Source organism: Amphiura filiformis, chromosome 18 (assembly GCF_039555335.1).
Source record: "Amphiura filiformis chromosome 18, Afil_fr2py, whole genome shotgun sequence".
NCBI lineage: Eukaryota > Metazoa > Echinodermata > Ophiuroidea > Amphilepidida > Amphiuridae > Amphiura > Amphiura filiformis.
In genome coordinates, this window is record NC_092645.1 from 57,597,484 (window position 1) to 57,741,662 (window position 144,179).

Sequence of the window (144,179 nt, forward strand, 5' to 3'; positions counted from 1 at the left end):
AATTGCTTTATTTTAGTTCAAATAATTTAATCAATATCTAACGCTTGCAGATAGTACAGTTTTACTGGGTATCATGTCTCTTGCACAACAAACCGATACATGTTCAGAAATAGCCTTCATAATATTGACCCTTTTCATAGGTTGCTGACTTGGATCGGGTGAACACTTGTTGGTTCAAGTCGTATTAATTGGTTCATAAATCAAATGTGTCATATGTACAGTACATGTATGTGCATTTTGCAAGTATATACAAGGTTATTAACAAACTGTTCATCTTATTTCCATGTCAAGATGCATCCATTGCTTAAAATAAGCACATATTACGAATTACCCTTAAAATGTGGTCTAGACGAAATCTGGCAAATTTCACTAACATTTGTGTGTCTGCTGAACCCTTTTTTGTTGTCATATAAAACATGTTTTATTGTTTTGAATTCCCAAGGCATGTCATCAGGGAGCTCAAATTTAGAACAAAACATTTATCCTGAGTAAGCAATCAGACAACCGCATTTCAGTAAAAACATGTTTATAGAGATAGAAAGCAAAATTATACTTCTACGCTACTCAAATTTTGTACACTCACCGGAGCGCTTTCACCGGGTCAACCGGTATCTTCAGCAGATGTTATGTTATTGCTCTGAAGACTGCTCCGGTGAGTGTAACAAATTTGAGTAGCATAGAAGTATAATTTTGCTTTCTATTTACGTTTACCGCTACGTATGATACATCATTATATGTTTATAGAGATTATCCAAAGCTACAATATGATGCTGACTAAACTTTTGGCTTCATCAGTTTTTAACCATTTCTGACTCATCAAATCTGTATTCGCTTTAAGAGCCAATCTCCCTTATTATGTACGGATTTGCAATAAAAAAAAAAATAGAATTGTCTCGAAAAAATAATTTTGGTACATATTAGCACCAACAACTCACATGTAAAATATGGCGTGCACAGCGCCTCGTTCAGCTTGAAAAAATTCTTGAAATTTCAGCCTCTCTGAGCCTTACTTGCAAATGACTTACTTGCAAAAAACTTACTATGACAGAGTCATAGTAAGTTTGGAACACTCTCTGCCGATAGTTGTCGAACTACATCGTTTATAGTACGCCTGATCTCAGCGAGAAATTGTTCAGATTGTGTGACCGCCATTTTTCAAGTGATACCGACCTAATCAGCGTCCGTCGCACGTTTTGATCGAATTTGTGATACCGTCCATCACTAGTCACGGTCGAATGGTCTATCTTGGACGTCTAAGAAAATCTTAGGCGTGTAAAATCTTAGGCGTCTAAGATTTCATTGGTCAAAAATTGAATACTCCTAAGATGATTGGTTGTTTGGAATTTCTGGTCATGTGATTCGTTGATTTAAGTCTATACCGCGAAATTCTTAGACGCCTAAGATTGCATCTTAGACGCCTAAGAATGCATCTTAGACGTCTAAGGTTAGGCGTATTCTTAGGCGTATTTTGAAGGTTTCCGCCATCCATAGATATGTCACTAGCTCATTTAAACATCCAAATGATTATGATTATGTCTGTGTTCGATCTTCCTAGTTACTAGGACTAGCGCGTAGCATAAAGATTGCAATTACACATAGTTAAGATGGTACTACACCCCTTGATAAATTTGTGACTATTTTTGCATTTTTCTCAAAAAATAATAACACACTTGTAACAAAACTTGTGTATATAAACAAATGTAATCCAGTTACTACACTGGAATTTCAGTGACTTAAGACAAGTGGTACGTTATTTATGATAAGAAAAGAGGTACCGCTAGAATGTACCTCATTTCTTAACATATATAATGAACCACTTGTCTTGAATCACTGAAATTTCAGTGAATTGGATTCCTTGCTCCTATAATATACATACCTTTTGTTACCAGTGTGTAGTTATTTTTAGAGAAAATGCAAAATTAGTCACAAAGTTTGTCAGGGGTGTAGTACCACCTTAATGCACTCTGCATACTTTTCTATGTATGGCCTACATAGTTTTAAGAGTTATGATTATGACGTCTCTGAACATGCTTTCGTAGAAAGTAAAGAGTCACTGTTCTATATGTGCAATGCTCACAAGCGCACCTCTTTTTACTGATGTCTGCATGGCATTTAAAATATGTGTCTTTAGAAACTGCAGCTTCTCTGCTCTATATGGGCACCTTTCACAAGCGTAATTCCTGCTATCACTGTGCGCCGTAATATGCCTGGGTAAGTTGTATACTTGAATTCCACATATATCGCACATCTGAACCCCTTTTTGAAATGAATGACACTTTCATGGGTTTGTCTATGGTTTTCTGTGGCCCACTTTTTGGGGCAATATCTACATTGAAAAGGTCTAGCTTTATAATGATGTCTGTGTATATGTTCAGACAAATGTTCTCGTGTGTAGTATTGTTGACCACATACGCTGCACATAAAGCGTTTGCCATGATGTACTTTCAGCCTGTGTTGAGCCACGTTATTATAACTGTCAAACTTTTTGTCACACTTGTGACAGGCAAATGTGCACGCTTGCTTTTTCCATACACACACCTCTTTTTTGGATGCCTCTCTCGTCATAAACTGCTCTGGACACCATCTACATCTCCATGGTTTATCAATTCTGATGAGCCCATGGCCACTTGACATGTGAGACAAAAACCGATTTAAAGGACGGAAGTCTTTGCTGCTACATTGGAGGCATCGATATGGTTTTGTTTGACACAGTGGTGGGCCCAGCAAAGCGACAACTTCTGGGATCAACAGTTCCTTCAGTGCACTAATATCAATTACCTCTCCTGGTATTGGCTCCTCTTTTTTCTTTGGTATAAAAACTTCTAAACTTGGTCTAATGTTTGTGTCAAACCATTCCTGTTTATTTTCACAGTATTGCGATTTGACATGGTGTAAAACATGACATCTACAATCCGATTCTGCCTGGAAACTTTGCCAGCAAAATCTGCACTGGTAGGGCATTTCAGTTTGTGCACCAGGCTCTGTCAGGTTGCATGAGGTTTCATCAGGCTGTGTCACATTGCGAGAGGTTTCGCCAGGCTGTGTCACATTGCGAGAGGTTTCATCAGGTTGTGTCACATTGTGAGAGGTTTCATCAGGCTGTGTCACATTGCGAGAGGTTTCATCAGGCTGTGTCACATTGCAAGAGGTTTCACCAGGCTGTGTCACATTGCAAGAGGTTTCAGCAGGCTGTGTCACATTGCAAGAGGTTTCATCAGTCTGTGTAACATTGCAAGAGGTTTCATCAGTCTGTGTAACATTGCAAGAGGTTTCGCCAGGCTGTGTCACATTGCAACATGTTTCACCAGACTGTGTCACATTGCGAGAGGTTTCACCAGGCTGTGTCACATTGCGAGAGATTTCACCAGGCTGTATCACATTGCGAGAGGTTTCGCCAGGCTGTGTCACATTGCGAGAGGTTTCATCAGGCTGTGTCTCATTGCAAGAGGTTTCGCCAGGCTGTGTCACATTGCCAGAGGTTTCATCAGACTGTATCACATTGCGAGAGGTTTCGCCAGGCTGTGTCACATTGGGAGAGGTTTCATCAGGCTGTGTCACATTGCGAGATATTTCGCCAGGCTGTATCACATTGCGAGAGGTTTCATCAGGCTGTGTCACATTGCGAGAGGTTTCAGGTTTCGCCAGGCTGTGTCACATTGTGAGAGGTTTCACCAGGCTGTGTCTCATTGCGAGAGGTTTCATCAGGCTGTATCACATTGTGAGAGGTTTCACCATGCTGTGTCACATTGCGAGAGGTTTCACCAGGCTGTATCACATTGCGAGAGGTTTCGCCAGGCTGTGTCACATTGTGAGAGGTTTCACCAGGCTGTGTCTCATTGCGAGAGGTTTCATCAGGCTGTATCACATTGTGAGAGGTTTCACCATGCTGTGTCATATTGCGAGAGGTTTCACCAGGCTGTATCACATTGCGAGAGGTTTCATCAGGCTGTGTCACATTGCCAGAGGTTTCACTAGATTGTGTCATGTTGCAAGAGCTATCACCCAGCTCTGTCAGGTTACAAGAGGGTTTCAAAGAACATAAATCTTCTTCATCACAAAGACTTTGTGAGGTGTTCATAGGCAAATGAAGACTTTGTGATGTGTTCATAGGCACACCAAAGGGAAGTCTTTCTTGTGACAATTCTGGCAATATACCCCCTTTCTGAAAACTTTTCTCTCCAGCATATTGAACATCTTTCTGAACAATGGCATAATTTTCAGCAGAGGTCACTTTAGACACATTTGGACAGAGTTCTGTCTCAGTTTCTCTATCCTTTTCACTAGTATGCCTGTATATGTTAGTGATCCAGTCACCATACTTTGATCCTTTCTTCCTTACTCTACCACTCTTTCTTGGCAATGATTTGTTAATACTTTTCTTCTTTGCGTCTGCTTTGGATCGTTCACTTTCTTGACTATTCTCTCTGCAAGTTTTACTCTGTTTGACATTGTCAATAACACTTTGATCATCCACTGTTTGACCACTTGGTCCAGTTGGTCCAGATTGTTCACTTTCTTGACCCATCTTTTTGCAATTCTCTTTAACAGCGTCCTGACCTTCGACCTCTCCCGACGTTTGACCAGCAACATTTCCATCAACCTCAAGAAGACAATAACAGATAACGCACGTATTGGGTAGCAAGACATCCACTTGGTTGCACAACTTCTCCAACTGACCTTTGACCTCTCCCACAGGAAGTGAGCCACACTGGCTGCAAAACTGAATAAACTTCTTGTTCTTTGGTCTACTCTGTGACTGTGTCTGTAAATAAAGAAAGGAAAAATTATTATTGTAAAATAGTACGAAAACATGGACTTTCATTTGGAATTTGCAGGAGAGCATTAAATGGGAGCCTTCAAGGAGAGCTGTTTAGAGCATTTACAATAGAATGTATAGACATAATTGTCACCTAAGGAGAGCTAAAAATCACTCTCCTATATCAGATTTAAGGAGAGCAGTAGAGAGTGATTCCTCTTGCTCTGCTCAAAAGGCAGTCCCTGACAAACATTACTTTTTGTTACTTGGAGAGATTTGATGTCTCACCTCCTTTTTCAACCAAATCGATGCTCTTGTAGTGAGGTATCAACATTTAACCACAAATTGCCTCAGGTAAAACTCACTTCCTGGGAATCAAATACCACACAAGGTCATTTTTATGTAACTCATTGACCCATTAGTGTTATACATGTACTGCCTTTAGCTATGACATCCTTGTGATCTGGTCAACTCATTGACAGATATGAACCTCAGGAGGGAATTCAATTTTTGATCAATTCTCTCCAGGTAGTGAAACGTAATGAAAATACATGTACATGTATATTGCTGCATACTTGGTTTTGCGAAGTTTTAAGTTTTTGTATTATTTCAAATTTAAGTATCTTTAGGGGCTAATAATAGGCATGTCCACTAAAAATTGAAGTACTTTTAAATTGATTCAGACCTAACTTAGTGGCTGGGAATTGATGAAAGAAACATTTTGGCATTTAAATAATCTTTATCGGACATTTCATTCCAGAGATATGGCCTTTCGAGTGTCACAGTTTTATATAGGGCTGCTAGAACATGTTTAAGTCCAAAAAGGAATACGAGGGGCGGTCAATAAGTTCGTAGAACAAGGTACTTGAAAGAGTACTAGCCAAATTTTCTCTATCTCTCTCTTGAGCATGGTCACTACATACCTTAATGTACCGTCGCAATTTTTCTTGAAACCTTCTATGTCAACAAAATGGAAGTCTTCCAGTAGCTCCTTGAGCCACTCTTCAGTGAAGGCTCACCAGCATTGATCACCAGCAAACCTGATATTATGAAGGTAGGACTTAAAATTCTAAAATAGGTTTCACTACCGGAGGCCATGCCTGAACCACAATCGGGTTACTTTAATTAACTGACCCCTCTGTCGTGAATGGCAGCTTGACAAACTAAGAATAACGTACAGGACAAAATCCGAGAACAGCCATATTACTACCATCAACCTTCTTCACATGATGGCTTGCCTCAATTTTGCTATCAAAATTGTATGGTATATGCCTATGATTGTACTTTCATTTGGCGAATGATCTGTCATCAAGACTATCCCTGGATCTCAGAAACAGCGATGAAGACCTTGCACTCACGGTAACCGAAAGTGATGATCTTCTTAGGGGTGTGAGATCCAGGTGCTTCCACTAAATTCACTCATAAATCCAGTGATTAATGTATGCCTTATCACCTTTAGCCACATATAGATTTAACTTGCCTTGGTCCTCATCCTAAGTGTATAGAAGGTGTGGACCTGAATATGTCAACCTGTATCAATTTTGTACATAAAGATTCCGGGACCCCATCTAGAAGACACCCTGGAATACCCAAATGTTAATGGATTAATATTGAAAACACATTCATCAGGGTTATCATATTTTGTGGCTATCTCATCTTTCTTATTTTGCCCTTTATTCATTATCAATGACACTTTTCCAGCGCGTATATCATTAATGGTGCCGTCAGCAAGTCTTTTGAACCTTGGATGATCTTCAAGGACGCTCATTCCATTCTTGAACTCTAAGAACCATTTCGTTGCTGTTGAATACCAAGGACTTCATTACCATTTACAGCAACTTTACATTGTTAATGTTTATTTGAGTTTTCACCACTGTCGGGAGAAATTTCCATGTTGACCCTGTATTCACTTCTGGTAGTACCTATGAATTCATGGAGGTAGGCTTCCTCTGAAGAGTGTCCTGCCCATATACAGTGATGCAAAAATATAATATCTTTGCAGTAATGTTTTGAAGAAACAAGCTTTCAAATGATACCAAATTCAATACCGTATGCGACAAAGTAGCATACCGAGTTCTACGAACTTTTTGACCGGCCCTCGTACTAACAGAAAGTGCAATTTTAAGGTACTTTTTTCTTAATGTATTTATTAACTAGCGTTATCTGGAACATTATATTTGCTTATAACAACATGAAAATAAGATCATCCTGAAAATTTAATTGATTTTGTTGACATGCAACTAAAAATATAAGACCTCAAAACCCATGGTTTGTTTGGTGAAACCTCAAGCATGATCATAGATGGCCACCATGGAAAATATCTCTATAGAGGAGATGAACAATAAGTGTACTATTTCAAATGAATAGCGGTAGTCTTAAACATTGTTCAATCTTTTAAGGTCAGCACATTTTATCTTCAAAAATGATTATATTTCATCATGGCATAAGTTTGGTAACATTAATCACTACCAATTTTGAGAAATTTGCTCCAACTCAAAGGTTATCTTTACTACATTGAGCAATGCACTGTGTGTGCATGGAAGCCATATGATGGATAGCATATGAAATCGACATGGTAGTCAAAAGTGCATAATTTGAGATGGTTTTTGGTAGCCTTAAATATTCTTTAATTTCTTAACATCCTGTACATTTTGTCTTCAAAAATAGTTAAATTTTTTAAGTTTGCTTGTCTGAATCAATCCAAATTCAGAGATAATTGCATGTGTTTCAAGACCTAATGCACAGAATGGTGTCACTTCAACCTGTTGTAGTTCTCATCTCATTTAATTTTTCTTTACAAAAAGTTGATCTCTTGATAAAGGAAGGTCTTCTCTATTTACTGACCAATCAGGAAAGAGTTTGGTTAATGTTTTCTGGTGGAATCAAGAATTTCTTGAAACAACCTGTTTAGGTATAAATCGGGCCAATGCAAGTACTGCATACCGTGCGACCTCCTGCATCGATTTTTGTCTGCATTGACAATACGTGGGTAAATTCACACAACAGTAAATCGGAAACCGTTCTAGTAGCACATTTATTGACAGTGGACATACCTACTAATAATTATTAGCCACGGGGTAAAATTTCCAAAATAAGATACTAATGAAAAGAGATGTACAAATGTCCATTATTTTTTGTCAGTTAAATTTTGTTTACAGAACGTTTTGTTTACGTGCATCATCTCTTCCCCAGTCAGTCTCTTACGCAACGCTACCACCACACGCTTGATTGCACGTTGAGTATCCTTGGCAAAAGTACCTCTCTCGTCCCTAAATTGACCATCGAAAAGTTCATCGTAGTTAATATGATGCATGTTACACATTGGGAACTTCGCACCGTACATGATGCTGAAGAGGTACTTTTATGCGCGCGCGATTGGGGAACTTATTTCAGGCTTCAGGTTTTATCGGAATTACTCAGTATGAAAAGGTCTATTGACTTACCACATTGGATCTCTTGTTACCAGTACACCACAATTGTTGACATGTGGTTCTCAACTGAGCTCTGGCATCAATTAAATTGTTTTTGCAGTATGAAGTTTTGCTATAAGATTCACACATGGTTGGCATATAAAAGTGTCTTTCCTTGATCTGGGGGAAACGGTAACACCACATTCGTCTTCCAATTCAGAAGCTAAGAGCACTTTTGACCTTGGTACACATGTTGCCAGGCTACGTCGAGGTATCATTTTCTTTCGCCTTTTACGACTTGTCCCACAGCAGGCACAGGTGTTGTCCATGTTCTTCACCTGAAATCAGAGGTTTACATGGCTATTACAATACCATACAAGGCGGTTCTCAAACCACGAGTCTCGCCTGCTTTCGCGATCGCCTGCTTTTACGATTACTTTTGGTAGAAGTAAATGAACCTGCAACAACCCATGGCGATTTGCCTGTTCAATTTGAGCTTGATTGGACCAATATTGGAATTTGACCTTTGATCCCTAAATTTTGGTGGGTCTCGGCTGGGCACAATTACCTGGCTGATGGTGACTGTAGGCCTACCCACCAAGTCTCATGCCCATCCGACAACTCTTTACTAATTTGACCTCAGATGACCCCTACTGACCCCAAAATGACCTTCCAAAATTGGGCTCTAAATGTTGACTGTACATGTCATGCCCATACAACAGTTTTTAGTCATTTGACTTTAGATGACCTCTGAGTGACCTCAGATGACCTTGCAATGAATGTCCAAAAATTTGGCTCTAAATGATGACTATACCCACCAAGTTTCATGCCCCTGTGACAGTTTTTAGAAATTTGACCACAGATGACCCATGGGTGACCTCAGATGTCCCTGAAATGACCTTCCAAAAATTGGACTTTAAATGTTGACTGTAACCACCAAGTGTCATGCCCATGGATGACCTTTGATGATCCCAAAATGACCTTCCAAAAAATTGGCTCTAAATGTTGACTGTACCCACCAAGTTTCATGCCCATACAACATTTTTTTAGTAATTTGACCTCAGATGACCCCTGGGTGACCCTGAAATGCCCTTCCAAAAATTTGACTCTTAATGTTGACAGTGACCACTTAGTGTCATGCCCATATGGCAGTTTTTAGTAATGTGACCTCAGATGACCCCTGAGTGACCTTGGATGACCCCTGAAATGACTTTCAAAAACATGACTCTAAATGTTGACTGTACCCACCAAGTTTCATGCCCATATAACAGTTTCAAGTAATTTGACCTCAGATGACCCCTGGGTGACCTTGGATGACCCAAAAATGACCTTCCAAAAATTTGGCTCTAAATGTTGACTGTACCCACCAAGTTTCATGCCCATACGACAGTTTTAGTAATTTGACCTCAGATGACCCCTGGTGACCCTGAAATGCCCTTCCACTAAGTGTCATGCCCGTACGACAGTTTATAGTAATTTGACCTCAGATGACCTCTGGGTGACCTTGGATGACCCCTAAATTACCTTCTGAAACTTTGACTCTAAATGTTGACTGTACCCACCAAGTTTCATGCCCATATGGCAGGTTTTAGTAATGTGACCTCAGATGACCCCTGTGTGACCTTGGATGGCCCCGAAATTACCTTCCGAAACTTTGACTCTAAATGTTGACTGTACCCACCAAGTTTCATGCCCATATGACAGTTTTAGTAATTTGACCTCAGATGACCCTTAGGTGACCTCGGATGAACCCGCAATAACCCTCCGAAAATTTTACTCCAAATGTTGACTGTACCCACCAAGTTTCATGCCCATACGACAGTTTTAGTAATTTGACCTCAGATGACCCTGGGTGACCTCGGATGACCCCGAAATAATCTTCCGAACATTTTACTCTAAATGTTGACTGTACCCACCAAGTTTCATGCCCATACGACAGTTTTTAGTAGTTTGACCTTAGATGACCCCTGGGTGACCTTGGATGACCCCGAAATAATCTTCCGAACATTTGACTCTAAATGTTGATTGTACCCACCAAGTTTCATGCCCATACGACAGTTTTAGTAATTTGACCTTAGATGACCCCTGGGTGACCTCGGATGACCCCGAAAGAATCTTCCGAACATTTTACTCTAAATGTTGATTGTACCCACCAAGTTTCATGCCCATACGACAGTTTTAGTAATTTGACCTCAGATGACCCCTGGGTGACCTCAGATGACCCCGAAATAATCTTCCGAACATTTGACTCGATGTAGCACCCCAACAGAGACATTTTTGACATAAAAACCCGTTTTAAACATTTTTTTGAAAAAATGCTTCCTTCACCCTAAAAAGGTTGTTTTAAATGTACAGTTTCCTATACTTTTGTACATGAGAGACATTCTTAAGTCTTTTTTTGGCCTAATAACTTGGCCTACATGGCCGAAATTGATATATATAATGCGCAATATAAAAACATTATTTAATTAAATTTTTGACCCCCCCCTCAACTTCGAGTGTGTGGGAGGGGGCCACATGGGGGGTGCTAGTGAACATCTGTACGGTGTCTGATCTCCGCCAAACTCCCCCTTTTATAATTCATCTCCCCAAATGTTCAGTTTTCCCCCTTTTTGCGAAATGCTTTCCCCCTTTTTCAAATATTTTCCCTTTTAACTTTCCCCTTTTCAAATAGTTCCCCTTTTCGACTTTCTCCTTTTCAAATAGTTTCCCCCTTTTCGACTTTCCCCATTTTCAAATAGTTCCCCTTTTCGAATTTCCCCTTTTCATATAGTTTCCCCTTTTCGAATCACCCCTTTTCAAATAGTTTCCCCTTTTTAATTTCCCCTTTTCAAATAGTTTCCCCGTTTTCGAATTACCCCTTTACAAATAATACCCTTTTTATTTTCACCCATTTTGTAAATAGTTCCCCTTTTTACAAATAATCCCTTTAACTTTCCTCCGCTTTTCACAAATAGGTTCCCATTTTAAATAGTTTCCCCCTTTTTAAATAATACTCCCTCTTTGTTTTTAATACTCCCTTTTTGTTTTTAATACTCCCTTTTTGTTTGGGTACTCCCCGTTTTCCGTGCGTAGGCTTTACCAGTAAGCCTGGACCCTGGAGAGTACCGTGCACTCACTAGAGCTCATTCCGCTACATCCATTATTGGAAAGGCGTTCTACATGAATTTGGATACCAACGTAGGTAGATTTATAGCCTGTTGTGCAAGCGCCCGCTAAATTCAATGGGTTAGGGATCCGTCAACTTTTATGTACGTTTATAGAGGGGCTGTACAAAGAGCAAACCCGATATGATTGATAAACCAAATGATGTTCAGAATGTTAAACGGGTGAAATGGCATGCATAAATATTTATGCTGGTCAAATTCATAGCAACGATGTTTGAAAGTATGACTTGTCTAAACAGGGATATGTCAGAGACAACAAACAACTGGCTGCCATTGTTACAGAAGCCTAGATAGGCCTAATAACTTAATAAGAATTGTTTGTGCTATATATTCAAAAGGGTTTTTTTAAAGTTAGCACCAAAGTTTAAAACAAGCGGTCTTAACCAGTGAAATGACAATAAAAGCATACATTTATAAAACGGGCCTGGACAAAATGGGCATTGCATATTTATGACAAGTGTGGCTGTGTGATTTTATGCAACTTTATTTTTAAAGCCAGTTCCGAGTAATTTTCGCTATTCTTTGTTTGTCAACAATCCCGTTAACAATAAAAATGTGCTTTCTAATCAAAGGCTCTATGGCATATATTCAATTGACCAGACAAATGAACCGGGGACTTCGGTCAGTGGTGCACGCCTCAAAAATCCAAAAAGAATTAGTAGGCCCTATATGTTAGATGAAGAATTAAGTAGCAATTAAGCCTAGTCTTTTTTTAAAGTCGAGACAAGTCCAAAATAATAACGAGTCGATTAATAAGGCAATCTAATTGATTCGAATTCCAATTTCCTGGCCTTTTCCTGGGTCTATATTTAGTTGCATGATATAATTCAGATTATGATTTTTCTTAAATGTCGATCTATATCCTATAGAATTAGAATTCATAAATTACATAATAAGTATCATTTTATTCATTTTATTTAGCTCAAGAATTTGTATCAGACAATCACGTGCTTTCAACGTGTAGGCTGGACCTATTTCAATATCGAAGTACATGTATGCACGATCGAAGCATGAAGGTTGGCACTATTATAGATGGTCGGTGCCTACTGGTAAAGCCTACGCATCGTCAAACGAAAAAAAAAAAAAAAAGGGAGTAAAAATTTAAGAAAGGAGAAACTATTTTAATGGGGGATATCTGTTTTTAAAATGGTATTATGTAAAAGGTGAAAAGAAAATTCGAAAAGGGGGAAACTATATGAAAAGGGGGAAATTCGAAAAGGGGGATACTATATGAAAAGGGGGAAATTCGAAAAGGGGGTTCTATGAAAAGGGGGAAATTCGAAAAGGGGGAAAAGACAAGGGGGAAATTCGAAAAGGGGGAAACTATATGAAAAGGGGGAAATTCGAAAAGGGGAAACTATATGAAAAGGGGGAAAAAAACTAATCAGGTGATCAGCAGATGTGTATCATAGCTGACACCAGGTTTCGTTACCATGCGCCCGACGGATCTTGAGATAGTCTGTCCACAAACTCCGCTATCAATTTGCGCTGATTTGCGCATAAATTATGCAAATTAGCTATGTTAATTTGCATATTTTTCCCGAAAACATACGGTTACGGAGCAAACTTGGATACCCTTCCTCCCACCAAGTAGCGTCGCCGTAAGTCTTACGGTTCCCCAGATACAGCTCCGGACGGACACACATACATCCACACACACACCCCCACACACACACGGACGGACGGACGGACAGACAGAAATAGTGATTACTAAGTCCCATCCTGAACAAAGTTCAGGCGAGACAAAAAACTCAACAGTTAGCATATGTGCTTACTATCGAGCGCTTTTAAAACGTGTAAACATGAAGAGCCCCATAAAAGTGTAAAGGGTTTTGAGCAAGTCATCGATGCACATAGTTATATACGAATAAGTAAACCTGCAAATGTATCTCAACCCCATTAGCTCAGTTGGTAAAAATGTCATGTTTTCAAAAGCGCTCGATAGTAAGCACATATGCTAACTATTGAGTTTTTATGGTATCTGTCCATACAATATAATGGGTTATTCCAGAGCAACCCCCCAGTAGAGGATATGAAAGCTGGATCTAGGGCCTATATGGAAATCAAGGAAATGGTGCTGATGAATAATTATTGAAAATAACTTGATTTATTTTAATATCCCCACACCTTTGTGTAATTCCTAAAGAAATATTAAGTTACACAGTGTCTTAAATTGGAAAAATCATCCTTCTTTTAATCTTCCAGCTTGAATGGGGAATTAGCATAGGATGACAATAAAAAACACTCAAAAGTTGGACCAAAACACTCAAAAGTAAGACCAAAATAAGCTGAACCACTCAAAAACTAGCTCAAAGTAAGACCAATTCAAGCCAAATTTACTGAATCCACTTCACTTGAGTGCCCTCTTGAGTAAAGTACTTCTTCCTATTGTGACTGTATTGACTGATCCAACATTCAAGTGCATTCATCCAACTTTGAGCTTATTTTGGTCTTAATTTGAGCTTGTTTTGGTCCTTCTTTTGAGTGTGTTCTATTGTCAGCTACACCTAATAACTACGAAAAAACGTTTCAAAACGTAAAAAGCGGACAAAAAAAAAAAATCTTTCCTGTGTGGCTTTTCACCCTTTTTTAAACTTGGTCCCATTTAGTAAAGTAGTATTAACATGAAGAATGAGTCCTAATTTTTACATGCAACAATGTACTCTTATAGGTTTAAGACTGTTCGAAAGCGGTGCAATATGACGTAGGCTACCGTATGTATTATCAAAAACATTTCAAGGTTTATGTTTTATTATATTGCGTGATCACAAAGAGTAGTAGAGTATTATATATACTTAGCAAATTGACTGTGTGTCAACCTGCTACATATAGGCCTACATCTGTACATAAGGCGCAGAATCGCACATGACGATGAAGAATTTAACAAAGTGAGTATATTTGCTACAAAATACATTATAACGTCTATACGGAAAAAAACAATTACGCACGAACATTAATTCATTTGCTCTACAAAATAAACATTGACAACTAAGAAAACCAACAAGTAGCCTATAGATGACTTCGTATGGGTCTTTAAAAACTTTCATAAATGGGACCAAGTTTAAAAAAGGGTGAAAAGCCACACAGGAAAGATTTTTAAAACTTTGGCCGCTTTTTACGTTTTGAAACGTTTTTTGGTAGATATTAATTCTTTTTTTGAGGTAAAAAATATTGCGCGCTAAGTGGTTCTTTGTAGCCATGCGAGGTGAACTACAATCCCCGAAATATGTCGTTGAAACGCTTTAGGCATCTTGAATGAAATCAAAAGTGTATTTTTAATGTGGATAAAAATGTTCAATATTTGGAATTAGAAGAAAGCTGGGCCATCAATTAACACTTTTCCCTTCCCCACCCCCCATCATTCAATGTTGCGACACTTTAGAGACACGCTGAACACATTTGCACGTTTCAACATTGCACGGGGGAGTGGGGGACTTATTTTCCCCTAAAGACGCTTTAACGTTTCAAGACATATTTCGGGGATTGTCTGAGGCAATCGCTGAAATTAACATCTGATTTTAAACTTTTGGCTGTAACTTTAAAACTACTTGATAGAATTACTCCAAATTTTCAATGAATATTAGTTAATGCATAAGCTATGATGTGGATATAAAATAAAACAACTAATTGTATCAATTTTGACTATATCGCCCTGCACTACAAGCAGGTTGCACCCATCACCTGTGTATGTCTACAATCATAGATTGAATACAATAGCGCTCTTTTCAAACATACTAATCTTACAGATGTGAGTGATCAGCATGATATAGTTCAATGCATAGGTATCACGTGAACGCTGCAGTGCAGGGCAATATAGTCAAAAAACGAAATTTTTCACCTTTTTCAGACAAACGCACCCCACCCAAGCAAAAAACAAAACAAAACGAACCAATAAAAAATCGCATTAGTACGCTCATGAAGTAGGCCTACTCATGCAGAGATATCTTGAAAATTGATCATTTTATTTGCTTGAAATGGTAAAGTGCGATTGTAAATCGTCCCATTGAATCACATAGTGATTTGACGGTTTACCATAGTCTAATACTGAATATTAATACAAGGAGTTTCTTTAATTTAGAAATGGTAAACCGTTGACAAAATTCATAATTTAGGCCGATTTGGTGTCAACTTTTATTTCTAAAGTGTTTTGTTTGAAAGCTTGGTAAAAAGTACATCTAATTTTACTATTTACCGTTTTGTTAGCTCTAACATTATTTACATTTTCCTGATTTTAGCAAATGTAAATCGTCTGTCGAGGTTTACCATTTTCATAATCACGAGAATGCAATGCGCACCCATATATAACGGAATCCCGTAATTATTTCAATATGACAGCGTGGTGTAATGGATAGTACTTCAGACGATGAAACGAAAGGCTAGTGGTTCGAGCCCCAACAGTTTCACCTTTTTTTTTTGTCTTTTTTTTTTTGTGTGTGACTTATTGACATTGCGAAACACGAAAATAAGTTTTAAAACCCTAATTTATCTATGGCATGATAATTGATTTTTTTAAATTGTAATAAAGACACAAATAGATCCGGACATCTTTAAAGGTTATGAATATGGGCACTATAGCAATTGTAAGATAAACTATTCTTCTATATTCATGACAATTGACATTGTGAAACACGAAAATAAGTTTTAAAACCCTAATTTATCTATGGCATGATAATTGATTGGTTTTTTTAAAAATTGTAATAAAGACACACATAGATCCGGACATCTTTAAAGGTCATGAATATGGGCACTATAGCAATTGTAAGATACCCCTCACACCCACACACGTTCAAATTTCATACGTTTCATAAGTATTTACTTATAGAGTGCTTGCACATAAGGTCATTAGTTCAAATCATCTCCTCTATAGGCACGCTCCAGAAGATATGCAAATGGATGGAGTACAAAAGAATTATTTGACCACTACCTAAATAAAAGATGAGTTGTTTTATTTTGTGCCCACACCATAGCCTATCTATTAATAAATATAGTCATGGAAATTTTTTCACGCGGTACCTATGCATTGAACTATATCATGGTCGTTTTTTGACTATATTGCCCTGCACTGCAGCGCTCACGCGATACCTATGCATTGAACTATATCATGCTGATCACTCACATCTGTAAGATTAGTATGTTTGAAAAGAGCGCTACTGTGTTCAATCTATGATTGTAGACATACACAGGTGATGGGTGCAACCTGCTTGTAGTGCAGGGCGATATAGTCAAAATTGATACAATTAGTTGTTTTATTTTATACCCACATCATAGCTTATGCACTAACTAATCTTCATTGAAAATTTGGAGTGATTCTATCAAGTAGTTTTAAAGTTATAGCCAAAAGATTAAAATCAGATGTTAATTTTAGCGATTGCCTCAGACAATCCCGAAATATGTCGTCAAACGCTTTAGGCATCTTGAATGAAATCAAAAGTGTATTTTTAATGTGGATAAAAATGTTCAATATTTGGAATTAGAAGAAAGCTGGGCCATCAATTAACATTTTTCCTTCCCCACCCCCATCATTCAATGTTGTGACACTTTAGAGACACGCTGAACACATTTGCACGTTTCAACATTGCACGGGGGAGTGGGGGGACTTATTTTCCCCTAAAGACGCTTTAACGTTTCAAGACATACCGTAAAACCCCGTCTACAAGGATATACCTAAGAAACGCCCTCAATAAAATTGGTTGCTTTTTGTATTTGGAGTTTGAGCAAATATATACTGGCACTGGGTGGCTATGCATCCCATCTAAGTATGTTGTAACACCAATCAATTGTATTGACATAATAACGACTGTTTCGTATATCAGGATCGTATAGCTCAATTGATAGAGCGTCAGACTTTGGAACTGAAGACATGCTGAAGAGAGCATGGTCCGGGCACCGGTTCCGTTTTTTCATTCTCGTTTAATTTTAACTTTTTGACATGTTCTTTTTATCTTTCTTCAAATCTACATTTCTACTTTTAATTTTAGGTGTTTTTTTAATTTTTTAAAGTTTTTTTTATAGTTTTTTAAAAGTAATTTTGTGGTTTTATAGAAACTAGTAAAAGCATTTATTATAAATAATAGCGAAACCCACGGTTAGACAGATGTGTTGTAACTACTTGTCTGTCCTCGTCTTTGCAATAAAAACCTATGTTGCACCTTTGTGCCATCCCAATTCTTGAGGAATGGTAGGTAGGGTGCGTTTTTGGCTTAAGCACGATTTTGTTTCTACTTGAAATGAAATCAAAATAAATATTGTTCTGTTGCCACAATTGCAGTTTTTTCAATAAAAAAAATAGATGAGGAATAATAATTATTCCATATTTGAATCTATTGTCCCATCAAGAATAGAGTGTCTTCAAAAACTTCAATCAATTCATCTGACAAAGGAAACTATTCTGGTCATTCAATTTTGTTTCGCTTGCACCTGTTATATCACAGGCGTTGGTAGAGAAGGCACACTTCTCTTGTCTTCACCGAAGTAGTGATGTAAACACTAACATGATTAATTACCATATAGCTAGCAATGGACATACACTATTTTTTGTTCCACTTGAACCCATACTCATAGGCTATTCGCTGTCGATGTGACGTAATTAATCGGATTAACTACCATAGCAATTGATGAATACAATTTCGAATATATAGCCCTGCACTTCATCGTTCACGTGGCACCTATGCATTAAACCATAGTTGTCAAAGAAATGCTAATCACTCGCCATGTAAGATTAGTATTTATGAAAAGAGTGGTATTCAATCTATGTTTGGTGACATACGCGGGTGATTAGTGCAATCTGCTTGATGGTAGTTATTGCGATTATTACGTCACTTCGACAGCGAATTGTAGTATAGACGAATCCAACAAGCCAAGTGATGGTCAAAATTTATTCGGCCATTATACGCTGGTGAAGTTGCGTAATTAATCGGATTAATTACCATAGCAATAGGTGAAAACAATTTTGAACATATCGCGCTGCGCTACAAGCAGGTTACACTCATCACCTGTACTGTGTATGTCTGCAATCATAGATTGAATACAATAGGCCTACTGGTCTTTTCAAAGATACTAATCTTACAGGTGCAGCATGATATGGTTCAATGAAGAGGTACCGCCTGAACGTATCAGTGTATAACGCGGTATATTCAAAAATTGTTTTCACCTATTGCTATGTTAGTAAATCCGATTATTACGTAACTTCGCCAGCGTATTGAAATAAAACAGGAGGATGTGAGTTCATAAGGGCAATGTCGGGATTATAGGTCACAATCGATGTGGAGAGATGAGAGGTCCGACCAACAGCCATAGCGAATGGTTCATGTTCAACTAATTCCAGCGGACGGTCTGTGGCTAGTAAGGAATCGTCTTTGACCACATGCGCAGATCTGTCTCGTCAGGAAGATATTTAATATCCCGAATTTATAATAGGCCTAGTGCCTACCAGTTCCATCGTATAACCGATCTGCTAGAGAATATTTGTTACCATCTTACTATAAATAGGGGAATGTTGTGACTATCTATCTATCTATCTATGTATGAAGATCGAAAGGCTCCGTCAGCTTGGATCCAAATGTCGCCAAATTCATACGGGAGATCGAGGAATATACGGGAATGTCCTGTTATTAATTTGGTTGGAAACGGTCAAGAATTGGCCTCAAAATAAGTAAAAAAGTGAGTTTTTCGGGCAAATTTATAGCCGTAGTTTGTTTACGGCCAAATGCCAACCAACGCGCCCACGTGTCTAGCATAAACGCGCCGTTAAGCGCGGTCGGCGACAAGACGCGCCGCTTGACTTTCGTGACGGGTTATGGTGATACGGGATAACGAGATTAGGCCTACGAAGACATAAATTGTAAGGGTGCGGGAGGGAAAAAGAAAAGAAGGACACAAAATGGTAGGCCTAATTTTCAGTGAGTCTACCTGTACAGTAATTCCTCCTGTTTGAGTGAACGCTTCCATTTACTCATCTAGCGGGGCCCGCGCGAAGCGCGGGTGTCCCGCTAGTGTTTAATAAATTCGTATTTATCGTATAAGGCCAAGTAAAAATAAAACATGTTTCACGTCCGGTTTTCAAAAAAAGGAGGAGGAGGGGCTTTTTATTTTCTATTTTTATCATAAAATTAGTGTAAATACCCATACTTAGAGCTGTTTTAGCGTATACAATAAATGCCTGGAAAAAGGAGGAGGCCCTTTTTATTTGTTGTTTTGAGAGTTACACCCCTCCAATGATCACAAAACCATCCTAAAATGTTTCTTGTATCTTAACAAGGCTATAGAAAGTATTCCAACTTCCTAGACATATTTTTTGAAAAGTTATAACAAAATATCAAAAAATAAAAATATATTTGAGGAAACCTAAAAAAAGGAAGCGGGAGGGGACGTGAAACATGTTTATTTTTTTATTTTGCCTAATAAAATGTAGCCAAATGTATATTATGTGTCACACGGTTTTCTGCTGAACCACTAGCAGGCTATGTTACCACATCTATGACAATGACAAAGGTGAATTTTGATGATTTTTACGATCGTCCGGATGAGCAAATCACTGAATGGGTCTTTAGTTCCTCCTCTCCTTATCCTGCCAATATTATATGAATCAAAGAAAATGTGACGTGTCATGTCAAAAGGAGACACTTTTGGGCAGGTTATCAATTTTGAGGTTTTTACATATCTTAAATAAAGAGATATTTTGCTCCACAATGCCGCTTTTCCCAATGAAATCGGACATTCCTAAGCGAAGATATTGAGTTCGTAAGTTATGGTATTATAAAATTGGAAATTGAGATATCGGCCTTTAAAATATTATGGACAATGTTGAGAGTAGGAATTACGTTGAAAAATGTCTCAAAAAATACAAGATGCCAGTTATATTCCGGTCTGAAACTATCAGACAATATTTTTAACATTAATAACATCACAAATTCGCAAGAACAAACCCAAATTGTGAAAAATTTACCCCCGGGCAGATTTTTGGCTGTTTCTCCATTTACGATCCTGCCCAAAAGTGTCTCCTTTTGACATGACACGTCACAAATAAAGAAAAAATAAAATTAAACAAGAAAAAAAGACAAAGAAAAGAAACAATAAAAGAAAAACAATAGAATAAATTAAACTAAATATGAAAAAAATAATGATCACGAAAGGAGTCTTTAGAAAATGCAAGAAAATATAAATGAAAAGTTTGAACAATATTTTGTTTATAAAAGTTTGTGTGACCGTGATGAGGCTCGAACTCCCCATCTTCCGATCTAAAGAACCAAAGTCTTATGCCTTGCCAAGTGAGCTATGCTCGTGAGATGCGAAATACAGATAAAATAATACATTGTATACCTGCTTGTGTCGGTAAATGATTTGCTCAAATTCCATAATGATATAATATTGTGGAGGGCGCTAGCGTGAAATATGCTATCATCACAGTCGCTACTATTCCTTGTAGACGGGTTTCTACGGTATTTCAGGGATTGTAGTTGGATATCCATATTTCGGGGTTAATGGTGCTTTGTAGCCCTGCGGGGCAAACTAGTTGGATATCCATATTTCGGGGTGAGTGGTTTTTGAAGCTCCAAGGGCAAACTAGTTGGATATCCATATTTCGCGGTTAGCGGTTCTTTGTAACCCTCTGGGCAAACTAGTTGGATATCCATATTTCAGCGGTTTGTGGTTCTAGTGGTTTTAACGACCGTAACCACCCCAGTCAGCTGCATACCGCATTCAGCTATTTTAATTATCAAAATACTAGTTTTTTTAATGCTATGGGGTAACAGAATTATTTAAAAATTAATAGCTGAACCCAATAGTTCAGCCAAGGACTGGAAACGACATATTGATGACTTTATATAGAGTGTATTCAATAAACCCAAAGCGGAACAAGAGTTGCTAAGTAACCGCTATCCGAACCATAAACACACATGCATGATCAGACAACGAGTATTCAATTTCCTCATAGCATCCCACGTTGTACACACGTCAGTCGAATTTGGCGGTGTTGGTTTGTTAGCCCTCCAAGTTATAACATCGTTCACTTTGTGTTGAACATTGTATGTGGGCCTCGCTGTAATAACATAAAGATCAGTATGATCAGTGTGGTATCACAGAGCAGACCCTTGAGAGGGTCTGCTCATATTTGGCTCATTTGCATGGACTCGCCATTGTATTTGATCATTTGTGTATGGAGAGCAATGGCGACCCGTCATTGTATTTGTTCATGTGTGTATGGAGAGCCACTCTTGGAGCCCATGGGACTTAGGCTAGGTCCTCAGGTAGAGTCAGGCGCTGTATGTACTAGAAACGCCCATTCTTGATTCTGCGTTCATTCAATGTTAGCATTAAATTTGTATTGCCCGGCGGCCCCATGTAATGGAAAAACCTGAATTTGTTACATAAAAAGAAATGAAAATTAAAAAAAGCAAGGTTCCACCTGAGTACATATTAAATTGGTGTAGAAATTGTTTTCAAATATATATATGAATTTAGACAAACATACGGGATATAATGAACCTTTGACATGACGCCATGATGACATGATTTTATTAGTCGTTTTGTATATCATAATACCAGTATTTGTAATTTTATATTATATAGAACTAATATTTTGCATCATAAATGCGCAGTTCATATGCACAGACGATTACTAATCTTCAAGACTTCAAAATAACATGTTACTAAGCAGGTAATAGGTGCTGGCCTTGTCCTATTGTACTTGTTCATTTGTGTATGGAGAGCTCACTGACCTGTTAATAGAGGTCAATGGGATAGCTTCTTTATGGGGAACTTCTCCATCGGTTTCAGGGTGCAGTTCATTGAACTCAGCGGGATTCTATTGCAAGTGCTTTTATATTATTACAAAACGGATCGTGGTTATTGCCTTGACAAATCTAATACATAATTCATACCAGGGATTAATAAATCCAGGGGTGCGGACATTTCATTGGTCGCAAACCACCAGGATTCGATACAAGTTTGCGTTGTAAATGAATGCGTGAATAAGAGTGTCATCCCCTTGGCGCGATATTTGATTTCTGAAAATACTCAAGTTGCCGTTCAATGTGACTAACGTTCATCAAGATATTGCAATACTGTCTAAAGTGATGTAAAATTGTGGCAAATTTGTATGATTTATCGCACATAATTTCTGCGTAGCGTGGAGAATCATTTACATAGGATTTTGGAGAAAAAATGCGATAATTTTAGGGAAATATAGAATGGCGGAAGAAACAAATAAAACATTTTCCTTGAATGTGTAGACCATACTCTTTCTGTTCCTATTGATTTGGATACTGAAATAATTCTTAAAATGAAGCCGTTGGGTGATTTATGTTGGCGTTTCTAGAGTGTGTCATTATTGGCAAACATCTAGGGATATTGTTGAGAGGGCACTCGATTCACGAGATTTCTTTTGCAAGAACGCCAAAATAGCACGAATTTTGTTGGTGTGCGACTGAAGAGTGTCCGCACTATAGATTTCTGCCATGCAAATTAGCTAGTGTCAGTGGGTAAGAAAGTGGCATCTTTTGAATCGTTAAGACAAGCCACATAATCTTATGTAAAACTCTGCTGGGTGTTTCGATCATGTATTATGCGTGTTTGGTCAAGTGAGGGTAATTTGTAAAGCATCAACTTGTGAACAAGTCATAGAGGGTTTGATCATGCTGATGATGTTGCCATTTTGGACGACTTCTGAGTGTTTAAAGCCCAAAATGAATGAATAAAATCGTGTATGAGATATTTGCGGGGATATTTGGGTGCATTGGGCACTTATGGGTTGGGTATAATAGATTTCTATGTATACAATTAAGTCTGATATATTTTCGATGGAATATATATTTTCACTTGAAAAGTTAGTAGTTTTCCAAATTGCAATTTCTGAATATTATATAAAAGGTGAGAATAAGACTATAAATGTAAGAGTATGGGATAATTTTGATTGTTAATAAATGCGCAACGCCGGCGGTAGACATCAGCAATATCAGGGATTGCCGCGATTCTTGCAGTAGCTTTTATGAATAGAATACAATAGTGGATACAATAGCGGATACAATAGCGGAACAATAGAGCTCTCTTACGGGCAAATAAACCTCGTCGCGTTTTGCTAAATTTCACTTCTTCTTTTTCATGAACTAACCGTTATTTTTTAAACTTGTGGCAAAACTTCGATCAAGTTTTTAATTCCCATTCAACCAGGGTATTAAAAGAAGGACGATTTTTCTAATTTAAGATTTTGGAGTTTCCAGTGATAGTTGATTATACACTAAGCCAAAAAAGAAACTTATAATTTTTCACAAGGTCATATCTTAAAATCCTCTCCATAAAAATGAACAAAAATTGCACACAGGATTACTTCAATACTCTACTCTAAAAACTGGTCAGTAACCAAACAGTTGTCCAACTGACACAACAGCAAAATGCACTGACATGCAACACCTTCCTGGACCACATTCACAGCGCAACAGATTTCTTAGGCTGGGTTCCAATTATTCGCCTGTACATGAACAAAAATTACACACAGGATTACTTAAATACTCTACTCTAAACTCATGTCAGTAACCAAGCAGTTGTCCAACTGACACAACAGTAAAATTCACTGACACGGAACAGCTTCCGGGATAACATTCACAGGCGAATAATTGGAACCCAGCCAAAGATATCTGTTGCGCTGTGAATGTGGACCAGGAAGGTGTTGCATGTCAGTGCATTTTGCTGTTGTGTCAGTTGGACAACTGCATTGTTAGTGACATGTGTTTAGAGTAGAGTATTGAGGCAATCCTGTGTGTAATTTTGGTTAATTTTGATATACAGGATTTTAAGATATGACCTTGTGAAAAATTATAAGTTTCTTTTTTGGCTTAGTGTAGTATAATGCCAAAATATATCCAAAATAGAAAACATCATGGAAACCTACTCTCTAAATGAAGGGGAAATCCTGGTATCCCAATTCCCCTATGCCAGAATGGGGTGTATAAGCAACAGGACAAAAATCATATTTTCTGGCAATATTTCTTTGGGCCAAATTTTGTAATTTATTTTTCTTCTATTATACTACATGTATATACAGCTCACCCAGTCTGCACTTACCAACCTAATATGAGATATACAGGGCTGGTCAGGAGCGGATTTAGAGGGGGGCGCACCCGGCGTGTGCCCCCTCTAATTTTTGCAGAGCGGCACCTGAATTAATGTATTTTTGCAGAGCGGCTATGTGTGGGCGCCGAGCCACCGTGGCAGCGGTGGTGGCTCTGCGCCCCTTCTACTGAAAATTCCTGGATCCGCCCTTGCTGGTGATGTCTTTGAGATGCTTAAAATTTGAGCCCCAAATTTACTAAAAGCTAGGTATGATAATATAACCAAACAAATAGAAAATAATAATATTATTACATTACCTTCTGAGGCACATCTTCAGGTATGTCATCAGCTTCATCAGCGTCGTCAGCTTCATTTGTCACAAAGTCATCCCCATCGGCCTTTGCAACCATTGCACTACTTATGTCCCCAATGGGTCCATCTGCAGCATCATTAATCACCTCATCACAGGTCATCTCTAGAGTCACATTGCCTTCCACTGGAACAACTGCATCATCTTTTCCACCAACACCATTATCCACTGGAAAACTTGTATCACAAAGTTGGTCATAGTCAACACAAGACATTGGTGTCACAAGCTCTTTTCCACATGCAGTATCTCTAACAGTTGTATCATCCAGATAGTCATCTTCATCCCTAGAAATGACTTCTGGAACACTGGTATCTACAAGATGGTCATCATCAACACAAGACATCTGTGTCATAATCTCTACTTCACATGCATTATCTGGGACACTGGTATCACTAAGATGGTCATATTCATCTCTAAACATAACCACCAGGACACTGGTATCACCACGATGGTCATCTTCATCTCTGGACATAACCACCGGGACACTGGTATCACCATGATGGTCATCTTTATCTCTGGACATAACCACTGGGACACTGGTATCACTATGATGGTCATCTTCATCTCTGGACATAACCACTGGAACACTGGTATCACTATGATGGTCATCTTCATCTCTGGACATAACCACTGGGACACTGGTATCACCATGATGGTCATCTTCATCTCCAGGCATAACCACTGGGACACTGGTATCACCATGATGGTCATCTTCATCTCCAGACATAACCACTGGAACACTGGTATCACTATGATGGTAATCTTCATCTCTAGACATAACCACTGGAATACTGGTATCACTATGATGGTCATCTTTAAAACAAGACATCAGAGTCACATCTTCGTTTGTAACTGACACCACAGAACCACAAACAGTCCTCTTGAAATGCGTAAATGGTGTCCTACAGTAAAACAGCTGGCCAATGTAAGTCTCTGTTTTCACTGACTCTATAAACCTCAGCCTCGTTTTTGTGATGTAATCATACATTTTCTGGATATCTCTCAAGTGATTTGCGCATGTACGGCAAGAAACAACATCATTTAATTGTCTGAAATATATAAATACATGTAACTACATCAGCAATTCAAAAATATTCAGCCACAGTCTTTCTGCCCAGTATAGGTGAAACATAAAGGAGTGCCGAATAGAGTGCAACTCTACTAGTCTTATTACAAGACTGCCCTACCCTAAACCCTTACCCTAAACTCCGTAAACGAGGACTGGACTCAAGTCTAGCAAGTTGCACCCTATTCGGTAATCGTAAATAAATAAATAAATCGTTATCATTTAGTGAAAAACAGAACATGACAGGGTGTACGAGATAACACAGGTAAATGGACTGGATCATGTGCCACCTGCATTTGAAATAAGCCCTATTCGCTACTTTAATGGTTCTGCCATATGCACTATAAAAGGGGAGAGCCTCATGAATGAAAGGAAGAATTACGTAACTTTACACAGAATGTTATGAAACAAAATTGTGATCCCTCATTTCACTGATGTTATTTGTTTGATGGACACTTCAAACTGGCTTGATTAAAAATTTAAAAAAATATTATGTTAAAAGACCAGCGAAAAATTCATTGTCACTGTGAGTGTTAAATTACATAGGCTTTATATTTAGGCCTTTGGTAAATGTTAGTGTGTTGCAAATTTGTTAATTTATTTTGATTGGTCTGAGACTGCACTTCATATTGCTCTGGATCAGATGAAATTGCACAACAACTTTCAAAATGGGGTGCAAAAGTGAAACCCAAGGTAAGAAAAACACTGGTTAGTATTAGATTAGTATTTTTCCATAAACTATTAGCTTTTACTCTAAGTTATGTCCCCTTTTAATTTTGAGCCGAACAACTGAGGTAAAGCAAAGAAAATGTCGTCAATGCTAGTCACTCCGTACTTTGGCATGATCCTATGATGTGTGTATGACCGGCCCACACGCCATGTATGTATCCTGTTATGAACATTGCGTATGAATTTGACTAATATTTCCATCGTAATGAATTAAATGATGGTTCCTGCCTTTTATTCAAAATCTCAGATTTTTACCAAACTACAGCACCTAGAGTCTTGATTTTTGCAGGGTATGTATTGTTAGTTAAATAAAGTACATTACAATGGTGTAAAAAAATCTTACCGATTCATTCGCTTAGCAGAAATAATGTCCATCCAGGTGACTCCATTTGAAATTTAAACTCCATGTGAGGAAGATTAAGGTCATGACTTACATAAAGGATGTATGTATTTCAACTGGAATAGCCACTTACCTTCTATCTGTAGGAATTGGTACTTCAATATTCATGACATGTTTTAGTGTAAGAACTAGAGGATTGCGAGTCCCAGTGCTGAATATACGAACATTTAAAGTATATATTCCCTTGCAAAGGTAGCATGTTCTCACTGTATCATCTTCCTGTAAAAAGAAAGAAAGAAAATTGACAATTGTGACATGATCAAGGGGAATGAGTTACATGTACATGTCGACCATGGTTAGAAATGAGTTTTACATTTGTTTCTAAACAGGACATATAGAGCTTTCAGAAACTGAAAACCCCATGTTGATACAACTTTTCTTTGCGAAGTTAAGTCAATTTATCAATCGCTGAAAACAATATAAAACAAAAGAATTTTAACCCTTTCTTTGCTAATATCTCAAAATCAATATTCGCGACATCAGACTCATTCCCCTTGATCATGTCACAATTATTTATAGTGTGCTATATGCACTAGCTGGCATAAACACACAAGGCTTAGGAATTCAAAGACTATTAAGATCCAAATGGTGTGCCAAAAAATTGTTTGCCCTCTCTCAGCCTGCAAAAAAATAGTTTGCCCCCCTCTCAGCCTGCCAAAAAATCTCCCCTCCCCCCTTTGCACATGCCAAATTTTTAGGATACAAATTTGCAAACCTTGATTGGTCTAGATTAGAGTCCAGAGTTTGCTAAAATTCATTTTCCGTGTTGTAAAATTTGTAAATCTGTGTCATGAATAACAATGATATTAATGTCACAAAGTGTTCAATATTATCGCGATCAATATGCTCCGATTGGAATATTCTCACGATAATAGGCTGACTATTATGATGTTTGGAGGTATATAGGGGCTCATACCTGGGTAATATACCTTTATTTCGGTATTATTAAACAGTATTTTTATCATAAAAATTGACATACATGTACACAACTCATGATTGTTTTTAACATTTATTTCTCTTATCTTTTAACAATTTTTGTCACATACAAAAATGTCATTTTCCGTGTTGTACCTCCGATTCCTTGATTTTTTTCCGTTTTCCGTAAAACTTCGGACTCTAGTCTAGATACATATTCGCTGTAGAAGTAGTTATGCAACAGGATTAATTACCATCGCAACAGATTTACACTACTGTAAAAGTAGAAATTTTCGCGAGGTTTTTATTTTCGCGAATTTAGCGAGTGGACATAATATCGCGAAAATAAAAACTTGTGAAAATAACCTTTTGCATTAGGTTTCTATTTTATCAATATAAAAACCGCGAAATTTAATTCTCGCGCAATTGACAAAATCTTCAAAATCGCGAAAATATCTTCTCGCGAAAATATTGACTTTTACAGTACTTTTGAATGTATCACCCTGCACTATAAGCAGGATGTACTACTCCCTATTCCAGACAAATACAGCACTAATTTTTTGGGATAAAAAAAATGTTATCCTGTTTTGCCTACTGAAACATAGCTAAATCCTAATCCTTTAGTTAGTCCTAACTGGCAATACAAGAAAAATTTTAATATTTAGCTAATTTTTGGAATTTAGGGCCAAAAACATGCGTTTTTAGGGTTTTTTCCTATGCTGTAACAATCAAGCCTAAAGACTTGTACTAAGACTAATTTCAGTTTATGCATTCTAGTTTTTGGAAAAGACATGATTCATTTTTATAACCAATTATTTAATTATTGTAACACAAAAAAGTGGGAATTAGAGCAAAATTGCAGCATCTACTGTAGATTTTGAATGCTTAGACTTGTTACAAGTCTTTGATTTTTGTGACTCGATTGTCCAAAAACATGCCAAAAATGCATGTTTTTGGCTCTTTTTTCAAGAAATTGGCGAAATATTAAAATTTTACTTTTATTGCCAGTTAGGACTAACTAAAGGATTAGGATTTAGTTATGTTTTATTTTGCAGAACTTGATCATATGTTTTTAATCCCAAAAAATTAGTGCTATATTTATCTGGAATGGGGAGTAATCACCTGTGTATATGTGCCTGGACACCTCGAATAAGCCGTAAAGTCCCCCTCTAGTCATTTTTACTTTTTTACATATGTGCAAAGAGCATGTATCAGGGATTAAAATGATACCTCAATGAACTTCATATGACAATCAGAAGCGAAGTTATGGCTTGTTATAGGTCGTCATGAATCTAAACGCGAAACCGAGAAAAACGCGTTCAAAGTTAGGGAAGCAAAGTGACCATTCATCAGATGGGCCTCAAAAAATGTAGATTATTTCATATTTCCACTTATTTCTTTAAAATAAAACTTTGTATGTGTTTAGAAGAAAGCTTAAACATTTCAAATCTGCAAAAATCTCAACTTTGCCAAAATACGAGATTTGCATATATTTTCACCTGTAGCTCGAAATGAAGTTTGCCGAGTTTACGGCTCATTCGCCGCGTCCAGCCACATATGTGCAATGATAGATTGACTACGATAGTGCTCTATTCAAACACACTAATCTTACAGGTGTGGGTGATCAGCATGATGTGAAAATTCTACAGACTAATGATCCAGGTCTTTATCACTGTACGGCCTTGTCTAGTGCAGAGCAAATACATTCAAAAGTAGTGTAAACCTAAATTGCTATGGTAATTAATCCTGTTACCTAACTACTTCTACAGCGAATTGTGAGTGCAGCGAACAGGATATTTCCTTACATGCTCCTCCCTCCCCCCTTTCGGCTGGCCAAAAATTTTACCCTCCTCTGAGGGCTCATAATTATTACACAGCACCTAAGGACCGGTGGTGCAAAATCTCTCTAAGTAACTCGCTGGCGTGCCCAGAACCCAAGACGTTGACCCCCGGGGTTGACCCAAGCCGATGCAGCTATGCTGAGCTCAGAAATATATACTGTTGCGATATGCAATAACAAATCGTTTGTCTGCCTGACAAGATGCCATGTTCAGTCACCTGTTCATTGGCCCAACTCCTGCATTGCACGTAACCGGCAAATAACACTTGACAACAATACCATAACAAATTACTGTCCTTGAGTGTGTCAATGAATGCCGGCAATGTTTAGTTGATAACATTATAAGGTTTTGGACAATGAAACCACAGAGCAAGACGATTACAAAATATTGTCAATGCCCACAATTGATCGTGAAGATGCAACCAGTGATATGGCCACACTATTTTAATTCATCAGCGTGCTGCATCTTAAAAATGCAAGATGCAGGAGAGCCATCAAAATGCTCCAAGATGATGTCAGCGAGATTCTGCAGCAGATCCTAACTTGCTCAGTACCGGTACCTAATCTTTCATTGAAACCCCCTGGAATTATTACTTGGTTGCAAAGTCATTAACTTTTTATATGTTCATTTTTATTTTCTTATATGTTTATGCTCCTAATTTCTGCTTATATATCTCAATTTCATTATTGCCAACTTTGGTCTGATTGGATCACATAATAAACATTTTCTCGACATGATTTATCAATTAATATATACTTTGATCAGCTCGTAATCGGCGGGCCTTATAACATCGCAGATTAATATCAAAATATTTTATTTTGAGAATTGTCTTGTGACATCTCGCCAGAAGTATCACAAATTATTAACTCCAGCCCTATACTTTTTCTACTTTATTTAACATGCACAATATAGATCAGGCAGGTCAACTATATCACTCAAAATGTGGGTCTACTTTCAGCGTAGTGGTGAAAGCCTAACAATTACCGCCGATTACGTGCTGATCAAAGTATATGTATGCACTTACCTTATCCCTTCTTTTGCTGGCAGACTTTGCAGCACCATTTGGCTCATCTTCCACACCTGCATTACCCTGGGTGGATGTTGATGGCAGCTGCACCATGGTAACAGATAAATCTACCACATCAGTTGAACTGGCATTGATACTTTCATCTCTTGTCACTGTTGCCAAAGTCTCATCTTCTGACGTCAATGGCACTCCTTCCATATTCTGCAACTTCAGACCTTCTTTGTCTTCTTCCATTCTCATCTCATTGTCATCAGAAGATATATCAGCATACACACTATCTTCTACCTTGCCATACTTAGCTAGCATATGTTCCACATCTGAAAGGAGTGTGTCGACCCCATCTGATACTTTACTTTCGGTGACATCATCTTCTTTATCAACAACAGCATCACCTACAAAAGGGGTATCTATATCATATTCTGGTATTGTACATGTTCTGTTGTCTGCATTGCTGGGTTTCTTTGCTACCGTATCAACAGAGCCTTCATTGTCAAACTCATCATTTTTTGTGGGCAAGCATGTTTCAGCTGTATCTGTTTCTGCCATATCCAATTTTACTCTTTTCATGAACACCGTCTTCACTTTCTTCAGTTGCCCTTCCACTCTGTAAATATTGCTGATTTTATACCGACAATTCTGACAAAGAAGAAGACATATATCTATAGGAGATGGAATAGTGATATTCAGTTCCTTTTCAAGGAGCGCTATGTCTTTAAAAGCTGCCATGGGTCCGAGGCTTTTGTGACCAAAGCAGCAACAGCAAGCCTTCCGCTTCAAGCCGGTATTCAGCTAAATAGAAAGAACAAAATATACATTAAAGCCATATTATAACATTTCTGTAAAAATAGATTAGTATTTATTTTCCATAAAATGTTAGCTTTTACTGTCAGATATGTCCCCGCTTAATTTTGAGCCGAACAAGTGAGGTCAAGCAAAGAAAATTGGAATGTACTATTAGCACCAATGCATGTTACTCCAGCGGTTGTAATATGGTACGACCCTCTTGTGCGTGTGTATGTATGTCCCGCACGCCGTGTACGTACTCTGTTATCGCATACATGTTTGACTAATATTTCCATAGTAATAATAAAACAACGGTTCCTGCATTTTTTTTATTCAAAATCTCGGATTTTGACAAAAAAAAAACAGCACCTATAGTCTTGATTTTTGCAGAGTATTTTTGTTTACTGAAGTACATTACAATCGTGTAAAAACTAGAATTAAAAAAAAAATTGAGGACGTTCTCCTCAGAAAATGTTATAATAATGGCTTTAACCCCATAAGCACTACCTGCTGATTGGTTACAAGAAGACTATGGTATTATGATTTATTGAGCCAATCAGCAACATGGTAAGAATGGTGGTAGGGCTGCAGAGTCTTAACCCCATGAGTACTACTCAGCCCTCGAATTAACCCACGGCACCGACGGCATATTGCCGTGGGTGTCCACCCCCATTGCCGCAATGCCCTCAAAATATGTCCTTTACCGACGGCAGTCACTTGCCGTGCCCTAAATGAAGTTGCCGTGGGTGCCCTAGCCGGCTAGCCTTGCCCCTTCATTATAAAATAATTAACAAGTACTGGTTAAAACCCCGAAAAATTGTGGAAAATTAAATCGAAAATCTTGAACACGATCGCTATTTTGAGCATCGTAACCCAGCTATCAATCATAGTTTGTTGTCAATTAATATTCATTACCTCTACGTAGCTTACATATTCAGCCAATCACATCGGCTTTTATACATTATTATCTATAATCTGGTTGCTAGAAATCTGACTTCATTTGCCCGATTGGTCAGAGAAATACCTTCAACGTACTATCGACCAATCAGAAACGCTGTTAGTAACTATTAAAGCTTCCTGTGTCGTGAACAAAATCCGAAGCGCTGGGCAAATCAATATTGATCTCTCGATTAGCAAACATTGACTTCCCATTGCAAACCGATGGCGATCCCCCTTCCGGTATCGTCTTATCTTGTACATGTGAGCCCATCTCTCTATATGTTTTGCACGAAATAGTTTTTGTCCCGGCGAATTTGATCAATATTATTACCAAAGTTACAGCTGTTTCATTGCTGTTTCGAGTCAGTTTTGCAGCTCAGAACTAGGGATCGCAAAATTTAAGTAAATTAAACTGTTGATTTTTGATTGCTTTGTATTATTTAAGCAGGTTTTTTGAGCAAGCAGGTTAGTTTTAGTGTAAAGTTGAGAGTCCAATTTTACTTTGGTGTCAAATTCAGCTGACAGCAATGCATCTATTCGCTTTCGAAAAATTGCCTTGGTGCCCCTCTCAAATTTTCAACAGTTGCCTTGATGCCCTTTTGAAATATTACAAATTGCCGTGCTGCCTTGCCTTTTCAGTGAAAATCCAAGGCAATTATCAACTTGCCCTAAAAAAGTTGCCGTGCCCCTTCAGATCCTTAATTCGAGGGCTGGTACTACTACCTGCTAGATTGGTTACAAGACTACATGTATTGTGATTTATGAGGCTCCCACACACAGCATTGTTGAAAAGCTACAGAAATGCTGTTAACTTAGCTCTCAATGGGTTAAAAAGACAGACAGGGGATTTTTTAGTGATTAAATGGGGATGCCAATTAAAGTATCCTTAATAAAATGACTAAAAATGGGGCAAAAAATTGACAAATGGGTACAAAAATTTGGCTTTGCCCCCCACGGTGGGACAAAAAATGGACAAATGGGGACGAAAAATTTGGCTTTGCCTCTGTATGAATTCACCCTCATAACAAAACTGCCTAAGTCATTATTACATGTTTCTCATTTGCAATTTTGATTTTCTGAGTAATAAACCCATAATTAATCAAATTTCCAGCCGCATTCTTCATTAACTTGTGGAATACATCTCTTTGATGTGCCCAAGTCAGAAGTTGGAATTTTTTTCAAAATGAACCCTCAATTAAAGCAATTTGGTGCACATTCTTACACTTTTAGCAGCACAGACCTGAAAATGTGGGTCTAATAGACTTGTACTTGCTCTAAATCAAACAACATGCACTTTATCATTAATAACCCCCACCCAACGCCACCAACTGATGCATTTAAGGTAGAGTTCTTCAACTCCAACAAACACTTACCGTTTCATCACACTTGTCATTCAACTTCCTGTCTTGTTTATTCTCATCAATTGAAGCCTTTTGACTATTCTTGGTATTTCTCTCCCCAAACTTTCTTCTTTGGAATGGAATCTCATAGTTTTTTGCTTTTTTTCTGCAGCTTGCAGTGTCCCCATCCTTTGTCTTGTCCTTTTTTCTCTTCTTTTTCTTCTTTCCTTCATTTGTCTTGTCCTTATCTTTCTTCTTTTTCTTCTTTCCATTCATCATTTTTACTCGTACCGGAAAATAATCATGGTCTTGAAATAAGGCTGCAGATGTAGTCTTTATCTTCACCTTCTTGATTTCTTTTACTTGCTTCTTTTCTGCTCCCCCCTGTAATTCACACGAGTCAACTTTCTTCCTCTTTGCGCCACACTTTAACTTAGATGAGTCAACTTTCTTCCTCTTTGTGCCACACTTCAATTCAGATGTGCTAACTTTCTTCCTCTTTAAGCCACACTTTAACTTAGATGTGTCACCTTTCTTTCTCTTTGCACCACACTTTAAGTCAGATGTGTCACCTTTCTTCCTCTTTGTACCACACTTTAATTCAGATGAATTACTCTCCCTTTTGTCCAATACCATCTCCATTAGTTTCAGATTCAGATTTTGATACTTCATTGATTTACCAGTAGACCGATTACTACAACCTGTTGTTGTCAGCTGCTGTGTAACTGGTACACTGGCCAATCCAGCAAGGGTCCTTAGTTGTTGCACAGGAGTGTTTATCGACCCAGTTACTTCATTAGCAGACTGATGCTGACTACTACAACCTGCTGTAGTCAGCTGCTGTGTATCTGATACACTGACCAGTCCAGTGGGGGTCACTAATTGTTGCTGATGTGTGTTATGTAAATGAATTGACCCTGATACTTCATTAGCAGACTGATGCTGACTCCTACAACCTGCTGTAGTCAGCTGCTGTATATCTGATACACTGACCAATCCAGTGGAGGTCATTAGTTGTTGCACAGCAGGTGTGTTGTAAAAAACTATTTTCTTTTCTGACCAACACATTTTTTTAATTGACCCTGTTACTTCATCAGTAGCCTGATGCCGACTACTAGAGCCTGCTGTAGTCAGCTGCTGTGCATCTGATACACTGACCAATCCAGTGGGGGGCACTAGTTGCACAGGAGGTGTGTTATGTGAACGAAATGACCCTGTTTCTTCATTAGCAGCAGACTGACACTGACTACTAGAATCTGCTGTAGTCAGCTGCTGTGTATCTGATACACAGACCAATCCAGTGGGGGTCACTAGCTGTTGCTGATGCCTGTTATGTAAATGAACTGACCCTGGCACTTCATTAGCAGACTGATGCTGACTACTACCACTACTACAACCTGCTGTAGTCAGCTGCTGTATATCTGATACACTGACCAAGCCAGTGGAGGTCACTACTTGTTGCTCATCAGCAGGTGGAATGTGTACAACAGTATTTGCTGGCAAAGGAATTTTCACTGTTACTTCATTAGCTTGCTGTTGCTGCACAGAAGAAGTAGAAGCTGACAGCTGCTGAGTATCTGCTGTGGTTATTTTGTTATCAGACTGAAGCTGACCACTAGAACCTGCTGTTCCCAGCTGCAAAATATCTGATAAATATGATAACTGGCTCTTCCAATTTTGTTGCACTTGCTGAGCTACTTTGGTCGAATCATCCGTTACATCACCTGGGAAAATGATAATTGCAAAATGCAGCGTAATTGTATTTTGTTTTAAGGGATTGAACCGGCTCTTTCACATCTTGAGACAAATTTATTTTGACAAATATAAAATGTAATTCGTCAGCTTCAATATATCATTGCAATTGACTTAAAACTGTAGAAGAAATGGTATGCGTATAAGAAATGGTAATAAATAATATAGCATAAATTAGAAAGCTGGTTTTTTAATTTTCCAGTAAAATTGACAAAAAATGGCCTTTGCCATTGAAACTGCCTTTAAAATTAAGGAAGTCTTGTATATCAATACATAAACTGTAATTTTGTAATGCAAGAAATTGCTAAAACTGATTAAAAGGGTAATTTTGGGGCAAAATGCCCCAAATCACTAAAATGTTCATTTTATGCCTACTTATGAATTTCAAGAGGTCAAAGATCAACAACCATAATAATAATAAATTTGCATTTATAACGCGCCATCTATCTAGACAACCCTATTCCGAGGCGCAAACATTGAACAATTAAAAATTAACACACAATTATAAAAACAGTCACATATAGAAGTCAATTGTCATAAGCAATCTTAAACAGATGAGTTTTTAAAGTCTTTTTGAAAATATCAAGTGAATCACAAACGCCGATTTAAAGGAAGCAAGTTCCAAAGTGCAGGTGCACAAGCATAGAAGGCCCGGTCGCCAAATGATGAAGATGTCTGTGGAACTGAAAGAAAATGCTTATCCGATGATCTAAGGTTACGTGATGGAATATATAAATTGATAAGTTCACTGATATAAGAAGGTGCCATGTCATGGAGCGCTTTCCAGGTGAGAAGAAGGAGTTTGAAATGTATGCGATACCGAATTGGTAACCAATGCAGGCGTTGTAAGGCGGGTGAAATATGGTCAAATTTTCTAGTCCTTGTGAGCATGCGTGCAGCAGCATTTTGAGCCTGTTGAAGTTTATTGAGTTGTTGTTCAGTGATTCCATATAATAAAGCATTTCCATTGTCAAGACGTGATGTGACTAAATCGTGGACAAGTGTTGCAGCAGTATCATAATCAAGCACTTTGCGAATTTCATTAATGTTTCTAATCTGAAAATAAGTTGATTTGCCATAGGTCACAGGAAAATGTTAAATTGACTTTTGTGATCCAAACATCCATATCAATAAATTGATATACTTTCTCATGACGCTATATCATTTTTCAAAACAATTCCCATGTAAAAATTAGAATTGAATTTTTGGTAAAAACTGGACAAATAGCACTAAAAATGACATTTTCACCCATAAATCAAATGTATAGAAACAAATGTGATAATTTTGTTTACAGATATTTTAAAAATATCTATGTTTCATATTTTCTTCAAACCAAATAGAAAGTTTCTACTCCATTATTAATTTTAACAAAATAGCTAGTTATAATGTGAAATATAGCATGACAGTTGCCATGGAAATAGAATAGAACGTACAGGTGAAACTTAACAACATAGCAGAAAAGATTCTCCAGACTCTTCTGAACATTTTATATTAGTTTTTTTGGTTGATAAAAACACACAAATACTCCCCAAAAGTGGGTGATATCGAGCATATACCCTTACACAAACACCCCTATGTGTAATTGCCGTCAAACGTGGATGCTGTTTAGGACTATGAAACGTAGACGTCTGAATCCGTACTCAATCGACATACTGAGGACGTTTTTCGTCATTTTTGTGTATATTTTTGTGGTTATGCAATTTAACCTAGTAACTGCGGACGTTATCTCTTACACGATAGAGGATGTATTTTGCAAATACGTAAAACATGCATATGCATGCATTTGCAGACCTCTAATAACCGTGGATGGTTCCCCATTGCCAAGTAGTCCGCGGTTGGAATGTAGAGTGTGTGTGTCCTCGATTGAAGGCGATTACACATGCATGCCTGTGTGGGTTGATGTTGTCAATATGTTATTCCAGTTTAAATCCATATATCCCTAATGCCCCTATGACATTTAATCTCCTGCACTGGGAGTGTGAATTAATGCGGTTACCTGATTGCATGACTCCATATGAAATCTACACCCCCTGTGCAGTGGCGTAGCTGCCGGGGGCCTGTTGGGGCCCCCGCCCTAGCGCTATTTGGGCCCCCGCCCCCTAGCTCAAGGAATAAAGAGGAAAAGGAGAGAGAGAGGAAAAAGTGAGAGGTGGAAAAAAATGGTACTATATAATATCAAAATGTGTTGCTTTTAGGGCGCTACATAATCCTTTTTTTTTTTTTTGCTCTTCACTTTTTCACCTTTTCAGGCTGTTGAGGAAGGGGCGGCAAAATTGTTGTTTGGTGGATTTGGGCCCCCGCCCCATACAGGCTTGCCCCCCCCTGGAAAAATCCCAGCTACGCCACTGCCCCTGTGTGGGAGATTAAAGTCATGCCTTCCACAGGGGGTGTACAGATTTCAACTGGAATTGCCCAATTACCTGTTGTATGTTCTTGCTTCTTTTCCATCACTAAGTTGACTCTCTTTGCAACTCTCAGGCATCTATCACAGAAATTCAGATATTCAAGTGATTCCTGATGACATCTTGATGGCGGAGTAAATGTATACTTCTTGGTGACCATACATCTATATAGTGTTGCTTTACGTATGTGAAGTATCATTGACTTCCCTTTGACTGAGGTACTATCATGCTGCTGCACTAAACTTCCGTTACAGACAGAACATGAACATTGGTCATGATCAGGTGCCGATGAGCCAGCAGTTTGTGCAAGTAGTTTTTCTCTGTATTGGAATGAAAAGATGGTGGGAAACAAAGGTGGGTAATCTGGTTATTACACCTGGTCAGCTGCAAATAGAGGGTGGTTCTTGAAGCACTGGGCCTCCTGTCATAGCAGTTGCAATAAGACAGTTTGCCAAATGTTATGTTTCCTATTATTACATGATTTAGCTCCAGCTGGATTAACCCAAGTAGCTCCAGCTGGATTAACCCAGGATATAAGTAGCTCCAGCTGGATTAACCCAAGTAGCTCCAGCTGGATTAACCCAGGATATAAGTAGCTCCAGCTGGATTAACCCAAGTAGCTCCAGCTGGATTAACCCAGGATATAAGTAGCTCCAGCTGGATTAACCCAGGATATAAGTAGCTCCAGCTGGATTAACCCAGGACATAAGTAGCTCCAGCTGGATTAACCCAAGATATAAGTAGCTCCAGCTGGATTAACCCAAGTAGCTCCAGCTGGATTAACCCAGGATATAAGTAGCTCCAGCTGGATTAACCCAAGTAGCTCCAGCTGGATTAACCCAGGATATAAGTAGCTCCAGCTGGATTAACCCAGGACATAAGTAGCTCCAGCTGGATTAACCCAGGATATAAGTAGCTCCAGCTGGATTAACCCAGGACATCCGTAGCTCCAGCTGGATTAACCCCGGACATAAGCGGCTCCAGCTGGATTAACCCAGGACATAAGCGGCTCCAGCTGGATTAACCCAGGATATAAGTAGCTCCAGCTGGATTAACCCAGGACATAAGTAGCTCCAGCTGGATTAACCCCGGACATAAGCGGCTCCAGCTGGATTAACCCAGGACATAAGCGGCTCCAGCTGGATTAACCCAGGATATAAGTAGCTCCAGCTGGATTAACCCAGGATATAAGTAGCTCCAGCTGGATTAACCCAGGACATAAGTAGCTCCAGCTGGATTAACCCAGGACATAAGCGGCTCCAGCTGGATTAACCCAGGAAATGTTTATAGCAATTTTACCCTATTTAACCTTTGACCCATCTCCGACCTCAACCTGAGCCTACTAATACGATAAATGCTGCAAAGATGGACACCCATTTATCAGAGGTATTTATGACTTACATTAATAACTCAACTATGTTCCTATCGTCATCTTTAGTTTCCATTCCTGGCTTGGCTGCATCAGATTCTGCCATATTGTTGACTTTTTAATCTCGGGCTACTGATATGACATCAAATATTGATCTAAAAATGAAAAATTAAAATCAGTAGATTGTTTATTCACTTAAATTTATTGTGATTAAAGAGTTTAACTTTCTTTTTTGCTCACCTGAGAACATGTTTGCTGGGTCGACAGCAGACGGTGATGCTGTGATGTTGTCATGCTATTCACCAAACATGTGGTGCCACAATAATACAAAAACAAGTTATCATTTTGATTTTGTCTTTTTTTTACCTACATGTACTTGCTTGATTGGCGAGTGGCAAAAAAGTTAAGTTCCATGCCCACAAGCAAACTTCTGTACAAATTCAACTTATGCAAATGAATCAACCACAGCTCATTATAACCCAATGACATCACCAATGTTGTAATGCTATTCACCAAATATGTTGTGCCACAATAATACAAAAAAAAGTTTTTATTTTGTCTTTTAAAATTGCTTTTATTCATCGTAACAATAATATTAATAAAGGAAACAGGTTATTTAGGAAAAAAATAAACTTTTACATATTAAAAACTAAATATTTTCAGATAATGATAAATAACTGAATTAACAATAACCGCACATCGTCAATCATCAGTCTGAATCAACCAGGATTTCCCCATCAAACCATCATTACGGAAAGCATAACCAAATTTCCGACATTCAATTTACAAATATTGTTTCAATTCTTCTTAGCAAGTTATTAGTCAAAATTTTGGGGCTTTTATTACCGTAACCACTCTGGTATAAGCCCACCCTCCTACATGTAGATGGAATGTGATGGTCGGCCGTGTAGGACATACCAGAATTTTCTCCTCGTCCATAACATCTGAGAAAACATGGATTCATCCGTTTTCTCAGGACTTGGCAGATTAAACCAGGTGTTACAGGCTTTGAATGTTTCAAATGTGGAACCGTTGTGGTCTTTAAAGCAGACCAAGAATAACATTTTCTTGGATATCGATTGGAAAACACCAGTGAAACCGGATTTGAATATTCGTGCTACCACAGTCACATGTGACTTTGGAAATTGCCACGCCTGCTCCATTGAACTCCTCGGATGTCACTGGGAATAAGCTAAGGAAGAAGTACAAATCCCCGTTTACAAAGAAAAGAGATCGGAAAAGGTTTTAACTGTGGAAAGCTAGGAAAAACTTTACTGAAAAAAGTCCAGAGTGTACCAGCTCAATTTAGCGTTGGTGGTGTGGTACAAACCCCGTTGGCGAAACTTCCCAGGGTTTCTCCAAATTCGCAGCGACTCTTGAAGCGTTTTTGTCCCCGACCTCTACGTTTGGACCTGAACTTGGTCGTGCTGCCTGTGAATTTGACCAAACTTTGTTAAGGCAGTACCTGAAAATCACTGCCCGCCATCCGCAGCTTGATCTGAACTTGAACGTGAAGTCATCTGACAATATACTTGCAGTCATCCCAGAAGCAAACTCTATTCGGGTCCGAGTCTCTGCCAACTCCCCCAGGAACTAAGCCTGTCCAAAGTGTCATATTTAAACAACTCTTTATTTCAAAAAGTTACACCAATCTTACAGTGAATCCGATTGTTTGATAATAAACAAACATGATTTCTTGCTTTATTTCGGACGTCCCCGTGGCGAAGTGGTTAAGGTCATGGACTTCTAATCCATTCATGAATTTTTGCTCAAGTTCGAAACTTCCCACACTTTTTTTTAATGTTTTATTAATCAATTTATTGTCGTAAATCAAGAATAACACCATTTCGAACATCCAGTGCTATTGTGATATTATATTTTTTTTTCATCAAACAAACATGTTTGATTTTTATTCACATTTAGTCCTAGGCCTAGGGCCTACTTTCACCATCCAGATGCTATCACCATGCCTATCATGGCATGGCCCATGGCATCTTCGTCATTTAAAACACATTTATCAGTGGCTCTGTTCACAGCTCAGACTGAAATTATATTTGATATAAATATTATAAATTAAAATCACAAACCGCGAAAGATCGCCAACAACTGCCGCTGAATATTGATATCCAACTACATAGATTTCCCCACAGGGCTATAAAGAACCACAAACCTTGAAATTTGGATATCCAACTACATAGCCTCGCAGGGCTACAAAGAAGCACACTCCACGAAATATGGATATCCAACAAGCTTAAACTAATAGACGAATCCGACCGCCCACTCTCGAAAGGGCGCCATCTTACATCGCCACCAATACGGGGGCCATTTGTGCAGCATAGCATAGGCAAACAACAACAATACTTTGGATATGCTTCTCTAAGTTCACTTCACTGTCACCATCATCAAATTGCCATGGATGCTTAGGCAGATGATGTTCGAGACTGGCCAAAACTAGAATTTCAAGGTACATTGTAATTTACTTGTCAAAAAAGTGAATTTATGCATCTTTTTTCGCCGTAGCGTAGGCCTACAATGTATATATTGTAAACAAAAGCTTATTTCATCCGTATGAAAAGGGTTAAAAAGCATCGGTCGCTTAGCTCTGGTTTAAAGAACCGGATACGCCTACAGGTGTATTGAAAATAGTTTTAACTTTTAAGTAGTATAAAATATCGCAAAATATCAGAAGTAGAGTTTTAAACTTTAAAAAATGCAAATGATGAATGCTTTTAATTAAGAAGCGACAAAAGAACAAGATAAGATTTTCTTCAGCGACGAATTGAAAGTACGATGTGGTAGGCCTACTTTCCGATGAGGCCAATTGAAAATAAATACCCTAACGTCCCCGCCCGATTTTTGAAGATTTTCAAATATTTTTGTTATTTTACTTCTTTGGTCCCTTTCTTTGTTTCTAAAATTGTTGCAATGAAAAGACATGTTTAGAAGTTCTTGCTTCCCATTTATAAACATGTATTGCAAACACTCTCTTCAAGCTAGGGTAGGCCTAGGGCTTTGGGGAAATAACAAAAGGGGCCTACCCGTTTTTATGATGTGTTGCCAAAGCCTTTGCAATTGCAATTTTACACAGAAATGGATGGTAAAAAACAACATATAAATAACAAATAATAAGGGACTCCCTCACTGATTTTTTGAATTTTTTCCAGACGGCACAAATCTTTGCAGGGTTCTTACACTTCATGAGCAAAAAAAATCCATGACTTCCCATGACTTTAATTAAAGAATTCCATGACTTTCTCTGGTTTATAATGCACCAACCATTTTCATACAATTGTACTATTTGTATACTTCAAAACCCTAACCATGCTAAGGGACACTCTACTTTCAAAATATGCTTTAATTCAACCACCTTCACATTGAAAAATGACAATAGCAATTGGCATTTATTTTTTTCAAAACAATTTTCAAAGAAGCTCCATTTTCAAGTTACAACACTTTAAAATGTCCACTTTCCCATATTCAACTATGCACAAAGCATTTTTAAAACTTTTGTACTGGCTTTATGCATAAACTAACAATTCATTGATTTAGGTGGACCACCCACAGAAGCTTTAGGCCTAACATCGGGTTTTGTTAGGGCATGTTTTCAACAACTATAAAAAAAAAATTAAAAAAACCTAGTGCTAATGTTAATTAGAAAACTCTACTGGATATGTACATGTATACCAGTTGTCTATGCATGGTTAATATTAATGCCGGAAATTATCTTGTAGGCCTATTACTTTGCACCAATATAGAGCTAACTATAAAATACCTTCAGACGACAAAGCATGTGTAGCAGTTAGATAGCCCGGGTTAGATAATTAATAAAAAGTATGTGCATGAACCATCTGAAAGTCTGATGAAGTAAATGTGACATCATCAGGGGGGATGAGTCACTTGTCTGCAATTTTCAATTAGAAGTTTTTTGCATCATTTTCTAGCTGTTTATAAATTAATGCTACATTTTGATGCAAACTCCATCAAAATCGGACGTCTGGTTACCGAGTTATGAGCAATTTATCACTGGCTAAAAACAATGATAAAACAAAAGAATTTGAACATTGTTTTTGCCAATATCTCAAAAACAATATTATCGACATCCGACTCATTCCCCTTGATCATGTCACAAATTATTTCGGAAATCATCTTGTAGGTCTATACATGTTTAAAAAAAACCCAAAGTGCATGCATGATCTGAAAGTCGAAACAAAAACGATGTCGGAAATCATCTTAGGCCTATTATTTTGCACCAATAGAGCTAAATAGTTAACTAAATACCTTCAGACAACAAAGCATGTACGTAGTGTAGTAGTTAGATAGTTAATAAAATATGAATGTGAATGTGCATGAACCATCTGAAAGTCGGACGTTAACTATATATCGGAGATCATTCTATAGGTAATTAATGATTAAATTTTTGGCTTCATGCACACAAAGTCATGTAGGCCTATTTTAAAACACATGGCGGCTGTCGCATCTTTCATGCCGAGGAAAAACTGCACTGATCGCGATTTGGCGATCGTAAAATGCCTCTAGACGAATATGCTAAATTCTTAAAATAATGCTTAAATTTTAAGTTAAGTAAGTTATATGAAATCAAAACAACACCGAACTAATAAATTATGCTATAGCAATTGATTTAGCATTATTATAAAATTTATAGGTGAACTGATGTCTAAACACCCATTACCCCAGAATCGAATATGCGGATATGTTTTCAAGGTAAAAATTTCGACATGCAGTTTGACCGGCACTTGTCAAATCCTAACTAAGACCCTGCATCGGGGCCCTGCATGTAAGTACAATGTTTCTCAGCCTCAGCCTTTAAGTTTGACAGCCTTTGCTTTGAGGTTTTTTCATGTTTGCCAGTCATCATAGACTTTAAAAGCATCCTTTTCCGAGGCGCGGAAGTACACCAAATTGGTGTCGGGTGACCTTTGACATTCTTTTGTGGCGAGTGACATGGTCTTTCAATTCACGCCGAGTGTCCTTGACAGGCTTGACTATGCTTCAGTGGTCATGAAAGAATTCAAAAGATAACCTCTGTCCCAATAATCCCAAGCTATTGTCTGAAACTGCACCTCGGAAGATGTATGGTAAGAACACAGTCCTCAAATGATAGTCATATAACGACCAAAGGATAAGTGACTGACTATCATTGAGGACTAGACTTGCTTGCCAGTCCTATATCGCCATACCTATATTAAGGACTGGCTTACGCCATTTTGGATGTCAATGGGAAATACACACTTAACGATTTGCGCCAGTTAGAAACTTGAAAAAATATCTTAAAAATTTCATCAATGTATATAAAAGTGGTACCAACCTTATTGTGCTTGCTAATTTAAGACTCGGTTGAAACAAAATTAAGGATCAAATGCATTTTAGTGTCCAAAAAGGCAAAATTATCGTCAAAATTCTGCCGCAATCGGCAGCCTTGCGAAGGGTTCAGAATTCGAATCGAAGCGAAAATATCCGATCTTTGCGATCAAAAACACAAAATTACAACTTTAAACATACTATTGGCAAAAGACATTATTACCAAACAATATAGAACAGAAAATTTGACATAATTTTCTCAAAATATTGAAGAAATTTGCTCACTAGACATCGAACAAGTACGCAATCCAATTCCCGTTCAAACGCGTAGGAAACTGAAAGTGCATAATCCCCACTATTGAGGACTGAGTTCCGCAGTCTGCATGTTTGCTGCCTTGTGGAAGTACAGTGTAATACCCAGTGCAGTGTTATAACCCTAACCATAACCCTCACCCTAAACCAACCCAGAAGGCAGCTATTACATGTAAAAATAAAAAACCCTAAACTTGGCTAAAGTAAAGCTATTAGGAATGCCAAGTTATGTTACTGTTAATAGTGTTAGGTAAGCTTACGCAACATCAAGTTTGAAGTTACTGCACTGGCGCCTTGACTTGTCCCGACGATAAATACTGGATTACTACTCATATTAAAATCTCATCAAAGCCCGTCAAAAAGCTTTTGAATCTGATGTACATGAGTGGTGTAGATTACGAAATGCAAAGAGAGGTAAAAAAAGCAAAAAAAATCTTATCATGCTGATAGAATTAGAGTTCTTCAGGAAACCAACCCTCGTAAGTGGCATCAGCAGATTAGAGTAATTACAAACAACACAAAACCTGAACTTAGATTAAATATCCCAGGCATAAAAGAGGATGACTGTGCAGGTAAAGCAAACGCTGTTAATAACTTGTTTCCCAATGTCTCGGCTCACATTGAGCCACTTGATAGAAAAAAAGCTCACGCCTTTTTACCTGCTAAATCAGAAATCTGTCAATCATATCCCTGGGAGGTTTATTCTGAACTTCAAAAGCTGGAGGTCCAGATGGTATAAAACCCCAGCTAGTCAAAGAGTTTGCTTATGAACTTAGCATCCCACTCACAGACATTCTCAATAGTTCTTTTAGAGAGGGAATAGTGCCCAGTCAGTGGAAAAAAGCTATTATATTGTTCCAATTCCAAAAACAAATCCCCTATAGTATAGACAAGTTAAGACCTGTGTCTTTAACATCCATCTTCTCTAAAGTTGTTGAAGGCTTTATCACCAAATGGATTTTAGATGATATCGAATGTTTGATAGATGTCTGTGAATTTGGCAACGTCCCAGGGGTTTCCACTAGTCACTATTTACTCAATCTCATTCATTTCCTTAACCTGGGTGCTGAAAAATCACAAAACGTGGGTACGGTAGTGCTAACAGATTTCTACAAAGCTTTTGACCTGAATCACCTGATCAACCACACCCTCCTCATTGAGAAGATGATCCATCATACCCTGGATTTGTGATTTTTTACACAACAGGCAACAGTGTGTTAAGTTAAATGATACCCTCTCTGAATATGTTTTTGTAAACGGCAGGGTTCCTCAAGGTACAAAACTGGGCCCGCTGGGTTTTCAGATTTTAATTAATGATGCCGCATCTGATGCAGAAACTGAGTATTGGAAGTATGTCGATGATATGACTTTTGTAATGTAAAACAAAAAGGTGGCTTACAGGATGACCTAACCAAATTTGAGGATTGGTCTGAGACTATTAACGGTTTGAAACTCAACCCTTCAAAATGTCAGGCTCTTCAGATTAATTTTGGCAAATCTGAACCTCTTTTCTCTGAGCTCACTATTGGCAATGAACCCCTTTCTGTTGTTAATAAAGCTAAAATTCTTGGCTTATGGGTGCAAAATGACCTTAAATGGGATGCCCAGATCAATAATATGCTTGTGGCAGCCATTGGTCTCTCAGATAATATCAGATGTAAACACCTGCTGCCACCAACCCGTTATTCAATCGCATGGCAGGAACCTCCGTAGTGCAAATTCTGTTTCCCAATTTAAAATCAGAACATCTCGTTTTCAGTAACAGCCCAGTGCCCTATTTTATCAATCTTTTGAACAATCAAGGTAAATGTAACTAGTGGCTCATGTACTCACTTTGTGTTGTAATATTAATTTTTATACATTGTATGCTTTTGTTGATGTTTGATGTGCAATAATACATATGTATTGGGGCTTTGGTTGGCATTGAAAAATGTTTGAAAGATGTCTGATTTAGCACGTGTGAGCATGGTGAGTAAAGGGTCTTGTGACTTGAGTACTGTTAGGTGTACATGTAGTAAGTGAGAGAATGCAAACGAGCTTGTGAATCAATATTTTGTTTGTGGTGGCTGTATGGAGTTATGTGTACATGGTGTAAGTGCTGGCAAGTTTGTGAATGGCGTGCTATTCATGTGAGTTTGATGTTAGTGCCTGTGTGTGGGGGTTTGTATGTGTGAGCAGGGTAGGTGAATGAGGATTAATTGCTGTGGATATTGATTATTTTGCAATTTTGATATTTATTATATATTGCAGTGATTGTGCAATATTATTATTTCTCTTTTCTTAATAAATGCTATTTTGATCATTTATGTGTAATAAGGGACCGTTCACAAACACTTGTAAGGGGGGGGCCTGATGCAAAAAGGGGGGGCCCTGAAAATTTTTGACCCTCCTAAGGGGGGGCCCTGAAAAAAATGACCACAAATTTTCCTGGAAAAATTGAGTTTATATGCTTTTCTATGGGGTTGACCCATAATTTTCATGTCAAAAAGGGGGGCCCTGAAATGTTCGAGGTCTGTAAAGGGGGCCCCGAAAAATTTTCGCGATAATTTTTTTTTGCATCAGGCCCCCCCCCCTTACAAGTGTTTGTGAACGGTCCCTACTTTGGTTGCAATTTTTTGATGTTTTAATATTTTAATATTTGTAAAAAATGGCAGCAATTTGACCGGTGGGCCACAATGTTATTTTAATAAAATTGAATTGAATGAATTGAATTGAATTGAATTGAATTGAATTGAATTGAATTGAATTTGAATTGAATTGAGAATACTTTTCCATCTGGAATGTTGAGTCGTTTTTTAACATGATTGACCCCTTATTGTTAGGTAATTTGATTCTCTTTCAAATGAAAGAACTTTCAGCTAAAAATATTGAACTTCAAAATTTTATGAACATCCCTAACTTAGAAGTTAGGTAGTGCCATACTATTACGCTGACTTTCGTATGCGGCGAGGAGGACGAGTTCGACCTCCTGGTTTGTTTACAAACAGAGAGGTAGACAAAAAACCGTTCCGCTTGTCCAAACACTCAAGTATCAGAAGGATGGTCCACAATAGCGTGATTCACGTAACAGGGATTAAAAAGCTGTCACATAGAACCATGTGCTTCTATTGTCCAATTTGCCATCAAGATTTCATATGGAAACAGTTCAGACCCAGTACAGTATCATGTCAGAAATTAATATATTGTTCTGGGTCTGATAAGCCCTTTCGCAATTACAACTGCGCATGTGCAGAAACAAAAGTCGCCAAATAAAATTGGAGATAAATCTGAGGAGGCTACTGTACATTTCAATGCGGTGAACTGTGCGTTTGCATAAAAACATCTTGTACTGGAATTTTACCGATTATTTTGTTTTTATTTCTTCATGATACATTGTATTTGATTAAATATATTGATATCATGAAGAAATAAAAACAAAATAATTGGCAAAATTCCAGTACAAGATGTTTTTCTATGCAAACGCACAGTTCACCGCATTGAAATGTACAGTAGCCTCCTGTATTTATCTCTAAAAATTTTCCCATAATGCATTGCAAGTATGCCGAAATCTGGAATTGCGAACGGGCTTATTATTCGGACTAGAAGTTAGGTAAGCTTACACATGACATGTACAGTTTTACTCAACATCATCAAGATTCAAGTTTGAAGTTACTGCACTGACGCCTTGACTTGTCCCGACGATACATACTTTTCCATCTGGAATGTTGAGTCGTTTTTTAACATGACCAACGAATGAGAACACGAAGAAACTCCCGGGCGAATTTCACAAATAGTTTATTTTTCTGACTATGGGCGCCGCCATCTTGGAATTTTCTTCTTCTGATTTGAAAATTCCTGTTTATACAGGAGCACCGCCGAGTATTATTATTTAAAGGGGTGGGTGTAATAATAGTCCTAACCCCCGGGCCTAACCCTCCCCTTTTTCGGTGCACTTGTTACTGGTTTCAAATCAGTTGCAGTTAAAACATATAGATTGGACAGCTACTTAATCCATTTTTATAAAAAGTAATCCTGTACGGTAGGCCTAGTTATTAAAATGTGTAATTTTTGCACCAATAGGCCTATTGGATATTTTGATGGCCAGTTTTTGGCCTTTGCCCCTTTCCATAAAATTGGCCAGGTACTGTTTATTTTTAGAAGTATTGTAAATTTTTTTAGATATATCAGTCAATTAAAGTGTATATGGGTGAAACCCCAAGCGAGACAAAATTGAAAAGTGCAGACAAGTTGTTGAAATACCAGTTTGAGCGAGCATGCCTGTGCTATGCTATTGGCGTTTTTTGTGTGGTGTGTGTGTGCGTGAGTTGTTGGTCAATGGAAGATGAGACTCAACTATTTGTAATGATCCATGGTTTTTATATCTCTTGATATCTGAACATCATTTACTTTGTATAATTCTTGCATAAGGCCTACCTGACAACATCGCATAACAAAAATAAAAGAAAGTTGTTGCCAACTTCTTGGTTTCGCGCCATTTTGACAGGCCATATTTTGACCGAATGATAAAATTTTCAGTTTTAATCAGGAGAGAATGGACACACATAGGGCCTATTTCAATCAGACAAAAATCTATATCCAATAGCGTTACCTTAATGCACTTATCAAGTCTTTCCCCGGCCCTGGGGGACCCGGGACATAACGGGGAACATGCCGGGACGTAGCCGGGGATGTACACAAAATCATTGCCCTGCAGGCGGGGAAGTTAGCCGGGACTTGGCCGGGGATGTTCAGTAGATCGTCCCCGCTATGCCGGGCCAATCATTCATGTTAGCGGAGGCTTTTGCAGGGGTGTACAATTTTTTCCCCCGCACTGCCGAGACATAGCTGGGACTTTCGCGAAGAAGTCACACCATTAAAAAACATCAGTATACCAAGGACGGCCGATTTTGCATACTCATCTGTAATACGCTATTTTCACGATTGTGGCGCTACAAAGCAAACTGAGGAGTGGGGTAATTACCGTGCTTGTTTTAAGTAACCAATATTATATTAAAACCAATTTCGTGCATCTATAAATGAAAGTCTACTTTTTTTAAAACACTTTATTTTGTTTAAATCCTTATGCATGTAAATTAAGGCTCAAACATGTTGATGTCTTTAAAATTATCGGCATGCACTATTAAATCGGCCGTGTCGTGTACGATCACTGCTATCCAAATAATCCAATCGATCTTTTTTTATTAGCCCTATATTGTGTCGTTCATTCAATAATCGACACAGGTATACCGTGCTGCAAACTTTAGCACATGCTCCCGCTACTGACGAAATGCAATATTATTGCCCTAAAAAGTTGAATCTATAAGTTTTTATCTATGCCTGTATACCGTATATATTAAACTCTGCAAGATAGGCCAGGGCATAGCCGGGATTGTACATTTGTTTTAACGCAAGTCCCGGCCCATGGGGTCGGGATTGTGCCGGGATTGTCACACTGTAGCCCGGCTAGCGGGGGCGAGTCATAGCGGAGGATGTACAGAAAATTTATGCCCCGTAGGCCGGGACTTTAACGGGGTCAGTGGCGGGGATGTCACGCTGGCCATATCAAAACGTTTTAGCTGTGAGAGACCCTTTGAGCTCCTTTGCACACTGCGACTTATTACTTCTTTCCAACACTGCTTATAGGGATCACAAGGTCAAACCCAATCTCTGTGTATAGCTCTATGCATTCTCAGATTACCATCCTTAACCTTTGGTGAAATCTCAGCATACCAACCGTGTCACTGCACGCACTGTATACAGATTGCGGAGAGACCAATATACTTGGTTCATCCAGAGGTGATATGGGGGTTTTGCTTCAGAAGTTCATATACTCCTTTTATAGTTTTTTCGCTATAAGCGAGTGAGATACTTGGCAAATCAGATTCTTTATTAGATGAGAAGCTTGGAAACATCCCAAGCTTCAATTGGATAAAAGGAAGCAGGTATACAAATGGTGCCACGACGTTGTAACGTTTTGAGATAAATGGTCAAAATACATAGAAAAGCAGTAGAAAAGCTGAAAACGCGGATCTCAGGCACAGATCGGAGCATTTGTAATACATAGGCGATGGTGAATAAAAATTATTTGCGAGTAAACAATATCATCTACATTGTTTTCGGCGACGATTTTAAATTGCAGGACATTCTCATGATTGTTTTGGTATGAAGAAGCATGATATCGACTAATAATGTCAAAGTTGTGGGGTTAGTAATACAAATGTTTTGAGAAAATGTCTGAATTTTGTTGATGTCAGTGGACGGTTGTTAATGGAATGAAATAAGAAAATGATCAATGACGCTAGGGTACCCTAACGTTTTGATATGAAAATGTACTTCCCCGGCTAAGTCCCCGCTAGTCCCGGGTCCCCCAGGGCCGGGGAAAGACTTGATAAGTGCATAAAGCTAGCATTATAAGTGTCTCCTTAACTATAAATAACAAAATAATAAATAACTATAAATAACAAAAGGTGCCCACTGCCCACTGGTATCTTGGAGGCATTGTCTTTTTAAAGACATTTTTTGTTTTTCCTAATAATAATACTCGGCGGTGCTCCTGCATAAACAGGAATTTACAAATCAGAAGAAGAAAAATCTAAGATGTATGGCGGCACCCACAGTCAGAAAAATAAACGATTTGTGAAATTCGCCCGGGAGGTTCTCCGTGTTCTCATTCGTTGATCATGTTAAACATGTTAAAAAACGACTCGACATTCCAGATGGAAAAGTATTTATCGTCGGGACAAGTCAAGGTGCCAGTGCAGTAACTTCAAACTTGATGATGATGTTGAGTAAGCTTACCTGTCGACTGTCCTACATGTAACTTCTAAGTTTAAATATTATTAGGGATGTTCATAAAATTTTGAAGTTCAATATTTTTAGCTGAAAGTTCTTTCATTTGAAAGAGAATCAAATTACTTAAACAATAAAGGGTCAATCATCTTTCTGGTGCAGCCATAGACTTTTGAGTTACAGACAAAAATAGTGTCACCAAATTGCCAAAATTTTGTGTGTGAAATTGTGACAGCAGGCACATTGCTCGAGAAACACTAGCTACGAATTTGCTCACGGATGCCCAGTCAAAGCAAGCTTTGACCGTTAGTGAATATTTCGATCAACAGGCACATGTACTAGGTATGCCAGGTGAATTCAAATTTGCCATCAAACTGCATCATATCAAATTAAAGCCCTTGAGTAAAGAAAGCCAACACTGAAAACGTTTTGTCATAGCACTTTCCGTAGCAAAGTTACATCTTGTCAAAGATTGACTTTCATCAAAAGATTCTCCTAGCAAAATTCCCCAAACATGCAAAACAGCATTACGGGGTGTTTCTAGATCTTAGTCTCATGACGATAGCACCTTTTATGGAACTGCTATCAAAATCTCTCTGAAATTCCATGTGTGAGTCTCTCATCACCAAAAAATCATATATTTGGGTCAAGTGAAGTATAGACAACATATTTATGAAGGTTTCCTTCTTAAAAAGCTTCTTTTTAATTTCAATGTAAATTTGTATTGCCGGTTTAAGCCATTTTGACTGACTAACAAATGTGTTAACCGAGGTTTCCCTACATGTACAATGTACACTACTGTATGTGACCCCAGATGACCTCCTATTCTTTACTGTAAGAAAGCTGCTTTTTATGGTCTTGATTCACACACAAATAAATTGCACTTTTGAGTGTCGACTTGGTGGAACATACATGTAGATTGCACTATCATGCCACTAGTTTATGAATCCAGTATTATGCCAGTACCAACGTAAGTCAACATTGCTTAGGTTTTGGTTGTTAAAATTAATTTTTCATTCCACTTCCCTATGGACGAATAATGCCACCTATAGTGTGTGATGTGAGCCTGGCTACCTTAGTCATGCTAACACTTACTCCAAATAATCAGACCCAGAACAAATATTAATTTCTGACATGATCGTGTTCTGGGTCTGAACTGTTTCCATTCGAAATCTTGATGGCAAATTGGACAAAAGAAGTACATGGTGAGGTCCTACTTCACAGTTTTTGAATCCCCTAATCGTGTTGCGTGAATCACTCTATTGTGGACCATCCTTTTGATACTTGAGTATTTGGACAAGCGGAACAGTTTTGACAGGGCCGAATACGAAAGTCAGCGTAATAGTATGGCACTGGCTAACACTGCACTACATGTATCATGACTATTAGGCTCTTCACAATCAATTCTTAGTTTATGCCTACTGTTAACCGCCCAGGTCCAAAATTGAAAATTGCAAAATATTTAATTATTTTATTTATATTAAGGGGGTAGGTACTACACCCATTGCATTTTTTTTTTGCATTTTGTGAAGAATTGAGAAAAAGAAATTGGACAAAGTGGTATGCAAAATGAAGGGGCAAATCTTCTTGTTCAATTGGTGGCATCAGTGTCAATGACGCGTACATGCTTCTAATGGTATAAGCAGGCTGCGACAAATCGCCTGTCCGATAGCCCGGGGCAATCACATTTTTTGTCGGGCAATTTAAACCCTGAAGAGCTGTGCCCGATCGGGCAAGTCTAAATTTAAACCAATTAAAGCTTGATGATTTAAAATGGAGTATTTCTGTCCAACTTGGCGTGTTCACAGAAGTAAAAAAACGTCAAAACAAAGTAGAAAACTTCTTGAAATGGAACTCAAATTTCGCTAGGCACTCGTATCCCACACCAGACTTGCAGACATATAGATGTATGCTAATGAACATCATGCCGTTACGTGACGTATTGGAAGTTTGGCCAATTATAGAACCTGTTTCGTGAAAATATCATGACGTCAATGACGTCAGCTGGCCATGTATTTGCATATGATTGAGATTGAGATGTACCGGGTGTCCCCAGAGGAGGCTTAAAGGCATTCCTACAATGCACTATGATTGGGAAATTTGATCAATACTAATTTTAAAGGCAAAGTCCCCATTGCCACACACACAAAATGGTAATTTTAAAACTGCAGCCAACAAGCTAATAGTTGAGACTTAGGACTGATATTTGATTTTCTTACAGGAAACATTCATATTGTCCCACTGCATTAATTTTATTCCTAAGTCTCAATGTTTTGAATGTTAAATAATAGGATGAAAACACCAGATATTTGCACACAATCCCAATGCAAGGTATGATCAACTGTACCACATCTGTATAAAAGCCAGACATACAAGGTCAGAAACCCCATTGGGTTGTGGGAATGCCTTTATACATCCTCTGGGGTGTCCCAAAAGTCCCTTAACATTGTGAATTTAACATAACTTGCATTGGGTTAATAGTGTTGTTACAAAAATTGCACAGTATGTAGATAATTCTTTTAGAAATGTTATGATACCAAACATGCCTATGTGGTCATGACCCTTTGGCATGAAATTAATGGATATCTACCGTACCGTAAAACCCACTTTTATGAACGCAAAATAAGTCTCGTCATTTGCGACGTGAACACGATATAACGTGTTATCATTTTTAAATCAGTTTTGTTTAATTTGGCTGTGTTTGTTTGATTGTTTGTTTGTTTGTTTTCAATGCGTAATCTTCATTTTCTGTTTTATCTGGGTTTTATATAGAAACTACTTAAGATCTTTTCTGAGGATTCGATGAACAGTTGTACGCTGTACGTTGTTCTCCATTGAAAGTCGACGTACTGATCGCCTTGGGCTTTTCGCCACCGCTCTTCGTATGACATCAATGTTTGTAGCCGATCTCCCTGTTCTTCCACGTTCTGCCCAACGTAGATCATGAACAGATCCAGTTGATAGCACTAGTTGCTGGATTGTATTTCGGCTGGGTAGCACAATTTACATTACACTGTTCCGTATAACATTGCTTGAGTGAGTTTGTCCGACTCGGCAAAGAACCATACGACCTGAATCCGTTGATCTATAGCAATTCAGCTTCACTTCAACTGTTTTAAAGTAAAGTTTAATATTGTCAATATATCCTAATTATAATCTAAAACAGCAGTCACGCTTACGCTAAGCCATGTAATCCATGAATATTCATACCCAAATGTAGTGTGCGCAGTGAGTGAACCAATTCTATTGTTCAGGGAAGCGCATCATTCATGTTCTAGAACAAAGAACACATGATGCTTTTGTGGGTTTGATACACACATATGTACAGTCGCACAGTAAGGTCAGAGGGTCATCAATAATGCTGTTTTTGGTATCAGAATAATTCTAAAAGATCAATCTATATGAATATGTTCTCCATTTTGGTATGAAGTTGGAAATATTTGAGATATGGCCAATTCACAATGTTAAGTTATTTTTGGGACACGCTGTATAGTGGTTGGCGAAATACGTAAATCGCTGTGACTTTACTGACAAAATTTCACATAAAATACACATTATTTTCCACATGTAAGAAACAAACAGTGAAATAATTGAATGAAATGTTCATTTGTTATTAGGGCTGTGGTCGGCACCGTTTTTTATTGTCGACATGTCGATATAATTCGTATACCGACGTCGACAGTGTGTCGACATAAAAAAATTCTAAAAAAAAAAATTTTTTTTTTTTTTTTAGTTTTCAAAAAATGTTTTTGGCCAGAAAAGCAAGTTATAGGCCCAAACTGACTTGTTATTCAAGGTTGGAAACCAGTTAGAAATACAAGTTCATCCAACTTTGTAAAAAAAAATTGGCATTTTTTTTTTTTTAGTAGCAGTATTTCTCTTTTTTTTTAATAATTTTTTTTTGATGTCGACATGTCGGCATACGTGCCGACGTCGACGCCGATGTCGACATAAGGCATGTCGACCACAGCCCTATTTGTTATGCATTTCATGAATACTCATTTATTTATCAACTTAACTGAGAAAAGTATTGGATTTCCGTAAGAATGAAACTGCCAAATTCGGCACACTTACGGTACTATGCACTGCACTGCATGATGAGTACGGTATGTGACTTTGTCGACAATTATTGCCGGGAATATGGGTTAATTTCGGGCAATTTCGGGCAACCAATTTTGGATATTGCCTGCCCGATCGGGCAAGCTAAAAAATAAAATTTGTCGCAGCCTGGGTATAAGCCAAAAAGTGGTACATCACTGATGTTTTAAATTCACTTCATTTTGGAAAGCTTACTATCAACGGATTTCGTTAAAATTTTGGATATGGGTTGCTAACACATTAGGGAAATAATGTTGATATGTTAAATGGAAATAAGTGGTCCCTGATTTCTTTTATGACTTCATGAACTTGGTGCTTCTATTTTCAATGTCGAGCTATATTTTGTATTTTGAACTTGTGACACTATGTCACTGAAACTTAATTAAGCCATAGGTAACAGGTTACCACAACCACACTACAGCAATGTTGAAAAAGATTGTATTTTTTGTCACCTATACCACCATATAAAGCTAGTTTTCCGTAAGCTTTATTTTTGTGATTTTGGTAACTATTTTATATTTATTTGCCCAATCCATCTCAACTAGGCAATCTAAATTGTAGGCCTACTCACCATTTACATCCCAAGGTATTTTAGTATATCCACCTCACACATTTCCATTATATATCCAGTAACAGACAAAATATCAAAATTGATGCCTCATTATGACATGTATGATATCACAGACTATCACATGTATTCAAAATTGATGCCTGAATTTGACCTGAACCAATTGACCTATAACCTGACCTTTGATGACCTTATAGCCTTTTTAAATCTCTTTTCCTAACAACACATTATAGAAGATACATACATGGGTTAGTTTTAAATTGTCTATGTGGAAGAGATTAAGCCTATTTAATTTATTCAGTGTTATTCAGTGAGTACATTTCTATAGATAGTATAACAAAGGATTTAATGTATTCTATTCATGTATTCTACTTGGACATGTTCAATAGAATAAATTATGGTTTGTTATGAAACACACATCTCAGTTACCAGGATACAGTATACAAAAAAAAAATATATAGGGCTAAAATGGGTTTTTAAAATGGTTTAAAACCACTTTGTATGTAGAGATATTTTATAAGTTCAGGACATGAGATGATGAACATATTTATATACTTCATAAATTTGCAACAACAAAAAAGAAGATGGTACTGATGAAAATCAGGGTATTATACCGCCTTAATCCATTTTATCCTTTAAAATTGCTTTTAATGACTTTTACTTGCTACTTTCTAACATGATTCATATCAACAATAATGATGAATAAACTGCACCTTATACTATGTGCAAAAGTAAGGGGTGGTGCAATAATTATGTGTACCCCGGGTGGTGAATTATAGGGGGCAAAGATTTTTGGCAGGCCAAAAGGGGGGGAAAGCATTTTTTGGCCGGTCAAAAGGGGTGTCAAGCGATTTTGGCAGGTCGAAAGGGGGGGCAAGTAAGGGTGTGAGTGAGTCCCGGGAAGTGAGTGAGTGAGTCCCGCCCGAGAAGTCTATTACCGGGCAGGAAATTCCTTCCCGGGTACCGAAATTTAAAAAATCTCTGGACCTAGACCTAAATGCTAGGATCATTCACGGTTGACCAAAAAAAAAATCAAGATGTTTTGTATTTTTAATATGAAAATTGATGATTTGTATTCATGGCATACTCTATTAATGATTTCAAAATGCATTCAAATTCAATGCATTTTGAAATCATCAATAAGTATGACATATATGAATACAAATTATCAATTTTCATATTAAAAATTACAAAACATCTTGAAAATTTTTTATTTTTTTTGGTCAACCGTGAATGATCCTAGCATTTAGGTCTAGGTCCAGAGACAATACAAAACCGAAAAAGATGTTTTGTATTTTTAATATGAAAATTGATAATTTGTATTCATGTCATACTCTATTGATGATTTCAAAATGCATTGAATTTGAATGCATTTTGAAATCATTAAAGGCCCATTCAGTGATTTGCTCATCCGGACGATCGTAAAAATCATCAAAATTCAGATTTTGGTACCTTTGTAATTGGCATAGATGTGCTAACATAGCCTGCTAGTGGTTCGGTCGAAAGCCGTGTATTTTAGACAAAATAAAGCATTTGCATGATTCTGGACTTTTGATACTGACAGTACAAAAGTCCGACTCGAGATCGAAAAGAAGCTCACTCTCCACGCATTACGAACACGCGTTATGTATTGTTTCTACTACTTATTACATCAGTAGCTACTATTTTAAACAAAATACACAATTTTAACTGTTTTTCATATTTGAATTGACCGTTAGTTTGCCTCGGTGACCTAACTGACCTTTAATTGCTTATTTTGTTTTCTATTACAAAAATTAAACGTCTGTTTTAAATCAATTTAGACTCTACTCCCCCGTGTTAGAAACACTGGACTAGGAAGTTTTTCCAGTCGATTGGTGGCGCACTGTACTGAAAATCTCGATTTTCTCGAGTCGATCTGAGTTGAAGTAGAAAACCTTTCTAAAACTTCTGTTTTTGACTAATTTGTCGATGTATTCAGGGAAAAGTGGTTTAATGAAATTCTGTAGACTTATTCTTTATTTCTAAGCAACTCTGACAAATTTCCATTTTTTTTAATGTTCCTGTGAAATCACTGAAAGGGCCTTTAATAGAGTATGCCATGAATACAAATCATCAATTTTCATATTAAAAATACAAAACATCTTGATTTTTTTTTTAGGTCAACCATGAATGATCCTAGCATTTAGGTCTAGGTCCAGAGACACTTTTTTTTTTTTTTTTTTTGCATTTTGCAATTTTTTTTTTTTTTTTTTTCAATTTGGTACCCGCTTACCCGCCCTGAAAAATGCGACGGTACCGGGCACAAAATTACCGAAAATCACACCCCTAGGGGCAAGCAATTTTTGGCAGAGATATTTTGGGTACCATTTCTATATTACGCCCTAAAAAGGCATAGGAAAACGTTAGGAACACATTCAAATATGCAAAATTTCCTGTTTTGAATAAATATTTTAATTCTACCACAAATTCATCTGATCAAACTTGCCCCCCCCCCCCCCCATTAGCACATGGCAAACTGCAGCCTGTAGGCCTGTATACAGCATGTAACTTATAGTCTGTGTCAAGTCTTTAAAAAAACAATTTATTTCTTTAATGTATACACTTCACCAATCAGGTGCTTTTCAATACATGTACAATGGTAATGGAAATTTTCATACTCGCTGAAAGAGCTTGGCTTAAGTCTACAATGTGCCGGGGGGCACTCAAATATGAGAGTGTACACATGTGTGACCAAATTTTTTTCGAACACCCCCTATAACAAGTTTTCCTCTGTGAGCAAAATGACCCCCTAAGCAAGTTTTTAGCCTGCTTTCCCAAAAAATTTCACCCCCTAAACAAGTTTTTGTCTAATTTTGACCTCCCTAAACAAGTTTTCATCTAATTTTGACCCCCTAAACAAGTTTTTGTCTAAATTTGACCAACTTTACAAGTTTTGATAGATTTTGACAAATTGAACAAATTTTTGTAGGCCTACTAACTTGTCATTGAACACTAAAAGTCTACCCCTCCCGGATATACCCCACTCCGGTATACCATACCGTACCACTTTAAAATATAAATAATGTGTATTTTTGACAGGTTATCCATGTACACTGTCTTTGTATAGATTAGCTGGACACATCACACATGAAGTGTGATGTGTCCAGCAAAAAGGCTATTTTAGGCGAAAAAAGTCACTGCAGGTTTGCAAGTTCAGTTACTTTTGCCGCAGTGGTCATCGCAGTTATAGGGTCGAGGGATAGTCCCCTTGAGCAGAGGTGCAAACATATTTTGTGCAAGTTTGATTTTAGCCCTTACTGGAGGTGTGAATTTTGGTATTGTGGGCAAATGCTTGCTAAGCCTTTAATTGTGCAATTTTACCCTATTTTTGGTCCAAAACACAGTATTTTTGGGACTAATACAGAAGATACACAGGGCAAATATTGCTTTATTTTTCTTTTATTATGGTGTTTCTATGTCAACTCTAGACTATGCCATAGTCGATTTTTGATAAATAAAAATGTTATTAATCATGATGAACTCATTCAGTTGAACTCGAAATTATACTGATATTTATTACATCAAAATACTAGTATAAAATGGTTATGAAAAAGTTTATATAATTATATTTGTGACAGTAAAAGTAATGTATAGGCCCTACGTAGGCTTATAATGAATGCAACGGCCCTACGTAGGCTTATAATGAATGCAACATATCATAATGGCATAATTATAATGACACTTCAATACTGAACAATTCTGATTTTAGAATCTGCCAGTTTATTCCGGGAGTTTATTAACCGACTATGGACTTTCACTTTTAAGCAGAACTTTACCCCTGTTTACCCGGGACTTCGTTCTCTAAAACACACTGTCAATCATACTTGTTTATCAATAAAATTTAACCACAAGACTAAGCGTGGTGGTACAATACGCGCTAGATGCGTACATTCATCCGCCAGCACAAAAGCGCCGCATTCCCTAGATAGTTGTGTACCATGTATATATAGTTAATGGTACCAGTACGTGTCGGGAGGACATAAACAATAACGAGATCTGGGCGACCAATCACAAGCCAGATAAAGATGCATTACATCAACTCTCCATAGAGTCCCGTGCATTATGCAGTTACTGTCCGTTTTTCCTATTCAGTGCACACACAGTGCTCCAATTGATGATTGACCTTTAGCTCACTCACTGTACTGTAGGTATAATCAATAGACTAGTTAGTTGGCTGGTGGGAAAACCCTTCACCCAATAATAGCCATAGAGGCTCACATGTGAATATAATGTTCATCCTTAACATACTACAAAGCTGTTGTCGAGCTGTTTTTCCGCAGAGAGTCTTCCAAAATTTCATAACATTCGGACGTGTAATTTTAATGGCAAATTGTGCTCAACAGCTGACTCGAGATAGCTCCAACTATTTCGAGCCTATTAGAATACTTTTAGCTGAGATAAACTGATGTTTTTAAAAGCAAAGTCATCAAGACCCCAAGCCACTTTTCTCTCAGAAATGTTGTCCAAGAACATATTTTCAACATACCTGAAGTTGATGGTGGGGCAAAATGTCTGACATTGGTTTTCAGGAGGGTCAAAATGTACAAAAAATGTACAATTGGAGATTTGCATGGGTAATATCTCAGCTAAAAGTATTCTAATAGGCTCAATATGGGATAAGAGTAATGTCCTACCAACATGACCAACGGGCTCTGACTGGCAAAAAAATGGACAAAAAAATATTTTTACTTTTGGAGTTCTGACCCCCCAAAGTTATTTTTACTTTTGGAGTTCTGACCCCCCGAAGTTGGAGTTTTGCATGGGTAAAATCTCAGCTAAAAGTATTCTAATAGGCTCAATATGGGATAAGAGTAATGTCCTACCAATATGACCAACAGGCTCTGACTGGCAAAAAAATGGACAAAAAAAATATTTTTACTTTTGGAGTTCTGACCCCCCAAAGTTGGTCCTGGATGTATGAAGTTGCATTTTGAGGGCCCTATATCTTTTAAAGTAAAGGAGTTATAAGTTTTCTGATGCCAGATTTGAATTTTAAACAAAAAAAGTACCCCAGGATATATACTTGTTGTAGGGGGTTCCCTTTATACATTAATGGACCTCCAAACATCGTCTTTCGTGTTATGACACATTTTTACGCTGACCCCTAAATTTCAAATTGATGCCACAGGAAAAGCGAAATAGAGTATGAAGCTCAAATTTTCAGGATTTTACTTTCTCATCAATATCTACCACCATACAGAAAAAGAAAAAAATCAAAGAGGTGCTGCGGTGCACATCCCAGGAGTTGACATGGAATGGCTCAAATGCGACTTTGGCGATGGCGATTCAAATTCATGCATAGGCTTTACACTTTTATTTAAGCAATAACACGCTACTCTCTCTAGTCAAAGATTGATTTCATATAACTTATTTTAAGCATTATTAAGAATTTAGCATATTCGTCAGCTAGAGGCATTTATGATCTTCTTGCCTGCAGGCATCACAAACAAACTTTCACCATTGGCACCATGCCCATATTTTTTTTGGGGGGTTTGGGCGCCAGCCCGGGTCAAAGTAGGAGGCGGCAAACACAGGGCGGCAAAAAGCGAAGGGCGACAAGCGAATTAGCAAATAAAAAAGGGCGCAAAAAATTGAAAAAGCATAAACAAATTTGAAAAAAGGTTGCTTAAAGAAGGGGGCGGCAAAATTGTTTCTTCTTCAGCCCCCCCGGGGTTGGGGCGGCCACGGTACGCCACTGGGCACTGTACAAATAATTAAGAGAACACACCAGGTACCACCACCATGATGATGATCAATTGCACAGTTGGGAAACCACCAACCAACAGTACACACATTACAATCCCATGCACTGAACTGACCAATCAGGTGCATGGATTTTCAAGAAAAATTATTCTGGACTATGAAAAATGCTCATGCATGTCCATCAACATTTGACTGTCTCCACTTGTACTTCCTACACAAGTACCGGTAGCCTGAATAAACCTTAAACTTCTGTAGAAAAACTTTGAAAACCTCAGAAAAACTTGTAATTTTTTACAAAAAGCCCTTGAAATTTGAGTAATTTTGGTTCCACTTACAACAGTTACATCATGTATTTCAATGGGATGTAATTTGAGCTGGTGATGTCATTGGGTTATAATGAGCTATGATTGATTCATTTGCATAAGTTGAATTTGTACAGAAGTTTGCTTGTGGGCATGGAACTTAACTTTTTTGCCACTCGAGCGAGTAGGTAAAAAAAAAGGACAAAATCGAAATGATAACTTGATAACAATATCTCAAAATATTGATTTTGAGATATTGGCAAAGAAAGTGTTAAAATTCTTTTGTTTTATATTGTTTTCAGCGATTGATAAATTGACGTAACTTCACAAAAGAAATACGTATCAACATGAGGTTTTCAGTTTCTGAAAGCCCTAAATGTCTTCTTTAGAAACTTGTGTAAAACTCATTTTTCGACCAGGGCCGACATGTGACTCATTCCCCTTGATCATGTCACATATATGTATCAACCCACACAGGCATGCATGTGTAATCGCCTTCAATCGAGGACACACACACACACTCTACATTCCAACGGTGGACCACTCGGCAATGTGGGACCGTCCTCGGTTAGTGGAGGTCTGCAAATGCATGCATAACGTATTTGCGAAATACATCCTCTATCTTTGTGTAAGAGATAACGTCCGCAGTTACTAGGTTAAATTCCATAACCACAAAATAAACTCAAAATGATGAAAACGTCCTCAGTATGTCGATTGAGTACAGATTTGGGCGCTCACGTTTCATAGTCCTAAACAGCATCCATGTTTGACGGCAATTACACGTAGGGGTGTTTGTGTAAGGGTATATGCTCGATATCACCCACTTCTGGGGAGTATTTGTGTGTTTTTATCAACCAAAAAAACTAATATAAAATGTTCAGAAGAGTCTAGAGAATCTTTTCTGCTATGTTGTTAAGTTTCACCTGTACGTTCTATTCTATTTCCATGGCAACTGTCACGCTATATTTCACATTATAACTAGCTATTTCGTTAAAATTAATAATGGCATGATTGGGGCTCGAGCAAACTGGCATATGAAAATATTGAGAGAGAAAAAATCAGGACTCAGCGGGGATTGAACCCCGGTCGCTGGATTACCGGTTTACAGTGGTAAAGCTCTGGACGGTAATCCAGCGACTGGGGTTCAATCCCGCTGAGTCTGATTTTTTTCTCTCAATTCATGTCATTTAAATTATAATTTCTCGGGCTTGCATCGTTTATTTCCGATCCTCGCATATATATTAATTTGTGTTTCGCATTTACTTACGCCCTGCCAGGGTGAAGCATATAGGCCGCCTCCTTCTTCATTATTTAAAATTAATAATGGAGTAGAAACTTTCTATTTGGTTTGAAGAAAGTATGCATGAAACATGGATATTTTTAAAATATCTGTAAACAAAATTATCACATTTCTTTCTATACATTTGATTTATGGGTGAAAATGTCATTTTTTAGTGCTATTTGTCCAGTTTTTACCAAATAAAAAACGGTACGCCACTGGGCACTGTACAAATAATTAAGAGAACACACCAGGTACCACCACCATGATGATGATCAATTGCACAGTTGGGAAACCACCAACCAACAGTACACACATTACAATCCCATGCACTGAACTGACCAATCAGGTGCATGGATTTTCAAAAAATTTATTCTGGACTATGAAAATGCTCATGCATGTCCATCAACATTTGACTGTCTCCACTTGTACTTCCTACACAAGTACCGGTAGCCTGAATAAACCTTAAACTTCTGTAGAAAAACTTTGAAAACCTCAGAAAAACTTGTAATTTTTTACAAAAAGCCCTTGAAATTTGAGTAATTTTGGTTCCACTTACAACAGTTACATCATGTATTTCAATGGGATGTAATTTGAGCTGGTGATGTCATTGGGTTATAATGAGCTGTGATTGATTCATTTGCATAAGTTGAATTTGTACAGAAGTTTGCTTGTGGGCATGGAACTTAACTTTTTGCCACTCGGCGAGTAGGTAAAAAAAAGGACAAAATCGAAATGATAACTTGTTTTTATATTATTGTTTAGCATGACAACATCACAGCATCACCATCTGCTGTCGACCAAGCAAAATGTTCTCAGGTCAGCCAAAAAGAAAGTTAAACTCTTTAATCACAATTTCATTTAATTGAATAAACAATCTACTGTTTTTAATTTTTAATTTATAGATCAATATTTGATGTCATATCAGTAGCCCGAGATTAAAAAGTCAACAATATGGCAGAAGAATCTGATGCAGCCAAGCCAGGAATGGAAACTAAAGATGATGATGGGAACATAGTTGAGTTATTAATGTAAGTCATAAAACCCTCTGATTAATGGAAACTAAAGATGACGATGGGAACATAGTTGAGTTATTAATGTAAGTCATAAAACCCTCCGATTAATGGGTATCCATCTTTGCAGCATTTATCGTATTAGTAGGCGCAGGTTGAGGTCGGGGATGGGTCAAAGGTTAAATAGGGTTAAATTGCTATAAACATTTCCTGGGTCAATCCAGCTGGAGCTATACTTATGTCCTGGGTTAATCCAGCTGGAGCATGGGTGTGCTAAATCATGTAATAATAGGAAACTACTGCTATGACAAGAAGCCCAATGCTTCAAGAACCACCTTCCATTTGCATCACAACCCTCCCTTTGGGCAGGGATCTAGGGATCGAATGCCTTTTTCAGTTCTATTTTCTATTTTGTTTCCTGAACAAAAACTAGCCTTGCTGCTCATAAAACTTCTCTTTACAGGCTATTAAAGGTGCATGACCTGATTGACAGCCTTTACTAATATTACACATGTGAAATTCTAGGCCTAAAATATGTTAATACCACTTCATATATAACTTGAAATATGAATGTTTGGGTGATGAGTCTCAGTAGAAAATACCAGGTGCAGGCCCGTATGCAGGGAGGTGCGGGTGTGTGGCCGCACCTCCCCAAATTTGCCAAAGTGTACAAAAAGTCCCAAAATTTCAGAGTTTGCGAACGTAGCGAGCAAATTTTTTACATGTTTTTCGTCAAAAAAGGTCCGAATTTTGGAAAGAAAGCTCACTTTTCACAAAATTGCCCCCTTCCCTTTGGAAAAAAGTCCACTTTTTCAAAATCGACACCCCCAATCAAAATCCTGCATAAGGGCCTGACCAGGTGCAATAACCAGATTACCCACCACCTTTGTTTCCCACCATCTTTTCATTCCAATACAGAGAAAAACTACTTGCACAAACTGCTGGCTCATCCACTCCTGGTAACCAATTTTCATGTTCTGTCTGTAACGGAAGTTTAGTTACATTGACCCAGCAGCATGATAGTACCTCAAGGATACTTAACATACGTAAAGCAACACTATATAGATGTATGGTCACCAAGAAGTATACCTTTACTCCGCCATCAAGATGTCATCAGGAATCACTTGAATATCTGAATTTCTGTGATAGATGCCTGAGAGTTGCAAAGAGAGTCAACTTAGTGATGGAAAAGAAGCAAGCACATACAACAGGTAATTAGGCAATTCTAGTTGAAATCTGTACACCCCCTGTGGAAGGCATGACTTCCCACACAGGGGTTGTAGATTTCAATTGGAGTCACGCAATCAGACAACCGCATTAATACACACTCCCAGTGTGGGAGATTAACGTCATGTCTCTAATAGAGGCATTAGGGGTATATGGATTTCAACTGCAATAGCATATATATTGACAATATGTGACACGATCAAGGGAAATGAGTCGGATGTCAGTAATATTGATTTTGAGATATTGGCAAAGAAAGTGTTAAAATTCTTTTGTTTTATATTGTTTTCAGCGATTGATAAATTGACGTAACTTCACAAAAGAAATACGTATCAACATGAGGTTTTCAGTTTCTGAAAGCCCTAAATGTCTTCTTTAGAAACTTGTGTAAAACTCATTTTCGACCAGGGCCGACATGTGACTCATTCCCCTTGATCATGTCACATATATGTATCAACCCACACAGGCATGCATGTGTAATCGCCTTCAATCGAGGACACACACACACTCTACATTCCAACGGTGGACCACTCGGCAATGTGGGACCGTCCTCGGTTAGTGGAGGTCTGCAAATGCATGCATAACGTATTTGCGAAATACATCCTCTATCTTTGTGTAAGAGATAACGTCCGCAGTTACTAGGTTAAATTCCATAACCACAAAAATAAACTCAAAAATGATGAAAAACGTCCTCAGTATGTCGATTGAGTACGGATTTGGACGTCTACGTTTCATAGTCCTAAACAGCATCCATGTTTGACGGCAATTACACGTAGGGGTGTTTGTGTAAGGGTATATGCTCGATATCACCCACTTCTGGGGAGTATTTGTGTGTTTTATCAACCAAAAAACTAATATAAAATGTTCAGAAGAGTCTAGAGAATCTTTTCTGCTATGTTGTTAAGTTTCACCTGTACGTTCTATTCTATTTCCATGGCAACTGTCACGCTATATTTCACATTATAACTAGCTATTTCGTTAAAATTAATAATGGCATGATTGGGGCTCGAGCAAACTGGCATATGAAAATATTGAGAGAAAAATCAGGACTCAGCGAGATTGAACCCGGTCGCTGGATTACCGGTTTACAGTGGTAAAGCTCTGGACCGGTAATCCAGCGACTGGGGTTCAATCGCTGAGTCCTGATTTTTTCTCTCAATTTTCATATGCCAGTTTGCTCGAGCCTCAATCAATCATTAAATTATAATTTCTCGGGCTTGCATCGTTTATTTCCGATCCTCGTATATATATTAATTTGTGTTTAGCATTTTCTTACGCCCTGCCAGGGTGAAGCATATAGACCGCCTCCTTCTTCATTATTTAAAATTAATAATGGAGTAGAAACTTTCTATTTGGTTTGAAGAAAGTATGAAACATGGATATTTTTAAAATATCTGTAAACAAAATTATCACATTTCTTTCTATACATTTGATTTATGGGTGAAAATGTCATTTTTAGTGCTATTTGTCCAGTTTTTACCAAATATTTAATTCTAATTTTTACATGGGAATTGTTTTGAAAAATGATATAGTGTCATGAGAAAGTATATCAATTTATTGATATGGATGTTTGGATCACAAAAGTCAAAACATTTTCCTGTGACCTATGGCAAATCAACTTATTTTCAGATTAGAAACATTAATGAAATTTGTAAAGTGCTCGATTATGATACTGCTGCAACACTTGTCCACACTTTAGTCACATCACGTCTTGACAATGGAAATGCTTTATTATATGGAATCACTGAACGACAACTCAATAAACTTCAACAGGCTCAAAATGCTGCTGCACGCATGCTCACAAGGACTAGGAAATTTGACCATATTTCACCCGTCTTACAACGTCTGCATTGGTTACCAATTCGGTATCGCATTCATTTTAAACTCCTTCTTCTCACCTGGAAAGCGCTCCATGACATGGCACCTTCTTATGTCAGTGAACTTATTTATCAATTTATATATTCCATTACGTAACCTTAGATCATCGGATAAGCATTTTCTTTCAGTTCCACAGACTTCTACATCATTTGGCGACCGGGCCTTTAAATCTGCGTATTTGTGATTCACTTGATATTTTCAAAAAGACTTTAAAAACTCATCTGTTTAAGATTGCTTATGACAATTGACTTCTATATGTGACTGTTTTTATAATTGTGTGTTAATTTTTAATTGTTCAATGTTTGCGCCTCGGAATAGGTTGTCTAGATAGATGGCGCATTATAAATGCATTATTATTATTATTATGGTTGTTGATCTTTAACCTCTTGAAATTCATAAGTAGGCATAAAATGAACATTTTAGTGATTTGGGGCATTTTGCCCCAAAATTACCCTTTTAATCAGTTTTAGCAATTTCTTGCATTACAAAAGTTTGTATTACAGTTTATGTATTGATATACAAGACTTCCTTAATTTTAAAGGCAGTTTCAATGGCAATGGCCATTTTTTGTCAATTTTACTAGAAAATTAAAAAAACAGCTTTCTAATTTCTGCTATATTATTCATTACCATTTCTTTATGATACGTATACCATTTCTTCTACAGTTTTAAGTCAATTGCAATGATTTCTTTGGTATATTGAAGCTGATTTAATTGCACTTTCTATTAAGTCAAAATAAATTTGATCACTGTCTCAAGATGTGAAAGAGCCGGTTCAATCCCTTAAAACAAAATACAATTATGCTGCATTTTGCAATTATCATTTTCCCAGGTGATGTAACAGATGATTCGACCAAAGTAGCTCAGCAAGTGCAACAAAATTGGAAGAGCCAGTTATCATATTTATCAGATATTTTGCAGCTGGGAACAGCAGGTTCTAGTGGTCTGCATCAGTCTGATAACAAAATAACCACAGCAGATACTCAGCAGCTGTCAGCTTCTACTTCTTCTATGCAGCAACAGCAAGCTAATGAAGTAACAGTGACAGTTCCTTTGCCAGCAAATACTGTTGTACACATTCCACCTGCTGATGAGCAACAAGTAGTGACCTCCATTGGATTGGCCAGTGTATCAGATACACAGCAGCTGACTACAGCAGGTTGTAGTCAGCATCAGTCTGCTAATGAAGTGCCAGGGTCAGTTCATTTACATAACACGCATCAGCAACAACTAGTGACCCCCACTGGATTGGTCAGTGTATCAGATGCACAGCAGCTGACTACAGCAGATTCTAGTAGTCAGCATCAGTCTGCTAATGAAGTGCCAGGGTCAGTTCATTTACATAACACGCATCAGCAACAACTAGTGACCCCCACTGGATTGGTCAGTGTATCAGATGCACAGCAGCTGACTACAGCAGATTCTAGTAGTCAGCGTCAGTCTGCTAATGAAGTACCAGGGTCAGTTCATTTACATAACATGCATCAGCAACAACTAGTGACCCCCACTGGATTGGTCAGTGTATCAGATGCACAGCAGCTATCTACAGCAGATTCTATTAGTCGGCATCAGTCTGCTAATGAAGAAACAAGTTCATTTTGTTCACATAACACACCTCCTGTTCAACTAGTGACCCCCACTGGATTGGTCAGTGCATCAGATACACAGCAGCTGACTACAGCAGGCTCTAGTAGTCGGCATCAGTCTACTGATGAAGTAACAGGGTCAATTAAAAAAATGTGTTGGTCAGTAAAGAAAATAGTTTTTACAACACACCTGCTGTGCAACAACTAATGACCTCCACTGGATTGGTCAGTGTATCAGATATACAGCAGCTGACTACAGCAGGTTGTAGTAGTCGTAGTAGTCAGCATCAGTCTGCTAATGAAGTGCCAGGGTCAATTCATTTACATAACACACATCAGCAACAATTAGTGACCCCCGCTGGATTGGTCAGTGTATCAGATACACAGCAGCTGACTACAGCTGATTCTAGTAGTCAGCGTCAGTCTGCTAATGAAGTAACAGGCTTGATTAAAACGCCTGCAGTGCGACAACTAAGGACCCTTGCTGGATTGGCCAGTGAACCAGATCCTCAGCAGCTGACTACAGCAGGTTCTAGTAGTCAGCATCAGTCTGCTAATGAAGTAACTGGGTCGATAAACACACCTGCTGTGCGACAACTAATGACCCTTGCTGGATTGGCCAGTGTACCAGATACACAGCAGCTGACTACAGCAGGTTGTAGTAATCGGTCTGCTAGTAAATCAAATAAGTATCAAAATCTGAATCTGAAACTAATGGAGATGGTATTGGACAAAAGGGAGAGTAATTCATCTGAATTAAAGTGTGGTGCAAAGAGGAAGAAAGGTGACACATCTAAGTTAAAGTGTGGCGTAAAGAGGAAGAAAGGTGACACATCTGAGTTCAAGTGTGGTGCAAAGAGGAAGAAAGGTGACACATCTGACTTAAAGTGTGGTACAAAGAGGAAGAAAGGTGACACATCTGAATTAAAGTGTGGCGCAAAGATGAAGAAAGTTGACTCATCTAAGTTAAAGTGTGGCGCAAAAAGGAAGATGGGTGACTCGTGTGAATTACAGGTCGAAGCAGAAAAGAAGCAAGTAAAAGAAATTAAGAAGGTGAAGATAAAGACTACATCTTCAGCCTTATTTCAAGACCATGATTATTTTCCGGTACGAGTGAAAATGATGAATGGAAAGAAGAAAAAGAAGAAAGAAAAGGACAAGACCAATGAAGGAAGAAGAAGAAAAGAAGAGGAAAAGGACAAGACAAAAGATGGGGACACTGCAAGCCGCAGAAAAAAAAAAAAAACTACAAGATTCCATTCCAAAGAAGAAAGTTTGGGGAGAAAAGAAATACCAAGAATAGTCAAAAGGCCTCAATTGATGAGAATAAACAAGATGGGAAGTTGAATGACAAGTGTGATGAAACGGTAAGATTTTGTCGGAGTTGTATAACTCTACCTTGTGCATTAGTCGGTGGCGTGTGGGTGGGGGGGGTAGGTAATTAATGATAAAGTGTATGTTGTTTGATTCAGAGCAAGTACAAATTAAAGTCTATTAGACCCACATTTTCAGGTCTGTGCTACTACCAATAAAAGTGTAAGAATGTGCACCGAATTGCTTTAATTGAGGGTTCATTTTGAAAAAAAATTCCAACTTCTGACTTGGGTATAGCCACCCTTGGGCAAGAAGTGCAGCATGCAGCACTGATGTGCCAAAGTCCATCTTTGCCCCACCACCCACATGTCAAGACGGACTGATGCTCATGCCATCTTCTGTATAATTCATACAGGGGCATAGCCAGCTTTTTAGTGTGAGGAGGCAAGCCAAATTTTCGTCCCCATTTGTCCATTTTTTGTCCCATTTTGGAGGGGGGGGGGGGACAAAGCCAAATGTTTGTACCCATTTGTCAATTTTTTGACCCATTTTTGGTCATTTTATTAAGGACACTTTACTTGGCATCCCCATTTAATCCCTAAAAAATCCCTGTCAGTCTTTTTCACCCATTGAGAGCTACTGCCTTTACAGCTTTTCTGTAGCTTTTCAACAATGCTGTGTGTGGGAGCCTCAATAAATCACAATAGTCTTGTAACCAATCTAGCAGGTAGTAGCAAGGATTCTCGAGTACTAATATACTATAGGATAAGCCACTTGTTTGCACAAATGAAGTCAGTCACACAGCCAATGCGCGGTCATGCATGTGATGGCATAGCTGTACCCCTGTATGTGTAGGAGTGTATCACCTGTGGAAGAGATGATGCATGTTTACGTAAAAAAAAAAAAAAAAATTAAATGGCGAAAAAGCGGCGAACATTTGGTCGAATCTTTCCATTACTATCATATCGTGAAAACCAAATAGCTGAGGAGTTAGCTCAATATGCTAGGAAAATATTCTCTTCGATGACCCCATGACGAGACTGGCTACATGTAAATAAGCTGTATTTTTGCTGGAAAGGGTCCGAATAATTGGCAGTCGATGTGCGCCATCTTGGAAAAATTTGGTGTACCAAACTCCCCAGCAACTGTCAATCAAACTACGGATAAGTCTGTTTCACTGTTGAAGTAGTACGCACAACGTTGTCGTGCACATGTATACAAATTTTAGGCTATTAAAAAAAAGCGTTACTATGGTGTTACTAGGTGTACCAAACTCCTTAGCAACTGTCACTCAAACTGCCGTAAAGTGACTTCACTTTTTTTACAGGGATTGAATACGAGTGTCACAGCCCTGGTAGTAGTACTCATGGGGTTAAGACTTTGCAGCCCTACCACCATTCTTACCATGTTGCTGATTGGCTCAATAAATCATAATACCGTAGTCTTCTTGTAACCAATCAGCAGATAGTGCTCATGGGGTTAAGATTCTTCATCATCCTTACCACCATTCTTACCATGTTGCTGATTGGCTCAATAAATCATAATACCGTAGTCTTCTTGTAACCAATCAGCAGATAGTACTCATGGGGTTAAGACTTTGCAGCCCTACCACCATTCTTACCATGTTGCTGATTGGCTCGATAAATCATAATACCGTAGTCTTCTTGTAACCAATCAGCAGGTAGTGATCATGGGATTAATGTATATTTTGTTCTTTCTTTGTAGCTGAATACAGGCTTGAAGCGAACGGCTTGCTGTTGCTGCTCTGGCCACAAAGGCCTCGGACCCATGGCAACTTTCAAAGACATACATGTACATGTAGCACTCCTTGAAAAGGAACTGAATATCACTATTCCATATCCTATAGATATATGTCTTCTTCTTTGTCGGAATTGTCGGTATAAAATTGGCTATATTTATAGGGTAGAGAGGCAACTGAAGAAAGTGAAGACAGTGTTCATGAACAGAGTAAAAGTGGATATGGCGGAAATGGATACAGATGAAACACGCTTGCCCACAAAATATGATGAGTGTGACAATGAAGGCTCTGCTGATATGGTAGGGAAGAAACCCAGCAATGCTATGCAGAATGCAGACAACAGAACATGTACATTACCAGAATATGATATAGATGCCCCTTTTGTAGGTGATGCTGTTGTTGATAATCAAGATGATGTCACCGAAAAGAAAGTATCAGATGGGGTCGACACACTTCTTTCAGATGTGGAACATATGCTAGCTAAGTATGGCAAGGTGGAAGATAGTGTGTATGCTGATATATCTTCTGATGATGATGAGATGAGAATGGAAGAAGACAAAGAAGGTCTGAAGTTGCAGAATATGGAAGGAGTGCCATTGATGTCAGAAGATGAGACTCTGGCAACAGTGACAAGAGATGAAATTGCCAATGCCAGTTCAACTGATGTGGTAGATTCATCTGTTACCATGGTGCACCTGCCATCAACATCCACCCAGGATAATACAAGTGTGGAAGATGAGCAAAATGGTGCTATGAAGTCTACCAGGAAAAAAGAGATAAGGTAAATGCATGTGTATATTGATTGATAAATCATGTCGAGAAAATGTTTATTATGTGATCCAATCAGACCAAAGTTGGCAATAATGAAATTGAGATATATAAGCAGAAATTAGGAGCATAAACTCTTATGTTATCTTTTCAGAGGTGTAAGACTGAATCCCACAAACAATCATACTTCAACCGCATTGTTCCCTTGTGGAACCAGCTGCCTCTGGAAACCAGATTATCCAATTCCATTTCTTCTTTCAAATATCAAGCTCTGGATTTTTTTGAAGTCTCAATTTTATTCCAAATTTGTTCCTTCTGATACATGCACTTGGTTTTCTACTTGCCCGTGCCCTAATTGTAGGCCCATTTAAGGTCTTGCCTCTGGCATTCCATTCTTTTTTCCAAATTATTTAGGTCTTTCCTAGGTGGGATGGTTCTAGAGGTGAATTTACACCTGTTTATCCCAGCCTATTCGCTTGTCTTTTAACATGTTTTTAAAAAAAAGCTTTTATATTTATATTTGTCAAAATTTTGATGTGCAATAATTATATAGGTACCAGTGATGAAGTCTAATAAATAAATAAATAAATAAATAAATAAATAAACAAACAAACAAACAAACAAACAAACAAACAAACAAACAAACATATAAGAAAATGAACATATAAAAAGTTGACTTTGCAAATATTAGGTACTGAGCAAGTTAGGACCTGGTGCAAACTGCAGAATGTCGCCGACTAAGTCGATGTTGTCTTGGAGCATTTTGATGGCTCTCCTGCATCTTGCATTTTTAAGACGCAGCACACTGATGAATTAAAATAGTGTGGCCATATCACTGGTTGCATCTTCATGATCAATTGTGGGCATTACTTTGCAATATTTTGTAATCGTCTTGCTCTGTGGATTCATTGTCCAAAACTTCATAGTGACCATAAAAACGAATAAAAACATCCATCTTCAACACGCGATATCCAAAATTCCCGGGCACTGAAAATGTCTAAGCGCAATGGCGTCCCAGTATACAATGTAGGCTGGCGACAATTGAGCACAAATATCTATTACGTCATTGCACTTAAACAATTTCGGCGCGGGAATTTTGAATATCCCGTGTTGAGAGCCGGCTGGGTTTATTCGTTTTTATGATCAATATGAGTTTGTTTTAAATAAAACTATGTTATTCGTGCTTTATATTTATTTGTCTAATATAGGCACAATGTTATGATTGCGGAGACCAAGCCTTGAAATAAGCGTAGCGTGGGGAGCAAATTTGCTCTTGTAAAGCCACCAATTGCTCCTGGTCCTTGTACAATTCACATGAACCAGGAGCAATTTTCTAGAACAAATTGCTCCTGGTTCCAGTTTTGTACTTCATGCAATAGTGCTGGTATTATATGCAGAAAAGGATTACTATTTGAAAATTGCTCCTGTTTCTTCAGAAATTGCTCCTGGTTCTTGTAAAATCCCAGTGAACCAGGAGCAATGTTCAAAACAAATTGCTCCTGGTTCCAGTCTGCTTATTTCAAGGCTTGCCGGAGACTCCCATTAATAGTCTGCAAATTCCTGAGCCTCGTGTGTTTATACCAGTGCATAGCACACTATAAATAATTGTCAATTTTCTTTGTTTCTTTTTACAGGAAGATGATACAGTGAGAACATGCTACCTTTGCAAGGGAATATATCCTGTAAGTGTTCGTATATTCAGCACTTGGACTCACAATCCCCTAGTTCATACACTCAAACATGTCATGAATATTGAAGTACCAATTCCTACAGATAGAAGGTAAGTGGCTATTCCAGTTGAAATACATACATCCTTTATGTAAGTCATGACCTTAACCTTAAAATGGAGTCACCATGGACATTATTTCTGCTTCAGTGGCGTAACTAGGGGGCGGGGGCAACGTGCCCCGGGCGCCACCCTTAGGGGGGCGCCAAATTGACCAAATCAGCATCGATTATGCGCCCCTCCAAGTGATGAAAGTCATATTTTTTGCACGCTTTGTGTGCATTTTAGCACAAAATCAATTGAAAGAACATTTTATTTTAAGACCAATATTCAACTTCTAGTAACCAAAATTAATTAGTGGTAGGCCTTATTTGTCCAAAATTTCGCACGCAGAGCGTGCAATTGTTTCAAGAATTGGGAGGTGGGGTATTATGTATCCTTAGCCCTGGGCGCCACAACGCCACTGCCCGCGTCTAAGATATTCTTGATTGTGGGGTAGGGGCGCCAATTTTGTTTCTTGCCCCAGGCACTACCAAACCTAGTTACGCCACTGTTCTGCTTGAAGCAAATGAATCGGCAAGATTTTTTTTATTTGCACACAAATATTTTGTATCTGGAGGTTTTTGGCGTATATACAAATCTTTATTTGAGGAAAGTGGGGATGAGGCTGTGAATCATGAAATGCCCCTTTAAAACTGTGTAATGTTGTTGAAATTATATTATTACCAGGCGGTCTCCCGTCTTTCGAGGTTTGTAAAACAGAAGAATTCTTGGTTTGGATGGTTGGTGGAAGATTTCAATCAGTTAAAGAATCATGCTCTAGTGGTCCTTCCCACCAAATGTCACAAACCTGCTCCAATCTGTGGGGATTTATTTATTTATTTATTTAAACTTTCTTTAGGCAGGGTAGCCCCTTCAATGACAAAGCACTGATTTCCAAGGAGGCCCTGCAAGTACATACATTGTGTAGCATAGTTAAAACATAACATAGTTAAAACATAACATAATTAATACAATACAGCAAAATGTGAGATGCAGATTTGTACAATGATAATATAAATTAAAATTAATTTACATGACATCACCATGTACAGTAATAACAACATTTTACAATAATATTATTTCAGGTTTTACAAATGCAGCATTCTTAAGTTGGCAAATACTCATGTTATCAAAGTTATTACAAATACTAACAGGAAGATTATTCCAAAGTTTAACTGCTCTCATTTGGAAAGTGCGCTTACCAGCATTATTATTCCGTGATGGTTCATGTAATAAATTAAAAGTTTGACTTTTGGTACCTTTTGAATGAACAGAGTGCATGAAGGTAAACTGAGATGAAAGATAAGATGTAGCAGTACCTTTAAGACATTTAAAGATTAGAGTTAACATGTGATTATTCCATCTGTCATTTAGTTTGACCCATTTCAAAGAATTCATCATCTCATTAATTGGACATCTTGGGTCAGCAGACAGGATTATACGTGCTAATCTGTTGTGAAGAACTTGAAGTGCACTTGAGAGCTCATTTGAACAATTAGACCAGACTGGACTACAGTAGTCAAAGTTGGGCATAACAATAGCATTTGCAAGCATAATTGGGATATTATTAGGAATATAATATTTAACACGTTTTATAACACCACATCTTTTTGAGATATCTGCTGATAATTTACTTACATGTTCTGACCAAGACATAAAAGAATCAAAAACAACACCAAGGTATTTGAATTGATTAACACGCTCAATATAATCATTGTTGTAATACAAAGTGATATCATTAAATTTATCAAGAACATGACGTGTACCAAACACCATGAATTTAGTTTTCTTTACATTTAAAGTAAGATTAGTTATTTTAAGTAAGTTTGATTGAAGCTCAGATTCAAGAATAGTTGGATTATCAGAAGTACAAAGAAGTGTTGTGTCATCTGCGTACATAGTACATTTACAGGTAACATTATTAGGAAGACTGTTCACAAAAATGATGAAAAGAAGTGGCCCAAGTATTGAGCCTTGAGGAATACCAATATTTATATTACTAAAATCAGAAATACAAGAATTAATATTTGTCTGTGATCTTCCACTAAGATATGATTTGAACCACTCTAACGAACATCCAGTAATACCATAATCACAAAGTTTATCAAGTAGGATAACATGATTCATGCAGTCAAAGGCTTTACTTAAATCAAGGAAAATTGCCCCTGTTGCACGACCTTCATTCATGTTGTTCAGAATATAATCTTCAACATCAAGTAAAGTAGTAGTGGTAGAGTGATTGGCATGAAAGCCAGACTGATTAGCTGACAGAAGACCATTATTGGTTAAATAAGAATAAAGTTGATTGTAAACAGCTCTTTCAACAATTTTAGAAACAATTGGAAGAACAGAAATTGGTCTGTAATTTGACCCTGGATGACCTCAAAATAACCTTGCCATTTGTTGTCTCGCTCCGGTGGTTGTTCCCACCAAATATCATGAACCTGTGACAATCTATGGGGATATATGAACCCCAAAATTACCTTGACAGTTTTTGTTTGCTTCTGTGGTTGTTTCCACCAAATTTCATGAACCTGCAACAGTCTATGTGGATTAGACCCCTGAATGACTCATCTCTTGTTTTCACCAGTTTATATTCATCAAACACATAATATTATCAGTGAAATGAGGTATCGCAATTTTGCACCACACTTTGAAAGTTGTATCGCAATAGGCAAATTTTGGTGTGTATATATTGCACTGCGATAATTATGGCTTATTTTAAACGCTGGTGGCACATGACCCAGTCCATTTACCTGTTGTATCTCATACAGCCTGTCATGTTCTGTTTTTCACTAAATGATCTTGATATAACACCTGAAATATGTTCTACCATAAATTGACAATTTGACCTTTGCTTGCGCCATTTGTATGAAATCCATGCATTTTTTAAAGTATAAGTCATGTTTCACCTACTTTGAGCAGAAAGACTGTCTGAATTTTTGAATTGCTCATGTAGTTATATCGAGGGTTCACCTGCTCCTACAAAATGAGCATTCCATTTATCATGACAACATTCAATGGAAAACAAAAAACATTGTGGAGGAAATATTGATTTTTGAAGGCCAAAGCAAGAAGCTAACTTTATTCTCATTTTGAGAGAGCTGATCATAGTGAGTTACGGCTTTCTGGTTCTAAGCCCTTGATATGTATTTTTACATTTCAGACAATACAATGATGTTGTTTCCTGTCGTACATGTGCAAATCACTTGAGAGAAATCCAGAAAATGTATGATGACATCACAAAAATGAGGCTGAGGTTTATAGAGTCAGTGAAAACAGAGACTTACATTGGCCAGCTATTTTACTGTAGGACACCATTTATGCATTTCAAGAGGACTGTTTGTGGTTCTGTGGTGTCAGTTGCAAATGAAGATGTGACTCTAATGTCTTGTATTGAAGATGACCATCATGGTGATACCAGTGTCCCAGTGGTTATGTCTAGAGATGAAGATGACCATCATGGTGATACCAGTGTTCCAGTGGTTATGTCCAGAGATGAAGATGACCATCATGGTGATACCAGTGTTCCGGTGGTTATGCCTGGAGATGAAGATGACCATCATGGTGATACCAGTGTCCCGGTGGTAATGTCCAGAGATGAAGATGACCATCATGGTGATACCAATGTCCCAGTGGTTATGTTTAGAGATGAATATGACCATCTTAGTGATACCAGTGTCCCAGATAATGCATGTGAAGTAGAGATTATGACACAGATGTCTTGTGTTGATGATGACCATCTTGTAGATACCAGTGTTCCAGTAGTCAATTCTAGGGATGAAGATGACTATCTTGATGATACAACTGTTAGAGATAGTGTATGTGGAAAAGAGATAGTGACACCAATGTCTTGTGTTGACTATGACCAACTTTGTGATACAAGTTTTCCAGTGGAAAATGGTGTTTGTGGAAAAGATGATGCAGTTGTTCCAGTGGAAGGCAATGTGACTCTAGAGATGACCTGTGATGAGGTGATTAATGATGCTGCAGATGGACCCAGTGGGGACATTAGTACTACATGTAGTACAATGGTTGCAGAGGCCGATGGGGATGACATTGTGACAAATGATGCTGACAACGCTGATGAAGCTGATGACATACCTGAAGATGTGCCTCAGAAGGTAATGTAATATTATTGTTATTTTCTATTCATTTGGTTTAATTATCATACCTAGCTTTTAGTAAATTTGGGGCTCAAATTTTACACAAGCATCTCAAAGACACCACCAGCAAGGGCGGATCCAGGAATTTGCAGTAGAAGGGGCCGAGCCATCGCCGCTCTGCAAAAATACATTAATTCAGGCGCCGCTCTGCAAAAATTAGAGGGGCACACACCGGGTGCGCTCCCCTGTAAATCCGCCCCAGACCAGCCCTGTATATCTCATACTAGGTTGGTAATGCAGACTGTATGCGCTGTATGTAGTATAATAGAAGAAAAATAAATTACAAAATTTGGCCCAAAGAAATATTGCCAGAAAATATGATTTTTGTCCTGTTGCTTATACACCCTATTCTGGCATAGGGGAATTGGGATATCAGGATTTCCCCTTCATTTAGAGAGTAGGTTTCCATGATGTTTTCTATTTTGGATATATTTTGGCATTATACTATAATCATCTATGCCCTAGATTTATATTTCTTTAGGAATTACAGAGGTTTGGTGATGTTAAAATAAGTTATTTTTAATAATTATTCCTGAGCACCATTTCCTCGATTTCCGTATGTTCAGTATAGGCCCTAGATCCAGCTTTCATATCCTCTACTGGGGGGTTGCTTTGGAATAACCCATTATATTGTATGGGCAGAATACCATAAAAACTCAATAGTTAGCATATGTGCTTACTATCGAGCGCTTTTGAAAACATGAAATTGTACCATACTCCGGTGCTTTACCAACTGAGCTAATGGGGTTGAGACACAAATGTGCAGGTTTACTTGTTCGTTTATAACTATGTGCATCGATGATTTGCTCAAAACCCTTTACACTTTTGTGGATGGGGCTCTTCATGTTTACACGTTTTAAAAGCGCTCAATAGTAAGCACATATGCTAGCTATCGAGTTTTTACGGTATTGTAATAGCCATGTAAACCTCTGATTTCAGGTGAAGAACATGGACAACACCTGTGCCTGCTGTGGGACAAGGTTTGAAAGGCGAAAGAGAAGAATAATAAATCGATGTAGCCTGGCAAGATTTATTCAAAGGTCGGAACCAAAAGCGCTCTTAGCTTCTGAATTCGAAGAAGAATGTGGCATTACCGTTTCCCCCAGATCAAGGAAAGACACTTATATATGCCAACCATGTGTGAATCTTCTGTCGAAACTTTATACTGCAAAAAAAAATTTAACTGATGGCAGAGCTCAGTTGTCATTGTGGTGCACTGGTAACAAGAGATCCAATGTGGTAAGTCAATACAGAAGTACAGTACAGTCTGGAAAAAAATACAGGTCATAAGCAAGATTAGACCTACCAATTGCATTGTGTACCCACCACTGATCTTTTAATTGGTATAATTCAGTCTAAACTATTATTAACATCATTCTAATTGTTTCTTTTTATGAATAAGATATTAAGGTATATATTTCAGCCAAAAAAACAAAACTAAAGTTCTTAATTAACTGCTTATTTAGCACTTAATTTCTTAATGAGGCACTCATATTGGCCTGTAATGCGTAACAACTGAGCTCATGTAGCCTCACTTATTTTTAATTTTCTAAGAGAATTTGAAGATAATTCCTGACAAATAGGGTATCATATAAAAGCTCAGATTCTCAGCAATAGCCCTGAGGCAAAGATTAAGTTGTGTAAGGATCTATTTTTTGTGAATGAAGTTTTTGATATTGAGTAATGTTTGTAATGGTTTCCTAAGAAAGTGAATGAAAGTTTGTTAAACTCACCCCTGGATGTGAAAAGTGTAAAAAATTCGGCCAAAACTCTATCGTATGAAATGAACAAATGATATAGTTCAAAATAATTATCTTTAGGATGACAAAAAAATGCACAAGGAGCTCAGAGGAGATGATTTCCATGATCATTCCACTTTTTAAGATTGACTTTAACAGTGATTACAAGCTTAAATTAACCCCTGTAGTAGCAGTATTTTTCTAATGTTGTTCTTCAAACTTTTACATACTAATGAACATGTGATTGGTAGTAAGTACTGAAAAAACAAAGTAGATACATGTAGCTCTTTCCAATAATTTTTGACACGATTTTTACAAAGATCAGTCCATTTTTAAAGATGCTTGTTCAGAGATATTTAACAATGGACCAATTAAACAAAGAATGTTATGCCCTTTGATGTCTATAGTCAACATGGTTAACATGTAGTATTGTAGGCCTACATTATATTTCATTATATTTCTTAGGTTAAATGCTGTCATTATGATTTTTTTAAATGACATTTAAGCTTTAATATCAATTCTAGGGTTTCATGTTTGCAAAAACATAGATTTCTTCATATAGATATAGGTGGAAAAGCTAAAATTGCAGTGTGCATCTTAGTGTATCTAGATACAAGGTCACGCTTGCACAATCACAATAGGCATATACAAAAGAATTTGACAATTTCTTTTGTGCTTACCTACACACAAGCAGTGTATGCTATTTCTTCTTACTTCTGGTTGTTACACATTTGGTAGGTCTGATCTTGCTTATGACCTACATCTAGTGAAAACATGCAAAAAGATGAAAATAAAGAGAAGGAAGGAAAGAAAGAAGATATAAGGGCTCATATTGAAATTCCCTTACACAGGAAAGTGTGTGCCATCCTGCAGCTTTCCTGTGCTAGCCTTCTTTTGTTAAAATCCTGGGCAGGGTGTATCACTGATATGCATATAATCCATCCATTTTATGACCGAGCTTTCCTGAGGCGCGTGCTTAGCGAGGGGAATCCTGCGTTCTTTCTGTGTGAAAACGTGGTAGGGTATTTCAATATGAGCCCTAAACATGAATATGATTTTAGCAGTGGCAGCACTACTGGCAGGAAGGAGGAGACAAAGATTTTTTGGCAGGTCATGGGGGGGGAGGGCAAGTTATTTTTTAGCAGACCAAGGGGAGGCAAGCAATTTTTGGCAGGCCGTTTGGAAATTTTACCCCCGGCTAATAATTGTTATTAGCCCCTAAAGATGCTTAAATTTGAAATGATAAAAAAACTTTAAATGTCGCAAAACCAAGTATGCATCAATATACATATATTTTCGTCAGGCACTGCCTTTTGAGCAGCTACTGCTCTCCTTAAATCTGATATAGTAGAGTGATTTTTAGCTCTCCTTAGTTGACCATTCGTTCTGTACATTCTATTGTGACTGCCCTAAACAGCTCTTCTTGAAGGCTCCAGAAGAGCTATTTAATGCTCTCCTGCAAATTCCAAAAGAAAGTCCCATGTGTTTGTACTATTTTACAATAATAATTTTTCCTTTGTTTATTTACAGACACAGAGTAGACCAAAGAACAAGAAGTTTATTCAGTTTTGCAGCCAGTGTGGCTCACTTCCCGTGCGAGAGGTCAAAGGTCAGTTGGAGAAGTTATGCAACCGAGTGGATATCCTGCTACCCAATACATGCGTTATCTGTTATTGTCTTCTTGAGGTTGATGGAAATGTTGCTGGTCAAACTTCGGGAGAGGTCAAAGGTCAGGATGCTGTTAAAGAGAGTTGCAAAAAGATGGGTCAAGTAAGTGAACAATCTGGACCAAGTGGTCAAACAGTGGATGGTCAAAGTGTTAATGACACTGTCAAACAGAGTAAAACTTGTAGAGAGAACAGTCAAGAAAGTGAACGATCCAAAGCAGATGCAAAGAAAAAAAGTATTAACAAAGCATTACCAAGAAGGAGTAGTAGAGTAAGGAAGAAAGGATCAAAGTATGGTGACTGGATCACTAACAGGCATACTAGTGAAAAAGATAAGGAAATTGAGACACAACTCTGTCCAAATATTTCCAAAATGACCTCTGCTGAAAAACATGCCATTGTTCAGACAGATGTTCAATATGCTGGAAAGAAAAGTTTTCAGAAAGGGGATATATTGCCAGAATTGTCACAAGAAAGACTTCCCTATGGTGAAGAATATGTCATGTCTAGTATGAACACCTCACAAAGTCTTCATTTGCCTATGAACACCTCACCAAGTCTTTGTGATGAAGAAGATTCTTTGAAACCCTCTTGTAACCTGACAGAGCCCGGTGATAGCTCTTGCAACATGACACAATCTAGTGAAACCTCTGGCAATGAGACACAGCCTGGTGAAACCTCTGGCAATGTGACACAGCCTGGCAAAACCTCTCACAATGTGACACAGCCTGTCGAAACCTCTCACAATGTGACACAGCCTGATGAAACCTCTGGCGATGTGACACAGCCTGGCGAAACCTCTCGCAATGTGACACAGCCTGGCGAAACCTTTTGCAATGAGACACAGCCTGGTGAAACTTTTTGCAATGTGACACAGCCTTGTGAAACCTCTCAAAATGTGACACAACTTGGCGAAACTTCTTGCAATGTGACACAGCCTGGTGAAACCTCTTGCAATCTGACACAGCCTTGTGAAACCTTTTGCAATGAGACACAATCTGATGAAACCTCTCACAATGTGACGACACAGCCTGGTGAAACCTCTCGCAATGTGACACAGCCTTGTGAAACCTTTTGCAATGAGACACAACATGGTGAAACCTCTCGCAATGAGACACAGCCTGGTGAAACCTCTTGCAATGTGACACAGCCTGATGAAACCTCATGCAACCTGACAGAGCCTGGTGCACAAACTGAAATGCCCTACCAGTGCAGATTTTGCTGGCAACGTTTCCAGGCAGAATCGGATTGTAGATGTCATGTTTTACACCATGTCAAATCGCAATACTGTGAAAATAAACAGGAATGGTTTGACACAAACATTAGACCAAGTTTAGAAGTTTTTATACCAAAGAAAAAAGAGGAGCCAATCCCAGGAGAGGTAGTTGATATTAGTGCGCTGAAGGAACTGTTGATTCCAGAAGTTGTCGCTTTGCTGGGCCCACCACTGTGTCAAACAAAACCATATCGATGCCTCCAATGTAGCAGCAAAGACTTCCGTCCTTTAAATCGGTTTTTGTCTCACATGTCAAATGCCCATGGACTCATCAGAATTGATAAACCATGGACATGTAGATGGTGTCCAGAGCTGTTTGCGACGAGAGAGGCATCCAAAAAACATGTGTGTGTATGGAAAAAGCAAGCGTGCACGCTTGCCTGCCATAAGTGTGACAAAAGTTTGACAGTTATAGTAACATTGGCTAAACACAGGCTGAAAGTACATCTTGGCAAACGCTTTATGTGCAGCGTATGTGGTCAACGATACTACAAACGAAAACATTTGTCGGAACATATACACAGACATCATTATAAAGCTAGACCTTTTCAATGTAGATATTGCCCCAAAAAGTGGGCCACAGAAAACCATAGACAAACCCATGAAAGTGTCATTCATTTCAAAAAAGGGGTTCAGATGTGCGATATATGTGGAATTCAAGTATACAACTTACCCAGGCATATTGCGACGCACAGTGATAGCAGGAATTACGCTTGTGAAAGGTGCCCATATAGAGCAGAGAAGCTGCAGTTTCTAAAGAGACATATTTTTAGATGCCATGGAGACATCAGTGAAAAAGAGGTACGCTTGTGAGCATTGCACATATAGAACAGGGACTCCTTACTGTCTCACGAAAGCATGTTCAGAGACGTCATAATCATAACTCTTAAAACTATGTAGGCCATATGTAGAAAAGTATGCAGAGTGTATTAACTATGTGTAATTGCAATCCGCGTACTATGTGTTGTTCTTGCTAACATATGTTTGTGTTGAGTACATGTAGGATTGATTCATTTTAGGTGGGTCAATCAAGAAGTTCTACCTGCATTGTCACATATCAGTTATCTTACATGCCACTGATGCCAGGATATTGAAATTACCTATGATTATACTCTAACTAAATTTCGCAGTTCTCGGGTTGGGTGGTTCTTGTGATAGGACTATCTCCTATTCAAATGTTAGCTACATGTATGGAAAAAAATCATTTGCACCCCGGAAATAGTCATGTTCTGCTGTAATAGGCACGTGTAGCGTAGGCCTATTGTGTTGAAAATAGGCCTATTGATCCGATCATAGACATATTACTTGTTTGTCTGGGGATCCGATGAGATGCACCTGCACGATTAGCCACACTGTAATGCTTTCACTGCGCCCGGCGGTACTCCGTGCACTACGCGATAGCGCATCATGAAAGCATGCGTTAGTGAGAGCCGCTCGCACGCTGGGACGGACGGACACACCATGATTATACTCTAATATCTAGGAGACAAAATAAAAGTTATTGGGTGAAAATGTGATTATTGGTAGTTTAGATATGTTGTTTACAGCGAATACAGAGTCCAGGGTTCAAATTCGGCTGTATCGCATAGCAGTTCAGTTCGGGGGCACTCGTAATAACCGGACCTCTCTGATTTCAAAGACAGGTCAGTGATTTCACATACGGGGTTTGTGATATCACATACGTCGAGCTTTGTTGACAGTTCGGCGCTCGATGCAGCACATCGGAACGAAGCTGAGTGTATTACAACAAGCTTTCCTATGTTTAGCAAATATCTACCCGTGCAAAAATTATATCTATCTGTGCAAATTCTGACAAATGGTCCCAGAACACACTTTATTGCAATGGCTAAAATCTAATGTTTTGAAGTAAAACAAATTTTCGGTGATTTATGCTATTTTTAAAACCAAAATATTTACTAGTATCATAATAAAAATGCAAAAATAAACAAATTTTATAGTTAAAAACTGTGTGGGTCACTGGGTTGTACTTGTTGCTTAAGAAATTTGACAAAGTAACGCTTTTGCGCTGAGATGTTGATCTGTCTAATGCACACTCTCCCCTTTTGGAGCTTGTGCATTAGACGCATCAGCATCTCAATGCACATTCAGGATTCTCATGTGTTATTCCATTTAAAATCCACACCACCTTGTGGAAGATTTTGGAAATATGTTCCATGGGAGAAATATGAATTTCAAATGGAATGAAATATTAGGCAGCTCCATTTGAAACTCATCCTCCCTCTGTGGAAGATTCATGTTGAATCAATCTCAGAACGTATATGAAAATCAAATGAAGCTGCCACCCTAATATGCTTAATCCATTTGAAATTCATACTCCCCCTGTGGAACATATTTCCAAAATCTTCCACAGGGTGGTGTGGGTTTTAAATGGAATAGCCTAATTTCTATCTCATCAAGTTATACACAGTTTTTTACCTATTTGATATCAAAACTAATGTAGACATCAGTAATTAACAGGCCCGTAACCAGGATTTATAGGGGGCTGATTTTGAGAAAGTGGACTTTTTTTTCCAAATTTGCACCTTTTTGGACTAGGGGGGATTTTGAAAAAAGTGGACTTTTTTGACTAAAAAGGCATTAAAACCCTATTTTTCCGGTCATTACACTTGCAAATGGGACTTATTGGGTCAAGAAAGGGCGCTTTTTTTTTGGGGGGGGGGGGGGCATCCGCCCCAGCCCCCCTGGTTACGGGCCTGGTAATTAAGCATGTAAATATTTCCTGTCATTACGAGCAAAGAGGCATATATATCATGGTTTGCCAAGAAGTTCGGTAGTGACATAGGTGCAGATTTTGCTGGTGGCTGTATCAAATTGTGTGCGTAAAGTTTAGCTCGCAGAGCGTACAAGGACACAAAACATTGATGTCACATGTGGTGAACCAAAGAATAGTATAATTTGAAGTGAAATGTGTACTTGAAAGATCAGTCGCTGGTACAAATCTTAATCCCCGTGAATAATACTATCAGGCACTGATTGGCTACAAGAAGACTTGAGCCAATCAGCAGCATGGTAAGAATGGTTGTAGGGCTGAAGAGGCTTAACCTCATTGGTACTACCTGCTGATTGGTTACTAGAAGACTATTATGATTTATTGAGCCAATCAGCAACATGGTTAGGATGGTTGTAGGGCTGAAGAGGCTTAACCTCATTGGTACTACCTGCTGATTGGTTACTAGAAGACTATTATGATTTATTGAGCCAATCAGCAACATGGTAAGAATGGTTGTAGGGCTGAAGAGGATTAACCTCATTGGTACTACCTGCTGATTGGTTACTAGAAGACTATGATTTATTGAGCCAATCAGCAACATGGTAAGAATGGTTGTAGGGCTGAAGAGGATTAACCTCATTGGTACTACCTGCTGATTGGTTACTAGAAGACTATTATGGTATATTGAGCCAATCAGCAACATGGTTAGAATGGTTGTAGGGCTGAAGAGGCTTAACCTCATTGGTACTACCTGCTGATTGGTTACTAGAAGACTATTATGATTTATTGAGCCAATCAGCAACATGGTAAGAATGGTTGTAGGGCTGAAGAGGATTAACCTCATTGGTACTACCTGCTGATTGGGTTACAAGAAGACTATTATGATTTATTGAGCCAATCAGCAGCATTGTAAGATGCTGATAGGGCTAAAGAGGTTTACATTTTTAATATGAGTGCTACCTGCTGATTGGTTACAAGAAGATTATTTATAATTTATTGGCAAGAACATGGTAAGCCATAATGTGTGATTTAAAAAGAATAAATTTCTATTTGAATGTTAGTTTTCACTGATCACAGCATTATGTGATGCAGACAACGATGTGCCATTTTAATTTTTAATTTTGAGCCAATCTAAATCTAATAAGGTAAAATGAAAGAAAATCACCAATTAATTCCAGCGCCCAGATTGTGAATGCTTTTATCAGTACGATCGTTAATGATGTTGATCAGCTCAATGGTGTTATGCACATCCCGGAGATTAACACAGCCAACAAGATACTTCGGCCATAGGCCTATGTAAGTTCAACTAATATTTCCATCAAGTGGATCTTACAAATCTCAGATTTTGATACAAATGCATATATTATACCTAAGACCTGTTTCCCTGGGTATTTCACTTGATCATAAATACATTACAATTATGTAAAAATTATTTACATATAATTTGTCGTAAAAGATACGAATAGGAGGGAAGCCTCAATAACAGGCAGAAGGTGTGGGTCTTTTTGCACAACTTTGTGCTTTGTAAGAATGATTATATTACCAATAAAACTATTTCTTTAAAACGTTTTGTTTTTATGTATATTTCATAGATTTACAATAAGGATGATGTATATAAAATCAAGAATTTGCGGGAAGTACGACTGAAATGATCCACCATCAATTTATTGGTTCCTCTCTCCTGCCCGCAGTCTGCACCTTATTTTCACCATTATTTTCATTGAACAGTGAATAAACGCTTTTAAAGAAGGCCCCTATGTGATCTCGCCCCTTGACTAAACAGGCTGTAACAAAAAATTATACAATTTGGAATAGTATTAGGCAAACATTTCACATATTGATTGTGTTGAGTTTTATTTAGTCATCAGGGTAATTTTTCAATAAAATCGGCGGTCTATACAAGCGGAGGTATGATCAATTGTGCAAAATAGTCCAAAAATAGATTTGGCCACTTTCATGTCTTGGTGAATTGAGTTGAATCATGAAGCATCTGGTCAGTGCTCTTTCGTGAACCATCTGAGTAATTTTAAACAATGTGGTGGGTTGAAGTGGTATTTTGATTTATAAATTTGAGATATCATATTATTTATATATTAATGTCAGTTTAGAAACACATGAAAAATCTTTGCTTTTGTTCTAAAATCTTTGATAAGCACGAAAGTTCATTTTACGCGATACAAATTTAATAAGTGTGAACATGTAAGTAAATATTGTTGATATTGCTGTAGAGCATTCCACTGGTCCAACCTGCTCTTCTGATTCCTTAGCACTATGGACAGCAAACAAAGGTGTTGCGATCTTTATTCCAACACAATGGGCTGCAGTTACACGTTTCCGCAAAGTTGGGACCATCGGCTATGTATAATTGTTACTATTGATCTGCCCAGGTGCCATTCACGTATCATAAATTGCTATCTATACCTTGTAGAGGCTATGGAACTTCAACTGACATGCTCAAGGACTCCCTTGATCAATTCTCGCGTTTCACAATACGATGCGCCTCCAGCGGTCGCTGGTTTGAGGCCAAAATACGCAGTGCATCATGGGTAAAGGTCGACATCCAAAGCCCGCGTAATACGAATACAATACAGGAACATACATCATTGTGGGTTTAATGTCATTATAATGATGTTACATGCGAATGCACACTATAACAACAATTTACAATTATAGTAGATCCATTTTCTATCTATTAATCACAGGGAATCCTCCGTGGAGCTGTTTTCAACATATTTATTATCACACTCGTGTGAAAATTCAATAGCAGCTAGAACGGCGATGTCGACTCTGGAGTCAAAAATTCGACTACCAAGAGTAACCGCTGGCGGCGCATCGTATTGTGAAACGCGAGAATTACGAGAGATTGTGATTAATTAAATACAGCCCTTCTACATTGTAATTGTCTGTGGAGACGTACCATGAATGCATCTGCGTTTAAGAACAGTCAACTAGCAACGGACACCCATGATAGATTACTCAGTGAACTGTGCAATGATCTGTACCTTGTTACTCAAGTGAAGACCAGCATGGTCCTACTTTTCACCCTAGTGATGGTAGATCTTCACAGACTACTTTCTTATCCAAGCTGACCATACAAATGTCATCTCCAAAGTTGTGTTTGAAAACAAGCTCATGAGGGAGGTGAAAGAAGGTAGCAGATGTGATAAAGTTCACTGGGAACAGTGTGATGTCAAGCTATACCAGAAAGTATGCACTGACGTACTCCATGACTTCGACTTCAATGCAGTTTCCTCATCCGATGATGTGCTTCATGACTTACAGTCGATTCTGAAGAAAGCAGCTCTGGACGCCGCTCCAGCGGTTTACAGGCAGAAAGAAGCGAAGTCAAGCAAACATGCCTTTGGGGCACTAAAAGAAGCAAAGTGCACAGAACCTACAAACCTGGAGCAGATCGCCAAGCTTACAATGAAATGCAAGACAGCTAAGAAGGATCTCCGTGTAGCCTAAAGACAAGAAAAGCAAAGGACAGGCAGAAGACTTACAACAAGATCATGGAAGCTGATGCTAACGATCAAAAGTTGTTCTTCAATCTAATCAACAAGCAGAGGTCAACTCCAATGTATACAGATTCAATTCTTAGTGAGGATAAGTTACTCACTGATGATGATGACATCAAACAAGCATGGAAGAATTACTTTCACAAGCTTGGAACTCCGGAGAATGATCCCTCATTTGATGTTGATTATCTAAGTCAAGTAGAAGCCGATCTTGAGATTATCTCCCAAATTATTGAATTTGAGGACCCAAGTTCAATGGAGAAGGTGGACCTTGCAATTAAGAAGCTGAATAATGGAAAATCTCCTGATGGTCATGGGGACCAGACAGAACATATCAAGAAAGCAGGACCTGTGATTCTTCTCTCTCTTGCACACCTTTTTGACCTCATCATGGCAAAAAGGAGAGTCACAGAGACCTTTAAGAAGGGCGTTGTAATCCCAATCCCAAAGAAAGACAAAAACCATCTTCTGCAGGAGATTTTTCGTGGAATAACGCGTACCAAAACAATAATTGGCAGGATATATTTTGAGAATGTACTTCTTGGGCGTATGAGACCAGTAATGGAAGCAAAGAGGGGGTTTACTGCTAATACTTCCTCCCTGTCTGCCACTCCTCATTGCTGAGAAAGTTATACCGGCAGCATGTACAGCGAAAAATATGGAGCATTGTCAAACACTGGTACGAGGGCGCTTCAAGCCAAGTGAAATGGAAGGGTAGTCTTTCCGATCCATTCGAACTCTTCCAATTCCAATGTGTGCATCAGGGCAGAGTCACTTCAACAGAGCTGTACAAGTGTTATGTGGATACCCTGTTACATCGCCTGGAGGAGAAGAGATATGGCGCTAGAATCGGTCCCTACTATGTAGGAGCACCAACATGTGCTGATGACAGCCTTTTGGCATCCAACACGATGACGGAATTACAAGACATGCTGGATGAGGCAGTTCTATACTCCCAAAAAGAAAGATACATTCTGCACCCGCAGGAGAGTATTCCTGTTAAATGCATGTTGTCATTCTCGTTTTGGAGTGATTTCGCACCCTGGTGTTTGAATGATGAAGTAGTAGAGGTGGCTGAGAGCAGCAAGCATCTTGGTGTAGAAAGAAACAGATCAAACAAATCAGTCATACAAGATAGAACTCTGACTGGTAGACGCACCACTTATGCTCTCTTGGGAGCTGGATCGCATGGTCTTAATGTGATCAATCCCAAGTTATCATGGAAACTGATCCACACCTATGTGGAACCACGCTATCTCTATGGAATGGAAATCATGAACCTGACATTGGCTGATTTGAAAGTACTGACAACTATCAAGAAGAAGATACTGAAGCAAATTCAACACCTGCCAGAAAAGACTGCCGATGAAGCTGTATACCTTCTACTTGGTGTACTTCTAGTTGAAGCCAAAATTGAGCTTAATCAGCTTACACTGTTCCTGATGACTATAACAGGTAAATCTATTGAGTGGGATATTGCTGAAAGACAACTGCCAATGAAAGAACTGAAATCAAAAAGCTGGTTCATATGTCATATATGACCCCTAGGTGAGGTCACAAGAAAAAAATCAAATTCCATTTCGTTTGCGAATGGCGGGCCATAAAAGTTTGGCGACCTTGACCAAAATTGGTTATTTAAGGTGTCCAAATGACAAAGTGCTCTCTTTGAGGGGCATTTTCTTCTTAATTGAATCAGTTGTGACCCTCGTTTTGAATGTGGTCACTCACTGGCTGTGTCTGAAATGCCTAATGACAAAAAAGATAGATTTTGGAATTTCGTTCGGATTTCACTGTGACATTATCATGGGTCCTTCAAAGTCAAAGATAATTTGATTGAACAGTACGAAGTGCTGATTGTGACCCCCCTGAAATCCCAACGAAATTCCGAAATCTATCTTTTTTGGCATTAGGTATTTCAGACACAGCCAGTGAGTGACCACATTCAAAAAGAGGGTCACAACTGATTCAATTAAGAAGAAATTGCCCCTAAAAGAGAGCACTTTGTCATTTGGACACCTTAAATTCCCAATTTTGGTCAAGGTCGCCAAACTTTGATGGCCCGCCATTCGCAAACGAAATGGAATTTGAATTTTTTTCTTGTGACCTCACCTAGGGATCCATGAAAGGTACCCCTGAGCCAAAGGAGAGCAAAATCCAAGAGGGTGGGTGTACACGCAATCTGTTTTGACATGGACTGACCCTATTGGAAAATGCCATACGGCCGGGCGGTTTCACAAGTTGCCGGCTCGATCATGTCATCCGCCGCATGGCAAAAGGTGGCCCAACTTGGACGATTTAATAAGTAAAATGGGCACAGTGTTTGAACCTGTGCCGGTAAAACCATTCTGAGAGCAGATCAGCGAGACGCCCCTTGGAAATTCCATTTTTTCAACTTCGGTCCTTTTTATTATTTATTTTTTATTATTTTTTTTTTTCGTGTTCGGATCTCATTGTTATTATTAAAGCCATATTATAACATTTGCTGAGGAGAACGACCTCAAATTCTGGTTTTACACGATTGTAATGTACTTTAGTCAATAAAGATACTCTGCAAAAATCAACTTTAGGTGCTGTAGTTTTGTCAAAATCCGAGATTTTGAATAAAATGATGGAACCGGCGTTTTATTATTACGATTGCAATATTAGTCGAACACATATGCGGGAGTAACATGCATGGGCGCCATTAGTAAATTCCAATTTTCTATGCTTTATCTCACTTGTTCGGCTCAAAATTAAAAGGGGACATATCTGACAGTAAAAGCTAACATTTTATGGAAAATAAATACTAATCTATTTTTACAGAAATGTTATATGGCTTTAACTTTAAGTGTAGCTTGCTGGGTGTGACAAACACCCTTTTATTCTAATCTTGTGCCTCACTGAAAAGTTGAAGGAATTCGTTTTCGGTTCAGTGAGTTATGTAAATTTCTGACAGTATTTTACAAATACGTATTTTTAAATACGCACGTGACCTTCGCGCTGACATATACAGCTTGTCTTGAAGTGACCTACACAACGGGTATGGTCTTCCTACATTTGAATGCAAAGGCGGTAAACAATACGAGAGCCAAATTGCGGTCACTATGATAACCTTGATTTTCGAAATCACCCGCGAAATCGGCCCTCACTTTGGTTTATCAAGTCACTAGTGTTCCATGAACAGCTGCTGCCTTATCATGATTATTATTCGTGCTGACTGTATATTATGCAAAGTCAATATTGACACTTTTCATATCAATATTGTGGCTCTTTTCGATATAAGCAGTTCAATACCCTCGACATGTATCTATTTATACAGTAATACAGTCAGTGAGAAAAGTTTGGAATTTTCCACCATGCCCATGACATTCATTGAAACGTCTATGAATAAGGGGCTGTGCCATAATTATTAGCCCTGGGGAAAGGTCAAAATTATGGGGTGGTGGCAAATGGGGGATGGAGCCAGCAATATTTGGCTGGTCGAAATGGGAGGGGGACACGGTTGTTTGATTGCATGTAAAACTGGGTCATTTTAAAGAAAAGTTGAACAATGATGGCGCTATTTATCTCAAATCTTGTTTGCATCTTTACAAGGGGTAGACACTTATAAAATGGTATTAGAACATCAGCAAACAGACTAACAAATGATAACGGAATTTTCAAAAAACATTTTATCATGAAATGTTAGGCATAACTCATTATTTGGCTAATTTAAATTTATAATAATGTAAATAGCCATCACAATTTGCACAAAAGTGTACAGTTTGTTACTACAAAAAGCAGAAAAAGATGAATAATTTGATATAGAAACGAAAATCTATGTTAAAATTGCTACAAAATATACAGTTTATTAGTGTGATAGTTGTTATTCAGGTCTATAATTGAACATTATAATAATGTTTTGTTAGAAAAATTAATAAATGATCACATCAAACAACCGTGGGGACAAGCGGTTTTGGCATAGGCCCTATATTTACGAGGCATCTTTTAAATAAAGACGCTCTAAAGAGGAAATCAGTACAGAAACGTTCATGCGTGGCAAAGTTCCTGCTCACGCTCGGAATATATTTAGACCATATATAAAGGGGCTGTGCAATAATTATGAGCCCTGGGGAGGGTAAAATGGGGGGAGGGAAAGCAATTTTGGCAAGCGATTTTTGGCACACATTCATGGGGCGCCTTAATAATAAAACGCTCTAAAAAGGCTTTAACAGTACAGCTTAATATGCAAATTTTCAAGGGAGGGGGCAAAAGATTTTTGGCTGGCCGACAGGGGGGGGGGGGCAAGCAATTTTGGCGGGCCGAGAGGGGGGAGGGCAAGCGATTTTTGGCACGCCGTTTGGCGGGTAATTTTACCCCCGGGGACTCATAATGCAGAGCCCGTAATGTAAAATCAAATAGTTTTTGATTATGAATTCTACAAGAAAGTACCTATGGAAAGGTTTCTATACAAAACGATTCTCTTATAAACCATTATGCGCACAGTTTCCACCTCGATACACCTGAGCACACATTTTCGTCCAAGAGCTTCCAAGCAGAGAACAACAAGCAGTGAATGTCTCCACCACAGTCTTTAATTACACTACACGGTTGAGTGCATAGCAATGTAAGAGCTGTGGAGCTTCTAGCTGAAAAAAATGGGCCTCTTTGATTGGTTTTTGTCGAAACCTCAAGTGTTTATATCAAACGAAAGCTAACACTACCCCCTAAATACCGCGTGTCCCAAAAAAAGGTTACATGTAGATTTTTGAAAATAATTTAAGTTAATGTTAACAATTATAAACACCTTTTCATGACATAATCTATGTACCCTCTACTAGTACCCCTGTGAATGTCAAGATCACAACCTACGTACTTAATCCGCATTCCACGCATTCCTGAGCAAGCTCTTTACGTGACATAATGCAACACGAGGTTCAATATACCACCGTGCATTTGGCGGGGCATTTGAGTAGGCCCAGCCATAGCACGGCAGATGCAGTATATTATTCTGATAAACAAAGAATGAAACTTGTTCAGTTTTATTTCAAGAGTTCAGTCAGAAATGTAAAAACAAAGAGCAGCGGTTTCAAGTCAACAAAATCCAAACAAGGCCTAAATGCAGAAGATTGTTATTCATTTCACTATGCTGATGACATGAGATACAGCGTGCAGAACTGCGTTCACCAAAAACGTGTTCTTCTCTAATGACCACCTTCCTTTATTTGTGACCACCAAGAGTCAAGAAGTTCTAAAACTGATTTATTTTCAGTGTATAATATTTTATTTTTCAATATGTTTCTTTTGTTCAATAAGTTCAACAATGAAACATAAGAGAAACATAAAAGTTAATAAAGAAAACATCTGAAAAAACGTCGTGCTTGTGTTCAACTTTCGTTGTGCGATATTTTGATGGTTAGCCACTCTTGACACCCCTGTCATCTTGCGCTCATAAGTTAAGTTTCTTTTAAGATACGAAACTGAAACTTAGCACACAGTTACAAAAAGGATCAATAAATAATTACTGAAAAAATGACATTGTTTTGTTGTACCATCACAAAATGCGGTTCATTTTCTACATGTAACCTTTTATGGGACACCTTGTACTACCTATCCAAGCACATTTTTTGATTAAAATGTAGGTTTTAAAAGTCAAAACCTCAAGTGTTCCTTACAATATTTTTTATTTTTACAAATTTTATGTCATTAAATGAAAAGGCACACTTATATTGTCCATATACCAGCGTCACTAGAATGAGCAATGGTCAATTCTCTTTAAATTGCAAATCTTGTGCAAAAAATTGCTATTTTCGCCTGTTTTGTCACACGGTTGTTAATTCAATGAACTATGACTTTTAAAAAAAAGAGCGCTTACAAATTGATATGGGTCTACTGACCCCGGAAGATTTTACTACAACTTTCACTTTTCAAGAAAAAACCATTCAAGACCTCGCGTTTGTTAAATTCTGTCATTGAAGTAGTACCCATTGTGCAAGTTGTCTGACAAAAGGACGGCTTTTTTTTTATCACAACATGCTAAGTATGCTACCAAAAGGGACCCCTCTTTATAGCACATATGCATAAAAACAGGACCCCTTTTTGGCCGTGTCACCTCTAGGTTCTTGATCCCTTGATTGTTCAATATGATAACCCGTACTAGACTCACGATCAAGGTTCAGTATTTTCTGATTAGAAGTAAACTGATAAAACCCCATTCATAAGTACTTCACCTAAATTGAACTGATTATATCACGTGTTTCCGTCTGCTGAATTGGACTGATTATTGGGTGCTTCCTTCATTATCGTTAGATCACTCTGCTTCAAAATGGCAGCAACTTCATTTTTTCTACCGATAATTTCAGAATTATCTTTTACACACATTTTACTGATTTTCATCTTCTTTATATCAGTTTTCGTCTTTCTCTCCAAAAAGGACAACCTGCCGCCAGGACCATGGACGCCAATTCCTTTCATTGGATTCGCTGCCAACGTCGCTTACGTTCTTTACAAAGGCGAACCTCTATACAAGTTTCTGGCTGCGCTTGGTAAAAAGTATGGACAGGTTTATTCTTTCAAAGCACTTGGGATACCTTTCGTAGTATTGAATGATTATCAAGCAATACGCGAGGCTTCTCAAGATACTAAACTATGTGATAGAGGCGATAACAAGACACAGGCTAGAATCTTCAGCAGGACTTGTAAGTATGTCGATGTTGAGTTGAAGTTGACACAATTGTGTTATTCACACAGAAAGCTGATAATAATAATGACCAGTTGCCAATATTAAGCTTTATTTACTGGGTATTATGCTTGATTAGACGTGGGCTACCATTTAAATCAAAATTTGCCTTTCCTTTCAGACCGTTTCCGACTCACTAAATCTGTATTCACGTTAACTAACACATCTTATCAACCAAATATCACCAAATAACTTTTATTTTGTAGCCAAGATTTAAGAATGTAATCAAGAAAATGGACTATACCCGACACTGGCCACTCGGGGGCAAAATTTTTAAGGACATGCCCACAATATGTGGTAACGGTAAAACCTAATATACCAACTTTTGTTGCATCCCTCATCCCAACAACAACAATTTTCTGTGACCTATGACTTCTAGAAATTCATAAGTAAGGCATAAAATGCATGTTTTGAGTAAATTTGGGCATTCTTGCCCAAAATTCTACCTTTTGAGCAAGTTTTTGTATTACAAATGTTTGTATTTCACTGTACAACTATATTATTGATATGCATGGATTCAAAGAGAAGGTAGTTTCCATGGCAACGGCCATTTATACTAATTTGTAAGGGAAAATTGAGCAAATTTCTCGATAAATGAAAGATGCTTTAATAATCACTCAAACGGATATAATTTTTTTTTCACAACTTTATTCCCTGTACTTGAGTCCGGTGGAAGGAGAGAACATAATTATCGTTTTACAGTAATATTTTTTGTGAACAATGCACTTGTTGACAGCTACATGTGTTTCTTTTTAAATAATAGCTAGGAATAAATACAGAGTCATATCAAGAGGAGGTCACATAAAACATTCCGGAACCATGTGACTTGGGGATGATTTGAAGTGAGCCCCACTTGAGATGAGTCTGGTATTTATTCCAAGCTACTATGTGAGACACATGAAGTACAAGTGCATCCTTTTGATGTGGATGTACACATATGTCATAATAGCTCAACAAATTTTGAAACCGATTTTTGTATTGTATGCAGTTCATTAATTGTTTTAACATATTAATATAGCAACCTCTCCGACAGATCTCCACTTCAAGATGACGTTTTAGATCTGCCTGAACGTGCATAAACTCGTTTTATCTAATCTACGTTTACACCCTGATTTTAATCATGTATATTTCGCTATGGTCACAACCAACGCACTGCAGGGTTTATTATTCTATTGTGTCTGATTAGAACGCTGACATATTGGACAATGTTGCTGATCAATATTCATGAGAGTGTACATCCAACGTCCAGTTTTCAAAATTGGTGACTTGTGTTTGGCAGGTGTGAAATTCATCTGACTGGGTGTTTTAATTACGTAACGCATAAAGATTTTGGCATCATTGAATGGCTGCCTAGTGCTGTTATATATTTAGTTTCTATAATAATTATTATTATTTTCTTTATTCATTCCTTTCTTTTCCTTTCTCGGCACTTATTCTTTCTTATGCCTACACTTTAGGGGCCTATCACTCCCTCGCTCGCCTTCTCCCTCTCCCCTTCTTCCTTTCTGTTTCTTTTTGTCTTCCTCCCCTCCCCTCCAATCTCGACCATCCATCCGCTTCTCCTCTTTTCACCCCTCGACCCCTCCTTCACTCCCTTACATGACCCTGGCTTTCAAAATGGATATTCGTGATATTAAGAAACCCATTTGACTTAATTGAATAAGCATATAACCATGATAACAATATATATTGGGAAATAGGTATTATAGAAAGTGACACAGATATACCTACATACAGTACCTGGCAGTTACGCTACGTTGTAACGGGTAATCGATCAGCAACTCTATTTGAAATTATTTAAATGAAGCGCCTAATTTAAGGTGGGTGGTAAATAATTGTACATCGATGGTAAAGTGTGCTTTTGTGTGCTGTGGAAGACTCAGTCACACCCGTGGGCTGTATGAGAACAAAAGGTACCTCTCGCTCAAGCGGGCCCTTTCACATGACATTCTTTTGATCACTTATATATATTGACTGGTAAACATGGTAAAGCGCTTAAAATACGCTGTCAGGTTAGTTTAATGGCGGAACCCTTTTATCCTGAACAAAATGTACCTCTCGATGAATAGCTTGTCGGTAAATTAAATCGGCACAAAGGAACAATGCGTTACGTAATTTATTGCCCCTTTACGGATATGATAGCTCCATGGTCACAACCATATTTATAAACATGAGTAATTTGACATTCTTAGTAATTGATTGATTTCCAATTATTATGTTTCAAAATTGATGTCAAAACTCAAATCTTTTCAACAAGGTTGATTATTTTTGGCCATATATTTTTAACATGCATGCATGAAATAAACATGTTGACCAATTTTTTTCTTGTTTAAACAATATATTCCAAAATTGTTCACAGTATATTAGCATCTGTTTATTTTGTTTTTAAAAAGAAAAGAATACGCTGTCTTAGAAGATATCTTACTAATATTTTGACATGAATACCAGTTTGTATTCCAATTAATGAATTGTTATTAATGCTATTAAGGGGTGGGGTATGCACGTTTGGACAGTATTTATTGTGGGACATTAGAGCACATCAGACATATCGAATTGCATTCTGAATACGAAGAATGTTCTTCTGATATCAAATAATTTTGATTTTTGAAATTCGCAATGTAATACACATTTTATGGCAAATCATTAAAATTGATATTTTTGATATTTAACAGTACTTGAAGTAAACTTTATAAATCTGATGATTTATACTTAAAGTGTATGTAGGTGGGATGAAAAGCCGACGATCAATTGAAAATTTTGACCTTTCGTATTGAAGATATGGATTTTTTTTCCCAAAACACCAAAAAAAAAAGGTCTTTTTGGGAAAAAAATCCATATCTTCAATATGAAAGGTCAAAATTTTCAATTGATCCCAGCTGCATACACTTTAAGAATATATCATTAGATTTATAAAATTTATTTCGAGGACTGTTATATATCAAAAATTTAAAAAATATCAAATTTTAATAATTTGTCATAAAATTTGTATTATATCGTGAATTTCAAAAGATGAAAATTATTTGATATCAGAAAGACATGCTTCGTATTCAGAATGCAATTCGATACGTCTGAGGTGCTCTCATGTTCCACAAAAAATACTGTCGAAACGCAATAAACGCTCATTCTAGATCCCTTAAGTCGTCTTCCATATTCTAGGAAGGCTTTGCAGTATTAACTTATATTCACACAGAAAGTTGTTCTTTTTAGTTAGCTTCTGCTTTATTGAATTGGGTGTCAAGAGACCTTTTGAAAAACAATTTTATGCCTTTTGGTCAAAAAGGCCCACATTTTGAAAAAAAAGTCCTTTTTTTTCAAAATCCGCCCCAGTCCAAAAAGGTCAACATTTTGAAAAAAAAGTATTTTCAAATCAGCCCCAACTAAATGCTGGTTACGGGCCTGCTGTTACATTATGTTCTATTGCACCAAATAACAGAAATAATTTCATTTTTGATGTCTTTACAGATGTTGGTTGAGTATCAGTGTGTGATTTATGCCAATATTCAACTACGTTTTTATAAAACTCTGAGGTCTCAAAGTTCATTTTAAATATCAACAATCCATTTCCAAAATGATTTCCATTTCGCGAAATCACTGTCGGTAAGTCGTTTAACCCAATTACAATATAGTACTTCGTGTTGTGATCTTATATCGGGCATTCTCTAACCTCCGTCAACATAGTCACCAGTCATACATGTTTTTTTCTCTTATCTTTCTTACCATTCCATAAAAAGTTAAATATTCCTAATTCAACTTTCTTTATTATATAATCAGGTGTCACAATCACATCCATATTATAGTATAATTTCGATAAAGCCAGTGATTTTAGTACATCTGATTTACCAGATAATGATTACCAATTTAGGTTTTGAATTTCCAGTTTGTCAAGTCCAAAGTATATACCAAGGGATTTGACTGGTCCAGAAGTCCACTTTATTTGCACCATTTCTGTTTGAATTAGATCTTCCGTCAACAAGATACCGTCAGTTTTTGTCATATTTAATTTAAGCCCAGAAACTTTTAAGGATGGTCTTAACCCTGGAATTAGAAACTTTCGGGCATCATAACTGCTAAATTGTTGGTCTAAAGAATATAAAAGTAGACATATAATGGCAATTCTTTGATAAATTCATCTGTGAGGTCAAATTTGGGCCAAATTTTTCGGTCAACGTAACAAAAAATTCTTAGGCCAATTGTTTATTATAATTATTATTATTAATTTTTTTAAAGTAGATAAAAATATCTCGGGACCGTTTTTTTTTTAATTTTGCGATTTTTTTTTTTTTTTAATTTGGAGAAAATCAGCCTTTTTTATGTTTTTTTTTAAAAATTGAGCATTGTTTGGTGCAAATTTATCAAAATTGGTCAAAATTAAATATATTATATAATCCCAGGATTAAGGGCAACCTTAAGGGAATCAATTTACTTCACAGATAGCTTCTAAGGTCGAATTGGCGTCTTTGTAAAAATGGTGGTATCATCTGCAACCTCACTAATTTTGACGTGTGTCAAAAGTCTACTAGATTCAAGGGTATTTTATCTTTGGATAGTTGAAAACCTTGAATATTTTTATTATGTCTTATTATTACATGCTAAACTCTCAACCGAAATGACGAAAAGGAGTGTGGATAAGGCATAACCTTGACGAATACCGCGCTCGACATTGAAGTATTCAGAGTTTTCTGGGCTATCGAAAGCCTTTTCAAAGTCTAAAAATAATATAGCTCCACTGGTATGTTGTTTGTTTCTGAGACTTAATTGACTAATTGATATCATTGACTAATCTAATGTTCTGCCCTAATCTCCCTTTGATATATGCAAATTGATCTGACTTTACTATTTTTGTTAGAATATGTTGAAAGAGCAGCAGACGTTAACATTGTTGGCAGTATTCAGAAGACTTATTATAGGACGCAAATGTTTTTATCATCTTTCTTGTGTATGAGTCTGATAATTGCTCGCTTTCGAGTTGCAGAAAGCTCCCCCTTATAAAGGATTCTGCAAAAGAGTCATGCATAGGTTTTGCGATGTAATTCCAGAAAGTTAAGTAAAATTCAACTGGAAGACCATCAAGTCCACAAAAGCTTTGTTTGTTTTCATTGACTTAGCTGTCAAGTATATTTTTTCCAGCGCCAATTCTTTATCAGCTTTTATCACAAAGTATCTGATCTTCATAATAAAATAATTGAATCTATGATGGTGCTATTTAGATAATCATTAATAATTTCTCCATCTTCAATATCTCTCGTGGTTTAGAGGCATTTGTAAAATAGTACACCTTCTTTTAATACATCATTAGCTGTATCAACTTCGTTGCCCCACCCCCAGGCAAAAACAAAAATGTTTTTCAAAACGTTTTAAACATGTTATATTTTGGGTTTTGGTTTAGATAAAAACGTTTTGATAACATAAAAATGTCGGCTTATATAAAGGTCTCAGAAACGATTTAAAACGTTTTGTATGAAAACACACTACAACAATATTTTAAAAATGTTTTCAAAATGTTATTGTAAAATATTTTTGGCAAACATTTTTAGCTAAAATTTTGTTCACTTAAATAACATTATGTTAGAATATTGGCAGTAGGTTATCAACAAATGTTTCTGAATGTTATGAAAACGTTATCTACCCACTATATGTCCTTTATATAACCCGACATTTAAACGTTTTCTGGCAACCTTTTCTAACCTTTTGTGAATAATGTCGAAAACGTTTTGTGTTTACTGGGCCTCTATAAATCAGGAATCTATTGCATTCTGTTTTCCATTACTATGCTCTAACACAAGGAAATACTTGGTAGATTTCCCCCCCTTTTCAATCCATTCAGCTCTAGTTCGCACTTGAGGACCTTTTGCTTCATAATTATAATGATATTTTAACTTATTTTTTATTTCTTCATATCGTACATTTAAATTATCATCTTTATCATCTTATCATTTTGATCAATTTCCTTTTCAATCTCCTCCAGTTGGGTCTGAAGTGTTAGCTTTCGTTTGATATAAAAACTCTTCTGATTGGATGAAGGGAACATGCGAGGTTTTGACAAAAACCAATCACAGATGCCGTATTTTCCACTAGTCACCAGCTAGAAGCTGACACAGCTCTCAACCGTGTATATAGTGTAATCCGTCAACAGACTGTGTGGAGACAGGGCATTGCTGGGTTACGTCTAGTATTGGGTATTCGTAACTTTAAGAACGGTTACCTGAGTTACGAATGGTTAAAAGTTTAGAAAATGGACCCCTGGAGTTATAAGCAGAAAGGTCAAAGGTCACAATCAGATTCCACATGGGCAAAACCTGAATAAAAAATTCCTTAAAGCGAATGGCTCCCATTATGCATGTTATGCATGTATAAAGATGTTCCATCATAAACATGGTTCCATACAGACTTTTGACTGTTTAATTAACTATGATCATTCTGTTCAGATATCTCCTCTTTCTCGCACTGAAACAATACCACCCTAATATGTTTTGAGAGATACGGTTTACACTGGCCCAGTCAAGTTCAAATATAATTAGTGTTGACTGATCTACCAAAATGCTATACTTTGATCATGTTGATAGTTTCGTTTACATGGGTAATATGATTATCGAAGATGAACAATTAGTTTGAAGAAACTCTTGGAGCAGTTTTCAGGTTTTGATACCTGTGGAGACCGAATTTTGACTTCTGTATAAATAACTTTGACACATTGTATCTCAAAATGCCTACTGCTTACAGAGAACTTTTTTCACACTGAACAATCCTTTATGTTTAGTGTGTATAATACGTTTTCTAAATGTTCCATCTCTGTCTCTCCGTAGTTAACAAATGGGATGATATGGGACCATTCCGAAATTTTGCTCTGGCATGCTTCCATCGATTTGGGATCGGTACCGCACGTTTTGAAGAGCCAATTAGTAAGGAAAGCACGAAACTGATTGGAGAATTAGTCCGCCTTAAAGGTCAACCAGTGGATCTTACTTCGTATTTCAATAATGCCGTATCAAACATTATCTGCAAAGTCGTTTTGGAACTCGATTTGAGTTTTCTGACGAGCGATTTAATCGACTTACAAGTCTTATGAACCGTTACACTGAACTAGATGGGTCAGGTGGCTTGGAAATATTCATCCCAATCAACATTCCAAGTAAAGCGAAACAAGAACTGGAACAAATTGCAGACGAGATATTTGCATTCATTAACAACATAACTGAAAGTCATCGTAAGAACTTTGACCCCGAAAACATGGATGACGTAATCGATATGTGGTTGAATGAAATACGACTTCACAAATCCGATGATCCTAATTCATTCCGCCATCCAGATAATATGCCCGGGCTAATCTTCCTCCTTTTCTTAGCGGGGACAGACACAACTTCAACTGCTCTTCTATGGGCCACTCACTACCTGGTCCGTAATTCTAAGGTGCAGGATCGCATTCATCGCGAGATCAAAACGGTTGTTGGTAGTAACCGGTTACCACAGCTGTCCGATAAACCGAATCTCCCTTATACACAAGCCGTTCTTAAGGAGCTTAACCGCATCGTTTCACTTGTGCCGCTGGCGCCTTTTCATGTAGCAGGAAACACGACAACTTTCCGTGGTTACACCATCCCGAAGAATAGCGTGGTGGTTCCTAACTTATATGCAGGGCTGCATAGCTCTGATTTGTGGGGAGATCCAGAAGAGTTTAGACCAGAACGCTTTTTGGACGATGAAGGTAACCTTCTTGAACCGGATGAAGCGATTCCATTTGGAGTAGGTAAGTAAGAAGAATACTTGTAGATGATTTTCATTTTATCCGGGGTGAGTATGCGTTCTTCAATACGGACCATGCGTTTATACGTGCGTACATTTCGCTTGACTCGTGTTGCGTTTGCTGGTCATCTGCATATCACTCTGCTGGTCACACGGTCACACGGAGTCACATTGTTTACACTGGGTGGGTGTGTCTTGAGATTTATTTGTGATTGACATCTAATATTGTGTTTTGATATGAAGCTATCGAACTTTACCATTTCTCTAGGATATGCTTTTACCGTCATAAGAAAGTGCATTCACTCACAATTTGTAGGACCAGTATGTTGCCGGCCAAGGTTCATAAAAAAGAAATTTAATGAGATATTTACTTGATTATAAAACAGTTACCATAATAAAACATGCTTCTATTTTTTCTGTTGTAGGGCGCCGCGGTTGTCTTGGTGAGGCTCTCGCGAGACAAGAACTCTTCCTCTTCTTGACTCATCTCCTGCATCAGTTCAAATTTGAGAAGACATCTGAGGACGCGCCTTTGCCTACCTTGATACCTGTCGACGGGGGTATCCTACACCCAGAATCATACAAAATTAGAGTCATTCAGAGACCATGCCTCGGGTCCGTGGATGACGACTGGCATGGTAGACCATCACATCATTAATCAACCCAAAACACTGATCCTACGAATCTGTAGACAGTTGTCTTCCACTTCCTATAAATCTATGGGACAGTCCCGCCGACACGGGGGGGGTTGTAAGGGGTGCGTTACCCCGTACCTGGGGTCCTAGGGGAGCTTAGTAAAAATATGGAAAACATACCTCAATAGGTCCATAAAAGCAAAGAAACTGGACCTCAGGGGCCCGTAAAAAGTATAGAAAAGATACCATGTAATTATGGGATCTTTTCTTTACTTTATTATAATGGGCTAACTAAGGTCTCCTTTCTTTGCTTTTGGCTCACTGTAATGGCTCTGTTTCTCTTTTTACGGGCCCATTAAGGTATATTTTCTTTGCTTTTTACAGGTATATTAAGGATTAAGGTCTCTTTTCTTCTCTTTACCGGCTCTTTGACGTCCCGCTTCAGAGCAATCAAAAGAGAGTAGCGTTCTCGTAAAAAAGATAAGTGTATTATTTAACCCGACGATTCCACCGGCTTTGACCCGCAACTGTCGTAACATTCTAAACTCCCTGACTTTTTCACTGATGGCTCTAGTACCAAAATCACTAAATTCACATGAAATTGTCACCAAATTCAACGAGTTCTTCCCCTATATTGGCACAAACCTTGCTGATAAAATTCTATCACCTGACAGGGATTTTCAGACTCGGTCCACACCTTCCATAATGAACAGTATATTTCTATCTCCAAAAACACCGGATGAACGAACTAAATTTTGTGAAAAATTAAACGCTAGTCACAGTTCAGGTGTGGATGGCGTCAGCACTATCTATCCTATTAAAATCAATAATATCAGCAACGTCCTCTGTTATATCTTCAATTCTTCAATTACATAAAAACGGCATTGTTCCTGACAAACTAAAAATTGCCAAAGTAACTACAAATTTCAAGTCAGGACAGTACTCCCGTGACTATTCTAATTACATGCCCATCTCATCTCCCAATATACTTGGTCCCAACCAATTTGGTTTCAGACAAAGACGTTCCATCTACATGATTATTAATGAACTTTGCACCAAAATTACACAGCATCTAAATAATAGGCATTTTCCTAGACCTTAGCAAAGCCTTCGATACGCTTAACCATGAAATTCTCTTAAATAAACTTGATACTTATGGCATTAGAGGCACTACTAACAATTGGATACACAGCTAGCTTAATAATAGAAAACAATATGTTGTTTTCAATCATATTTCCTCTGATATGACATCCATCACAATGTGGTGTACCACAGGGATCGACATTGGGCCCACTTTTGTATATTAATGACCTTCCTCTTTGTTCCAACAATGCGGACCTCGTCATATTTGCCGATGACACCAACATTCTTTTTTCACATAAAGATCAAAACTCACATGAAACTCCCTTGTTAACCATGAACTAGTAACCAATTCGAACTGGCTTACACTATAAACTTTCTTTAAAAATAATAATTAAAAAATCATTATTTTCAAAAATAAACACAGTAATTTTCATTAGAAAGATATTAAAATCCTTATAAATAATCATATTTTAGACAAAGTTCGCACAAATAATTTCTAGGCATATTAATTGATGACGATGTTTCATGGAAATCTCACACTTCCAATGTATCTAAAATGGTCCCTAAATATAAAGGTATTGCCCGTAAGGTTCGCCCTGTTACCTCTAGAATCATCATTTCGTCACCTCATTTGGCCTTGCAGACATATGATCGCTTTACTTTTTCATCGTTTTTGTTCTGCATAACTATATATCAATCATATTTATCTTTTGCTATATCTTCGTAAACCGTTACCTGCTATGTAGGTTATAACTTTGCTTGTTATTATACGCTTGTTCAAGTGCACGTGCAATGCTTAAAAGGGCATTTCGTGATCCACAGCAGCATCACCCCTACTATTGGAAACCTCTGGCTACATAATATTTATGTACAATTTTTTTTTTGCAGATTAGTTCGTTTAGCAAAAATATAATCAAATTTTAATTACGTTCCGATACAGAACGAAATCACAACACATCGTGTATGGAGCAGTGTAATACTAATACACATATTGGGAATAAGCTTTTTCGTTGATATCTACTCAAAATGTCATAAAAAGAGGATAGGATCACGAAATACTCCTTTAAGTAATCACTTGGGCTAATATAAATACGTTTTTGTTTATTGTTGTAGTACTTATGCCATGCCTGAACTAATATTATAACTAGCGGTCACCCGTCTTTCGCGGTCACTGACTTTCGCGGTCACCGTATTAAGTTTGCGCTTGGTAAATGGTACTTATATTTTGTGCATATAAATGTTTTATTTAATGTGATTAGTGGTATGAGAGTAGATTATCATTTACAAATGTAATAAGCTATGTACATAATTATTTTTTATCTTTTCTATATGGCTTAAAATTGCTATTAGATCATAATCCAAGCAAGTCACAAACTAACAATGCATGTACTATATCCTGATAACATAGGATTACCACAAATCACGCCCACTCACCACAGTGGACATACTGAGGTCAATACCATCGTCATCATTATGTAAATGAGATAATGGCAATTATAATAGGTTAATATTACTATCAGACTATAGACTCACTCAGCGTGTTAATAGTGGGAGCAAATGTGCAGTTCATTGCGGTATAATTTCTATCCGGTCAGAAATTATCCGGAAACTTGCTCACTATAAACACTAGCGGTATTTGTATGTACCACACATCAATTTAACCGAAGGATAATAGCGCGAGATATTTGCACTATAAACACACCATAAAGCACTATAAATTGTGTGCTGTATTACCGGAAGTAGCAGCTTCCTCACGATGCGTAAGATGCGAGCATGACATTCGGAACGCTTCTCACCACCAACAGTTACAAAACATAAGCTACATGTGCGCCGCCATGATCATACGGTTGAATGGGCTCTTTGTAGCTCGCGCCATATTAAATATTTACACATTCCCCTTGTGAATGTGACCTCGGGGTCATTGCAAATGTACGGTAATATTAGTTGGTAAAAACTGTGTCTCACTATAAACAGCAAACGTTTCGGTATATATACAAGGACTATCGTATACGGTATACTCAAAATTCGGTGTATTCACTATAAACACGCTGAATGAGTCACAATACATTGTACAGGAAAGATGTGTGGCAGGTCAATTTGTGGTCATTATTATGTAAATGAGATGTTCACAGTCTTGCCTCCAAAAAGATCATTGACCCTATTGAGTACATTTTAAGGGTAGACGAGGTATTGTTGGTCGAAGCAACCTAAAAATCGATTTTCATTATGTAGATCAATATATTATTGAAAAATAACACATTGATGTTTTGCAAAAGTTCATTCTACAAATCGTATACTTTGAAAACTTGCTTAATTTATTGTTGTTAATGAGTTATGTACATTTTACAAAAGTGTTGTTGTTTCAGCCCTCTTTACAACGTAACTGAAGAACCGCAGCACCTATAAAAGTATATCTGTGATATTTTAATTCTTCTACACACTCGCCATGAATTGAGCAATGCAGTTTTTGCCAAAGCTCACTACCATTCGTAAGATGCTGTGAACTACCAAATCACAACAGTTTAAAATAATTAATAACCTTAATAGTGTACATCGTGTATTGTGGATGTGCTATTTTTAGCGTGTGTTTGGTCTACCGTAAACATGGCGGACAGGCATCTATCGATCCACTAGTGACGTCACATGCACTTCCTCTAATAGGTTCCCCATAAAGTACAGTCACTCTTTGAACACTGAATACGTGCTAATGTTGACAAATTAGTAGTGATAGCAGACAAAAATCATAGGATCTGCGGGTGTTATGTTATTGTTAAACAGCAGCCCAAAATGTGAATAGTTGGTGGTGAATTAGTCCGAAAGGCCCTTTCAATGCTTTTGAAATATTAACTTAATTCCACACCCGTTACGTAACGTAAACAAAAACAAAACTTGGCTTTTTATTGGGATGCGGACAACCCAATTTTTCGCATCACAAAAATTTGTTTCTCGAAATAATGTAGACCATAAAAGTTTTTAGCCTCACAATTTCGCCAAACTGCCTAATTTATAATTGAGGTTGTGCATATGACGTATGATACCTTAAATATGGCGGACTACTCAAATGCATTCAAAAGCATGATTGCAATCAACCGCGACAGTTCGTCTTACACACATAACAAATGCACTACGTTGATCGCAGTGCATTTGTTGATAAGTTGATGACAACATTTGGACTGCACTGCGCCATGATTACAGTAAAGGACACCGGTTCAAATCCTTTGTTAGGAACCAATCAATAATTTCATGCACAACCTCTATAGACGAATCAAACGAGCCAAGTCATGGTCAGGATTTGGTCGGCCATTAATGGGTCCTCGCAGCACCCAACTGGTGTTGTGACTGCCCAATAAAGCCGCTTAAAAATCGATGTTAGATTATTTTATTACACGGGTGATAGAATGCAGTTTAAAATACCCCCCCCCCCCCCGGCCGCATCATTTCACATTTTAGGTGAGATGGAGCCGATGGGGACCCAGCTATGGCTGCCATTGAGGTGCAGGAATGCGTGAAATAGGATTCTTCGATAGACGAATCCAATGAGCCAAGTGATGGTCAGAATTCAGTCGGCCATTACTGGGTCCCGTCTGCACCAAACTGGTGTTGTTACTGCCCAATTGGGTGGATTAAATCCGCTTAAAAATCGATGTTGAATTGTATTGTGTTGTAAACTTTCATCATTCTTTTGTCTACGTGTAACTCGGGTTATGGAATGCAGTTTAACCTCCCCGCCAAGGCCACATCATTTCACATTTTAGGTGGAATAGACCTAAGGGGGGACCCAGCTATGGCTGCCATTGTGGTGTAGGAATGCGTGAAAATGGATTCGTCTATACGCTGGCGAAGTTACGTAATAAATCCGATTAACTACCATAGCAATAGGTGAAAACAATTTTGAACATATCGCGCTGCACTACAAGCAGATTGAACTAATCACCTGTGTATGTCTGCAATCGTAGATTGAACACAATACTGGTCTTTTCAAAGATACTAATCTTACAGGTGCAAGTGATCAGCATGATATGGTTCAATGCAGAGGTACCGCGTGAAAGTATCAGTGCAGCGCGGTATATTCAAAAATTGTTTTCACCTATTGCTATGGTAGTTAATCCGATTATTACGTAACTTCGCCAGCGTATAGATGCAACCCATTTACACCTACTGTGTAGGTTTGGTTGTTGATTTCTTCATCCTCACTTATTGACTTACTATTGAAACCATAGCTCTTGTGCTAATAAGTTTATACTTACCCACAAGGCACACATCTTCAAAATTTATTTATTCTCTTTCTATTATTTTTATTTATCTCGTTATTATTTAATACTGACGTTTCAGTGGCATCCTCATCATTTTCACCATATAATCCAGTGTTTGTAAAGGCTTTTTCATCATGTTCATATTGTAATTATTTGTATGCTTTGAATTTGATGAAATAAAACTGAACTGAACTGAACTATGTTACTTGCCCTCGTTTCATCTTTTCTGTTTCGGGAGCTCTATTGTTCAGAAACGAAAACGGAAGGGATTACAATAGGATGGTGTGTAAGTTGACTTCATTGTTACGTTTTGGGCATCATGCTTCTCGTTTGAAGAGGTAATAATAGGTGCTGTCAATCACACTTATGTCTGTCAATAAAGGCTGGATAATGTCGCAAATAGATAATTGGATTAATTTTACAAAAATGTATTTTTTTTTATGTTGGATGTGCCATCACCCTCTGCTTTTACTTCTACTGATTTGTTCTGCTGCCCTCTGTCTTTATCTGAAACTTTCTGACCTTTTACCTTTCATCTCCTTTCAATTTCATCTTTTTGTTGAACACCTGTTTTTACTTTATTGTTCACTCTTGCTTCACTTCACTGCTTCTCTCACTCTGTGATTGGTGCATCTTGCATTTTCTGTATTGTCTCTTTTGTTTGCCTGTGTATTGATTTGGAAAGGATTATTTTGTTTAAGAGTTTGATGCATGTTTCTTTTTAGTTGGGAAGTATGTGAGCTGATGACTGAACGAGATGGATATACATGGGAGTGTGAGGCCAAATTTTTTCCTGCAGGATTTTTGTGTGTAAATGGATGTATGAAAGCTGATGAATGTGAGTAATGTTGGCATCCTAAAACAAAATTTATTTTTAAACTGTAAACCCTTCCTTGACCGGAGATTGTATAAAAATTATTTAGGTATTTATTTAGTCTTTTTCTTAGGGTAGTTTAAAGTAATTTTAGGGATGACGGAATTTAATTAGTGTAGAATACTTTGCCAATAATTTCAGGCCTTTGCAAAATTGTTTTCTGATGATTTGAAGTTGAAGTTTTGGATATGTTTGATACTGATTTTGAAATGGATGTTTGGAGATATTTTGGTATGCAATTTTGTTTTCTCGAGACATGAAATTTAGTTGAAAAAAATCTTTTCGCTAATTACGAAAATTAATTAGGCCCATATATTTTTTTTTCTTCATAATTCATTGATATTAAATTTGGTTGGCTGCAATTTCTGCATGAAAAGTTTTGTGCATCACCTTTAAAAAGGAGTCTTGAACTCCGGGTGATCCCTTTCTGACTTGTTTTGCACGATAAGCTTGCTTGTAATTCCAAATTTTATTTGTTTTTCTGGATGCATTTTTAGGAAGTTGACGTTTTTACCTTCCCTTTCAGGTAATTGGAACGTCACCGCTTCCTTTTCACAAAACCCATTCCTTGTCGTACTTTTATTTATTACCTTGTCCTTTAAGCCTACACTTGCAGGAAATCGGACTTGGTCTTGGTTTTTATTATCAATTTAGGTCTTTATTATTTATCACCTTGTCCTTTAAGCCTACACTTGTAGGAAATTGGACTTGGTGATGATTTTCATAATTAATTTAGGCTTTTATTATTTTGTGTCTCGATAAAAAAAAATGTTCAGTGCATTTATGCTGAATTTATACGCTGAATAATTCAGCGACACATGCTGAATTTTGTTCAGTGATGCACACTGAAATTTTCAGTACATGCTGAATGTTGTTCAGTAAAATACGCTGTATGTGTATTTAGCTTTTCAGCTTTTGTTGCTGATTCAGCTTTTGTTTATTTGTTTGCACGTTCGGTAGATACTGGTGGCTGGGCGCCTATCTGTATAAAAGAGCCCCGCCCGTTTCTTCCGACCGCGGATTGTGCCTGCACAAAAATTAGTTCAGTTGCAAATTTGGGGGGCTTTGGATTTGTAGATAGAACCCCGCCCATTTATTGCTTTATTGTGGTTTTGTGATTACTTAATTGTGAAATATTAATGTGCAAAGGCCTGTGCTTTATTTAAATTAATGTTGAAGCTTGTAGGTTAGGTTTCCGTCAGTAGATTAAGTTAGTAATTAATTTAGGATTTATTTAGTTAGTTTTGCTTTCTTTGGTCAAGTCGGGGTTTCATTTGTATTTTTGGCCCATTTCCTTTTTAAAATATATTTGATGCCAACATTATGTCTTTGTTTTCTAAATGTCTAAATGTTAAAAGTTCGCTTATATAAAACATTTGCAAATCAATAAAATAAAAATCATGAAATAGAAATATTAATTATGTGCAATATATGAGAAAAAAAATGAACTTGATAATTAAATATTTTTGTTTGATATGCTATATTTTATTGTCTTTAATAGAACTTTGTGTTTCGCTTTGCTCAATAATATCCAAATTTTCCTGCCGCTTCACCTTTTGTTTCTGTTCCTTTCGGCCACGCTACCCACGGCCAGGGAATTGTCCGACTTCGTCATAAGTCGGACTTTTATTCATTTTCCAAAACCCCTGGTCCGTGACATAATTTTTGGTGGCAGCGGTGGGATAGAACAACTTTGGGTAGAACTTCAGATGTACATGGCACGGAACAGTTCAAGTTGCTACCACTTTCCGAGATGAGCAGTTCAACGTATAATAAACTTTGTTATAACTTTGATATTGGGAGTCCAGCGTTTCTTCAACAACGTCAAATTCAAACCAAACTTGAACTTTGTCACATTGTTCTCCATCTTCAGTTCTTCCTGAAATAAACTTTGTTTTTGAAGCTGTTTACCAATCGTGATGGCCATACATACATTTGTACATGGTTGGTTTACATACAACAAGGAATTTGAAGAACTTTGTTATCAATTCTTCGGTGTGCAGTCTGGTGGCTGAAATTTAAGACTTTTATCAATGCTGACATCGTCATCGATATCATTTGCTGGGCTGTTATCTTCAGAAATGGAACATTTACTTTAAACCAAATCTTCGCTTCTAGTGACTCTTCGAAAACCAAGTCTTTACTTCGATCATCTTTTCATCGCTTCGAACACCAATCTGAGATGTAGTTTGTGTCAGGTTTAACAAGTTAACAAGTTCGTCCAGTGAACTTCGACCAAACTTACCAAACCAAACTATTCTTCAACATCGGGTACCAGACAGGTGGCATTGTGCAACATACCTTTTTTTTTAACGAACAATGAACATTTCGCATCATAGTCAATGATCAATATTGATTTATGTTGCATCTTGCATCTTCAATTTGTTTAAAAAAATCAAAAAAAAAAATATCCGAACTTACTTCTATATAGTAAGATTCGGGGACGAATCTTGTTGGGCGGGGGAGTTTTGTCGCAAATAGATAATTGGATTAATTTTACAAAATGTATTTTTTTTATGTTGGATGTGCCATCACCCTCTGCTTTTACTTCTACTGATTTGTTCTGCTGCCCTCTGTCTTTATCTGAAACTTTCTGACCTTTTACCTTTCATCTCCTTACAATTTCATCTTTTTGTTGAACACCTGTTTTTACTTTATTGTTCACTCTTGCTTCACTTCACTGCTTCTCTCACTCTGTGATTGGTGCATCTTGCATTTTCTGTATTGTCTCTTTTGTTTGCCTGTGTATTGATTTGGAAAGGATTATTTTGTTTAAGAGTTTGATGCATGTTTCTTTTTAGTTGGGAAGTATGTGAGCTGATGACTGAACGAGATGGATATACATGGGAGTGTGAGGCCAAATTTTTCCTGCAGGATTTTTGTGTGTAAATGGATGTATGAAAGCTGATGAATGTGAGTAATGTTGGCATCCTAAAACAAAATTTATTTTTAAACTGTAAACCCTTCCTTGACCGGAGATTGTATAAAAATTATTTAGGGTATTTATTTAGTCTTTTTCTTAGGTTAGTTTAAAGTAATTTTAGGGATGACGGAATTTAATTAGTGTAGAATACTTTGCCAATAATTTCAGGCCTTTGCAAAAATTGTTTTCTGATGATTTGAAGTTGAAGTTTTGGATATGTTTGATACTGATTTTGAAATGGATGTTTGGAGATATTTTGGTATGCAATTTTGTTTTCTCGAGACATGAAATTTAGTTGAAAAAATCTTTTCGCTAATTACGAAAATTAATTAGGCCCATATATTTTTTTCTTCATAATTCATTGATATTAAATTTGGTTGGCTGCAATTTCTGCATGAAAAGTTTTGTGCATCACCTTTAAAAAGGAGTCTTGAACTCCGGGTGATCCCCTTTCTGACTTGTTTTGCACGATAAGCTTGCTTGTAATTCCAAATTTTATTTGTTTTTCTGGATGCATTTTTAGGAAGTTGACGTTTTTACCTTCCCTTTCAGGTAATTGGAACGTCACCGCTTCCTTTTCACAAAACCCATTCCTTGTCGTACTTTTATTTATTACCTTGTCCTTTAAGCCTACACTTGCAGGAAATCGGACTTGGTCTTGGTTTTTATTATCAATTTAGGTCTTTATTATTTATCACCTTGTCCTTTAAGCCTACACTTGTAGGAAATTGGACTTGGTGATGATTTTCATAATTAATTTAGGCTTTTATTATTTTGTGTCTCGATAAAAAAAAATGTTCAGTGCATTTATGCTGAATTTATACGCTGAATAATTCAGCGACACATGCTGAATTTTGTTCAGTGATGCACACTGAAATTTTCAGTACATGCTGAATGTTGTTCAGTAAAATACGCTGTATGTGTATTTAGCTTTTCAGCTTTTGTTGCTGATTCAGCTTTTGTTTATTTGTTTGCACGTTCGGTAGATACTGGTGGCTGGGCGCCTATCTGTATAAAAGAGCCCCGCCCGTTTCTTCCGACCGCGGATTGTGCCTGCACAAAAATTAGTTCAGTTGCAAATTTTAGGGGGCTTTGGATTTGTAGATAGAACCCCGCCCATTTATTGCTTTATTGTGGTTTTGTGATTACTTAATTGTGAAATATTAATGTGCAAAGGCCTGTGCTTTATTTAAATTAATGTTGAAGCTTGTAGGTTAGGTTTCCGTCAGTAGATTAAGTTAGTAATTAATTTAGGATTTATTTAGTTAGTTTTGCTTTCTTTGGTCAAGTCGCGGTTTCATTAGTATTTTTCCCCCATTTCCTTTTTAAAATATATTTGATGCCAACATTATGTCTTTGTTTTCTAAATGTCTAAATGTTAAAAGTTCGCTTATATAAAACATTTGCAAATCAATAAAATAAAAATCATGAAATAGAAATATTAATTATGTGCAATATATGAGAAAAAAAAATGAACTTGATAATTAAATATTTTTGTTTGATATGCTATATTTTATTGTCTTTAATAGAACTTTGTGTTTCGCTTTGCTCAATAATATCCAAATTTTCCCGCCGCTTCACCTTTTGTTTCTGTTCCTTTCGGCCACGCTACCCACGGCCAGGGAATTGTCCGACTTCGTCATAAGTCGGACTTTTATTCATTTTCCAAAACCCCTGGTCCGTGACAATAAGTCAATTATATGCAACACTGGCGTCTCAAGTGGGCAATCTTACTCATGTCAGTCATTTGATAGGCCTACATCAGGTCCGAACGAAAATTTGGTGTAATTATGGTCCATATTACTAAGAGCGTGTTTATAGTGAATATACCGCATATTGAGTATACCGTATACGATAATCCTTGTATATATACCGATACCCTTGCTGTTTATAGTGAGACACAGTTACCGCACAAATTATATACCAACTAAACATTATCGTACATTGCAATGACCCCGAGGTCACACGGGGAATGTGTAAATATTGTGGCGCAAGCTATAAAGAGCCAATTCAACAATATGATCATGGCGGTGAACATGTAGCTTCTGTTTTGATAACTCTTGGGGGTGAGACTTGTTCCGAATGTCCTGCGCGCATCCTACGCATCATGAAGAAGCTCCCACTTCCGGAAATACCGCACACAATTTATACTGGTGTGTTTATAGTGGGAATATCTCGCCACAATATCCTTCGGTTTAGAAGGATATCGATGTACCGAACATACATAATACTGCTAGTGTTTATAGTGGACAAGTATCCGGATAATCTCTAACCGGGTAGAAATTGTACCGCAATGTACCGCACATCTGCTCCCACTATAAACACGCTCTGTGACATTTAAAAAAAAAGGACCCCTGCCTCTTCTCCTCTCGCTTTCTTCTCTTTCTAGTTTGTCTGTCTCTCCCCCTCCACAACGCTCACCTGTGCCATCTTTTAAATTATGTGGATATCTGAATTATATTGGATGTTGTATTTCCTTTACCCTTCTCCCCCTCTCACTGTTTTAGCAGTAGGCCTATGATCAACGTGGAAAAATCAAAATAACCGGAATAAACTCCTCCCTGCTCTGCTCGTCCCTCTCTTCTCCCGATCTCTCTCCTCTCCACTCCTCTCCTCTCCTCTCATCTCCCCTCCCTTCTCTCGATCTCCTCTCCTCTCTCTCTCCTCCACCAGATCATCCCCACTCTCTCAAATATTATACATTTAAAATAGATTTGAGTCTGGCAATTTTGCCTGAAGCAATTATCAGATTACCAATTCCAATGAAAGAAATCCTATTAGTTTCACTTCAACGCACTTCTCTGGTGTTGCATATTACCAAGTTTTAAGGTGTATTTGGGACGAAAATAATTCCCCGTTTAATCGCTACATAATCATAATATGACCGATTTTTGCGCGATTGCACGCCGAACAAGTAGGCCTATACGTAATTCTTGGCAACACTGATTATTATTGATTAATTTATATCAATCATGTTAATGTATATTTCTACGCTGGGCTATTTCCACAATCTACTCCCGCTTACGCTGGAGTACCTATACACCCAACGCAAGTCAATTGAAGCCGTACAATTTATCGCAAATTTACGACCGTAAAATTTAGACACTTCTTTTGTCTAGATTAGCATCAACCCTCTCATCTCACTTTTTTCATGTCAGAAATTAACATAACTCCCGAAACCGAAATAGAAGTTATCTTCGTTCAACTTTTCTGTAGTCAACAAAAGACTAGAATAAAAGGATTGTTCACACGTACCATGCTAACACTTCAAAATAACAATGAGATCCGAAACCGGAAACCGAAACCGAAACAGAAAAGATGAAAGGACCCTTGTTAAGTCTGCTTTCGTCACAATGATCATCCTTGATTTGAGAAACCAGGGTAGTGCTTAACGGGAGTCTCCGGCAATCATAACATTATGCCTTATATGTCAGGAAAATAATTATCAAGCATGAATCGCATGGTTTTGTTTAAATATGTTAAAACAAACTTCCATAAAAACGAATAAAAACAGTCGGCTCTCAACACGCGATATTCAAAATTCCCGCGCTGAAATTGCCAATGCTCATACTTTATCATTAACTTGAAATTGACAAATATCGCCACCGATAGTCCCCTAGTAGGCACGGGTATGTCACTTTCATACTCCCCCGTTCAATGTTTACCGCAGTAAGCCCCAATTTCCGTGGCACTCACCATTCACTATGATTGAAACTGTTGAATAAAGTTATTGTCCTGTGCACAGACCAATAGGTCAAATGGACGCACCAATAGGTCAAATGGACGCATCAGAAATATTTGGTGGGTATGCTCCTCCGGAATTTCGAGGTGGTGGGTCTTTTGGAGCTGATGGCGTAGCGGCAAAAGTGGTCATCAAAGTAGTTCCCATTGTCTGAACAAAAGACTTTTTTCACTAAAAGGGACCCCTCTTAGAACATATCAATACATGACCCCATTTTTGGCCGTGTCACCTTTTGACCCCTTGAATTTCCAATATTATATCTACTAGACTCACGGTCAATGTTCAGTTCTTGATTAGAAGTAAACAGAACCTGATTAAACGCCATGCGTCATCAGAATTGGACTGATTATTACGTGCTTCCGTCTGTATCGTCAGATCACTCTACTCAATATGGCAGCAACTTCATATTTTCTACCGATAATTTCAGGGTTATCTTTTACACACATTGTACTGATTTTCATCTTCTTTATAGCAGTTTTCGTCTTTCTCTCCAAAAAGGACAACTTGCCGCCAGGACCATGGACGCCAATTCCTTTCATTGGTTTCGCTGCCAACGTCGCTTACGTTCTTTACAAAGGCGAACCCCTATACAAGTTTCTGGCGGGGCTTGGTAAAAAGTATGGACAAGTTTATTCTTTCAAAGCACTTGGGATACCTTTCGTGGTATTGAATGATTATCAAGCAATACGCGAAGCTTTTCAAGATACTAAACTAAGTGATAGAGGCGATAACAAGACACAAGCTAGAATCTTCAGCAGGACTTGTAAGTATGTCTGATGTTGAGTTAAATAAAATAGTGTTATTTACACAGAACACTAATAGTAACGACCAGTTGCCATTACTTCAGCTTTATTCACTGCTTCTTACGCTTGATATTGTGATGTTAGCTACCCTGTATAATCGGGGGGGGGTCATTATTCCGAGGGGCCGTTATTCCGAAGGGTCGTTATTGCAAAGGTTTGTTATTCCAAAGAGTCATTACTATAAATTTAAAACAATAAAGCTTGTTATTACGAAGGTTCACTCCGAAGGTTCGTTATTCCGAAGGCTTAGTACTCCGAATTTCAAATAACTGTCCTTCGGAATAACGATAGCTTATGCCTACCATAAATTCGGAATAATTAGATCTACCTTCGGAGTATTGACCTTTTGGAATAATTACCATTTAGAATCTTATCATGTAATAAAGAAAACTCCCAAACATGTTGGTTTAAAATAACATTTTATCATGGGCGATTTCATGATTTATCTCACAAGATTCTGATTGCTAAATGTAAATTTTATGTAAAAGCTTGATTTGACGTCTTAAAAGTCTTGATTTTTAATGGATTTTACTTCTAACGACAACCAATTTCAAAAATATGTTTACTGGCTCTCAGCCATACAGCATTGGGCAATTTCAGTTGTGGATATCTATACGTTGGCGAAGTAACCATGGTAGCGTAGTTAATCGGATTAACTACCATAGCAATAAATGAATACAATTTTGACTATATCGCACCGCATGTTCATGCGGTACCGATGCATTGAACCATAGATATCAAAGAAATGCTAATTACTTGCACCTCTAAGATTAGTCTCTTTGAAAAGAGCGGTATTGTATTCAATCTATTATATGATTGAAGACAGGTGATGAGTGCAATACTAGTGCAGAACGATCTATTCAAAAATTGTATTCATCTATTGCTATGGTAGTTAATCCGATTATGATGTCCCTTCGCCAGCATATACAGGTGTCAAAACTAAAAATTGCTTAAGGGATCTAAAATGAGCGTTTATTGCGTTTCGACAGTATTTTTTGTGGGACATGAGAGCACCTCAGACCTATCGAATTGCATTCTGAATACGAAGCATGTCTTTCTGATATCAAATAATTTTCATTTTTGAAAATCACAATATAATACAAATTTTATGACAAATTATAAAATTTGATATTTTTCAAATTTTGATATATAACGTTACAGTCCTCGAAGTAAATTATATAAATCTAATGATATATTCTTAAAGTGTATGTAGCAGGAGGAAAAGCCGACGGTCAATGGAAAATTTTGACCTTTCGTATTAAAGATATGGATTTTTTCCCAAAAAGACCTATTTTTTGTTGGTGGTGTTTTGGGAAAAAAATCCATATCTTCAATACGAAAGGTCAAAATATTCAATTGATCGTCGGCTTTTCATCCCACCTACATACACTTTAAGTATAAATCATCAGATTTACAAAGTTTACTTCAAGTACTGTTAAATATCAAAAATATCCATTTTAATGATTTGCCATAAAATGTGTATTAAATTGCGAATTTCAAAAAATCAAAATTATTTGATATCAGAATGATATTCTTCGTATTCAGAATGCAATTCAATATGTCTGATGTGCTCTAATGTCCCAAAATAAATACTGTCCAAACGTTCATACCCCAGCCCTTAAATGTCTTTACATCCTCCCACCCCTCAAGTACTCTTCTGGTCATAAGGATTCAGAAAAAGTATATTTTAACCTGCCACGCATACCTATCTGGAGTTATAAGCAGAAAGGTCTAAGGTTACTCAAGGCAAAACCTGAACAATGCTCCGATCTTCACCAAAATAGTCTCAAATTCATAAAGGAAATTCAGAAAAATGATAGTTTGTACTGCGTAGGATGTTTGTGACAGGGGCAATATGATTATTGCACAATAGGTTAAAACTAGATCTATATGATTAAATGGGCGTTGTCCTTTTTCATCATGTAAGGAATCATCCTGAATATGACAACCCAATTTTTTATATTTGAATTGTTTAACGCAGACGAACAATTTTAGATTAGTTTGAAGAAAATCACCGAGCAGTTTTCAGGTTTTGATACCCGTTGAGACCAAATTTTGACCTTCGACCTTTGTCACAGACAGGTTAAGTATCTAGAAGGTTATTGATCCTTCTGTCAAGAGCAACGATTTGGGGACATTTTCAACAACATTAATTTTCAGCAGTTTTGAATTTTGACCTTTGTATAAATAATATCTCAAAATTCCCAAGTGCTTTCAGAGGGCCAGTAGATTATCCTATTCTTCTTTTTCACACTGAACAATATCGTCGGATGCATTACATAGTGAGGCATGTCAAACCCCGGGTACATTACAGCATGGAAGTAAGAGACATGGAAGCTGGTCGATCCAACACCTATTGAATTATTTACGTAACATTCCATAGAGAGTACGTATCAAGCTATTGTGATAACAATGTAGTCAACGTGTCTTTGATGTGGATCAGACTTGCCACCTTTATTGCCAGTTCGTTTATTTACAGGTTTATTATTTTGAGCAAAAATCGTGTTTTTCTTGATTATGTTTCAAGTATGTTGTTTTTATTCGGAAAAAAGTGGCAGGGATGTTAGATTTGTAATCCATAATTACAGAAATCCAATCAAAATATCGATTTCTAACCTATACTTATATATATTTTCTTAAACTTCAAAATATTGGAAATCATGCATTTATGTCTAAACCGCTAATTAGCGGTAATAATTGATATGTGCACTTGGCACATGCGTTACATTATAAAATGAATCCCGCATCTATTTGTGGGCCCGGGGCTCCCCGAAATTGCTGTTGACCAGAATGTTCCAGAGTCGGGTATTATCTTTACATTTTGCGTAAAATAAATTGTATTTAATTTCATTTTCTGTTTTAAAACTGCTATCTGAAAGTCTAGCATATATATACATTTAATCGGCAGGTTTTCACATAATTACATACTTTTAATAAAATTGTATAAATTAAACTGATAGCATTCTGACCATTACGTAGGGATTTTATAAAATCTGTTTGTGTTCATAAAACTAGTCATACACTGCGGTAATATAACACAGCCCATTGTCAGGACTTAGTACACGACCTCGTACTGCTATTGATTTTTAAGCGGGAACTTTGATTTTAGACATGGTACACGTTGACCATGCGTTGACTCAATTGTTCCACTTTCACCTGTACTGCTTTTGTTCAGTATCGCGGCAAGTATGATACTCACTTTGATGTAGTATTTGACCAGCTTCCATGTGTATTACTTCCATGATTACAGTGACGGATGTTGATCGCAAATTTATCAAAAAATAGGCATCGGGCAAAACGTTGAATAGGTAAATTGTATTGGGCATAGATTATAAATTTACCATTAATGTTCAGCAATTCATGTGTCTGTTAGAAGAAGTCCCTTGAAAGATATTTTCAAAACGTTAAAATGTAGTAAAATCGTACATCTCACACTCAGCGTGTTTATAGTGAATATACCGCATATTGGGTATACCGTATACGATAATCCTTGTATATATACCGATACCCTTGCTGTTTATAGTGAGACACAGTTACCGCACAAATTTTATACCAACTAACATTATCGTGCATATGCAATGACCCGGAGGTCACACGGGGAATGTGTAAATATTGTGGCGCGAGCTATTTAACCATTCAACAATATGATCATGGCGGTGAACATGTAGCTTCTGTTTTGATAACTCTTGGGGGCAGAGAATCTGTCTTGGGGGTGAGAATCGTTCCGAATGTCCTGCGCGCATTCTACGCATCATGAAGAAGCTCCTACTTCCGGTAATACCGCACACAATTTATACTGGTGTGTTTAGGGACGCACCATTAGATTCTCAGGGGGGGCATGGGAGTTTGGGTCAGGCAGAATTTTTTTTTTCGCCGCCGAAGGCGGCTGAATTTTTTTTTTTTGCCTCCGAGAGCACCAAATTATTTTTTATTCGCCACCTTCAACGGCGAAGTATTTTTTTTTCAATTTTAATGTAAATTTTTATACAAAGTTGGGTGGGGATTTTTTTTTTTACTTATCAGTGAGGCAAAAATTTTTTTTTCCGTCTCACTAGTGGGCAAAGTTGTTTTTTTTCGTCTCACTTTTTTTATCTTTTATTTTATTTGCTTCGTTGATTTCATCACATTATATATTTACATAACTCATTTGTTCTCACTTAACTAATTTCTGACTTTGCTAATTTCTACAATTTTTACTACATAAGCTTTCTGATTCTTAATTCAGAATGTAATAGACTGATCAAATCGGGATATTTCCCGTAACGATATTTACTAATTGACAGTTTACTAACACTTATTATTTTATTGATTGTAGTATTACATTTTCCTGCATGGTAGTAACCAAAGATAACATCTGCTTGTGTGGTTTTAATTTTAACATTGTAGTGTTGCAAAATTATTTTGTCCACTTCGCTCCATATCTTTTTATTTTTTTGCAACCAAAAAAAAAGTGTTCAATATAATCTACTTCGTTACAAATTTCACATACATTACTTTGTTCTTTTCCTATTTTGTTAAGAAAGACTTTTGTTGCATAAATATTACTGGTTATTTTCCAATTCAATGTCATTAGCCTAGGTTCTTTTGTTGCCAGAATATTTTTCCAAATTTTGCTCCAATTGAATTTCATATTTTTGAATTTATTTTCCCAAAAGGTTTGACATATTGGTTTAGTCGAAATCTTTGATAACATAGCTTTCCTATATAATTGTGTGGTGCAATTCATTAATGCAACAAAAGTTTTTCCATCATAAAAGTATATGTCCTTGTTAATAGCATTCTGCTGTTTATTTTTGCATGTCTTTAAAATTGCTTGTTTTAGAGCTAAATATTGTATACAAACACTGGCTGGCTGTGGAAACCTACTTTTGATTTCGTCTAGTGAATGAAAGACACCGTTTTGATCATACAAGTCTGAAATACATATTATACCTCTTTTAGCCCATTCCTTGTAATAAAATGTCTTACCTCTGCTAATTATACAAATATTGTTCCAAATAACTTCATCTCCCCAGTTTTGCACTTGGTTTTTGTCTTGAGTACTTTTTGTTGACAACCATACCTTGATTAGATTTCGGTAAAACATGGGCATCTCATTTATTATATATCTTACAACTGCATTGATATTTTCAAAATTACAGTTGCACTTAAAAATATGTACGCCTAACTGGGTTTTATTAATAATATATAAAGGAATATTTTTCCACGTGCTGATTTCTGACGATGCCAACGTTTTTATCCATAACAACTTCAATGAGTCCAGAAATATTTTAAAATTGACATTTTTAGGCCACCGTTGTCGTACTCGTTTACTAGTGTTGTTCTTTTAACCTTTTCCGAACCTCCCCATACAAAACTTAAAAAACATACTATTTACTTTATTTACAAAACATTGTGGTAAGTCTATTATTGAACCTATATATGAAAATTTTGATGCCATCAAATTTTTTACTATGAGTATTTTACCAACCATTGATAGGTTTCTCATTGTCCAAGCTCTTATGGACTTTTCTATTGAGACCATTTTCGGTTCCCAATTTGCAGACAACTCTTCAATATTAATTGATGGGTTAACTACTACTCCTAATAATTTGACACTGTTATTTGGTTCGAATTTCCAATTGATGTCACCGACCTTCTTTTTCAAACTTTTGCTTGCGCCAATCCAAACTGCGTCACTTTTGGTTTTATTAAGATGTAGACCTGAAATTTCTGTAAAACGGTCAAGGATTTCTATAACTCTATGTATTGACTTTTCATCCCTCACAAAGATTGTAGTGTCGTCGGCAAATTGAGTTATTTTAACTTCACCTTCCCCATAGTCTTTAAGGGTAATTCAATACCCCGTATATCATTTGTTTGTCTTATCTTACTAGACATAATTTCTGACGCTATAAGAAATAATAAAGGAGATAAATTACAACCTTGTCTTAAACCTTCTTCTTGAAAGAAGAAATTTGACAAATGACCATTGTGTAATATACAACTTACAGTGTTCTTAAACATAGTGGTTATCCATTTTTTCAACTGCATACCAAAATTTAATTTCTCAAGTGCAAATAAAATCAAATCTCTGTTTATCGTATCGAATGCTTTTCGAAAATCAATGCAAATCATAGCCCCTTTTACATTTTCCTTTTCTGTATATCTCAACACATCTTCAACAAGGCGTATGTTTAAAGCTGCACCACGTTTTCTTAAAAAGCCATTTTGGTCTGTGTTAATTACGTTGGGTAAAACCTGATTTATTCCTGATTTATTTTTTCGTCTCACTAGTGGGCAAAGTTTTTTTTTTTCAAAAAACTCCCATGCCCCCACCTCCCTGGAAATCTAATGGTGCGCCCCTTATAGTGGGAATATCTCGCCACAATATCCTTCGGTTGAGAAGGATATCGATGTACCGTACAAGCTCGTACATACATATGCTGCTAGTGTTTATAGTGGGCAAGTATCCGGATAATCTCTAACCGGGTAGAAATTGTACCGCAATGTACCGCACATCTGCTCCCACTATAAACACGCTCATAATGTAATAGATTGTCCGTCAATAAGTAATCCGTCACTATGTCTTGCGAATTTATTTTGAGAGCTCAACATCCGTCACTATGGATGTTACCGTAAAGTGTAGATCCGTCACTACGTAAATAATTTTTGGCGTTTATTTAGCGCCTCCCCCCCCCCCCCCCCGAGATCTGGGTTCAAAGCGCTGCCCCCGACGATATAGTCGATATTCCTTTATGTTGCATTGTATATATACATTTTCTAAATGTTCCATTATATCTCTCTCTCTCCGTAGTTAACAAATGGGATGATATGGGACCTTTTCGAAATTTTGCTCTAGCATGCTTCCATCGATTTGGGATCGGTACCTCACATTTTGAAGAGTCAATTAGTACAGAAAGCACGAATCTGATTGGAGAATTAAACCGTCTTAAAGGCCAACCATTGGATCTTACTTCGTATTTCAATAATGCCGTATCAAACATTATCTGCAAAGTCGTTTTTGGAACTCGATTTGAATTCTCTGACGAGCGATTTAAGCGACTTACAAGTCTTTTGAACCGTTACACTGAACTGGAGGGATCAGGTGGCTTCGAATTATTTATCCCAATCAACATTCCAAGTAAAGCGAAACAAGAAATGGAAAAAATTATAGACGAGATGTTTGTATTCATTAACAACATAACTGAAAGTCATCGTAAGAACTTTGACCCCGAAAACATGGATGACGTAATCGATATGTGGTTGAATGAAATACGACTTCACAAATCCAATGATCCCAATTCATTCCGCCATCCAGATAATATGCCCGGGCTAATCTTCCTCCTTTTCGTAGCTGGGACAGACACAACTTCAACTACTCTTCTATGGGCCACTCACTACCTTGTCCGTCATTCGAAAGTACAGGATCGCATTCATCGCGAGATCGATACGGTAGTCGGTAGTAATCGGTTACCACAGCTGTCCGATAAACCGAATCTCCCTTATACACAAGCTGTTCTTAAGGAGCTTAACCGCATTGTTTCACTTGTGCCGCTGGCGCCTTTACATGTAGCAGGGAACACGACAACTTTCCGGGGTTACACCATACCGAAGAATAGCGTGGTGGTTCCTAACTTATATGCAGTGCTGCACAGCTCTGAATTGTGGGGAGATCCAGAAGAGTTTAGACCAGAACGCTTTTTGGACGATGAGGGTAACCTTCTTGAACCGGATGAAGCGATTCCATTTGGAGTAGGTAAGTAAGAAGAAAACTTGTAGATGATTTTCATTTTATCCAGGGTGAGTATGCGTTGTTGCACACGGACCGTGCGTTTATACGTGCGTACATTTCGCTTGACTCGGTTCCAAGTTGGATTGTGCTCTTTCGTCAGGAAGGAGCACACAAGCCGGATGGGACCGAGACCAACGTCTAAGGGAGTGTTCATTAATACTTTGGTAGGGGGGCTGGTCTTCCTCAAATTTTTCGCTCGAAAACTTTTTTGACCCCCCCTCGATGGACCGCTAAACTTTTTGACCCCCTCTTTGACAGACAAGACTTTTTGACCCCCCCATTATCGTATAACAAACATTATACTTAATAGTGTTGTTTCCAGTGGTGTGGTATCTGGGTCACATGTCATTAGGGAGGAAACATTCCCGGTGGGACAATTGCGCATGAAATACAAGCACAAGGACATTTTCATTTTATACTTAATTTAGATTTGTCCCAAATTAGGGTGTTTATCTGATTTTACAGGGATAAATGAAATAGAGGATTTATTTGGAGGTTCATAGGCACATCAGCATAATTTGGATCCGTGGCTATTATGATAGTACAAATGCAAAGAATTTGGCCATATTGAAGCTTGAGTGGTCAAATATTGTTAAAATTGGAACTAATTTATGCAAAAAGCTAAAATGGTCAAATATGAGGTTAATTTGGTCACGCAAATGTACACAGGTATCAGTTTTGGCCCTCAAAGACCGTGGCACCTGGGCCTGTGCCCACTCTGCCCTATGATAAATCTACCCATGGGCCTATGTGTACAAAATAATTTTGCAATGAGAAATAGTAAACTGAAGTGTGTAGTTTACGTGCAAAGAAATCCAATTTATTTGCAATATTTTCTTGATTTAGTTGTATTTTGATCAGATTGGTACATAATCATGTTTGTAGCCTACTTTGAAGAGATATAAAATTCTATGATAAAAAGTGCCAGTATTTCTTCGACCAACCCAGATGTTGCATGTTGCTGATCATCTTTAATGTTATATTAATTAATAGATATGTGTATACTAAGTGTCATCAGTTTTTCAAACAAAAGCACTGAAAACCCAAACTTGCCCATGTTAAAAGTGATAAAGAGGGTCTTAATTCGCGCGAAGCGCGCGAAAATTGTGGGTTTTAAAGCGGAAAACTTTTTGGCCCCCCTTTCCTACCACCTAAAACTTTTTGGTCCCCCCTCTTTTAAGGTCCAAAACTTTTTTGGCCCCCCCTCCCTTTTTACCAGCCCTCCCCCCACCAAAGTATTTCTGAACACTCCCTAACAAACGATAAATTCATGGGCTCCTGGTCTTATGTCTACTTCAATACAGCAAGCTTTTGATCATAATTATGAACCAGGTTAACATGCCGTTTAAATTTAACTGTATTTCTGTGTTTTCCGAATTAAGGACCAATACATGGTTATATCATGACTTTATTTACAAAATGATACTTTTTTGTGGGGAACATTAGTCGCGTTGCATGAACCGTGTGATGACGTACAAAACTGTCCATGTCAACATCATCCGTGCATTTTTATCAATGATGCAAATCGCAAACTCTTTTTATACGGCCGATTTCACACGCATTTCAGTGGAAATCTGTATGTATGAACCCCACGTATGAATTAATGAAGTGAAATTTTCATACCTCACTGTTGTTTTCTTATGATTGGTTAAAAACAAAATGGATCATTAATTTGTGCATTTTGCTTCGTTCATTTTATAAGTGCATAATCTTCCATACTGGCTAAATATGTGACCTGGTTCCGTTAGGCGTCGTATCCATAGGCTGTTCCCTTGTGGCGTGTGCCCTTGTTCCGTGTTTACTTTTCCCCATGTGACCTGCCACACAGACAACCTATGGATACGGCCACTAAGCAAAACAAAGGTTCGTTGTCTGTGTGGCAGGTCACATGGGAAAAAGTAAACAAGGAACAAGGGCACACGCCACAAGGGAACAGCCTATGGATACGAGGCCTTAAATGGAGTGATTTTGAATAGACAGACGACCGTATGGATTACTGGCGGGAGAGCAAAGGGAAGATCCTTGGGTCTGAAAATCTACGGCCCCGAACTCATGAGGACTCGCCTTATTTCTAATACTCAACTAGAGCTGTCAATTCAATATTTATGTTGAATAATTTGTACATGAATACGTCCAATTCTGATATAAAATTGGATCGATTCAGCCCATATTTATTGGTCGAGTTATGAGTTTTACAATATTGGACGAGACGTAGTCGAGTCCAATATTTTATAATTCATAGCGAGAACAATAAATATTGAGCGTAAAGCATCCAATTTTATCATTATTATGTTTTGGATCCAATATTTTCACACACTTGGATTCATTAAAACATAATAATGTATCAAATATCAATGTCTTGAAGATTAATTTTATTAAATTTAATTTTATAAGTATTTCCCTGAAATGCCATAATTTAGATATGGTAGGATAAGAGTGAAATGCAAAGAATGTGTCATTTTTTAGGGACCAAGTATTCAAGTTTACTGGTGATTGAGAAGACCCCAGTAAACACACGTTTTACAGAAAACGTTTAAATGGCATGTTATATAAAGGTCAAGAAAACGTTTTTATCAAGCATTCAAAAACAATTTTGAATGCTTGATAAAAAACATTCTAAACATAACGTTCTTTAAGTCTTGACAAATTATTGTGCTTATTTGCCCGAAATATTTTACAACAACTTTTTAAAAACGTTTTATGATAACCCGACATTCAAATGGTCATCTGCATATCACTCCGCTGGTCAGACGGAGTCACATTGTTTGCGTAAGCGTGTCTAGATTTATTTGTAGTTGTGTTTTGATATAAAGCTATCGAAATTTATATATAGTAAATTATGTAGTAAATTTATACAATAAATTTGTGCGAAAAGTAAATCCCAAAGAAATGCTTCTACCGTCATAAAAAAAAGTGCATTCACTCACAATTTGTAGGACCAGTATGTTGTAAGGTTCATAAAAAAGAGATTTTAGTGAGATTTTTACATGAATTTTAAAAGGTTACCATAATAAAACACGTTTCTGTTCTTTCTGTTCATAGGTCGCCGCGGGTGTCTTGGTGAAGCTCTCGCGAAACAAGAACTCTTCCTTTTCTTGACTCATCTCCTGCATCAGTTCAAATTTGAGAAGACATCTGAGGACGCGCCTATGCCAACCTTGATACCTGTCGACGGGGGTATCCTACACCCAGAATCGTACAAAATGAGAGTCATTCATAGACCATCCTCGGGTCTGTGGATGACGACTGGTAATGCAGACTATGACATCATTAATCAACCCAAAACACAGACTCTCCTTTTTCCGATCATGGGTCAGGCGAATTTCCTATAATCAGAGAGCTTGCGATTTCCAAACGTCGTGATCACACGCCCGTGTAACTATTCAATACCACTCTCCTGTGAAAATGTTCAAAATGTATCCGTTCTATATGACATTATACATGGGAGGGCGCTTTTTCAAAATGGCCGACAAAATTGAAGGAAAGTATGATATCAACGAAAAAGCGTCAGGAAGTGTTACTTAAGTTACAAAAAAGTAATAGTTGTCTTTGACTTTTTGAACTTACAATGAGGTACTAAGCTCGCAACATATATCTAGACCATTCACAAAGTAGGGGAGGAGGGGGTGAGGCCAGAGGATGATTTAAGCACTTCCCAGCAAGTCTTGCGGTTAGCACAGCTGTGTGAGTGAACATGACACCACTGCCCGCCCACTGCATACACACGTGCATGGTTAAATTTGAATTTGGACAGATATATTTACAGTAAAACACCTTTAAAAGGTTGGTCGATTTCACATTTTATGTTATGTACAGAAGGTGTGAGTGATCCTTCGTGCATACATCACTTTAGATCTGAAATCGACCAACTAATAATGACACACGGGCAATTCTAAAACAACATCTTTTGCACAGAGTTCAATGGGATTTGAAAAGTAAAGTGGCTGTTGAAACTCTAGTGATAACACTTTTACAGTGCATGATGGGGCTTCCTTAAATCATCCTCTGGGGTGAGGCAAAGCATTTTTGGCGAGCCAAGAGAGGGGGCAAGCGGTTTTTGGCGGCAGAAATTTTGCACAGGCCCTTATGTGGCTACGTAAACAGTCACATCGGGGAACGTGTACTTAGTTTCTTCTCCACCCACAAGCAGTGCACATTGTCTACTGTTAACCCCAGTATGATCTCCCCATGGTCCGTCGTGTACAGACTGCCTAAGATGTACCGCCAGTCAATGCATTCATTCTGAGCGCCCTATCCCCGCCCACCCCCACTGGCTACACCACTGCATCTTATGTATTTTATGCTTCAACAACACCAAATTTAAAATAAACGTTAAGTGTGAAAAGCTTTTTGTCCTGTTTTCAGGATATTAAAATTATTTTATAGCAACGCGTGTAGAAGATTGTAAGAACGGTATGGACATGATATGAAAAATCGATATGAGCAAGTAATGGTATAATTTGCTGGTATACAAGCGTCTATCAACTTCAAGGGGTACAATATTCTAAGAATGTAGTTAGAGATTTTGTGGCGTTGGTGGACTCAATATTTTCATTATTAATTTTTAATTATTTCCGCCATCAACTTACGTGGAAATTGCCAATCCATTCAATGTAAAACACGTATCCAATTGGAAAGAAATTTCAGCCAGATATTACATTGTGAGTTTTAAACAAGTTCCTGTTTGCATATATTTGAGTTGAGTCTCTTAACTATCAATATAAGTCAAGAAGGCAAATGGATCGCAACGACGCTAGCATGATTAGCTTCTACCGAAATTGAAGTTCATCAGCTCTGATATAACATTCTTTACGCCAACACTTACTTCAAGGACATATCAGGTGTAATAACAACCAGACAGCCTCAGTTGAGTTTGGATTTACCATTTTGTTCTCTTGACCCAAAGGCAGACAGTAATATTGTGCACTTGGTTGTTGGGAGTGGTCTTCTTTTTCTTGTTCTTTATTTTCAAATCTATTTGTCACTGCTCTTAAATATATAAATTGTCAGCATTATTAAAGGATTTTAGCCTGGCTTGAGCATTTTGTTTGAGCCTGGTCCCATCGAGACCCAAGTGTGTCTCCACACGGAACGACCGTTTAACACAGAACGCTTATGAATCATCCAAGTGTGGTATCTTGGTCCAGATCGGTAAACTGAAGCTGTTTCGTGTTTTGTTTTGTTTTTTCAATGCACTTTAAATCGACAACTTTGTGATCCAGTACAGCATCTCTGAACAAAGACACCAAAACAAGGCATTGAATGTTGAACTTCGAGCATGTTAAAACGTCAACATGGTTAAGTTGTCAATGTGGCATATGATGCCAATGGGACATATCCTGCGTTTAACGGTCCTGTTTGTAACATTCGCATTTCACTCTAATAACATCTTGTTCACTATTGCATCATCAGGTGATTACGGGCCACTTCATCTGACTCCTTTATGGAATACTAGCGACGAAAGTCTCGATTGTGTCATATACCACGATATTGATTCTGAAGAAAACACGATAGACGCTGAAACTTACGTTGCCATACAGGGAACCAGCGTCAAAACGTGTGAGTTTCGTGCCAAGGTGCCTTCCAATGCGTATCTTGATATTGTGCTAGAAACTTCACGGAACATTGGGAACACGTTCGTGTATGTTGAACAGGCTGGAAATTCTACAAAATGTGCTCTTCAGTATTTAGTGATTCATGATGAAAGTAGAAATTGCAGTTTCGTTTTGTTCGGGAGCTCTCATCTTTTATTTAAACTGTACAATACTGGCAACATCATTAGCAACGTCACTCTTCAGTTACACAGATCACCATCAATCGTAGAACCAACGCGAGCATCAAATGCGTGTCTTGGTGAAAATACAATTACTACACATCAGGTTGCAGCTTGTGATGTTCAAGAATATGAGGAACAAAAACATGTTCTAAGGAGGATCTTACTATGTGGGACCATTGTATAATATCAATTATAACGTAACGGTTCAAGATGTATGTGTTTTGCAGTTTTCTTCAAATTGCAATTCAGTACTCAAAAACAGAGAAATTCACTCCCGATGTAGAAACAACCATCTGATTACAAAAGCATCCATCTTCTATTCGCTTGGTATAAAAGTTGTCGAACTTCGTGGCAACAATATTCTAGAAATAAGTGGAAATGCTTTTGAAGGTTTGGGTGATTTGATAGTGTTGGATATATCTTTCAATAATCTGACAACTATCCATGTAGACTTATTCCGTAGTTTGCATAATTTAATAGGTATTGATGTTTCGTATAACCAACTTATGTCTCTTGATGAAAGAGTATTTCATGGCTTGTTTAAATTATGGTTTTTGAATTTAGAATCAAATCAGTTGAAAGAAGTGCCAGAAAAATTGTTCAGTGGTCTTTTTATATTTGGTGTTATAATTGATAGCAATCAATTGAGCACGCTGGATAGCGGTTTATTTTATGGTTTGGAAAAACTAATAATTTTATTATTGGTTGATAATTACTTGAATGAATTGCCGGGTAGCCTTTTTAGTGGCTTATTTGCGCTGGTAGACCTTGATTTAAAAGGCAACTCAATAGTCAGTTTGGACAATCATGTATTTCACGATTTGATAAACCTTCAATATCTGAATATAGGCGAAAACCGTATATCTTTGTTGAACCCAAATATATTCCAAACACAAAGTAATCTTTCGGCTTTATATTTGAACCAAAACTATCTTACGCATTTAGATGATGAATTATTCAGCGGTACCTATAATCTCCGTCTTTTAGATCTCTCTAACAATAGATTAATAAGAATTCCAAATTTGAAACAGTTGCTGTACTTAAGATTCTTGTTCTTAGAAGAGAACCCACTGAATAGGGTGACTAAAACCAGTTTTGTTGATCTGCCGAATCATTTAGCTGTGTATGTAAGCCAGCACGAAATTTGCCAATGTTTTGTACCTAACCGCAATAATTGCAGTGCTGCGGAACCAAGATCACCTTATCTTACCTGTGATCGACTACTATCAAATAAAGGTTTAGTCGTTTGTATGTGGATTATAGGCATCAATGCTCTTGTTGGGAATATCTTTGTTTTAATTTTCAAACAAATAGCACCTCAAAGTGTTAAGGTACAAAATATATTTCTCTCAAATTTGGCTTTATCTGATTTACTAATGGGTATCTACATGTTGATTATAGCATCTGCTGATATCTATTTTGGAGATGAATTTCCTATGCAAGCTGAGAAATGGAGGTCTGGTATTACTTGTAGAATTACAGGAGCGTTATCAATAATATCAAGTGAAGCTTCAGTGTTCTTTATTACTCTGATAAGCATTGATAGATTTATACACATACGGTTTCCTTACTCTGCTAAAATATTTCGAAGGCAATCAGCGGTCCTGGCAATAATCATTACCTGGTTTCTCGCATTTTTGTTGGGTGTAATTCCTTCTTCTTTAGCTGGAAGAAATTTCAAATTTTATGACAATTCACATGTTTGCGTGGGCCTTCCACTTATTTTGCTCAAACATTTTGAAACTACATCAACTACCGACCATTTTCTGGTATACGATGAGTCTATTTATATAGACACATTCACAACTGCCCCCAAAGGTGAAATAACAGGAATGTATTTCTCTTCAGCAGTTTTTCTCGGTCTTAATTGTATTTGCTACATTATTATTTTGCTATGTTACATTGATATTTTGAGGTCCGTGCGCAAGTCATCAAAACTTTCAGGTCGAACCCCAGAAATGAGAAAACAAATAAAACTGACTTTGAGGGTGGCAGCCATCGTGGTCACAGATTTCTTCTGTTGGGCCCCGGTGATTTTACTCGGAATTCTAGTCCAGACTAGGGTGATATCTTTGTCTCCTGTAGCATTCGCATGGATGGTCTCTGTTGTTTTACCAATTAATTCGGCAATTAATCCATACTTGTACACAATCGCAGATGTCATTGGTAAATACAGAAAATCGAAGTCTGATAATGAAACTGGTAGGACAAGACAGCAAACACCTGTCTCTTCATGATAAATACCGGAGGGTAAGCTATAGCTTAATAAGGCGCTGTACCATGAGAAACACGGCTCTTACTAACGTTTTTTCTTGTTATACAAATGAGACAGTTGAGATGAGATTGCTGGGTTTGCTTTTTGTTATTTCCCTATTTCACGTGCATCAAGGCCGTTTTTATACAGGTGATTGAGCGTGAGAAGAATTTTTCGCACGACTATTTGGTGCGAACTAAATATCACATTAGTATACTCAGGAAATGTAGAGTGCGTGACGATACGAGTAAACCACATCAGGCAATATTATTAATCTGCCCTTGAAAACAATGCGGTTGCTTGAAATTCTCCTAGATAGAGACTCACTAAATTGTTCCTCACGCTTTTACTTTTAATGGAATTCGGGGAGCTGATTCTAGTTGCAAGGCTTTATTGTAGATTGTCAAATTACCCGGCCTCACTTTCCTATACTCCATTCATATCCGTCTTCCCCTTGTCAGTTTCAATTTGTTTTATTTTGTTGCATACATCCAATTCTCATTCAATTGAATGTAATCATTATTTGGTTCTGAATCAAATACTTATATTATCAGTCAACATGTACTGGATATGATACAATGCCAAAGAGGTTCATTAGGCCTGTTGTGGTGGTAATCGGGGTTTTCTATAAGACAAATGGATGAAGATAGATTAACTGTGACTATAAAATAGAGTGTCCCCTCGTTTCATGTTCATGGTTTCTTGCCTCTTTCGAATAGAAATTGGTTCAGTGATCAATTAAGTATAAAGCGAATGTTATAAATAGTGTGCATGTTGATTTTTTTTTCATTTTTATATGCTTCGTTTTGTCAAAAATATTACTAAATGCCAAGTTTAATATAAAACGTTTGTGTCATTGATAGAAGATATTGCAAAAAAGAACCTTTGTTGAGTAGGACGTTTGAAAACATCTGGATATATCATAGAAAAATAAGATATGAATATAAACGTTTAGATAACAATATTTACTAGTACGACAAGATCACTTAAAAATGTATATCTTCAATATAGAAGGTCAATATTTTCATTTGATCGTCGGCTTTACATCCCAACTATATACACTTTAAGTACCTATCATTAAATTTAGAAAGTTTACTTCGAGGACTGTTAAATATCAAAAATTTTAAAATATCAAATTTTAATAATTTGTCATAAAATTTGTATTACAGTATTTATCGCAAATTTAAAAAAATCAAAATTATTTGTATATCATAAGAACATTTCTCGTATTCAGATTTCAATTCGATATGTCTGATGTGCTCTCATATGTCACTCAAAAAATACTGTCGAAACGTTCATACCAGAGCCCTAAATGTAGCTTATATATATTTATGTGCATTAGTCGTATCCAATAATAAAGTATAAATTGTGAATTGTTCATAAGGAATGCATTTGTTTGTTTTTGGATATTGGCTATATTGGTAATGTATTATGCGAAGAGCCCAAAGTAAATGTACATTAAAATGTTCTATCTATCTGCCTAAATGTTATCCTAATCAACAAAAGTTATCAAATGTATTTGTTACTTAGAAACTTTTAGTTTAGTATATTTGTGTTTTTACACATCAAAGTAAAAGGTTCATTGTTTACACACCAGTATATAATATCATAATCATGATATCATATATTGTGCCTTTGATAACATGTCATAGGCCAAACAATCAGTGTTAATAAGGCTAAAATTCAGTGTGAAATAGGGAGTAACAAAGATTACATTATTACAGTTTTAACACCAACGAAACACACTAGTCCATACAAGACATAATTTACTATAGTCCTACGACAAAAACTAAAACATGTGCAACAACTTTGAAGTCTTCAATATTAGATGGAAACAAGAACTGTCTTTAAAATAGACAACGCCATGGATGAAGATCAATTTTCATAATTTTGCATTAATAAGTAAAATGCTAGTAAGTTTTTGTGTGTGGCACAACTATGGCAAAAATACTTAACTTAGAAATCCAACTTCGTTTTACTTCAAAAGAGCAATGAAGATGGTATACGACTTTCTTATAGATATCAGATGCATGGAAGAAAAAGTGATGTGTGAATAAAGGATAATTCACACCTTCTGTAGATGATAAATTGTGAAATCTACCAGCATATTGAAAGTGCTTTTGTTGTAAATAGGATAATTTCGTACGTGCAAAATCTTCAAAACTGGCTAAATACGCGATCTCGCTTCGATACAGGAGAGTAGTTTTGAATAGATCGACGTGCGTCCGATCACTGCGTTTGGAAATCGCGATCTCTCTAATTGTCTACTGTTAACCCCAGCTTGATCTCCCCATGGTCCGTCGTGACGGCCTAAGATGTACCGCCAGTCAATATCAGCCTGAGCGCACCACCCCGCCCCCCACCCCCACCCCCACTGACTACACCACTGCATCTTATGTATTTTATGCTTCAACAACACCAAATTTATTAAAAACGTTAAGTGTAAAAAGCTTTTTGTCCTGTTTTCAGGATATTAAAATTATTTTATAATTGCAACGCGTGTAGAAGATTGTAAGAACGGTATGGGCATGATATGAAAAATCGATATGAGCAAGTAAAGGTATAATTTGCTGGTATACAAGCGTCTATTAACTTCAAGGGGTACACTATTCTAAGAATGTAGTTAGAGGTTTTGTGGCGTTGGTGGACTCAATATTTTCATTATTAATTTTTAATTATTTCCGCCATCAACTTACGTGGAAATTGCCAATCCATTCAATGTAAAACACGTATCCAATTGGAAAGAAATTTCAGCCAGATATTAAATTGTGAGTTTTAAACAAGTTCCTGTTTGCATATATTTGAGTTGAGTCTCTTAACTATCAATATAAGTCAAGAAGGCAGATGGATCGCAACGACGCTAGCATGATTAGCTTCTACCGAAATTGAAGTTCATCAGCTCTTTACGCCAACACTTACTTCAAGGACATATCAGGTGTAATAACAACCAGACAGCCTCAGTTGAGATTGGATTTACCATTTTGTTCACTTGACCCAAAGGCAGACAGTAATATTGTGCACTTGGTTGTTGGGAGTGGTCTTCTTTTTCTTGTTCTTTATTTTCAAATCTATTTGTCACTGCTCTTAAATATATAAATTGTCAGCATTATTAAAGGTTTTTAGCCTGGCTTGAGCATTTTGTTTGAGCCTGGTCCCATCGAGAGCCAAGTGTGTCTCCACACGGAACGACCGTTTAACACAGAACGCTTATGAATCATCCAAGTGTGGTATCTTGGTCCAGATTGATGAGCTGAAGCTGTTTCGTGTTTTGTTTTGTTTTTTCAATGCACTTTAAATCGACAACTTTCTGATCCAGTACAGCATCTCTGAACAAAGACACCAAATCGTAGGCATTGAATGTTGAACTTCGAGCATGTTAAAACGTCAACATGGTTAAGTTGTCAATGTGGCATATGGTACCAATGGGGCATATCCTGCGTTTAACGGTCCTGTTTGTAACATTCGCATTTCACTCTAATAACATCTTGCTCACTATTGCATCATCAGGTGATTACGGGCCACTTCATCTGACTCCTTTATGGAATACTAGCGACGAAAGTCTCGATTGTGTCATATACCACGATATTGATTCTGAAGAAAATACGATAGACGCTGAAACTTACGTTGCCATACAGGGAACCAGCGTCAAAACATGTGAGTTTCGTGCCAAGGTGCCTTCCAATGCGTATCTTGATATTGTGCTAGAAACTTCACGGAACATTGGGAACACGTTCGTGTATGTTGAACAGGCTGGAAATTCTACAAAATGTGCCCTTCAGTATTTAGTGATTCATGGTGAAAGTAGAAATTGCAGTTTCGTTTTGTTTGGGAGCTCTCATCTTTTATTTAAACTGTACAATACTGGCAACATCAATAGCAACGTCACTCTTCAGTTACACAGATCACCATCAATCGTAGAACCAACTCGAGCATCAAATGCGTGTCTTGGTGAAAATACAATTACTACACATGAGGTTGCAGCTTGTGATGTTCAAGAATATGAGGAACAAAAAATATGTTCTAAGGAGGGATCTTACTATGTGGGACCATTGTATAATATCAATTATAACGTAACGGTTCAAGATGTATGTGTTTTGCAGTTTTCTTCAAATTGCAATTCAGTACTCAAAAACAGAGAAGTTCACTCCCGATGCAGAAACAACCATCTGATTACAAAAGCATCTATCTTCTATTCGCTTGGTATAAAAGTTGTCGAACTTCGTGACAACAATATTCTAGAAATAAGTGGAAATGCTTTTGAAGGTTTGGGTGATTTGATAGTGTTGGATATATCTTTCAATAATCTGACAACTATCCATGTAGACTTATTCCGTAGTTTGCATAATTTGATAGGTATTGATGTTTCGTATAACCAGCTTGTGTCTCTCCATGAAAGAGTATTTCATGGTTTGTTTAAATTATGGTTTTTGAATTTAGAATCAAATCAGTGTGTACCAGAAAAATTGTTCAGTGGTCTTTTTATTTTTGGTGTTATAATTGATTTTAATCAATTGAGCACACTGGATAGCGGTTTATTTTATGGTTTGGAAAAACTAGTAATTTTATTATTGGTTGATAATTACTTGAATGAATTGCCGGGTAGCCTTTTTCGTGGCTTATTTGCGCTGGTAGACCTTGATTTAAAAGGCAACTCAATAGTTGGTTTGGACAATCATGTATTTCAAGATTTGATAAACCTTCAATATCTGAATATAGGCCAAAACCGTATATCTTCGTTGAACCCAAATATATTCCAAACACAAAGTAATCTTTCGGCTTTATATTTGAACCAAAACTATGTTACGCATTTAGATGATGAATTATTCAGTGATACCTATAATCTCCGTCTTTTAGAGCTCGCAAACAATAGATTAATAAGAATTCCAAATTTGAAACAGTTGCTATACTTAAGATTCTTGTTCTTAGAAGAGAACCCACTGAATAGGGTGACTAAAACCAGTTTTGTTGATCTGCCGATTCATTTAGCTGTGTATGTAAGCCAGCACGAAATTTGCCAATGTTTTGTACCTAACCGCAATAGTTGCAGTGCTGCGGAACCAAGATCACCTTATCTTACCTGTGATCGACTACTATCAAATAAAGGTTTAGTCGTTTGTATGTGGATTATAGGCATCAATGCTCTTGTTGGGAATATCTTTGTTTTAATTTTCAAACAAATAGCACCTCAAAGTGTTAAAGTACAAAATATATTTCTCTCAAATCTGGCTTTATCTGATTTACTAATGGGTATCTACATGTTGATTATAGCATCTGCTGATATCTATTTTGGAGATGAATTTCCTATGCAAGCTGAGAAATGGAGGTCTGGTATTACTTGTAGAATTACAGGAGCGTTATCAATAATATCAAGTGAGGCTTCAGTGTTCTTTATAACTCTGATAAGCATTGATAGATTTATACACATACGGTTTCCTTACTCTACTAAAACATTCACGAGGAAATCAGCGGTCCTTGCAATAATCATTACCTGGTTTCTCGCATTTTTGTTGGGTGTTACCCCTTTTTCTTTAGCTGGAAGAAATTTCAAATTTTATGACAATTCACATGTATGTGTGGGCCTTCCATTTGTATTGCTCAAACATTTTGAAACTATATCAACTATCGACCATATTTTGGTAGGCGATGAGTCTCTTTATATAGAGATACTAACAACTGTTCCTAAAGGTGAAATAACAGGAATGTATTTTTCTTCAGCAGTTTTTCTCGGTCTTAATTGTATTTGCTACATTATTATTTTGCTATGTTACATTGATATTTTGAGGTCCGTGCGCAAATCATCAAAACGTTCAGGTCGAACCCCAGAAATGAGAAAACAAATCAAACTGACATTGAGGGTGGCAGCCATCGTAGTCACAGATTTCTTCTGTTGGGCCCCGGTGATTTTACTCGGAATTCTAGTCCAGATTAGGGTGATAACTTTGTCTCCTGTAGCATTCGCATGGATTGTCTCTTTTGTTTTACCAATTAATTCGGCAATTAATCCATACTTGTACACAATCGCAGATGTCATTGATAAATACAGAAAATCAAGGTCTGATAATGAAACTGGTATGACAAGACAGCAAACACCTGTCTCTTCATGATAAATACCGAAGGTCACGCTATAGATCAATAAGTAAGACGCTGGACTCTGGTGCGTGACCATGTGAGTAAACCATGTCACGCAATAGTATTAAAGCCATAATGTACGATTGGATCTTAAAATATGAATTTTTTTTTTTTCAAACCTGGTTTTTGGCATATTTGTATATGTTTACACATATCCCAACTTGCACCTAAATTGACTCAGCTAAATTTGTTGTGTTTGTAGGTCAACAGAGCAAAGTTCGATAAAAAGTCATAATTTCATGAAATTATAGAACTACATGTTAAACGGTCAAAATAACCAGTGGGGTTTCTTTCACTTCACCTTGTTATTTCAGCTCAAAATGGACCGAAACCCTTCCCAACAATTATTACTAGTATTATTTCAGCATTTTGAGTATAGAATAACAAATTTAAAATTTAATTTGAAGGAAATTGTACATTAGGGCTTTAAAGGCCGCTACAGACTCTGTGTATTCGACGTAGAATATTTGATGTAACATACCAACGTTATTTAACCTATTCCTATTCTATTTCCATGAGGTAAAATCGATAATATCATACGTAGAATATCTAGTAAAAATATATTACATTCGTTAGAACTTAAACATAACTGGAAACAGAATGGGAATGGATAAAATAACGTAGATATGTTACATCGAATACCGTAGAAACCCGTCTATAAGGAATAGAAGCGACTGTGATGATAGCATATTTCACGCTAGCGCCCTCCACAATATTATATCATTATGGAATTTGAGCAAATCATTTACCGACACAAGCAGGTATACAATGTATTATTTTATCTTTATTTCGCATCTCACGAGCATAGCTCACTTGGCAAGGCATAAGACTTTGGTTCTTTAGATCGGAAGATGGTGAGTTCGAGCCTCATCACGGTCACACAAACTTTTATAAACAAAATATTGTTCAAACTTTTCATTTATATTTTCTTGCATTTTCTAAAGACTCCTTTCGTGATCATTTTTTTTTCATATTTAGTTTAATTTATTCTATTGTTTTTCTTTTATTGTTTCTTTTCTTTGTCTTTTTTTCTTGTTTAATTTTATTTTTTCTTTATTTTTCTTTGATTCATATAATATTGGCAGGATAAGGAGAGGAGGGAACTAAAGACCCATTCAGTGATTTGCTCATCCGGACGATCGTAAAAATCATCAACATAGCCTGCTAGTGGTTCAGCAGAAAACCGTGTGACACATAATATACATTTGGCTACATTTTATTATACGATAAATACGAATTTATTAAACATGGTAACAAATATTCTCTAGCAGATCGGTTATACGATGGAACTGGTAGGCATAGGCCTATTATAAATTCGGGATATTAAATATCTTCCTGACGAGACAGATCTGCGCATGTGGTCAAAGACGATTCCTTACTAGCCACAGACCGTCCGCTGGAATTAGTTGAATTGCAATGGCTGTTGGTCGGACCTCTCATCTCTCCACATCGATTGTGACCTATCCCCGACATTGCCCTTATGAAGTTCATGAACTCACATCCTCCTGTTTTATTCCAATACGCTGGCGAAGTTACGTAATAATCGGATTAACTACCATAGCAATAGGTGAAAACAATTTTTGAATATACCGCGTTATACACTGATACGTTCAGGCGGTACCTCTTCATTGAACCATATCATGCTGCACCTGTAAGATCTTTGAAAAGACCAGTATTGTATTCAATCTATGATTGCAGACATACACAGTACAGGTGATGAGTGTAACCTGCTTGTAGCGCAGCGCGATATGTTCAAAATTGTTTTCACCTATTGCTATGGTAATTAATCCGATTAATTACGCAACTTCACCAGCGTATAATGGCCGAATAAATTCTGACCATCACTTGGCTTGTTGGATTCGTCTATACTACAATTCGCTGTCGAAGTGACGTAATAATCGCAATAACTACCATCAAGCAGATTGCACTAATCACCCGCGTATGTCACCAAACATAGATTGAATACCACTCTTTTCATAAATACTAATCTTACATGGCGAGTGATTAGCATTTCTTTGACAACTATGGTTTAATGCATAGTGCAGGGCTATATATTCGAAATTGTATTCATCAATTGCTATGGTAGTTAATCCGATTAATTACGTCACATCGACAGCGAATAGCCTATAGTATGGGTTCAAGTGGAACCAAAAATAGTGTATGTCCATTGCTAGCTATGGTAATTAATCATGTTAGTGTTTACATCACTACTTCGGCGAAGACAAGAGAAGTGTGCCTTCTCTACCAACGCCTGTGATATAACAGGTGCAAGCGAAACAAAATTGAATGACCAGAATAGTTTCCTTTGTCAGATGAATTGATTGAAGTTTTTGAAGACACTCTATTCTTGATGGGACAATAGATTCAAATATGGAATAATTATTATTCCTCATCTATTTTTTTTTTTTTATTGAAAAACTGCAATTGTGGCAACAGAACAATATTTATTTTGATTTCATTTCAAGTAGAAACAAAATCGTGCTTAAGCCAAAAACGCACCCTACCTCAAGAATTGGGATGGCACAAAGGTGCAACATAGGTTTTTATTGCAAAGACGAGGACAGACAAGTAGTTACAACACATCTGTCTAACCGTGGGTTTCGCTATTATTTAGAATAAATGCTTTTACTAGTTTCTATAAAACCACAAAATTACAAAAAAAAACTATAAAAAAAACTAAAAAAAAAAAAAAAAAAAACGCACCTAAAATTAAAAGTAGAAAGGTAGATTTGAAGAAAGATAAAAAGAACATGTCAAAAAGTTAAAATTAAACGAGAATGAAAAAACGGAACCGGTGCCCGGACCATGCTCTCTTCAGCATGTCTTCAGTTCCAAAGTCTGACGCTCTATCAATTGAGCTATACGATCCTGATATACGAAACAGTCGTTATTATGTCAATACAATTGATTGGTGTTACAACATACTTAGATGGAATGCATAGCCACCCAGTGCCAGTATATATTTGCTCAAACTCCAAATACAACAAGCAACCAATTTTATTGAGGGCGTTTCTTAGGTATATCCTTGTAGACGGGGTTTTACGGTATTCTACATCCACCTGTAGGGTCCTTTAGTCTGCTCTTGAATACAATGAGGTTGCTTGAAATCACGGTTATTTGATGTATTCATTTATTAATGTTTCTAACAAAAACATTACATAACGTGCAATTCTAGACCTGGACAATGCCAACAGCTATAGGGGCCGTCCATAATTTTCGCCATTTTCACTTACGTACAAAGCGTACGTATAAGGGAGGGAGGGGGTAAAAATTATGGGCATGTGTACGTAAGAAAAGTGGCGATTTGTTTGAGCAATAAAAAAATTGAAAGTGAAAAATTATGGTATATTTTCCAATATTTTATTCATAAGGTATAACCAATTGACCTAAAATTGTTCAATTCGTTT

General features: G+C 37.4%; 6 protein-coding genes across 7 annotated transcripts; 4 read left to right on the forward strand and 2 right to left on the reverse strand.

Moving 5' to 3' along the window:
• Positions 1-957: 957 nt before the first annotated feature.
• On the reverse strand, positions 958-8,069 carry LOC140139250 (uncharacterized). The gene is made up of 3 exons (XM_072161030.1): positions 7,929-8,069; positions 3,678-4,762; positions 958-3,646 (listed from the first exon to the last, which is right to left on the reverse strand). The coding sequence occupies exons 1-3, from the start codon at positions 8,067-8,069 to the stop codon at positions 2,128-2,130; spliced, it is 2,745 nt and encodes a 914-aa protein (XP_072017131.1). The 3' UTR covers positions 958-2,127.
• On the reverse strand, positions 4,120-48,745 carry LOC140138846 (uncharacterized). Of its 2 annotated transcripts, none has more exons than XM_072160621.1 (9): positions 48,544-48,745; positions 39,346-39,468; positions 37,963-38,264; positions 33,824-35,514; positions 30,726-31,517; positions 27,019-27,164; positions 24,698-25,799; positions 8,200-8,504; positions 4,120-4,756 (listed from the first exon to the last, which is right to left on the reverse strand). In XM_072160621.1, exons 2-8 carry the CDS (start codon positions 39,417-39,419, stop codon positions 8,271-8,273), a joined length of 4,341 nt encoding a protein of 1,446 aa, XP_072016722.1. In that variant the 5' UTR covers positions 39,420-39,468; positions 48,544-48,745; the 3' UTR covers positions 4,120-4,756; positions 8,200-8,270. The 2 variants fall into 2 exon arrangements, with proteins under 2 accessions (XP_072016722.1, XP_072016721.1); XM_072160620.1 differs by having other exon boundaries at positions 4,120-4,762.
• A 2,734-nt stretch (positions 48,746-51,479) lies between these two features.
• LOC140138847 (uncharacterized) lies at positions 51,480-70,551 on the forward strand. The gene is made up of 4 exons (XM_072160622.1): positions 51,480-51,711; positions 64,589-64,714; positions 65,615-65,907; positions 68,630-70,551. Exons 2-4 carry the CDS (start codon positions 64,638-64,640, stop codon positions 69,589-69,591), a joined length of 1,332 nt encoding a protein of 443 aa, XP_072016723.1. The 5' UTR covers positions 51,480-51,711; positions 64,589-64,637; the 3' UTR covers positions 69,592-70,551.
• Positions 69,591-74,874, forward strand: LOC140139251 (uncharacterized). The gene is made up of 4 exons (XM_072161032.1): positions 69,591-70,436; positions 70,562-70,750; positions 72,423-73,237; positions 74,859-74,874. Exons 1-4 carry the CDS (start codon positions 69,591-69,593, stop codon positions 74,872-74,874), a joined length of 1,866 nt encoding a protein of 621 aa, XP_072017133.1.
• Positions 74,863-85,260, forward strand: LOC140138848 (uncharacterized). Its single transcript, XM_072160623.1, has 4 exons — positions 74,863-75,004; positions 78,159-79,116; positions 80,098-80,397; positions 82,428-85,260. Exons 1-4 carry the CDS (start codon positions 74,970-74,972, stop codon positions 84,651-84,653), a joined length of 3,519 nt encoding a protein of 1,172 aa, XP_072016724.1. The 5' UTR covers positions 74,863-74,969; the 3' UTR covers positions 84,654-85,260.
• Positions 85,261-103,595: 18,335 nt separating this feature from the next.
• LOC140139527 (cytochrome P450 2U1-like) lies at positions 103,596-105,256 on the forward strand. The gene is made up of 2 exons (XM_072161249.1): positions 103,596-104,530; positions 104,952-105,256. Exons 1-2 carry the CDS (start codon positions 103,849-103,851, stop codon positions 105,182-105,184), a joined length of 915 nt encoding a protein of 304 aa, XP_072017350.1. The 5' UTR covers positions 103,596-103,848; the 3' UTR covers positions 105,185-105,256.
• The last annotated feature ends 38,923 nt before the right edge of the window (positions 105,257-144,179 follow it).

Coding starts and splice junctions, on each gene's coding strand:
- LOC140139250 (XM_072161030.1), bottom strand. CDS start 8,069: ATGCATCATATTAACTACGATGAACTTTTCGATGGTCAATTTAGGGAC. Junction 4,763..7,928: donor CTGGGGAAGAGATGATGCAC/GTAAACAAAACG, acceptor CTTTATTTACAG/ACACAGTCACAGAGTAGACC. Junction 3,647..3,677: donor ACCTCTCGCAATGAGACACA/GCCTGGTGAAAC, acceptor AATGTGACACAG/CCTGGCGAAACCTGAAACCT.
- LOC140138846 (XM_072160621.1), bottom strand. CDS start 39,419: ATGGCAGAATCTGATGCAGCCAAGCCAGGAATGGAAACTAAAGATGAC. Junction 38,265..39,345: donor AACATAGTTGAGTTATTAAT/GTAAGTCATAAA, acceptor ATTCCAATACAG/AGAAAAACTACTTGCACAAA. Junction 27,165..30,725: donor CCAGCAAAAGAAGGGATAAG/GTAAGTGCATAC, acceptor TTCTTTTTACAG/GAAGATGATACAGTGAGAAC.
- LOC140138847 (XM_072160622.1), top strand. CDS start 64,638: ATGGCAGAAGAATCTGATGCAGCCAAGCCAGGAATGGAAACTAAAGAT. Junction 64,715..65,614: donor AACATAGTTGAGTTATTAAT/GTAAGTCATAAA, acceptor ATTCCAATACAG/AGAAAAACTACTTGCACAAA. Junction 65,908..68,629: donor GAAGCAAGCACATACAACAG/GTAATTAGGCAA, acceptor TCATTTTCCCAG/GTGATGTAACAGATGATTCG.
- LOC140139251 (XM_072161032.1), top strand. CDS start 69,591: ATGACCTCCACTGGATTGGTCAGTGTATCAGATATACAGCAGCTGACT. Junction 70,437..70,561: donor AAGTAAAAGAAATTAAGAAG/GTGAAGATAAAG, acceptor TGAAGGAAGAAG/AAGAAAAGAAGAGGAAAAGG. Junction 70,751..72,422: donor ATGACAAGTGTGATGAAACG/GTAAGATTTTGT, acceptor CTTTCTTTGTAG/CTGAATACAGGCTTGAAGCG.
- LOC140138848 (XM_072160623.1), top strand. CDS start 74,970: ATGAATATTGAAGTACCAATTCCTACAGATAGAAG. Junction 79,117..80,097: donor CTGAAGATGTGCCTCAGAAG/GTAATGTAATAT, acceptor CTCTGATTTCAG/GTGAAGAACATGGACAACAC. Junction 80,398..82,427: donor GTAACAAGAGATCCAATGTG/GTAAGTCAATAC, acceptor GTTTATTTACAG/ACACAGAGTAGACCAAAGAA.
- LOC140139527 (XM_072161249.1), top strand. CDS start 103,849: ATGAACCGTTACACTGAACTAGATGGGTCAGGTGGCTTGGAAATATTC. Junction 104,531..104,951: donor AGCGATTCCATTTGGAGTAG/GTAAGTAAGAAG, acceptor TTTCTGTTGTAG/GGCGCCGCGGTTGTCTTGGT.